General features: G+C 38.5%; 1 protein-coding gene and 1 long non-coding RNA gene across 2 annotated transcripts; one reads left to right on the forward strand and one right to left on the reverse strand.

Annotated features, from left to right (window-relative positions):
- Positions 1 to 31,303: 31,303 nt before the first annotated feature.
- Positions 31,304 to 114,116, forward strand: LOC133656856 (heparan sulfate glucosamine 3-O-sulfotransferase 1-like). The gene is made up of 2 exons (XM_062057716.1): positions 31,304 to 31,447; positions 112,762 to 114,116. Exon 2 carries the CDS (start codon positions 112,952 to 112,954, stop codon positions 113,843 to 113,845), a length of 894 nt encoding a protein of 297 aa, XP_061913700.1. The 5' UTR covers positions 31,304 to 31,447; positions 112,762 to 112,951; the 3' UTR covers positions 113,846 to 114,116.
- On the reverse strand, positions 60,971 to 73,401 carry LOC133656855 (uncharacterized). The gene is made up of 4 exons (XR_009827176.1): positions 73,343 to 73,401; positions 63,388 to 63,419; positions 61,741 to 61,882; positions 60,971 to 61,658 (listed from the first exon to the last, which is right to left on the reverse strand). It is a non-coding gene; the product is annotated as an uncharacterized LOC133656855 (long non-coding RNA).
- Positions 114,117 to 144,179: the final 30,063 nt, after the last annotated feature.

Consider the following 144,179-nt stretch of genomic DNA (forward strand, 5'->3'; position numbering starts at 1 on the left):
TTTTTTGGGCTGTATTGTAGTTACAGATCCAAACTACGTTCTAAAAGTCAAGCCCACGCACCTCCTCTATTTATTTGGAAAGTCCTGTTACATCACTGAAGCTGTCGCTGAGGGAAGGGGGTAATCTCGACAACTCCAGTTAGACGCCCTGATGGCAGCAGCTTGCAGACGCTCTTGGAAGTGTAGAGCGATTTTGGCAAAAATACCCGTCAATTCTGTCAATTTCATGGCTGGCTCACAGCGTGGACACTCCGTGGTCACATACGACCGACAGACAATTCTGGATGTGGATAGATCGGGCCGTTATAGACTGAAAGATGCATGTACGCTGGACCTCCTCGCTAGCATGGGAATACTTCGCGGGCTACATCCAGCGGCCTTTGAAGCAGGGACCGTCAACGGAGGAGATGTAAGCGGTGTGAGCGGAAGCAGAAGCGGGGATGCAGAGCGGGGCTAACAACAAAGCGAAAGGCTAATCCTCAAAGAAGCGCTAATCCGGGTAAGGAGTCAGTTAAACTAGAACTAGCCAGCGCCAGGCTGGATAATCCCTGCACACATAGCAATTCTCTTAGAATAATACACAACTCACATAATGTTTTTTCTGTTGTGACTGTGTCAGAGGTAGACATGCATTCTACTGAGGTGGCAAACTATGATGCGTTCAGTTTATCACAGCACCAAGCAAACAATCTGAAAATTCCCGTCATATCAATTCCTAGATATGGTCGAAACTATTTAAAGTGCACTACGCATAATAAACGCAACATTATTAATATTGCTACTACGGATAATTTCAACAAAAAATCCTCAAAACAGCCCACTACCTATAATATGGGCTTTTTAAACAGAAGATCATTATCTTCCAAAACGTTATTAGTTAATGAGGTCATTAGAGACAACAATCTTGACGTCGTTGGTCTCGCCGAGACCTGGCTCAAACCAGAGGATTTTTTTGCGCTAAATGAGGCATCTCCTCTTACCTATACGAATGCGCATGTTGCCCGTCCTCTTAAAATGGGAGGGGGTGTCTCACTAATATACAACACAAACTTTAACCTTACCCCAAACCTAAATAATAAATATAACTCGTTTGAGATGCTTACTATGAGGTTTGTCACACCGCTGCCTCTCCACCTGGCTGTTATCTACCGCCCCCCTGGGCCTCTTCGAACTTCATCAGTGAATTCTCAGAGTTTGTTGCTGATCTAGTTACGCACGCCGACAATATAATCATATTGGGGGACTTTAATATCCATATGTATACCCCATCGGACCCTCAGTGCGTGGCGTTCCAGACTATAATTGATAGCTGTGGTCTTACACAAATAATACATGAACCCACGCATCGCAACGGTAATACGATAGATCTAGTGCTTTTCAGGGGTGTCACCACCTTCAAAGTTACGATACTCCCATATACTAAAGTAATGTCCGATCATTACCTTATAAAATTCGAAGTTCTGACTCATTGTCAACAAACTTATAATAATAATAACTACTATAGCAGCCGCAACATTAATGCTGCCACAACGACGACTCTTGCTGGCCTACTGCCTTCGGTAATGGCACCATTCCCAAATTATGTCGGCTCTATTGATAACCTCACTAACAACTTTAACGACGCCCTGCGCAACACCATTGATAGTATAGCACCGCTAAAGCTAAAAAGGGCCCCTAAAAGGCGTACCCCATGGTTTACAGAAGAAAATAGAGCCCATAAATTATCATGTAGAAAGCTGGAACGTAAATGGCGCGCGACTAAACTTGAGGTTTTCCATCAAGCATGGAGTGATAGTTTAATAACTTATAAACGCATGCTTACCTTAGCTAAAGCTAAATATTACTCAAATCTCATCCACCTCAACAAAAATGATCCTAAATTTTTGTTTAGTACAGTAGCATCGCTAACCCAACAAGGGACTCCTCCCAGTAGCTCCACCCACTCGGCAGATGACTTTATGAATTTCTTTAATAAGAAAATTGAAGTCATTAGAAAAGAGATTAAAGACAATGCATCCCAGCTACAACTGGGTTCTACTAACACAGATACGACTGTATATACGACGGATACCGCCCTCCAAAATAGTTTCTCTCTCTTTGATGAAATAACATTAGAGGAATTGTTAAGATGTGTAAATGGGACAAAACAAACAACATGTTTACTTGACCAATTTCCTGGGAAACTTATCAAGTAGCTTTTTGTATTATTAGGTCCATCAGTGCTAAATATTATACACTTATCACTTTCCTCTGGCACTGTTCCCTTAGCATTCGAAAAAGCGGTTATTCATCCTCTACTCAAAAGACCTAACCTCGATCCTGACCTCATGGTAAACTACCGGCCGGTGTCCCACCTTCCGTTTATCTCGAAAATCCTCGAAAAAATTGTTACACAGCAGCTAAATGAACACTTAGCGTCTAACAATCTCTGTGAACCCTTTCAATCCAGTTTCAGGGCAGATCACTCTACGGAGACAGCCCTCGCAAAAATGACTAATGATCTATTGCTAACGATGGATTCTAAGGCGTCATCTATGTTGCTGCTTCTTGATCTTAGCGCCGCTTTCGATACCGTCAATCATAATATTTTATTAGAGTGTATCAAAACACGTATTGGTATGTCAGACTTAGCCTTGTCTTGGTTTAACTCTTATCTTACTGACAGGATGCAGTGCGTCTCCCATAACAATGTGACATCGGACTATGTTAAGGTAGCGTGCGGGGTTCCCCAGGGTTCGGTTCTTGGCCCTGCACTCTTTTGTATTTACATGCTGCCGCTAGGTGACATCATACGCTAATACGGTGTTAGCTTTCACTGTTATGCTGATGACACCCAACTCTACATGCCCCTAAAGCTGACCAACACGCCGGATTGTAGTCAGCTGGAGGCGTGTCTTAATTAAATAAAACAATGGATGTCCGCTAACTTTTTGCAACTCAACACTAAGAAAACGGAAATGCTGATTATCGGTCCTGCTCAACACCGACACCTATTTAATAATACCACTTTAACATTTGACAATCAAACAATTACACAAGGCGACTCGGTAAATAATCTGGGTATTATTTTCGACCCAACTCTCTCGTTTGAGTCACACATTAAGAGTGTTACTAAAACGGCCTTCTTTCATCTCCGTAATATCGCTAAAATTCGTTCCATTTTGTCCACTAGCGACGCTGAGATCATTATTCATGCGTTCATTACGTCTCGTCTCGATTACTGTAACATATTATTTTCGGGTCTCCCTATGTCTAGCATTAAAAGATTATAGTTGGTACAAAATGCGGCTGCTAGACTTTTGACAAGAACAAGAAAGTTTGATCATATTACGCCTATACTGGCCTCCTGTGCACTTAAGATGCGACTTTAAGGTTTTACTACTTACGTATAAAATACTACACGGTCTAGCTCCATCCTATCTTGCTGACTGTATTGTACCATATGTCCCGGCAAGAAATCTGTGTTCAAAGAACTCCGGCTTATTAGTGATTCCCAGAGCCCAAAAAAAGTCTGCGGGCTACATAGCGTTTTCTGTTCGGGCTCCAGTACTATGGAATGCCCTCCCGGTAACAGTTAGAGATGCTACCTCAGTAGAAGCATTTAAGTTCCATCTTAAAACTCATTTGTATACTCTAGCCTTTAAATAGACCCCCCTTTTTTAGACCAGTTGATCTGCCGTTTTCTTTTCTCCTTTGCCCCCTCGCCGGGTTATTCCGGTTCCGGTGACCATGGATGAGGTGCTGGCTGTCCAGAGTTGGGACCCGGGGTGGACCGCTCGCCTGTGCATCGGTTGGGGACGTCTCTGCGCTACTGACCTGTCTCCGCTTGGGATGGTCTCCTGCTGGCCCCACTATGGACTGGACTCTCACTGTTATGTTGGATCCACTATGGACTGTACTTAGACTAGGGACTGTACTTAGAGGGTGGGTTACCCACATATGCGATCCTCCCCAAGGTTTCTCATAGTCATTCACATCGACGTCCCTTGTGTGGGCTCTGTGCCGAGGATGTCGTTGTGGCTTGTGCAGCCCTTTGAGACTTTTGTGATTTAGGGCTATATAAATAAACATTGATTGATTGATTGATTGATTGATTATATAATAAATAAAAATTAGTTGACGCAGATCATATCGCCTTGTCTTTGCTCTGTCTGCGTCACGGCGGTGTTCGGCCTTGTCTCTACTCAGTCTGCGTCACCGCAGTGTTCGGCCTTGCCTGCCAGAAGGCCAAGTCTGGACACAACACTGATAAAGAGGCTAGCAATCTTTTGGATTGCTAGCTCTGCACAAATACAAAAATACAATTTCAGCACAAATTGATTATACTTTATAGTAACGGCCCTTAAGCATACATTTATGATGATAATATATACATAATTATTCTAACAGTAGCTTACATCAAAGCTACAAATAGAGAAAATACACTGCAAATACCTGTATTTCACGATGTGAAGTACCTGTATTTTTCAAAAGCAGTATAGTAACGTTTTTAATCTATTAGTATTGTACTTTATTAGTATCGGTTTGCCGTACAACCCTTCTCTCGCGTCATGTAACTTGCGTAAGTGACGCCGTCTTGCTCCCTCCACCTGCGTAGCCTTGCGTGCACTTCCAAAAATCTGAGGTAAGTGATTTCCTAAGAGGTGTCCATTCAAATTCATGACGTGTACTTAAAAAATCTGAGGTTCCCATCAGCATAGACGCAGACCGCAGAGCTGTAATTGGTCAGCTTTTAAAGAGGAGGTCCTCGACCAAAGGAAAACAGACTTTGTGCTTGAATTGCACAAATTATTGTATGAAATAAAGCAACAGTGATTCATCATTTGCATGAAAACGGATATTGTGTACTTAATATATTGGTGCACTCTAAATATAGTTACTGAATGTGCTGTTTTTCTTATTGTGATATTGTTGCGTCCAGACAAAAGTCACAGAGTACGAGTCTGACACTCTTTCTAACTTTTATTGCCAAACATCAATAACACATGACCATACACAAGTAAAACGTCCATTAAAAGTGAACTGATATTTATGAATGATTAGTTCCAGTGCAGACCAAGATGTCAATGTTGACGTCAGTCTTTACATTATTTTAGACTTAGACTTCTTTTTTATTGTCATTCAAATTTGAACTTTACAGTACAGATAAGAACACAATTTTGTTGCATTAGCTCGTCGTAGTGAATGATAAAAGAGCAATAAGGTGCAAATATAAATAAATAGATTACTGTACAGATAAATATATTTCACTTTTGCATATGCATCCACGTTTATGGATGTATGTTATATTGTCTTTATATTCCAGCGAGATAATACGTTTTTGGGGGAATTGAGGGGATTATTATGATGCGTTCAAGAGTCTTGTGGCCTGAGGGAATAAGCTGTTACAGAACTTGGAGGATCTGCTACAGAGCAGTGAAAACAGTCCTTGGTGGGGGTGGGAGGAGCTCTGGTCAGACAGCGGCTTTTTGCGATTTCCTGGATAGGAGGAAGAGGAGTCCTGATTCTCTTTTTCGCTGTTCTCACCACTTTCTGCAGAGACTTCCATTTTGAGGCACTGCAGGCTCCATTCGACACAGAGATGCATGAAGGTCATACTTGCCAACCTTGAGACCTCCAATATCGGGAGGTGGGGGGGGGGGCCTTGGTCGGGGGTGGGGGGCGTGGTTGGGGGGCGTGGTTGGGGGTGTGATTGGGGCGGGGGCGTGGTTAAGAGGAGAGTATATTTACAGCTAGAATTCACCAACTCAAGTATTTCATATATATATATTTTTTATTTTTATTATATATATAAATAAAAGAAATACTTGAATTTTAGTATTCATTTATTTACACATAAACACGCACACACACAACACTCATCTACTCATTGTTGTACTTGAAAGTACAATGCTTTGTTAAGGGTTGAATTGTCCATCCTCTTTCTATTCTCTGTCACTATTTTTCTAACCAGAGGTGGGGGGTGGCGGGATTGGGGGCGTGGTTATTTACAGCTAGAATTCACCAACTCGAGTATTTCATATATATTTCATATATATATATATATATATATATATATATATATATATGTATATATATATATATATATATATATATATATATATATATATATATATATATATATATATATATATATATATATACACTACCGTTCAAAAGTTTGGGGTCACATTGAAATGTCCTTATTTTTGAAGGAAAAGCACTGTACTTTTCAATGAAGATAACTTTAAACTAGTCTTAACTTTAAAGAAATACACTCTATACATTGCTAATGTGGTAAATGACTATTCTAGCTGCAAATGTCTGGTTTTTAGTGCAATATCTACATAGGTGTATAGAGGCCCATTTCCAGCAACTATCACTCCAGTGTTCTAATGGTACAATGTGTTTGCTCATTGGCTCAGAAGGCTAATTGATGATTAGAAAACCCTTGTGCAATCATGTTCAAACATCTGAAAACAGTTTAGCTCGTTACAGAAGCTACAAAACTGACCTTCCTTTTAGCAGATTGAGTTTCTGGAGCATCACATTTGTGGGGTCAATTAAACGCTGAAAATGGCCAGAAAAAGAGAGCTTTCATCTGAAACTCGACAGTCTATTCTTGTTCTTAGAAATGAAGGTTATTCCACAAAATTGTTTGGGTGACCCCAAACTTTTGAACGGTAGTGTATATGTATGAAATACTTGACTTTCAGTGAATTCTAGCTATATATATATATATATATATATATATATATATATATATTTATTTATTTTATTTACATAAAAGAAATACTTGAATTTCAGTGTTCCGGTGGCTATCCATTAGATGGCAGTATTGTCCTGTTTAACTTCTCCGTTCATGATGAGTATATCATTTCGGCCACCGTGTTCAATGGAGAAGTCTGTTCTACATATTTACAGGCAACATACACCTTCCCCTTCGAACTGTCCTGGATGAACTGAAATTCTTGTTTCCATTTGTTTGAATTTGTTAGGCAAGCTGTTTATATTGTGGGAAAGCGGACGTGAGAACAGGCTGTCCCCACTCAGTCTCAGGTCCGCATTGAGCTGGAGGGGGAGTGGCCTCCAGCTCCGGCTGAATACCGGGAGTTTGTCGGGAGAAAATCTGTGCCGGGAGGTTGTCGGGAGAGGCGCTGAATACCGGGATTCTCCCGCTAAAAACGGGAGGGTTGGCAAGTATGACCTACTCTTTCTTTTAACCCACCTCTTTCCCTTGACGTGTTCCTCCTGCTTGTATTCAAACAGCCACTTCCAGCCCTCTGCTCCAATCACATTTCTGTCTCCAATCAGTCCTCCTCACAGTTCAGGGAGTATGACAGCAATCCTACTAAAACATGCACATTAAAACTTTCTAAACCAGGGGTGTCGAACTCATTTTAGCTCAGGGGCTGCATGGAGGAAAATACTGTATATTCCCAAGTGGGCCGTAATGGTAAAATCATGGCATGATAACTTAAAAATAAAGACAACTCCAGGTAGTTTTCTTTGTTTTACTTCGGCCAAAAATAGAACAAGCACATGATGAAAACGTACAAATCACAACTAACCCTCTAGACAAAACACTTCAAGTTTGTTGAAACATTCTTAGGAAATTGGTGCAGCTTCGAAAACACAATGGTCCCCTTTCAGCAAAGAGTTCCTATATTTTCCTCTTATCTTTCTTCCTAAGTGATTTCCTGAGAGGAGTCCATTCAAATTCATGACGTGTACTTAAACGATCAAATTTTTCCCACCTGCTGTTCTTAAGTTGCTGAATGCCATATGGTTAGTGCATGTGTGTCTATCATAATTTGCATACAAACACGCCGTTATTTCCCCAATATGCATATGTAAACACCCTTAATTCCGTAATGTGCATAGGTAAACGCCCTTAATTCCCCATATAAGGGCACAATTCCGACGGAAAAGCCGAACATCAGACACACGGAGAAAACACAAACAGATTACAGAAGAGACATTCGTATTATCCTGCGGGGGAAATACATAATGTCAAAACGTAAGTTTAAGAAAGTGGGACTTCTGAAGTAGCCCCGAAGCGGTCAAATAAATATAAATATTCGTCACTTCGGGCAAATAGGTCTACATGGTCGTGAACTATGCGCTCCCTCCCCAGGGCACGATCTGCGGCATCTTGCAGTAGCAGTAAGAGTGTGTGTATGTCTGTGTGTGTGTGTGTTTGTGCGTGCGTGTGTGTGTGCGTGAGTGAGCGCGTGCACGCACACGATATTTTGAAATGTCTATATATTGCTCATTTTGCTATATGTCTGTCTGTCTGTCTGTCTTGTCTATATCTATCTATCTATCTATCTATCTATCTATCTATCTATCTATCTATCTATCTATCTATCTATCTATCTATCTATCTATCTATCTATCTATCTATCTATCTATATATCTATCTATCTATCTATCTATCTATCTATATATCTATCTATCCATCTATGATATTAATTTAACATTATACAATAGAATTAAGGGAACTTGTCACACTTAAGAACAAATAAGCCACCCTAAGAGTGCTCTGGAGCACTCGTAGATTTTGTTCGAACTAATCCCAGCTAAGAAAACATTGGTGAATACAAAAATCTCCTTAAAAACTTCGTAAGTGGGCCTAAGAACAAAATGTGTTCTTAAGAACGGTTGCTGAATGGGGCCCAATGAGCCTAGACTTCGTCTCAGTGTATCTACAGAGCCAGGATTCAACTTTAAGTCACAGTCTTTCTGGGATTGAACAAAAAACACAACATGTAAACTCTTCTAGGTATCTAATACTCCCTTTGTCATGTCCACGTATCAATCCAGTGCTTTTAAGTTTCATGTGGGTCGAGGAGGAGGAGCCACAGTCACGCTTTACTGTGTACCTCTTGCTTGGCCCCGGTATAAACCTTTTGCTTGCCTAACAGAATTGGTATTGTGACATCCAGTGGACACATTTAGAACAGCAGTTTATTTCGTTAAAAAAAAAAAAAAGCAGCTAATTTTTATACTTGGCAAACTCATCACGCGGGCCGGAAAAAACTTGTTCACGGGCCTGATCCGGCCTGCGGTCCGTACGTTTGACACCCCTAATTTAAACTCTACAAACACCACACAATAGTTAAAACTGCTCAAGACAATATAACAGCACACATCAGCTCGCACAATCAAATCACAAGATAAATTATATAAAACCACACTTGATTGAAACATTTGTCTTTACCCAATGTGCCGCATTTCAATTCCAGGTTGAGGTTACTATAACTAACACTTCTGTGACAAATGGTATTAAAAGTGAAAGTCAGCTGTCAGTAGAAAAGAACACTTAAGGGCCAGGTGACCCGTTTTCGACAAACTTGGACATGACTTCCACTGTAGTTGTTTGAGCTAAAAGATGCATTTTCAAGAGGGTATTCTTGATCAGACTTGAAACAAACATTCCTGCCTCATCTGAACAACAAAACATGGTTGGACTATTTCCACACTTCGGTTACAATGAGAGTTATCCACTGAATTTGGATGCGGTGCTACTTTTCTATCAGCTTTTTGTCAAACTCTCAGAGGGGCATCATTATTTTGACAGATAAAGGACGATACCATGCTGTGATGAAGAAGAGACGCTGGCTCTTGAAGTAGCATGTTACATATGGGACATGTACACCTCAGGGAGGATCCACTACAAACATATCAGGTTTCCTCAGCTATCAGGATCAGTCTTCTGTGGTATTTGTCACTGAACTATCTTGTACAATCTGATGCAACTCGCACAGGAATTCTGAAACTTTGCTCATCTTCATCTGCTTAATACAAATTTCATCAGCAGGATTGTTGTTTTTTTTCCATTCCAAAGACAAGATGGGACAAGCCTGAACAATGGCAGGAAGCTCATTGTGTCAACTCACTTGCCGAGTGTAAGTGTTGAGAGTTATGGTAAGGTAGGGTTTTTGTTGTCTGATTCCTCTTAATAATTTTACACCAGGAAATTACCATCCCCTACTGAAGTGTTTTATTATTTGTGTCAATGCAGATGAATATGATGTTTAAATATATGAATTTCTAGTTTGCCCTGGCCAGTCAAAATCTGAGTGAATGTACATGAAGAGATCATTGAGAGAAATTAAAGTCGTGTGCTCTGCAATGATACTCTTTGTAGTTTATGACTGATTCTTATTACGAGCATCATGTTCTCTAAATATAAACACTTCTTCGGATGTGAATTCATCTTCTGCATACACCTTACATTATCAACCATAATCTTTGACTTCCTCCTTCCCCCTAACTGTGCTGGTAAAATATAATGCACCCTTCACCTGCCTTGTCTCCTATTTTTTGGTACCCGTCCAGCTAATGCTAGATTCTGAGTAAGGAAGTCCTCAATGTCGTGGATACGGTTGTTAGACACACACAGACCCTCCACTCAAGCTGCTCAAAGCTACATGAAACACGTTCTTTCACAAAGACCTTTGTCTTTTAGACACTGCCTGTAGGGTGATGGGTCTGTTAACTGATATAAAGGTACACAACTGCAGCAGATAAAGTTCAAAGACTCACCACTGTTACGTTCTCTCTTCATTGCAGTAACATGTATTTCCAAAACTAGCACAATGTGTAGAAACAAAGAATAACTATTTTCCACTAACTTGTGGTGATTCTACACACACACACTCCTGTGGAAATGTGTGCACAAATAGGAAATGTTTCAAAATTTGAAAAAACATTCAGTACCAATCTAACGTTAATTAAATTGTTCAATCTCTATACAAATTACATTTGTAAAGTTACAAAATACTTAAAGATATTATCACTTGCAGATGACACAACAGTGCTTTGTTCAGGAGAGAACACACCAAAGTTAATACAAATATTAACAGAATACATTGATAAATTAAAGAGAAGCTTTTATATAAACATGTTATACTTGAACCTCAGTAAAACTAAAATAATGTTATTAGTTAACAGTAGAAGAGAAACACAAATACAAATAGACGGAGCAAAAAGTGAAAGAGTAAAAGAAAACAAATTATTGGGGGTAATAATTAATGATAAAAAAGAACTGGACATCTCATACAAAAACATACATTATAAGGTGGCAAAGATTATTTATGAATAAAGCAAAATATGTTTTGGACCAAAAATCACTGCATATTCTCTACTGCTTGTAGTGTTACCATATCTTAGTTATTGTGAAAAATATGAGGAAACAACTAGAAAAATACACTTCATTCACTCACAGTGTTACAAAAAAGATAAGTTAGAATAATACATAATGTTGGTCATAGAGCACATACAAACCTTTTATATATCGACTCACACATATTGAAATTTAATAATTTAGCGCATTTGCAAACAGCTAAAATTATGCACATCTGCTACCGAAGAATGTACGACAATTCTTCTCAACAAAAGAGAAAAAATATAACCTCAGCGAAATTTTTTTATTAAAACAATCGTTTGTACGTACAACACTTAAGACTGTTCTTAAGTACTAATATGAATCAGTTAAAGAAACTCTTCAAACTCAAAGTATTTGCAAAGTAAAAAGAAGAAGAATCATGAATTATCATCATTTTGAATTTATTGAAAATGAGATAAGGGTAGTCTTATTCATCTCACTATGTGAATTATAACTTAATGTAATATTTATTTATCTAGAATTTGTGGAGTAAATCATGTGACAAATTAAAAACAGGCAGTGAATAAAAGTGCAAATAACGGTTATGTTTGGGTGCTATGTCATAATGTATGACTTATCATCATGTTATTCATGTTATTACTGCTACTTAAAGAGAGTCCGCATTTTAAAGTTCAACTATTCTCAATTATTTTATTTCGGAAGTCAAAATGTCATGGAAATCACAAACAGAATTATTCTGCCATTTATCAATAATATTAATACAAATAATAATAATACATTTGATGGAAACCAAGAGAACCTAATACATTTAGAAATAATAGTAACAGCGGCTGGTTCGGTCCCTGAGTCCTGCCCGGAGTTGGAACTCTAGTCAGCTGAAATGCAACAAACTGAAATGGCAAACTGTCAGAGTCCAATGCAATTCTTCAGGTATCAGGGAGTCGGGTATACACACTTACTACTGTGCAGCCAGGCTGGCTCGCATCCATTACATTAGCTTTAGTTCAGGGTCCCAAATCTATGTTGTGGCCCCTCTACTTCTGATTATGGTTTTATGAAACTTCATAGTTTAGGGCAATTGCGGCCTGCACTCTGGACGGCTAATGGTGACACACTTGAATCCCACTAACTAAAATAATGGTGCAGACAGAAAAATTTGAGCACATCCAACACATTGGGCAACACAAAGAGCAACTTCCTGTAAGCAAGTGTAAAGTTGCTGCTGCTGGTAGAAGTAGTTAACACATTTAGTCAAATGTTTAAAACTTGATTCTGAAGTGAACCACTTTACCTCTAGTGGCCCCCAGGTATATTGAGTTTGAGACTTCTGGTCTAGTTAGATTACTTGTTGACAACTGCACCCATGTGATTCCCTCCCCGCCCCCCAAAAAAGATCTCAAGGCTAAATTGTTGGAGCTCATTGCAGACACAAGTAAAAATGTAATTTACAAAATTAACTTTTAAAAAAAAGCACACTGTATGTGGATACAAGTTGAAAAAATCAAAACAATAAAACAAGGAGCGATGGTGACTAAATATTACTGGAGCAAAATAGGTAATCAATAAACAAGAACACAGGGCAAAGCCACACACAAAGCAAACTATGTAGTAGTAAAGAAAAGAAGAGAAGACAGCACTCTCAACACAGTGCAAAAACATTAGAGAATTAAAACTAGCAAAAACGAAAACAATAACTTTGATCCTCGGAGCAAGACACCTGTTACTGCTGCCAAGTCAGAGTATGAGTAGGTCTAAGGGCTAACTAAATGCAGGTGTGCAACAGGTGGCCCCACCCAAGGAACTCCAAACTATAGGTACAGCAACACAAAGGAAATAGCATATAACAGGACATAAGTCGCGTAACAGAAAATGTAGATTAACTACGATCAAAGTATTGGACAGGACGTCGGAAATGTGTAAATAAAGTGGTACTTTATGTAAGAAAAAATGGTCGTACAAAAACGGTACAAAACGATCCTTTTAGCTTGGAATCATCTGTCGTTCATTCATTCACCCGTAGGCTAGTATCAATCTCAACCACAACAATGCACCTGCTCCCGGTCTTTTTAACATCTGGTTTGCCGCAATTAAATGTGGAACATGCCGTTTTTTAGTTAACCCTTTGTTAGGCTATGAAGTAGAAAACAACTCAATTCAGTGTCAGTGTTTCTCAAATAATCAATATCAAATACATGTATAAATGAAATCAATTCCTTTTTAACTCTTTTTAACTGTACAATATAATAGATTAATTTATCAGCAAGTAAATCAAGTATGCATTTTATGATTTATCATCACACATGAAATATATAACCCATAAGTTTCAACAGAAAATAGATAAGGTTTGAATGTTTTGGAAAAATCTTCTGTGAACAAATTAAGTATTTTGAACGTCTCTTTTTAAGTGAACAATGAGAACTGATTCACAGTTGCAAGCTGATCGTTTGCAAGCCTTTTTTGTTAATTAACTTTTCTAGTTCATTGTTCTGATGTGGCTATGTAAAGTATATCAAGCATACACACACTAGGTAGGGTAGTACACGTTTCTACTAACATTTCTATAATTTCGTAAATTTCATTCTAGTTTTGTTTATACTTTATGATATAAATATACATTCTGTTCCTACTTATTATTTGTGTTTTTATTGTTAAAATGCTCTTGGACTATAATGTTTTGCTTAGGTGGTGGAAAATTCAAAATAGTAATGTCACTGTCAAAGCACAGTGATATGGCACCATCGTATGGAATGTTGACCATAAAAACTTAACAAAAATAAAATTATAGTCAATATTTCAGGATAATATTGCTGTAAATTGATATTCTTTTCATCCACATCTTATCTTGTAACTACTACTAGTGATTATTTCCTTGATTATCAAATATACATATATATATATATGTATAGTCATACCAAAGACTATAAAAATGGGACCCATTACCTACCTGCTTGGCACTCAGCATCAAGGGTTGGAATTGGTAGTTAAATCACCAAAATAATTCCCGGGCGCGGCCACCGCTGCTGCTCACTACTCCCCTCACCTCCCAGGGGGTGATCAAGGGTGATGGGTCAAATGCAGAGGATAATTTCACCACACCTTGTGTGTGTGTGAGAATCATTGGTACTTTAACTTTAACTTAATATATACATAATAACTATAACAAGCCAGTTTAACCTTGCATGTGGTCGTGCCTACTGTGCACCTCCTGAAGGTCAGAATGAAATGTACGCCTGTTTTACTGTTTGTGTTTCTGTTACATTCAAGTGTACTGCTGACTTGTTTAACTCTGTTGGATTGCGCTACAGTTATATTGCTCACAAAATGTACTGTACTGTATTGTTGTATTTTTATGTTTGTTTTCCATCCAGCCGCAACCCTACCACATAATATCTTGTGCAATATAGTCTATAGGACGACACTTTTATTTGTGGGGATATTTAATGGTGCATACGGGATTAAGGTTTAAAACCCTTTTTATTGTCATTTACACTGAGATTTTCTTTGGTTTTCAAACCATCACATTAAACACTGTAAGCACTCAACATTAATGACAGCTTTAAGGACAGCTTTTCTAGTGCCCAGGAAATATTGAGGAAGTAATGTTGTAAGATTGTGTGGGGGATGCACAGCTTTTTACTCCCTTGGTCATAACCCTATGCCGCTTGCTAGCACCTATTAGTATTACATACACTTGTACGGGATGTTTCAAGTGTTTTGTTTAATTTGAATTATTCTGTGGGAAACTTGAGCCAACAAGAGATGCAAATGAAAGATTTGCATTGGGATTAAGTGTTGGAGTAACAAACCAGTTGCTCTGTGGTGGAAACAGCTTTATAAAAGTGACAGTTGGCCCCAAATTTTAATGGACATTGCCACTACCTACAGGCAGACCCAGCTGCAGAAAAATATTTAAGGGGAGGGTCATTAAATGTTTTCTGGGGGGCCCCTGCAAAACATTGCAGGAAAGTGCACGCTTGTTAAAGTTGCATTGCTGGGGCTTTGTCTGTCCACAGCTGATTACTACATGAAAGACACACACTATATTTTTGTAGTTATTGTAAAGATATGAGATATCAAATCATTTTATCTTGTCCTTTATTGTGTCCTAAAAATGAAAAGAGTTGACCATTTCAATGGTATTAATTGTAAAGGACTGTTGTAGAGCTGATGTTATGACGATTTGTCACTTTATTTCTGTTTGTTTCCTTGTCTGATGTTTATTTCCTGTCAGCGCTCTCATTCGTGTTACTTTTCCTGCATGCAACCGTCCTTTACAATCTCATTTATGCCATAGAAATGGCCAACTTTTTTGTACATGATAAATGCTTAATTAAAGTTTAAACAATATCCTTACAATAACCACAAATGTAAGTGTTTGTCTTACATGTAGTAATCAGTTGTAGACAGACTAAGCCAAAAGCGGTACGTGTTCCCGTGGCGGCGATTGATAACTCGCCTGCTGATGGCATCATAGCAGTAAAAATGAAATGTGTCTTTTTTACTTTCTCCGAGGTGTACGCATATTACGATGTAGAACATGTTAAAGCCAAACATTTTGAGTTTTGCGGTGACTTCCTTATCTCGCAAAGAAAAGCATCTGATTGGCCATCGTTCATAACTATTCCCCACCTCTCTTTCAGTGCACGCCATTAAAAAGCTGTCCATCCAATCCGTTTTCTACCGCTTGTCCCTTTTTGGGGTCGCGGGGGGTGCTGGATCCTATCTCAGCTGCATTCGGGTGGAAGGCGGGGTACACCCTGGACAAGTCGCCACCTCATCACAGGGCCAACACAGATAGACAGACAACATTCACACTCACATTCACACACTAGGGCCAATTTAGTGTTGCCAATCAACCTATCCCAAGGAGCATGTCTTTGGAGGTGGGAGGAAGCCGGAGTACCCGGAGGGAAACTACACAGTCACAGGGAGAGCATGCAAACTCCACACAGATAGACCCCGAGCCCGGGGATCGAACCCAGAACCTTCGTATTGTGATGCACATGCACTAACCCCTGTTCCACCGTAAATAGCTGCGACTGGATATATTCCAAAGATTTTGCTGTAAAGACCTATATTTAAGACAATTTCTGGCTGCTTCTAAAAACGGTTCATTTTGAGAGGCGGAGATTTTACGCTGATTTCACGCTGACTACAATTTAGTCCCCAACCCGCAGCTCTGTTTGGCACAGTCGTTGTTTTTGTTTTGCTAAAACTGTATAGAATATGGACACCTGTGATCGCCACCAGTCATCCATTTTTCACTTGACTTTCACCACAACACAATATGGTTCTGGCTCAAGGGGGGAGGAGATGACGCGGCGGACATTAAGTAACAAAGCCGGCCGGAAGTTTCTGGCATGACACGCTGGCTAAAGTTAAACTTTTACCAAGTCTTTCTCTCTCTAATGTTCAATCCTGGACATATACATGTGTATATTGACAATAAAATGATTTTCTATTCTAAATAATGTTAATATTTTCACTGCTGAGTAAACCACACTACAAGCTACGTCGCGAACGTAATGACGGATGCTATTACTGATTGGTCCATTGCCAAAAACAGTGGGTACTGATCCAAATAAATGTTTTTTAGGAAAATCATTCTTTATTTTGCCGAAGGTCGGTGACGCTATTGTCTCACAGTAGAAGGCTAAGCTAGCTACACAACAACTTGTGCTAACATTGCTAACAACTCATTCACACAGTTATAACCTGTTATTACTTACCGTTTCATTGTCTTCTCTATTGCCATCAAAGTAAGGCAATTTTACTTCAGATGTGTCCAGGGTGTACTCTGCCTTCCGCGACCTCGAGAGGGACAAGCGGTAGAAAATGGATGGGCGGATGGGTGGAGGCTGAAAGTTTGTGTAGTGACTTGTGCTGGTTAAAGAAAACAAACAACAGAGCATGTTCCTTTATTGGGTTTCATCATGGACATGATGTTGTGGCACTGCCAGATTTAAATACATTAAAATGTTTGTAAAGATGTTGGTTGAATTTCTACCTTATATGGATAATCCGCTGACGTCACACTTGAACAAAATTCCAAAACAGACCGTTTGGAGGAATTTTGAAAGAAGGTAAGAATGTTTTATTAATCTGCAATGCCTCCACGGTTTAATTTAAAATTTTTGGAACTTATGCAGATCCCAAATACGCTTTAGCAGGTACCAATAGGTAAGAAAAGTTGGTTTTGCATGTTAGATTCCCTTTAAACCAGTGTTTACATACCATTATGTACATGAAATCCCACCCAAAGCACGGCTTTGCCCTGCATTTAATTCCATCTATCCATTTTCTACCGCTTTCCAGTCTCGGGGTCGGGGGGGCAGGAGCTTATCCCCGCTGCACTCGAGCGGAATGCAGGGTGCACCCTGGACAAGTTACCACCTCATCGCAGGGCCAACACAGATAGACAGGCAACCATTCTAATTGTTTACCTCAATTTAATGCCCACTTTGGAGGTTAAATTATTGACTATAAAATTGAAGATAAAACCGATTGGTCTAATAAATTGCAGCTTATATTCACAGTCGATACTATAATTGTTGTGGAGAGCAGGACTGTATGTTACTAATATTTGACTTGCTGAAACACCTCATTCAAAACAACACCCCTATCAGAACCAGGCTGGACACAGTAGAACAGTTCATGTGTCTTCTGATTTTTGACATTCAACTACCTTTTATTTTTAGTCCTATCTGTCTGGTATCTGCAATTAAAACAATGATACAAACTGGAATATGTGCTACCTTAATAAGCATATCTACTTGACTATTTTAAAATATGACTTAGCATATAAGGTACCATATTAAACATCAAATGAACCACGTGCTACACAAATAACAGAGCACGGAAGGGCACCTGCTTTCGCAATGCATTGCTGGGCTTCGGTAGCCATTTTTGTTGGCTAAATCTTTTGTTTACATGGCTGTACTGTAATCAGCTGTGAGAGAGCGCAACAAACTGAATTGAAATGAATAGTGCAAAATAAAAAAATCAGGCAACAATGTTAAGACACACTGTACCCTATTCCAAAGGCTCGCTACCTTGAAAAACTAAGTACAATTGGTGTAATTGATACATTTGAGCATGTCTATTGGACAAAAGATTTGAGTAAGCTGTCGCCATTGTCGAAGCCAAACTTGTATATATTTCGTAAACAGAGTCAGTTTTAATACCGGTGAAAAATTTCAGAATGCAAAGTATTTTAAGGCTCATTTTCTTCCATTCAAATGTGTCCGAGATGGAATGAGGGTGTCCAGCCGCATTTCAAAAGCAGGTCTCCTTTAAACTGACAAGCCCATTATTATTTGTAAATACTGTGATCACTGCACTACTTCTCCCGAATATAATACTCATACATTTTTGTGCTAACCCATAACAAAGTAAACAGACAACATGTTTTTTATCCCAAAATACTGTATGCTGTTTGTAGCCCGTAGCTATCTCAGCTAATGTGAACAGCCCACTAAATGCTACATGTGAAACAGAAAATGCTGTAAACTCACCAACATGCACCAGGCGATAAAAGTGATGTTTGATCGTCTCACGGCTGCTATGCAGGCTATTCGTTGTCCCTTTATTAGCTCACAAACTCAAGTTCCTTGGCTTTTCTTTCATGCTGCAAACAAGAAAAATCCCACTGGATTGTTTTTTTCCTTCCTTTTTTTTAATTTAAAATTTTTTTATTTTTTTTTAATGAATTTATTAATCAATCAATAAAACAATACACAACAACACCACAACAATGCAATCCAACTCCAAAACCAAACCCGCCCCAGCAACATCAAGAACAACAACAAACAGAGCAATCGTGAGCAATTGAGGACACACAAACACGACACGGAACAATCCAAATGTAATGAAACAAAAATGAACATCATCGACCACGTCATCAATATTAGCAACAATTTCAAAACAGCAGTGACCAAAAATCCCTCATTGACATCATCACTAAAAACATTAATAAAAAAATAATAAAAAATGAACAATAGTGTCACAGTGGCCTACACTTGCATCACACCTCACAAGCTCGACAACACACTGCGCTCAACACCTTCCACAAAGATACAATAAGTCATATTTTGGTTCATTTAATAGCTGAAACAAATTTAAATAATGGATCCCATATTCCAATATATGACTCATTATTATCTAAACTAAATTCAGTTTGTTCTACTGATATCATCTCCATAGCTTGTGTGTACCAGTCAGTATGAGTTGGACTATCAACAACTATCCATTTTTTAAATGTTACCCTTTTTGTTATTATGCATATTGAAAGAAAAGCATGTTTACTTTTTGATGACACGTTACTAAATTGATTGAGATCCCCAAGAATACAAGTTTGCAGTGTCATTGGGATGTTTATATTAAGGAATGTGATTGCTTCTTTTTTTGTTTTCAACCATAACTCTTTTATTCTCTGACATTCCCACAATAAATGAACAAGAGTTCCCTCAGCTGCCTGACACTTCATACATAACTTGCTATCTACTACACCAATTTTAGAACAGCTGAGAAGATGTAAAATACAATCTATTCAATATCTTAAATTAAGTCAGCTTATCTTTAATGCTTCTAAAGGGCTTAATGGCATTTTTCCAAATATCACTCCATGATATGTCTCTTTCATCTAAAATGTTTAAGTCCATCATCCATTTCCGAACACATGCATCATTTGCATTTCTAGTGTGGTGTTCATTTATTATTCCATAAAATAGTTTAATTAATTTCTTAATTGTATCTTGATTAAAAAGTGTATCTTCCAGTTCATGGCTATTTAAGGACATACTTTCAGATGATATGCATTTATTTACAGCGTGTTTTAAAGAGATACAATGTAAAAAATGATTTCTGGGTACATTATATTGATCAACTAAATCATTGAACGGTTTAAAAGAGTTTTTATTAATAATATGATGAGGTTTAGTAATACCTCTGTCTTTCCATGTTCTCCATTTAACCACATTTTTATTAATGATAATATTAGGATTGTACAAAAGCGGTTGATTTACAGATGTCATTGGGTTGATTCCTAGTATTTTCTGGCACAGTTTTAGAATGTTAAAGGTGGCTTGTATTGGGCTCTGCCTCAGATGTTTTTAATATAATATAAGCTCCCCACATCAATGTCCAAATTCATTAACATATTCTTTTCTATGTTGATCCAGTCCTTATCTGCAGAAGAATGGAATAAGTGGCTTGCTTGTTCACAACCGAAGGAGATATAATAATGTAAAAAGTTTGGTAATTGTAGTCCTCCTTTATCTTGTGTACAAGACAACCTTCAGTATGAACATCTGACCTTCTTTCCACACCATATAAAATGTGATATCATTGTATGTATTTTCTTAAACAAACTTTTATTAATTAGGACAGGCATCATTTTCAGTATATAATTAACTGCTGGCAGTATACTCATTTTTACTATGTTCACCCGACCCCTAAGTGATATTTGGAGACGTGACCAGCGTTCCATTTTGGATTCTATCTTATTTTTTAAATGTTTAAGATTTAGATCTCTACTTGCATAAAGGTTTGGTGTAATATGTAGTCCTAGATACTGTATATGATTTCTGCCTCTTTCCATTTAATTTTGGAGTTCTGAACTTGTGATTTCTTGCAGTGTTTATTAAGTGGTAATATTTCACATTTGTCCCAATTGACTTTATACCCTGATAAACAGCCATATTCAGTGATTACGTTATTGATAAGACCCTGTGTCAAGCATATTGATAATATTTTACCAATGACTTTGATAATAATAATTGGTCTACTTACAACCGACATTAGTGATCATGTGCCATATTTCACAATATATGATGGAAACTAAAAGGAGGGGATCATGGACAACAAAAATTTATTTCAAAGACTATTATGATTACTTTAAAAAATGAGCTAGAAAAAAAAATTGGGACAATGTGTAAAACAATAACAATTATGTTGATGAAGCATATGGCCCATTTCTAAACACACTCATAATGCTTTAAGACAAACATTATGCATGGATACAACTCAGTAGAAAGCAGAAAAATAACAATCAACCACAAATGACAAAATGATTCAAAAATGCCTGCAATAAGAAGAATATATTATATAGAAGATTTATAACACAAAGAATTACAGAGGCAAAAAAAAAAGGTACAAAAGGTATAAAAACATGTAGGAAATGATATTCCAGTCAATTATTAGACAGTGGCAAAGACAAAATGAGAGCAACATGGGGCATCCTCAATATCATTATTAAAAATGTCACTGAGAGGGATTACCCCCAATACTTTTCAGACTGAAACATAAATAATGACAACATGAAGGAAGTAGTTGAAATCTTCAATAATTACTTTGTAAATATTGGACCAAAATTGGAGGGAAGGATTCCAGACCCAGTTTCAAATGAGTGCTTCAATGACACCATAAATAGAAATCACAACTCAATGTTCGTCACGAAAGTGACACAAGAGGAAATAGTTAAAATTGTGGAACATTGCAAATCCAAAACTTCAATCGATTGTAGAGGAATTGATATGGAAATGATAAAAAAGTTTATTGAAGATATCTCAGAACCATTAATGTCTATCAGTAACCTATCATTTCAAACAGGCAAATTCCCAAACAAAATGAAAATAGCTAAAGTTGTGCCGATTTATAAGACTGGACACAAACACCAATTTACAAATTATAGACCTGTTTATTTACTTCCACAATGTTCTAAAAGCATTGAAAAACTGTTCAATAACAGATTGGACAATTTCATACACAAATATAGAATACTCGCTAAGAACTAATATGGATACAGAGCTAATATTTCAGCATCGATGGCTTTAATTGAAATAACAGATGAAATGACCAATGCAGTATTTGATTAACAATGTGCAGCAGCAGTGTTTATGGACCTAACTAAAGCATTTGACACAATTAATCACAGTATTTTAATCAAAAAATTAGAACGGTATGGCATCAGAGGGTGGGTCTTCAACTGGATAAGAAGCTACTTAACCAACAGACTTATTCATCTCACCATATGAACTGCAACTTACTTTACTATTTAGTATTTTTTATTACAATTTTATTGTTAATATAATTTATGGAGTATATTAAGAATAAATCGAGAACCGGGTGTGTACAAAAGTCTTTGGTACTGCTATGTAATGGAAAAGGGGTAAGATTAAATAAGCTCTGCTTCTTCCTTCTCCTTTTCGAACATGTTGAAAAGAGAAACTGGAAATTGGGCTGTATCTTGTTGTAATTGTATGCATGTTCGAAATAAACTCAAACCATAACCACAACTATAACAATAAATAAGCTATTCAGAGGCCTGCAAGACCCACAATAATAATCTATGGGGGTGATGAATGTAAACATTAAATCACACTTTTGTAGCTGATATATTTTGAATCTTTAGCTAAGTTTTGTCACATTTAGCTCATTTTCTTCACAGTAGAAACTAAATAGAGAATCTCAATGCTGAATCTAAATATTGCTATTAAATTTTAAATGTTAATTCTAAACAAACAAATGTAGATTTAAATGTTGAATCTAAATCATGACGTTAAATCTAAATTATAAATGTTAAATAAAAATAATACATGTTCAGTATAATGGTAATCTAAATCTAAATGTCAGTCTAAATATGAATGTAAATATAAATGTTAACTATGATTCAAAATGTTTAATGTTAAATCTAAATGTTAGGTATAAATCTAAATAATAAAAATAAAATATATATAAATGTTAAATATATATCAAAATATTGAAAACAAATCTAAACATCAATATACATCTAAATGTTGAATGTGAAATATAAATCCAAATAATAAAAATGAATGTTAAATCTAAACATTAAATATAAATATAATTATTGTAACGCATGTTAAATCTAAATGTTTATATAAATCAAAATATTAAAAATAAATATTAAAAATAACTGTAAAATCTAAATATTTTTAATATAAATGTTAACTCTAAATGTTAAAACTAAATGTTAAATTAAATGTATCTATGCTTTACAATTGACAAGATATTTAGATTTAACATTTAGAATTAACATTTATATTTAACATTTCAATTTAACTTTTAGACTTAATATTTATATTTAACATTTAGATGTAATATTTAGATTCAACATTTATATTCACCAATTATTTTTTACCTCAAATAAGAAGGAAATGAGGTAAATGAAAGAAAAGTAATATAAATGTGAGAAAAGTGAGCCAAATATTCAAAATATACCAATTAGAAAAGTGTGGTTAAATTGTTACATTCGGCACCCCATAATAATCAGGATGGAAGGACTGCATCAAAGTTATGAGTCACGCCTGACTCGCCGCCTGAACCTGCTACCACGCCTGACTCGCCGCCAGAACCTGCTACCACGCCTGACTCGCCGCCTGAACCTGCTACCACGCCTGACTCGCTGCCTGAACCTGCTACCACGCCTGACTCGCCGCCTGTACCTGCTACCACGCCTGTCTCGCCGCCTGTACCTGCTACCACGCCTGCCTTGTCCACTGCGTCCAAGCCTGCCATGACGGCGCCGACGCGCCCACCTCCCCGTCGACCACGGATGTGGCTGCTCCGTGGTCGTCCGCCTCGCCAAGTGCGCCCACCTCCCCGTCGGCCACGAATGTGGCCATTCCCTGGTCGCCCTCCTCGCCGGCTGCAGCGGCGTTCCACTCGCCGCCGCCACTTGACTTTGCCTCGGTGGATTCGGGGACACTTGGCTTGGCGACCCACCTCCAAGTCCTCCCTCCGCCCGCCCGTGACTTTTGACCCTGCTTGTTTTTTTTGTTTTTTGGACATCTTGTATCTGTCCTTGAGGAGGGGGTACTGTCATGATCCGTGGGCCGGATCATGTTTTTGTGTTTTCTGTTAGTTTTGGACTCCTTTTGTTATTGCTTGTGCACCTGTGAGTTTGTTTCGTCACCATGGTTACTTATTATTTTCACCTGCCACTTGTGTTCCCGATGCGCACCTGTTTGCCATCACTGACACTATTTAAACCTGCCTTTTTGTTCACTCGTCCTGTTCTCCTTGTTTGCGGTAAGCATCAGTCACGTTTTTTGTATTTCATGTTCCTGACTCTTGTGCTAGTGTTAGCCTTAGCTTCCCGTGCATTCGGCACGCTTTTCTTTTGCTTGTTTTTCTGTTTGGCTACAATTTATATCAATTAAACCATCTCTTACCTTCACGTTTTTGTCCGGAGTGTTCGTGTTGCACTGGAGGAACGATCCCGCACAAATATGCGACCCCCACGTGACACCAAATAATAATAAAACAATGCTCTTTGCATACAGGGAGGGATCAAGTACGACTGTCGAGGTCAGTTCTACAATGGTTCTCCTCATATTAAACCGGGTGCTTAGCTTTAGTGTTACAGTAACCAAATAAGGTCTGAGTCAGTGGATTTGTTGTGTAGAGTGCCTGAAGATTCTGTTATGGGGCCTGTCTTTTTGTTGCTGTATTTAAGAAATTTGGGAAAGATCATCCAAAATTTGAGAGATATTTCTTTCCACCTGTTTGCTGATGATATCCAGCTTTACTGCTCCTTTAAGCCGTCGGAGATCGGGACGCTTAACTCCTTGCAGGGATTAAACAATACTTGGGCGACGTAGGACAGTCTACTAAACCAAGCTTAAGAAACTTTGGCATTATCTTTAAAAAAAAGATATGTCATTAGCGCAGCATTGTGAACAGCTGACGAGGAACTGCTTCTTTACACAAGGAACATCTCTTAACTTAGGAAAATGGCGTCACAGAATGATTTGGAGCTTATCATTTAAGCTTTTGTGTCTTCGCGTCTGGGCTATTGTAATTGTCTGTTTTCACGGCTGAACAAGGAGGAGCACTCTCTACTGCAATTAATGTAAAACTCTGCAGCAATAATTCTGACCCGTACAAATAGGAGGACCCACATATCCCATGTTCTCAAAGAACTTCATTGGCTGCAAGTGTTCTGTCGAATCAAGTTTAAAATTCTGGTTCTTGCCTTCAGAGCCTTGCACAGTCAGGCCCCCTCTTATATTAGTGATCTGATCCAGCCTTATACCCCAATTCGAGCTCTGAGGTCTGTGAATCAAAACCTGCTGAAGGTTCCACACACGCGTTTTTGGATGAGAGCTGACCGATCCTTCCAGGCTGTTGTTCCCACGCTTTGGAACGATCTTCCACCGTCATTGCGCTCAACTCAATCAATAAATCAATCAATGTTTATTTATATAGCCCTAAATCACAAGTGTCTCAAAGGGCTGTACAAGCCACAACGACATCCTCGGTACAGAGCCCACATACGGGCAAGGAAAACTCACCCCAGTGGGACGTCAATGTGAATGACTATGAGAAACATTGGAGAGGACCGCATATGTGGGTAACCCCCCCCCCCCTCTAGGGGAGACCGAAAGCAATGGATGTTGAGTGGGTCTGACATAATATTGTGAAAGCCCAACACATCAGCGAGAGTCCAGTCCATAGTGGGGCCAGCAGGAACCATCCCGAGTGGAGACGAGTCAGCAGCGTAGAGATGTCCCCATCTGATGGACAGGCTAGCGGTCCACCCCGGGTTGGGAGCAGAGTAGAAAAGAAAAGAAAAGAAACGGCAGATCAACTGGTCTAAAAAGGGAGTCTATTTAAAGGCTAGAGTATACAAATGAGTTTTAAGATGAGACTTAAATGCTTCTACTGAGGTAGCATCTCTAACTTTTACCGGGAGGGCATTCCATAGTATTGGAGCCCGAATAGAAAACGCTCTATAGCCCGCAGACTTTTTTTGGGCTCTGGGAATCACTAATAAGCCGGAGTTCTTTGAACGCAGATTTCTTGCCGGGACATATGGTACAATACAATCGGCAAGATAGGCAGGAGCTTGACCGTGTAGTATTTTATACGTAAGTAGTAAAACCTTGAAGTCGCATCTTAGGTGCACAGGAAGCCAGTGCAAGTGAGCCAGTATAGGTGTAATATGATCAAACGTTCTTGTTTTTGTCAAAAGTCTAGCAGCCGCATTTTGTACCAACTGTAATCTTTTAATGCTAGACATAGGGAGGCCCGAAAATAAAACGTTACAGTAATCGAGACGAGATGTAACGAACGCATGGATAATGATCTCAGCATCGCTTGTGGACAAAATGGGACGAATTTTAGCGATATTACGGAGATGAAAGAAGGCCGTTTTAGTAACACTCTTAATGTGCGACTCAAACAAGAGAGTTGGGTTGAAGATAATACCCAGATTCTTTACAGAGTCACCTTATTTAATTGTTTGGTTGTCAAATGTTAAGGTGGTATTTTTAAATAGATGTCGGTGTTGAGCAGGACCGATAATCAGCATTTCCGTTTTCTTAGCGTTGAGTTGCAAAAAGTTAGCGGACATCCATTGTTTAATTTTATTAAGACACGCCTCCAGCTGACTACAATCCGGCGTGTTGGTCAGCTTTAGGGGCATGTAGAGTTGGGTGTCATCAGCATAACAGTGAAAGCTAACACAGTATTTGCGTATGATGTCACCTAGCGGCAGCATGTAAATACTAAAGAGTGCAGGACCAAGAACCGAACCCTGGGGAACTCTGCACGTTACCTTAACATAGTCCGAGGTCACATTGTTATGAGAGACACACTGCATCCTGTCAGTAAGATAAGAGTTAAACCAAGACAAGGCTAAGTCTGTCATCCCAATACGCGTTTTGATACGCTTTAATAAAATATTATGATCAGCAGTATCGAAAGCGGCGCTAAGATCAAGAAGCAGCAACATAGATGAAGCATCAGAATCCATCGTTAGCAATAGATCATTAGTCATTTTTGCGAGGGCTGTCTCCGTAGAGTGATTTGCCCTGAAACCGGATTGAAAAGGTTCACAGAGATTGTTAGACGCTAAGTGTTCATTTAGCTGCTGTGCTACAATTTTTTCGAGGATTTTCGAGATAAATGGAAGGTGGGACACCGGCCGGTAGTTTACCAGGAGATCAGGATCGAGGTTAGGTCTTTTGAGTAGAGGATGAATAACCGCTTTTTTGAATGCTAGGGGAACAGTGCCAGAGGAAAGTGATAAGTTTATAATATTTAACACTGATGGACCTAGTAATACAAAAAGCTCCTTGATAAGTTTCCCAGGAATTGGGTCAAGTAAACATGTTGTTTGTTTTGTCCCATTTACACATTTTGACAATTCTTCCAATGTTATTTCATCAAAGAGAGAGAAACTATTTTGGAGGGCGGTATCCGTCGTATATACAGTCGTATCTGTGTTAATAGAACCCAGTTGTAGCTGAGATGCATTGTCTTTAATCTCTTTTCTAATGACTTCAATTTTCTTATTAAAGAAATTCATAAAGTCATCTGCTGAGTGGGTGGAGCTACTGGGAGAAGTCCCTTGTTGGGTTAGCGATGCTACTGTACTAAACAGAAATGTAGGATCATTTTTGTTGAGGTGGATGAGATTTGAGTAATATTTAGCTTTAGCTGAGGTAAGCATGCGTTTATAAGTTATTAAACTACCACACCATGCTTGATGGAAAACCTCAAGTTTAGTCGCACGCCATTTGCGTTCCAGCTTTCTACATGATAATTTCTGGGCTTTAGTTTCTTCTGTAAACCATGGGGTACGCCTTTTAGGGGCCCTTTTTAGCTTTAGCGGTGCTACAATATTAATGGTGTCGCGCAGGGCGTCATTAAAGTTGTTAGTGAGGTTATCAATAGAGCCCACATAATTTGGGAATGGTGCCATTACCGAAGGCAGTAGGTCAGTAAGAGTCGTCGTTGTGGCAGCATTAATGTTGCGGCTGCCATAGTAGTTATTATTATTATTATTAGTTTGTTGACAATGAGTCAGAACTTCGAATTTTATAAGGTAATGATCGGACATTACTTTAGTGTACGGGAGTATCGTAACTTTAGAGGTGGTGACACCCCTGACAAGCACTAGATCTATCGTATTACCGTTGCGATGCGTGGGTTCATTTATTATTTGTGTAAGACCACAGCTATCAATTATAGTCTGGAGCGCCACGCATAGAGGGTCCGATGGGGTATTCATATGGATATTAAAGTCTCCCATTATGATTATATTGTCGGCGTGCGTCACTAGATCAGCAACGAACTCTGAGAATTCACTGATGAAGTCCGAATAGGGCCCAGGGGGGCGGTAGATAACAGCCAGGTGGAGAGGCAGCGGTGTGACAAGCCTCAAAGTGAGCACCTCAAACGAGTTCTATTTATTATTTAGGTTAGGTGTAAGATTATAGTTTTCATTGTATATTAGTGCGACACCCCCTCCCCTTTTAAGAGGTCGGGCAACATGTGTATTGGTATAGCCAGGAGGAGATGCTTCATTTAGCGCAAAAAAATCGTCTGGTTTGAGCCAGGTCTCAGCGAGACCAACGACGTCAAGTTTGTTGTCTCTAATGACTTCATTAACTAATAGCGTTTTGGAAGATAATGATCTTATGTTTAAAAAGCCCATATTATAGGTAGTGGGCTGTTTTGAGGATTGTTTGTTGAAATGATCCGAAGTAGCAATATTAATAATGTTGCGTTTATTATGCGTATTGCACTTTAAATAGTTTCGACCATATCTAGGAATTGATACGACGGGGATAATCAGATGGTTTGCTTGATGTTGCGATAAACTGAACGCATCATAGTTAGCTACCTCAGTACAATGTATGTCTGCCTCTGACATGGTCACAAAAGAAAAAACATTATGTGAGTTGTGTTTTATTCTAAGAGAATTGCTATGTGTGCAGGGATTATCCAGCCTGACGCCGGCTAGTTCTAGTTTAAATGGCTTCTTACTCGGAGACTCCACGCTTCTTTGGTTAGCTTTTCTCTTTGTTGTTAGCCCAGCTCGGCATCCCCGCTTCTGCTTCCGCTCGCACCGCCTATGTCGTCTCCATTGGCGGTCACCGCTAGCACTTGACTCCGCTGCTACAAAGGCCGCTCGATGTAGCCCACGAAGTATTCCCATGCTAGCGAGGAGGTCCACCGTACATGCATCTTTCAGTCTATAACGACCCGATCCATCCACATCCAGAATTGTCTGTCGGTCATATGTGATCACAGAGTGTTCACGCTTTGAGCCAGCCATGAAATTGACAGAAATGACGGGTGTTTTTTGCCAAATCGCTCTACACTCCCAAGAGCGTTAGCAGAGCCGCTGCATTCCCATGCGCCGCCATTTTGTCTTTGACTCTGTTGACACCTTCAAAAGCAAGCTTAGGACTCATTTATTTGTTCAGGCTTTTAATTAGCTACTCCTGGGCTGCTATGACTTTTATGTAGTTGGCACGTTGTCCATCTATCCATTTTCTACTGCTTGTCCCTTTTGGGGTCACAGGGGGTGCTGGAGAACATGCAAACTCCACACAGAAAGATCCCAAGCCCGGGATTGAGCTCAGGACTATTGTGAGGCACACGCACTAACCCCTGTCCATCCGTGCTGCCTTTGCAAATCCTTTTCAACCTAAATTCAATTGAATAGACTGCAAAGATAAGATACTTGACGTTCGAACTGGAAAACGTTGTTATTTTTAGCTCATTTGGAATTTGATGCCTGCAACATGTTTAAAAAAATCTGGCACAAGTGGCAAAAAAGGCTAAGAAAGTTGAGGAATGCTCATCAAACACTTATTTGGAACATCCCACAGTTGAACAGGCTAATTGGGAACAGGTGGGTGCCATGATTGGGTATAAAAGTAGATTCCATGAAATGCTCAGTCATTCACAAACAAGGATGGGGCGAAAGTCATCACTTTGTGAACAAATGCGTGAGCAAATTGTCGAACAGTTTAAGAACAACATTTCTCAACGAGCTATTGCAAGGAATTTAGGGATTTCACCATCTAAGGTGTGTAATATCATCAAAAGGTTCAGAGAATCTGGAGAAATCACTGTATATAACATTGAATGCCCATGACCTTGGATCCCACAGGCGGTACTGCATCAAAAAGCGACATCAGTGTGTAAAGGATATCACCACATGGGCTCAGAAACACTTCAGAAAACCACTGTCAGTAACTACAGTTTGTCGCTACATCTGTAAGTGCAAGTTAAAACTGTACAATGCAAAGCCAAAGCGATTTATCAACAACACCCAGAAACGCCGCCGGCTTCGCTGGGCCTGAGCTCCTCTAAGATGGACTGATGCAAAGTGTAAAAGTGTTCTGTGGCCTGATGAGTCCACATTTCGAATTGTTTTTGGAAAATGTGGATGTTGTGTCCTCCAAACCAAAGAGGAAAAGAACCATCCGGATTGCTATACGCGTAAAGTTGAAAAGCCAGCATCTGTGATGGTATGAGGGTGTATTAGTGCCCAAGGCATGGGTAACTTACACATCTGTGAAGGCACCATTAATGCTGAAAGGTACTTACAGGTTTTGGAGCAACATATGTTGCCATCCCTGCTTATTTCAACAAGACAATGCCAAGCAACGTGTTACAACAGCGTGTCTGCGCAGTAAAAGAGTGCAGGTACTAGACTGGCCTGCCTGTAGTCCAGACCTGTCTCACATTGAAAATGTGTGGCGCAATATGAAGCCTAAAATACCACAACGGAGACCACGGACTGTTGAACAACTTAAGCTGTACATCAAGCAAGAATGGGAAAGAATTCCAGCTGAAAAACTTCAAAAATGGGTCTCCTCAGTTCCCAAACGTTTACTGAATGTTGTTAAAAGGAAATGCCATGTAACACAGTGGTAAAAATGCCCCTGTGCCAACTTTTTTACAATGTGTTGCTGCCATTAAATTGTAAGTTAATGATTATTTGCAAAAAACAAAACAAATGTTTCTCAGTTCGAACATTAAATATCTTGTCTTTGCAATCTATTCAATTGAATATAAGTTGAAAAGGGATATGAGTATATATACTTTTTCTGATTGTGTAGATTGTCCATTTTCTCAATTTCCCCTACAACTGACCCACCATCACAAACTATGAACTTACTATAGCAATCTCATCGAATTCTGTACGTCATTTAATGAAAGATTAGTGTGAAGTAGCTGTTAGGGGAGCACCATGACCTGCTCATTTGTGGCTCCTCCAGTCCTCCTATCCTCTCTCTCTCTCTCTCTCTCTCTCGCTCTCTCGCTCTCTCTCTCTCCTCCTATGATGGAGCAACGCCTCCATTGCTCCTCTGCGTCTGCCTTTGCAATCAGTCAGCGATGCAAGCAAGAGGAGCAGCGGAAGGTTTTATTTAATTGTGTGTTTGTTTATCTTCTACCTGGAGGACCGACTGTGCGCGAAAGTCTTTTTCCACGCTTGATCCTCCCCCACCATGAGTGGATCCTGAAGGAAAGAAGAATTCAGCCAAGAGGCGCGCTGACATCCTCACCGAGGTAACTATACTTCTCCATATTTGTTGTTCTGGGTCTGTGAAATTCAAACAGTATCTCTCGCAAGTGTTTTGTGGAGCTTTAAATTGAAAGTGCATGTTTTTCATGCACACTAAAATACAATCATGCAAGTTTTTAGTTTTTTTTTTGTTGCAAACTGGTCGTTTTTCCCCCGAAATCCTACTGAGAGCTATTATTGATCAAACTAATTAAAATGTCACATCTAGTAAAAAAGGCTGCATAGGCATACAAGTGAGCAATTTATTTTCATGCTGGCATACAAAAAACATTTTACATCAGCAGTTTAAATGTTCTACTGTTTGGGAGTTTACTACTTTTCTATGTCTTTGTAAAATGTAGTGTTGTCTAATTATGCTTACATGAAGGTATATTCGACATCAAGGTGGTCCAAAGTCAGGTCCGGGGGCCATTTGTGATAGTTTTTTTTGGGTTTTTTTGGCACATGGATTATTTAAAAAAAATAAAAGTTTAATTTGAATTCACAAAGGATGAACTATTCATTAAAAGGGACTTTACATTTAAAATGTTGAATGAAAATTTAAAAAAAAAAAAAAAAAAATTGCTTATTTTAATTTAATTTACAACACTCAAAATAAAACAAACAGTTTACAGTGTTGAAGAGCAATAACTTGCAACGAAAAGGGTTTTGTTTCTTTGTAATATTTCATTTAACGAAATTAAAAACAATCAGTCTGCAAAAATGAATTTAATTTACAACACTCAAAATAAAACAAAGCATTTTACAGTGTCGAAGAGCATTAACTTGCAACAAAAATGGCTCTGTTTCTTTTGAATATTTAATTTAACAAAAATAAAAACCAACAGTCTGCAGAAATGGAAAGAAAACAAAAAAAAAAAAAACGCTATATAGCGCTATTTAAAAACAAGACAACTGACTGCCCCTTAGGAAACAAATGTGGTGTTGTGTTCTGCACCAGGAAGGCCAGATGATCATGGCTCAATAATGTTTTTATTAGAGCTGTCAAATTTAGTGCATTAACTCATGTGATTCATCACAAAAAATGATTATAATAATCACATATAAACACAGATTATAACAGAGTTTATTTTGAGCGTACATGATCCTTTACTTTAGCCGTGGATGGTTTACATGAAATGTGGCGTGGGTTGTTATACGGTCACTGATTAGGTCAATTTATATGTCAGGGCAAAGATGAGTGAGGAGAGTGTTTCTCACTGATATATTTCACTTCAAAATACACCCTGACTGGATTTTAGATAAAACTGTTAACCAAGTTTTGACCAAATAAATGATGTGCATTCAAGTAAAACTTTTTTTTTTTAATTCCTAAATGACATTCTGACAACACATTTGCATTTGTATCAAAATATTGTGGTCTTTTTTTAGGTTAATTTGAATTAAGTAACCAAGTAATTTAATGTGGTTAATAATGATAATGAAAATGCAAAAGTGTGATTAATCTGATTAAAACAGTTATCATTTTGACACCACTTTTTTCACCACCGTTTTTATACATAAACGCAGAATACAACACCACACAGTCCTCTGAAAAAAAACACAACATTTTGTTTCATTTTTTTGTTTCTGCTGACTAATGCTTTTCCTTTTTGTTAGATGAATTATAAAATGTAAATAAAAATGTTATTTTAAAAGTAGTTATTGCTCTTTGACACTAAAAAAATAACAATTTGTTTTTACATTTTTGCTTGTGTTTCAAAGTAAAATTCAAATAAATCAATAATTTTTTGTTTTTCAATTCCGATTCATTAACAGACAATTTAATACCCAAAACATACGCTTGTTTTGGGCATTTGTTGCTTGCTCAAAGTTACTTTATTCACACCAAAAAAATATAACAAGAACAGGTTGTGTAACCATTGGTGGTTTAACAACAACATTACGTTCAACGAAGTCCAACGCTAGTAGCTAAACTTTACTAAATCGCTGTCATTATCTGACAGCACTCAAATCTAGTGTGTGTGCGTTTACGTTATGTAGTTTATGTCATTATGTGATAAAAATTGGAAGCGAGCGGGATGTAATGCTTACAACACCCCCGTCAAGCTAGCCAACAGACTCTTTAAATTACTAACAAAATGTTGATCTGAAACTTCTTCTTTTACTCTTCAACTATTTTAACGTAATTTTCAAATACATGGACAAAGTTAGTGTTCATGTAGTATGTGGATGGTGAGGAATGATTGAGTGTAACATAAATTGCGGAGGAAACAAAAACAGTTAGTTCACACATTTGTTTTACTTAAAAAAAAAGAAAGGTTTATTTTTTATTTTTAGGGAAATAATGAATTGCAGAAAAAAGTAACTGTATTGTATATTGAATGTGAAGTTGCATGTAAAAAGTGTTTTCAGCATCAATGTCTCTGCCTACCTAACTTTTAAAATTGCAACAGCCACTTGTAGTATCACGGGAGTCAAATTGCCACAGGCCATGTAATGCTGCTTTAATTACTGTATAAGCATGTGGGTGTTGACTTCAGCAGCAAGTGTTTTTGAAAGCTGCACAATTTTTTAGAGGCAATAAGTAACTGTTTGACAGGAGCACCTGTCTGATGAAATTCCATGGAAATATTATTAAAAAAACAGCCATATTCCAAGTTAGATTTGGGTGCAAGTTGATTGTAATGCCTTGTTTATGTAATGGATGCCAGCTAGTGTGGCTGTGTTATAGTACATTGTTTAAAGCTCGCTTTCCAACGCCTTAAGAGCTGTGCAGGACAATGAGTTGATAGGCCGTGGCTTTTAACTCATTGGCTGACGCTATTTGAATAGTTCTCATTCAGCGGGGATTTGTGATTCGAGCCCATTGTGTGCACGGAAGCTAGGGCTGCAACTAATGATTATGTTGATAGTCGACTAGTCAGCGATTATTTTTACAATTAGTTGACGAGTCAAACAGTTTTTGTTATGCTGTGCACGTTTCACTTTGGTGTTGATTCCGCGACTTAATTTTAGCTTGGTTTTAAAACCTCTTATAGTATATTCAATTGTAACAAAAGAAACATGCATTAAGGAAATAAATAATGGTTTTACTTCAATCCACATAGTATACAACCACAGTAAACAATAAATCAACAGACTGAAAGTGCAAGATGTCCAGTAAACATGGCATTCAGTGCAAAGAGCATTTTTCATCCAGTACTGTTCGGGATATTTAGCTGCAATTATTTACCTAAAGGTATTACATTCCTGGCAGTATATCAATAAATTGTTTATCATGCGACTACTCGATAATAACACTTTGTTGGTGATTTTTTTTTAATCAACATTGCTGATTATGTTGATTAATCATTGCAGCCCAAAGAGAAAAAAAACATATTAACACTTCTGGAATACTGGTCAACCTCAACTTTAAAAGTAACAGATATAGAATGTATTAGGCTCAAACTAGCGGCAACATTTTTAATTAAAATACTTGAGTAGTTCATGAAAAACAATACAGATGTATTGTGAGTTACATTGCAGCTGTACCTCACACATTTTGTAATACGTGTACTATCTTCACCTTTATTCCTGACATTTTGGTTAACTACAGAATTGTACAACCTAAGGGCTTGCAAGTGTTCCACTTTGGAGTTTTCACCGTACAAACAAACATTAGGCCTGATCTACTAAGATCTAAACGCCACGCGGTAAACAACGTGTGCAATCCACAAAATAGCGTGTACTATTCGTGGTTGTGTTGCGTGTGATCTAATAAGACTGTGTGTGCAATTGTAAACTGGTGCAGACCGCCTTATTTAAATGAGGATTTTGCATGTACTATACAGAGCATCACCCCAGAGACACTCTCATATATTGCACATTTTGCTATATTTCCCAACATGCAGGTGACGTGGGCATTTTAGAAGCAGCAGTGTATCTACAAGGTGCATGGGAGGGAGGCTGCACTTACCCCAGTCAAGATGCAAACAAATGCATACTTAAAGAAGTATTTTTCATATAAGAAATTGTAATAATATATGTTATTCGTGAAAAAACGAACATTTAAAAAAAAAAGTTAAATGACACCAAAACACATCAATTTAATTTGTTTTAATTAGCTCCTTAAGTCCTCTAGTAGTTATAAAATTATAAAATTATGTTGCTGAATAGACAATACGTCTAATATGTTTTTTTTCTGACCATCCAAAATGTTGACACACACAGGCTCAGCGCGAGCACTGAGCCTGCAGCCGTGTGTACAACTGTCAGTTTGCACGTCCTTTTGACACGTCCATCCATTTTCTACCGCTTATTCCCTTCGGGGTCGCGGGGGGCGCTGGAGCCTATTTCAGCTACAATCGGGCGGAAGGCGGGGTACACCCTGGACAAGTGGCCACCTCATCGCAGAGCCAACACAGATAGACGGACAACATTCACACTCACATTCACACACTAGGGCCAATTTAGTGTTGCCAATCAACCTATCCCCAGGTGCATGTCTTTGGAGGTGGGAGGAAGCCGGAGTACCCGGAGGGAATCCGCGCAGTCACGGGGAGAACATGCAAACTCCACACAGAAAGATCCCGAGCGCAGGATCGAAACCAGGACCTTCGTATTGTGAGGCAGACGCACTAACCCCTGTACCACCGTGCTGCCCCTTCTGACATGTGCTAAATAAAATGCAAAATAGTGCTTGCAAAACGGTGATGAGTGTCGATAAATCACACTGCGCGTGCTAAATAATTATATTTGTAACTTCTCCTCCCAGTATTTGGTCATCAGCATATATTTAAAAATTCATGAAAACAGAGATGCAAAATGGATTGCATGCCGAATTCTGCTCACTTAACCGACACAATCCGCTTTGCACACGTTTATTGGATGAGCTTTGCGTGTGCTATCAGGTTTGCATGTGTTTTGGTGCACGCAAATCTTTGGTAAATAAGGCCCATAATGACTTAATTTGACTTTTGTCAATGGGAGATCCAGATACAGGTTGATGACTAAGAGAAACATGTTGTGGAAAAAAATGTTTTTAACAATTAAAGAGAATACTTGAAATAAAGACAAATAACTTGTGCAATATATTGTCTTTGCAAAGAGGTCGAGTAAAATGTGTGCAGAGTGGCTTTCCACTCTTATACTGTACCTCACCACATGCAAATTAATTACATCACTACTGTCATTTCGGGAGAGGTTACATCAAAACAAGATACTTCCTTAGACACTTGGTAGTCAACATTTAGGGACTCGCTACTGGTTCTGAACACCCTACCGTTGGACAGTGTCCTAGGAAAAAGCCTGATTGAAAGTCGAGATTTTGCTCAGGCTCACCAAATGCTTGTAATATCCATTGTATACAAACAATGCCCTACTTGAAAGTAAATTAGGTTATATTTATAGAGCACACATTTCTAGAACAAGTGATTCTGGAGTGTCTATGTATGTTCATTAGAAGTACAACGAGTAGTCATGCCTTTAACGACTAATTTTGTAAATATTAATCTCGACTATTGAAAACTAATTTAAAAAATGTGTTTGTTATATTGTTCGCTCTTTCACTACTTTAAATTCAAGCTATCTCGCAGTTAGCATGGCGCTGTATCTCCTCCTGCTCTCTCTTGCCCGGTATGTCACATGTTTAGCTATTCCTCGTCATCCTGGCATCATGATACTTGAAGTGTGTAGTTGATTTGCTGCCTTTAAGGCAGGGGTGGGCAATTAATTTTTACCGGGGGCCGCATGAGGTACCCGAGCACTGCTGGAGGGCCACATCGACAATATTTCAATTAAATTTTGCTCAATATTATTTTTGATATATACCGTAAGATAAATAATAATAATAATAATAATAATAGTAATACTTCAACATAGTGTGTGTAACAGCATTCCATGACTAATATATATAAATTAACATTAATAATAAATGACAGTAAAATAAGCACACGTATGACTGAGGAGTCATAGTGTAACTTTGTGTGGTGTTTGAGTTGTCCGACTTTTTGTGTGGCCTTAAACGCACCAGTGGTTTAGTGCTATGCGTGTTGGTGACAGATGACAAGTTGGTCTTGGCCTGGTTTGTACGGCAGAAAATGACTAGTTTTTCGAGATAGAATTGTTTTACTCATGTTTTTGGTGTGGTTATGTCCGAATATAAACAGTTTTGTTCAATAAAGTGATCGATATAATTCCTGTCCTCGAAGCATCTCGATAGACGTTACAATAATTGAACGGTGTTCAATTGAACGGTGTTGTAAACGGTGTTGACGAACACCATTAGGGCCGCTTGTTGTCACTGTCACTCAAAGTTGCATTGCAAAATTCCATAGAATAAATATGTTTATTTTGTTTATAATTCAGATGGGATTTGATTTGGTGCGCGGCATATACTTGCTGCGCGCAGCAGACGCTTGAGCAGTGCGCAATTGCGCAGGCACGCACCTTAGGTGAGGGGACGTTGCTTTGCAGTTCATGTGTTGTTGAAAACACGCCATTCCTCATCAACTTTTCTCTTTTTGGCGTCTCGGGTGTAAACCGTGCATCACTTGTCGCTGCATGTGCACCTTCACTCGCAGGTTACACACGGACACACGCCCATAAATAATACTTTTCAAAATAAAAGCAGCACAGTTGTATTGCGCGCACGACATAGATGTTTTTTCAACTTTATTTTGTAATTGCAGTTGTTCACATTCACTCACAATCACGCACACGCATACGTCCACACGGAAGTAATACAAATAACGATTTTCAAAACAAAAGCAGCACCGTTGTATTGCACACTCGATACTTTTTTAAATTTATTTTGTAATTTATAATTGGCCTCACGCGGGCCGGACAGGGACGCACAAAGGGCCGGATGCGGCCCGCGGGCCGCAGAATGCCCAGGTCTGCTTTAAGGCGATGATTAGTAACTTAGGAGTGGCTCCACACTGTATAGACATTGTCAGGTTCAAATACTGATGACATATATTAAACAAGACAAGAAGCAAAGAATTAAACAGAGACATAATTACATTTGGCTCAATTGAGGAGAGACGCCTGGACACTGTACCCTTATACAGTGTCTCAACACGCTCTGGCAAAAAATTGTACGCCACCTCTTTTATTTGGACTTTCCCTGATTACATGGCAACAGCTATTTCTAACGGATGGTGGTCGTAAACAGCCATCGCCTTTGATTACAAACAGTTCAAAGAAAAGGTCGTAAACAGTTCACAGAAAAGGTCGTAAAACAGTTCACAGAAAAGGTCACCTTGAGGGGAGTCAGGCCCTGCTTCTTCTCCACTTTGTAGTTCTTGGGTCAAGAAAATATATTTCTGTTGATTACAATACATGAAAGAAACAGAACACCTTCATGTTGCTTCCCATCCTACACAGTGGAGTTTTACAAGCCTTCTGCTTGGTAGGATTAAGGACAGCTTTTGTCTTGAAACACAAAGTTTTCTGATAACTTAGATACAATTATTCTGACAGACATACTGTAGCCGTACGAGCTAGCAACCTCTGTGAGGATGCCACATTGTATTAACTTTAATTTTAATTTTGCGAGACAAGTTTAGAATGTTTTATCAGTAAAACTATGCATGGACTAAATACTTTGCCATGGATTAATTGTTATGGTTTATTACATCAACATTTGGCAACAAATTTTGTTGGTGTTCACTTGAAAATATAGGGGATGTTTTGTGAAAACGTAATGCACTGGATGGTCCATGGCAGTGCTTCTTAAACTTTTTTCACCGAATACCCCCTCAGAAAGTACCACCATAATGACCAACATTAAACAAATTGTAGTAGGCCTAAATATTCATTAAAAACAAGGCAGAGGCTATATTTATTTAGTATATTTAATATTTTTGGCCACTCTAACGTTAGACACAGTTTAAACTGTAACACTGCGTTTGAATTTTAATTAAGTAATTCTTTGGTGTACCACTAGATAAAGCCTGTATCACAGTTTGAAAATCCCTAGTCTGTAATATAGTCTTGTCCTCAAAATGTAGCCCTATTTCCAGAAAACACAACAAAATTGTTTTGGCATGGATCTTGTTTGAAACGGAAGACAGGTAACTGATTTTTAGATATGTTTTATGTGTGGTAAAGATGGATGGAAAGGAGGAGGTGATGGGAAAATATGTTTCTCATGAGTGATTTCCTGTATTATTGATGGACTTGATCCAGTTGGCTCCACTTTAGCAAAGATTGAGCCGAGAGTGAGAATTACTAACAAAACAACATTTTCTCTCCTCAATGTTATTCTAATCAAAAGCAATTGAACATAACAAGTGGGTAGAATTAATATTTGATTAAGCTTTGTTTGTTCAATTAGAGGAATGAACACGATTAGCTGAGGCATACATGGGTATTAGTTAAAAATGCTAATTCATTCTTGAGTAATATTTTTTCTCAGCATGTGGTTTGTTGGTTTATTCATGAAAGAGGAAACATGATGTTTGATGGAAATCTGCAATTTGTATGGTTGATTTTAAGACCTTAACCTAAGGTTGAGTTGAGACACACAAAACAAACATTTTTGATGTTTTTCATTTTCATTTCATCTATTTATTTATTTCAGGCAATGACAAAGATGTACAAGTTGACAAAACATAATAATATAAATTAATATAGTGCATTATTGTCCAGTTTTGCCTGAAAGGGAGTGGGAAGAAGATAACTTATTTAATCCCACCCCCAGTTCTCCATTCTGTGATTATTCACATGAGTTTCACTCTCACTTTGTTCAAGGATTATAATACAGATGTTGTATCATAGTGGCATTACCACAGGTAACAATAATTATTACACTGTAACAATCATTTGTATCAACAATGTAGGAATAATGAATATACCAACAATGGTAATAGACATCATAGCAATAATGGTAATAGACAACATAGCAATAATGGTAAGGAAACATTGAGCACATGTTAACACTTTGAGACAGAGTATAGCAGCAGGTCAAATTAAAGACCCTCATCTCTATATTTGAACCAGACCCCATGTTTGTATAATAGTTTAAATCGATTAATAGTTTGGCATTGCTTGTGTTGTAAGTCCAGTTTGTTCCATAGTTTTACTCCGCATACAGACACACAAAAACGTTTACGAGTGGTTTGAGCTCTCGGCAATAAGAAATATCCAAAGCCTCTCAAGTTATGAGCTTGCACTCGTCTTATAAAAAAACATTGTAGATTAGGTGGCAATCATTTGTTAAAAGCTTTATATAAGTTTATTAATGTATTATATTTAACAAGGTCATCAAATTTGAGCAACTTTGATTGCATAAACAGATAATGAGTATGTTCTAAATAACCAACGTTGTGAATGATCCGTACTGCTCTTTTCTGTAATGTGATCAGAGGATGAATTGTGTTTTGGTAAGTATTCCCCCATACTTCAACACAGTATGTAAGGTATGGCAGTACCAAGGTGCAGTATAGAGTACAGAGTGCATTTTCATTGAGGTATAGTTTTGCTTTGTTTATAATTGAGAGGCTTTTGGAGATTTTTGTTTTAATGTGTCTGACATGAGGTTTCCATGATAGTTTACTATCAATTATTACTCCCAAAAATGTATTCTCATTTACAATTTCAATTTGGGTACCATCAATACTTATTTTCTGTTCAGACGTTATGTTGCGATTTCCAAACATTACTATCTTAGTTTTATTTATATTCAAAGATAATTCATTTGTGTCCATCCATTTTTTTACCATGTTTAGTTCTGTGTTTACTGTATTTATGAGCTCATTATAGTCATCACTACTGTAGAATAAATTTGTGTCGTCTGCAAAAAGTATAAATTTCAGTATTTTGGATGTATTAAACATATCATTAATATATACATTAAACAGTTTTGGCCCCAACACAGACCCTATTGCAATTAAGGTCGCGGTGAGTATCCAATCACCGCGTTGTTTTTAGGTATGGATTGAGCCCACACGTCCTCAAAGTGGACTCAAGGAAAGCCTGATGAGGTTTACACAAATATACGGGTACACATATTTCAAAGCATCCAGATCTTTGCAAGACTGCCACAAGCATTCCATACGAACATTGTCCGATGACAGACATGTAGTGTACGTCTTATTTCCATTTTCTGTTCATCGAAACTGATTCATACTAAGGTAAATCTTAAAAACAACACCACAAATGACCATTATTGTACTTGAACAAATCAAAGTTGTGGTCTTTAATTGTCTTAAGGTTTGTCCTGATACAACTTTTTTTTCCGATACGATACCAATATTAGAGCCTTGAGTATTGGCTGTCCTGGATATCAGCCGAAATCACAGCACATATTTTTTAATATTTTTTAATGTGGAATGTTAGCAAAGGCTTAATCAAGTGACATTTGTCAAACAGCAAACAATGGTAGGTGTGAAAAACACTAACTTATTTATTACCTGGAATTGACTTATGTTGACTTTAATTAAATTATTACATGTAGTTTTAATTATTTTTTTGGCGATACCTAATGGTCACAATAATTAATTAAGTTAAGCATATGACTCCCATGACACAGTTGAATGATCCAAACACATTTGTTACTTAATACTTTATAATATGTTTATAATATGGATATCAGATGAAATCACAGCACATATTTTTTATATTTTGTAATGTGGAATGTTAGAAAAGGCTTAATCAAGTGAAATTTGTCGAACAGCACACAATAGTCGGTGTGAAAAACACTAACTTATTTATTACCTGGAATTGACCTGTGTTGACTTTAATTAAATTATTAAATGTAGTTTTAATTAGTTTTTGGCGATACCTAATGGTCACAATAATTCATTAAGTCAAGCGTACGACTCTAATGACACAGTTGAATGATCCAGATACATTTGTTACTTGATACTTTATAATATGCTTCTACCTTGGAGACCTTTGAATGTGTACTGTAAATTATTTTATATTTTGTTTGTATTGAAAAATGCTGTGTTTAAGACTATTATATTGCTCAATTAAGGACACTTATTAGTATGTCCAGTTTGTGTGCTATTTTGCACTTAGTTGTCGTGTAGCTGCTAAGACCCAGTAGCCTACAGCCCACCATGTTTACCTTTTGTCAGTGGTGTGCCGTCAGGGCCAGCAAGGCCTTCTCTACTGGCCTAACATAACCAGAAACCAGAAATGTACTTTCCCTAAATATCTAAAAGTATTCATATTCTCTTCATGTCATATAATGCTCCTTCCAGTGCTGTTGTTTTTAGGTTAGAGTTTTTATCGAATCAGAATTGAGCTATCTTTCTTTCTTTCATTTATTTCTTTCATGTTTATTTCGAATATGTAGACCAAACAAAAACAAACACATTTTGCAAAAAACAACAAAAAAGCCATTCAAGAATGAATAACAAAAACAATAATAATAATAATAATAATAATAATAATAATAATAATAATAATAATAGTAATAATAAAAAGCAAAAAGAAACAAGAAATGAAAATAAACATTAATGTAAACATATCTTGTTGTCATGCTGTACAAAATCTGCCTGGGGCGTTCAGAATCAACAATGCAGGTGTCCGTGCACTGTAAGTGAACAGGCACACACAGTTGATAGATAATTGCGATAGAACAGATCACGAGTTGTTGTCAGTAAGGCCTTTAGGATGGCCTCACGTTGAACGTGACATTTACGCGTCCTGTGATTGGATACTCACTGCGACCTTAAGCGGATGAATTTGAGAACGCATACAGTTGATAGACAGTTGCGATAGCCAATCAGATCACAAGTTGTTGACAGTAACCTATCTAGGTAGCCTGATGTTAACGAAACTGTGATTAGATACTCACTTGTCATTCCAAAGTGAGTATCCAATCACAAGTTGCAATTTAGCAGGAAGCGGGAAGTGTTGACCCACAAAGAAGGAGAACAAAATGTTGATTAGGTGGCAGATATATATTTGCAGGACCATTTTCAAGAAGGACATTGAAAGAGAAACTACATCTTGTGAGACGATGTCGACGATGAAATGGGGAAATGGCCGCCATTTCCACTCGAATCAACCGACTACAAGGGGTACCACTGGCTTATACGGCGTCAAATGGGTTCTTTATTTTTTCACGTTTAATGTGTTTTGCCGTTTTAATTTTGACAGTACCACATAAAATAGGTTTTAATTGCTGATGCAGATTTATTGATTTTTAAATGTGCCATAACATAACCCGTTTTGTACACTGTTGAGGTGATCAATGCGCAGTAGTGCATAAATGTGTTTATGTATAGTATTTCTCCAGCAATGATCATGTGGTGACATAAATGATGGTATTTTAAGAGGTAATCATTGATGTCGGACATCACTGAAGGCCTTGGTGGGAAACGCAAGGCTCGCCACTGCCTTTTGTAAATGACCTTTACTTAGATGCAAGGAAAGACCAACATTGTGTGCTCTTTAGGGAACATTTAGATGTTAGCCGACTGGCCAGCTTTGCACAAATCAACGACCTGCAGAACTGCTTGTATTGGAGTTTATATCAGAGATATTTGGCTGATATTGGACCTATAATCGGATCGGGAGACCCCTAATTGTCTTGGCGGAGAGGTGGGTACATTTTGTCTGTTTGACTCTTAAAAACATTATTGTGTTGGATCTTTGACTTGGAAGCAAAGTATGACTTTATATTTTGTAGACCCGCCTCACAAGAACAGGGTATCCACGCTCCCCTGGCTGCTTGTTAAACACAAGACGTTTGCTGTCATGTGCTTAATGATTGACTTTGATCAGAGCTAATTATACCTCTGTTTGTCTCGAGGCTGCAGGATTTCTTTCATTAGGCTTTTAGCATTTCAACACTAAGCTGCCGTGGGCCGGCTTCTGGTTTGAGGATCTTTACAAGTACGCCCAAGGACGATCAGCCGTCTTACATTGTGCCATGCTGCAGGAAGACTTCCGTGTGTTTCTTATAAGATGTGTTCTCTTCTTTGCTTCCCTCAACTAATCAAATTTAATATCAGCCTTATGTGGGGGAATTGGAGGATTAACAACAACTGCACACTCACTCCCTCTGTATCTTCGAGGCTTCCAAATCCAGTACAAGCCATTGTTATTTTAAGTAGGTTGGCAATTGGGTGGGGAGGCTCTCTCTAATTGTTCCTAAGAGTGGAAGAAAGCTCACATTTTGGAACTGCCTCTCCTACTATTTGTGCTCAATCATGATGTGAAAGTGTGCATCTGAGATAAGCCACCTGCCAGGACCTCGCTCTCCAATACTCTCTTCATACATAATAGATAAGTCACTGTAAGGTACAGTACAGCAGTATAACTAGGCTAATGCCCAGATTTGCATATTTGTGATGAATTCCATAATTTATGAGAGTGCAGCAGGCAGGAAATGGTAGTGCTAAGACCCTGGTCCATATGCTACACACCAGTTATATACTCACCTTTACCATGTGCCCCGACATAAGCACATAGGAAAGTAGCACTGAGACTGTCACAGACACTTCAATTTTTCATCACTTTTCATCAACAAAAAGTCTGTACTCAAAACTCTGCATTCAGCATCTTTTCAGCTTGATTTATTTTGCTGATGCTTGAACATGTAACATTTGCACTTATCAGAGGTTGAGTTGGTTGGTTGGTTTAGGTTTTAAGTTTATTTCGAACATGCAGACAGTTACAATACGATACATCACATGTTTCACCTATTTTTGTTTTCTCCTTAGAACATGTCCGAAAAGGAGTAGGAAGAAGCAGAGTTTATCTAATCCTCTAATCACTCTTACATTTTAAAACAATTTCTAACACGTGTTCACTTCCAGTTCATTTTGTAACACAATTTAAATCAATGAGTATTAAATACAACCATTCTCTTAAATATATGGTTAGATAAGTTTTGATTAACATGAGATGAATACGATTATCTAATTTTCAATGATGTTCAAGATGTTCCATCCATCCATCCATCTTCTTCCGCTTATCCGAGGTCGGGTCGCGGGGGCAGCAGCTTAAGCAGGGAAGCCCAGACTTCCCTCTCCCCAGCCACTTCGTCCAGCTCCTCCCGGGGGATCCCGAGGCGTTCCCAGGCCAGCCGGGAGACATAGTCTTCCCAACGTGTCCTGGGTCTTCCCCGTGGCCTCCTACCGGTCGGACGTGCCCTAAACACCTCCCTAGGGAGGCGTTCGGGTGGCATCCTGACCAGATGCCCGAACCACCTCATCTGGCTCCTCTCGATGTGGAGGAGCAGCGGCTTTACTTTGAGCTCCCCCCGGATGGCAGAGCTTCTCACCCTATCTCTAAGGGAGAGCCCCGCCACCCGGCGGAGGAAACTCATTTCGGCCGCTTGTACCTGTGATCTTGTCCTTTCGGTCATAACCCAAAGCTCGTGACTATAGGTGAGGATGGGAACGTAGATCGACCGGTTAATTGAGAGCTTTGCCTTCCGGCTCAGCTCCTTCTTCACCACAACGGATCGATACAGCGTCTGCATTACTGAAGACGCCGCACCGATCCGCCTGTCGATCTCACGATCCACTCTTCCCCCACTCGTGAACAAGACTCCGAGGTACTTGAACTCCTCCACTTGGGGCAGGGTCTCCTCCGCAACCCGGAGATGGCAATCCACCCTTTTCCGGGCGAGAACCATGGATTCGGACTTGGAGGTGCTGATTCTCATCCCAGTCGCTTCACACTCAGCTGCGAACCGATCCAGCGAGAGCTGAAGATCCTGGCCAGATGAAGCCATCAGGACCACATCATCTGCAAAAAGCAGAGACCTAATCCTGCAGCCACCAAACCAGATCCCCTCAACGCCTTGACTGCGCCTAGAAATTCTGTCCATAAAAGTTATGAACAGAATCGGTGACAAAGGGCAGCCTTGGCGGAGTCCAACCCTCACTGGAAACGTGTCCGACTTACTGTCGGCAATGTGGACCAAGCTCTGACACTGATCATACAGGGAGCGGACCGCCACAATCAGACAGTCCGATACCCCATACTCTCTGAGCACTCCCCACAGGACTTCCCGAGGGACACGGTCGAATGCCTTCTCCAAGTCCACAAAACACATGTAGACTGGTTGGGCAAACTCCCATGCACCCTCAAGGACCCTGCCGAGAGTATAGAGCTGGTCCACAGTTCCACGACCAGGACGAAAACCACACTGTTCCTCCTGAATCCGAGGTTCGACTATCCGGCGTAGCCTCCTCTCCAGCACACCTGAATAGACCTTACCGGGAAGGCTGAGGAGTGTGATCCCACGATAGTTAGAACACACCCTCCGGTTCCCCTTCTTAAAGAGAGGAACCACCACCCCGGTCTGCCAATCCAATGTTCAAGATGTTTATCAGGATTATTTTCCCCTATACTTTGTAAACACTTTGAGTTTGAACAGTTTCTTAAACTGGATCATATTAGACATCTTTCATTAATCCATTTCATTATTTAATCCCACATACTGATATGGTAATGGTTTTAAGTGTTATGTGTGCGTACAAATGCTTTAAGTAAGCTGTTTCTGGTAGGTTGTATTTCTCCTCTTGTTGAGAAGAATTTTTGTATATTCTTGGGTAGCAGGTTATAGTTTGTTTTGTGCATAATTTTAGCTGTTTGCACATGCACCAAATTGTTTAATGTGTTTTGTAGTTAATAGTGTTTGTAAGAAAAGGGGTGTGGCAGCGAGACACCATAAGGCAGGGACACCTTCTATCTAATAAACACCAATTCATGGGCCAGCTTTTAATAAGCGGTTCAAAAAAGTTTCACTGTCTTCTGATAACCGGTTATTCATTTATGTTGTTATCCACCTGTCTGAGGCTGATTTTTGTCCCAACCATGTCATATTTGGCATGTTTAATGGTGGGTGTCTCTTCAGGGAGAGCACAACCTTGTCCCAAGGAGAGAGATGTTTTTTATTATTCAGATGCTCCTGCTTGGCCATGCTGTATACTAGTTCAGACTCTGTGGGTGTGTGCAGTTGTGCGGCGCCGAGAAAAGTGCATGATAGGATTTTTGCAGAGCTGTACGCTTGTGAGACGTTTTCCTTGTAGTCTAATGGAAGAGGTTTGAACTAAAGGATGTTGCTTGAACTTGAAATCTTTTTTGAATACATCTTGCAGACTGATCTTTTTGAGCTGAAAAGTGACTTTGTATACAGATAGCTTTAGGATAGATTTGCATATCGAGCTGCACTACTCATTAAATAATCTCTAGTTTTCTATAACCTTCTGGCTGTTTTTGAAATGTTTGACAAACAGGTTTACCCCTTTGGCGAGGTTTAGTTATTTTAATTTTTTTTTACAAAATACCAAATTAATAAAAACAACGACTTTCCAGCATTGCCACTCTTAAATAGTAATACAGATATAATTTTTTCGACAAGTGAAATCTGATGTTTGAGTTATGAATTGCCTGACAACTCCACAAAGACACCATTGGAAAAATTGAATTGTTTTAACAAGTCAACCACTGGATGATAAAAAGTATGTCCTTGGTATCACAAACATGAGTCTTCCTTAGTAGAAAACAAATATTGCCAAGAAAATGTTTTGCTTCTTTGGAATTATTATGGCCATAACAGGAAATCGGGCAATAGGTCTGTAGAGCACTATGAAATCCCTTTTGTTTGTTTCCATTATCCGTTTTTTTCATTTTATTCTGTGCACTTCCATTTTTTAACATTTACATAGGGGTGTCCAATTTCTAACTTAACAATTAAACAATGCAGATGGTTCTCCATTTAAGATGGTGAAACTAATTAAATGTATCAGTATAATATAATTAGGATATGCAAAACTATTTGAAAAAAACAAATCTATATTTTAATTCTAGCTTTATGTTAGAGGTGACAAAGCAAATTTAACTGCATTTGTGTTCCACTCAAAACCCCGACCCACCATTAGAAATGTTAGGAAGATCGGAGCAAGTGTAAAGAAGTTATGACTTTTATAGTATTTCACCACCAGGGCGCAATCATTACGCCAAAGTTGTCATGCAGTCAAGTCGTACCCTACACCACAACTCACCATCAAATAATTTAGGAAAATTGGAGCATGTTGAAAAAAGTTATGGCTGTTGTATAACCAATCACAAGGGATCGATATTGGCACCACTGTAGTAATGCAGTTGCAACCCACCCATTACCGTGATCCACCATCAAACATTTTGGAAAGATCGGAGCATGTGTCAAAAAGTAAAGACTGTTATAATATTTTGCCACAAGGAGGCAATAATTGTGCCACTGTTGTCATGCAGTCAAGTCGTACCCCACACTACAAACCACCATCAAAAATTTCAGGAAAATCGGAGCATGTTGAAGGCAGTTATGGCTGTTATAATTTTCCACCTCAAGGGGGCAATATTGGCACCACTGCAGTAATGCAGTTGCAACCCACCCATTACCGTGATCCACCATTAAACATTTCGGGAAGATCACTGCATAAGGAAGGAAGTTTTGACAGTTATAGTTTTATACCACAAGGAAGCGATGGTATGGGTCGATATCAAAATCTAGGCCCATGTCAGTTTGGAGAAAGATCCGATCTAAAGTGAAGTAATGACAGTTTGATTGGTAATGGCGTGGGACAAGTTTCGCCATCAGGCTCCGCCCATTTCGAATGGCTATGAACAATTACTGACCCATCGGCACTTCTGGGTACCACCAACATAATGTCTACCAATTATGACCAAGATCTGAACTTGTGGAGCGGAGTTATTAACGTCTCGTGTTTTATGGCGAACCATCAGATCAAAGTTTGGCGCCAAACCACGCCACATACTGTCATGAGCAAAAATAAACTGCAACAATGTATCATTACCCATCAGTTTAGTATCGGTCGGTGATCACTTAAAGTGCAGAAATGACAGTTATGAATATATTTGAACATGTACTGACCCATCAGGCAGTTCAGGGTGTCATTAGCATAATTGTTTCCCTGTAAGGATCAAGGTCTGAGTTTGTGGAGATTTGTTTTTAACTAAGGCTGTCAAAGTTAACGCAATAATAATGCGTTAACTATACATTTCAATAACGACACAACATTTTTTTAACGGGTGATTAACGTGAACACTTCCTTTTTAACCCTCCTGCCGTGCCGTAGCGGTGGGAACTTGGCTGCAGTTCACTTTTTACTAAAGAACCACAAGCGAGCAGAAATGGACAAAAGAAAGTCCACCTTATGGAAACATCAGGTTCAAATCAACAAAATCTAAACAGTCTTTAAACACAAGTACAGTCCCCAACAACACCAGCAATAGATGCTAGATTTGTTGCCAATCGTTTTTATTACAGAAGGAGTGACTAAAAGGATTGGAGAAATCTCAAAAAAAAAAATTCTCAACAAAGTACATTGTACAATGAGCAGCAACAATTTAAAAATAGAACAAAACGATATGATGTATGAAAAACATATATGCTAATACTATGCTTATTAAAAACAGATTTGTTTTAAATGTATATTCACATCCCTTTTTACAGAATGTATGCATCATAGCAAATCATGCAATGGCGTCATATCCACTACGTTCTAACCACGCCCCCATCGCCACAGGTATTTTGGAAATTTAGGGGAAACCCTGACATTAACAAAATACAAAAGTAATACATTACGATCATGCTTTGTCACAGATGTTATGTAATGTTGTTCTGTGATATTTGCACTTAAAGAAATGCTAGTACATCAGTTGAGGAATATAGGGGTGGGTGGGGTGGCGGTTTATTTTTCTGGCTGACTGAAATATTGTGTATATTATTTTATAACATGTTCTGGTCGATTCCTCAATGACAGAATAATTTGCAGGCTGAATATTACATTTCATTAATTAATACAACAATAATCTGTCTAGGGTACACTTACTAATGATGAAAAATTATACCAATTTGCGATTAAACGCAATTAATTTTGAGTTAACTATGAACAAAATGTGATTAATCGGGATAAAATATTCTAATCGTTTGACAGCCCTATTTTTAACGTTTCGTGTAAAACGGCCAAAAACCATCTGAGCCAAGTTTGGCGCCAGGCCAAGACTTCCTGTTCATTTTCAGGTATGGGTTCTTGAGACTTTTATGTGAGTCCCATCATGATAGACGTCTCCAGCGATTTTCGCTTCGATACGTGAAATTGGTACGATGGACTTTTTTTTTCCTAATTTTAAAGGTGGCGCTAGAGAGCCAATTTTGAAATGTAATTTTCAGGACGCGCAGAGTATACCATTTTTCGCCATACCTGATGTGCCTGCAACATTTGGGGACTTTACGTGCATGTTAAGGGCCTCAAGAATAATAATAATAATAATAATAATAATAACAATAATAATAATAATAAACAGAACAATTTCAATAGGGCCCTTGCGGTGCTCTGCATCGGGCCCTACCTATGTAGCACATGCAATGTGATTTATCAAGTCTAAAACCCCGAAGCTGTTTTGCATCTTTATTTAGTACGTTTAGAAAGGACGTGCAAACTGGCAGTTTTTCAGAAATGGCTGTGAGAAAGCTGAAGATCGTGCTGCAGCTTCATCCTACGTATGCTTGTTAACATATATGGACTATCAAAAATACAAATATTAAGACATTTTGCCTAGTCAGCAATATCATTTTATAATTTTACAGCTGCTGGATTACCTAAGGGGCTGATTAAAACACATTCAATTGATGCATTTTCATGTCTGCTGGTTTGTTATTTCATTAATACGAAAAAACCTTGCAATATGTTTTCTAGAACAGTCCAACGGACGCTCACATTTAGTGCCAGCATCTTCCATGAAAGCACCTTCAGCGCCACGGGAAAGAAAGTGGTTTGCACTATAGATCACATTGCAGCAACACACCCACTAATAGGATAGGATAGGATAGACTTTTATTTGTCCCACAATGGGAAGATTGTGTGGTTTAGCTTGGATTTCATTACACAGTAATAAAAGTAAAACCTAATGAAAATTTGAAACGGAGTAATAAATACTAATACATATTGCACACTAACGATTGCACTATGTATAGATAAGTAATAAAACAAAAGGAGTCTCTAGCACGAGGTAGCTGAGCTGTGATAAAGCTGCTGTATATCACGGTTAGGTGGCTGCCCACAGGGTGCTCGCGTTCAAACTTTCATATAAGACTTCCTCTTCTTGATTCAGCCATATCAGCTATACAATCCCCACTAATACATACACATGAAAGTAACAATATAACTTTATGTTATAAAAACAGTGTTTAGAAAATCATATTATGTCACTCCCTGTGTATAAAAACCACCATACAGGGCTGTAGAGTACAAGCATTTTGCGACTAAAAATAGGTTGTGCGAGTATTGAAAAAAAAAGTAGCACTCTTGCAAATACAGATTTGACCTTTTAATGTGTGTTTTGCTCCAAAAATAAATCCATCCAAATTTGATCAAACTGGAGTAAAATGTTTGCCTATCTGTGTAACATGTTCTAAATAAACTTAAACCATAACCATAACTAAATGGACAAGTGATTGACGCGGAATTGTCTCTGATCACTCTTTACGCACTGAACACTGTGTGTGTGAATTACTTTTTTTGAAAAAAGTAACGAGTAGCTAGAATTAATGACTTTCTTAAAAGTAATTTTCAGAACACAACCTGTCACACAGCATCATTAAGCAATTGCAAATCTTTGTGTGTATGTCCTATAATAATGTTTACCTATAAAAACCCCATTGTTAAAGTCAATTATTTTCATGTTGCTGCTGATGTTTTTCATGTTGTTGCTGTCCTCTTAAACCAGGGCACTTTATTTCACATTTTCTTCTTTTGTTGTTGTGTTAACTGACGAACTGAGCAAAGCTAAATGTTTTTTTAAAGAAGATTGGAGATCACATTTCACTTTTCTTATAGTAATTTTAAGGCTTTTTATTTTTTCTTATCTCAAAACACATCTTAAGTTAGTATCCTATTATGCCAAACCTACTTTTCTTATTTGTTTTTGTGTATTTGGGATCCCCATCAGGGGCCGTACTTATCAAGCTTCTTAGAGTGCCATTTTACACTTAAGTCCTGAGAATTTGCGAAATTTAGTCCTACTCTCAAACTTAAGAATAAAAGCTTTTTATCAACGTTCTCAAGTCTAAGAATCACTCCTACTCTCCACGATATTTAAGAGACCTTCAGAGGTGTCTTAAGTGGTTAGGAGTTGCCAGCAGGGGATGGCACTGAAGCGAGAGAGACGTGCGCGAACGTTCAGGGAACGGAACAATGTTTTTTTTTTTGATGACGAGCAGCTGATCAAACGGTATCGTTTAGACAGAGCGGATATTATTTTTGTCACAGATTTAATACTTTTCGATTCCTTGTTGATTTCTGCATGTGTCTGCAGTGGGCTAGTATATATAGAGCCACCCACACCAGTTTCAAATTAGTTGCCTAATTAATGAATTGGAAAGAAAATGTTATGACAGTAGCGTATGTGTGTGGCCGTGAGGTGAGTGACGTCAGTGAGTGTGTGGGCGATAGAAGAGGGAGCGGTAGCGTGAGTGCCGGCGGGGACTAGTTTGTTTTGTATTATTTTGTAGTTTATTGTCAAAATATACACTCCCATTGTCCACTCAAATATTTCCAAGATATTTCTTTATTCTTAGACAAGGGATTCCATTCCGTGATTGGTCATTTCTATGGACACAGAAATGACGTCACCTAAAATTCCGTTTACGGCACATAGTAATGTCGTAATTCAGCTCTGAGTGTGACACTTAAGATTCAGTCCTACACTTCACTGAAAGTGTGAGTAAGACGCTTGATAACTAACTTTTAAGTGCAGCTTTCAGCGAATAATTTATTTACTCTTAAGTCAACTCTTAGCAGACTTCTTAGGAGTAATTCTAAGAAGCTTGATAAGTACGGCCCCAGATCTTTAGTTACGTCAACGCATATTTCTATTTATATGTTAGTTATGTGGGGCGGTATAGCTTGGTAGGTAGAGTGGCCGTGCCAGCAACTTGAGGGTTGCAGGTTCGATCCCCGCTTCCGCCATCTTAGTCACTGCCGTTGTGTCCTTGGGCAAGACACTTTACCCACCTGCTCCCAGTGCCACCCACACTGGTTTAAATGTAACTTAGATATTGGGTTTCACTATGTAAAGCGCTTTGAGTCACTAGAGAAAAAGCGCTATATAAATATAATTCACTTCACTTCACATATGTTAGTTGATGGGCCAAACAATATCGAGATATGAATTTTGGTCCTTATCTCTCAAGCCTACACTCATGTTAGCGACAGTGCTAGCACAGTTTAGGGATTTTCTCTGTGTTTAATTGAGTGTTACAGTAGGCCTTATGATGGCATTGTGTTTATATGTATATATTTTTTTAGTATAACCGGTGCTACTACCGAAAAAGCTAAGCGTACAGCCTTGTTATGTTTTTTGGCTCTCATTAAGTCTGCAGTGAGTAGTAATCAGTGATGTTGTTGGAAGGAAAACAGCTAATGTTAGGATGCGTTTGCGAAATTAATGCGCCACCGTATGCTTAAAATGAGCAAAATATTACCTGTTATTATAAACTTGCCTGTTACTACAATACATATATAATTACAGTGTGTATATAAAACCTTGCTGGAGGTGTTTGGATGTTTTTTTTTAAGTGCTTTATAGTCAGAATAGAGCGACTACCGTATAGACTCCATTGTAAGTGAAATGTTGCTCTCATTTATTTACTAGTTTGGATTAAAAAAAGGAAACTTAAAATGCATAAAAAATTGAAATATATATGTGCTTGTCTTACATAAGGCTTTGGAATGGTAGGCAACATTCCCCAAAAAGTGCGGTTCCCCTTAGTTTCACTCAGCAATCTCCAGAGGCGATGCAGAGAGCTGTCCATAGTGCTGAAATAAAATTTAAAAAACGTTCTACGATAGAAGTGCTCTTTCGAAAGTATTGTTTTGTCATATGTTTGTATGAATATATAAAATAATGTACTCTGGCCTCCTCCCACCTCCAAAGACATTCACCTGGGGATAGGTTGATTGGCAACACTAAATTGGCTCTAGTGTGTGAATGTGAGTGTGAATGTTTGTCTGTCTATCTGTGTTGGCCCTGTGATGAGGTGACAACTTGTCCAGGGTGTACTCCACCTTCCGCCTGAGTGCAACTGGGATAGGCTCCAGCACCCCCGGGACCCCAAAAGGGACAAGCGGTAGAAAATGGATGGATATAACAATGGCACGGTTCTGTTCAGTGTTGAGTATTGCAAGGGGCCACACAAGAACAAATAGATTTTTCTAGGAAAGAAAATTATTGTTAGATGTCATCACTTAAAAAATATGTATGAAACAATTCTTATTAGTAAGTTAAAATAAATAACATTTAAATCTAAATAAATTGTTGCTTGTATATACATATATTTACTTCCGGGCGATTTGTGAATCACATTAATGCATAATACAAAAACTCAAACTATAGTAGCTTGATTATCTTCTGATTGTAACGAATAATTAATATATTTATATTTGTGGTCATTTGTCCCTTTTGAATCAGACCATCTGTCACACAAGAACCCGGAAATGAGTTGGAATGATTGTTATTTTGTATCATTATTAAGGTGTATGACTGTGTAGTTAACACACACTGTGCTTTGTTTCAAACATAGATGGAAGCTAATGTCTTATCTATTTAATTTATCTTTCTAGATTAGATGTTTAATTATTTTTCTATCCAGAACATATTTGCATACTCATGCTAATCTCTTAATCATGTTGTTTCGTGTTTCGACAAATCCACAGTATGTGTGAAGCAGCTGTTCAACTTGCTTGTTTCCTGTCCGATCAGTTGGTAATTACCAGCTCTGGTAATTATTCTGAAAGATTCATAATGACGAATCTTATTCTCACATTCACCAAAATGAGTGTGTTTATTTATCTTTTAGTCAATGCAGCAAATACACAGTAGCATTAGTGATACAGCGGCTTGGCACCTTCACAATTACAGTATGCCCTTAGGTGTCTTGCTCAATGACGGGATGAATCAAGCTGCAATTACTTGATTGCAGGCATGGATGGATGGATGATTTTGTAAGGAAACATTATAACCTCATCCTGGTTGTCAGCCAGTGAGGACACTTTTGTAGCACAGCATATGTAATAATGATACAAATACATGCACTTCACAAAGTAGCATTTTGCTTTGGACTTTCCATTTTTCAACACAGTTTCATCGTTAAATAGAGCTTGATAATGTTACAACCTGCTAGGCCAGGTCATTCTTTGTTTAGTTTATGGGTGTATTTGTGGTGTTTTTTGGGTTCACTACTTGTTTTGCTTTTATTCTGTTTGCAGTAGCTTTACTCTGCTACTTAGCGCTTCGCTCCTCACCTGCGGTTCGTTTGTATTGATTATCTCACCTGGTTTTAGACGACTATTTAAACCAGTCTCCCTTCCTTCATCATTGCAATACTTTGGTGTCCGTTTGTACGTGGGAGGAGCGCGCACTTTATGTGGACTTTGAGAATTGTTTTACTTTAAATTGAGTTTTGTTTGTTCGCTCGCCAATCCAGCTTGCCTCTTTTTTGATACACAGGTTTCCCAGTGCCTTTTTTGGTGCTTTGATCTTTCCGTACTCTGTTTTGTGTGACATTAAATTCTCATTTACTTGCCTGTGGCCTGCTGTCTCCTTCTTTTTGGGGTCACAACCTTCACTCCAGAGAGCGCACCTGACAGATAAAACACATTAAGATGACAACTTGGGGGCTTTGATCTATCTCAGAGTTCTGGAGCAAAGTATGATAACCATGAACATGTTGGTCTCAATAACTGTGTCTATGAGATGTTCCTATCGTTACACCCCTAGTGCACAGAAAGTAGATACATTACTCGACTCTCCTTTTTGGAACTTTGACAGTTAGCCACAGAGTTATCACGGTATTGTTGAATGTGCACAAGTACTTTTACACACACTGAAATTTTTTAACCACAATTTATTGAAAAAACATACATATATATATATATATATATATATATATATATATATATATATATATATATATATATATATATATATATATATATATATATATATATATAATAATGGATTAGATTTATATCGCGCTTTTTCTATTGTTAGATACTCAAAGCGCTCACAGAGAAGTGGGAACCCATCATTCATTCACACCTGGTGGTGGTAAGCTACATTTGTAGCCACAGCTGCCCTGGGGTAGACTGACGGAAGCGAGGCTGCCAGTTTGCGCCTACGGCCCCTCCGACCACCACCTACCATTCATTCATCATTCATTTCACCGGTGTGAGCGGCACCGGGGGCAAAGGGTGAAGTGTCCTGCCCAAGGACACAACGGCAGCCATTTTTTATTGTTGTGGCTTCTTAAGAGTCGTATTAATTTATTATTATTTGAGGGTTTAAATATGTTTATCTTTTTCCGTTTTAGTTTGTAAAGGTATAAGAGAGTTTTTTAATGATAAATGCAAAGCGAGTGTCGCACCTCCTATTTGTGACGTCACATGCGTTCACTTCCTGTTGTACATACGTCCGTGTATGAGCCTATAAGTATGTTTATTTGCATTAAATGAGTCTGTTTTTTTTTTTTAATAGTTTGGCTCGAAATAAGCCTTCTATTGTACATACAACTCATGATAATTTGATTTTATTTGGCATTTAAAAAATCTGATTAACACAATGTCCCTGCAGTATCACGACAAAAAAATGGAAGTTAGAAACCCTTCAGGTCGCAAATGGTTGAAGCCTAAAATATTACAAACTCTCCATATACATACAGCTTTGCATGCTGTATAATGGGTGACTAAATCAGCTGTTTCTGAATACTTCACGTACCATAAAAATACAGCCCCGGCTTGGAGGAAGATCTCCCAGCGTGGAAAACATGCTTGCAGATAGTGGAAGCAAGGGAATGTAATGTAACACATTGAAAATGACAGAATATCTTCAAGAGCATATACACTAAATTTAAGGTAAAGCTACTGTATATTAGCATGAACTAACTACCATTTGCATCTGCATATCTGGCATTAGTGACACAAATAGCAACTTGTTAATGAGAAAGATGTAACAATGCAGAAAGCAGTGTTTGTAGTGTGACCTCAGAGATGCAGAGACGACAGCCGCATAAGTAAAATAATATTTAATTAAGAAACGATAGCGAGTGCAGGTAGGAAGTGCACAAGACACAAAACTTCTTTAGAAAAGAACATACACTCTCACTAGAGTAGCAAAGGCTAACAAAGGCAACTGTGTACAGGTAACAATGTTTTGACAATGACAGGGCAGGCATATAAAGGAGCCTGATTGGAGATGTGTTGGAGCCAGCATTCAGTGGTAAACAGGGGAAGTGAAACTACGAATTAAGCAAATGATTTAAAACTCATCAAAATAACACCTATCAGACATCTGACTGTTCCCACCCCCACACCCCTCTATTCGCCATCTTCCTGACAATGCTAAACTGTAAACTATGGTCAACCTGCACTTCAATGCAGTTTCTATGCCGCTGGACAAAGCTCAAACAAAATCTCGTTGACATGTATGACTTGTGTTATTATGACAATGACAATAAAGGAATTGATTGATTGATTGATTGATTGATTGATTGATTGATTGATTGATACACACTCCAAAACACTCTTGTAGATTGATTGTGAGCAAGTCTCGAAAACATGCAGAGATTCACTTTTAAACTCCTGCCTAAGTGTATTTATTTATTTCTAAAATCTTACTAAGAATTCTCTATTTATCAAGTATTTATGTTGTGATCTTTAAACCACTTAGTGATTGTATTTATTTTCATTTTTGGTGTGTTTTTTGGCATGCAAAACATTACAGAGGTTCTATTATGCAAAACCAACTTTTCTTACCTGTTGGTACCTTTTTTTGTGATTATTTTTGTGTATTTGGGCTCTCCAAAAAATCCCGAAAATTTGAAATCAAACCATGGAGGCATGGAGGACATATATATACATATATAAAACAATCTTGCCTTTCTTTCAAGCTTGCTCCAAATGAGTCGTTTGGAATTTGAGACTTTGGTCTTTTGCGTTAATTACGTCAGCGGGTATGTCCATATCAGGTTTACCCGGACAGTTTTGCGCGAGTCTGCCATTTTTATTCAGTTTTAGTCCATTGGCATTCTGACAATGAAATCACATTTATGTCCAAATATAATACGTAATTAGTAAATATTAGAGCAAGTAATGAACATTGATTAATCATTATTAATCCAAATTTAAGTGTGATAATCTTATCAAATACAGTCGTGGTCAAAAGTTTACATACACTTGTAAAGAACATAATGTCACGGCTGTGTTGAGTTTCCAATAATTTCTACAGCTTTTATTTTTGTCACAAAAAACATTCATGAAGTTTGGTTCTTTTATGAATTTATTATGGGTCTACTGAGAATGTGACCATATCTGCTGGGTCAAAAGTATACATACAGCAATGTTAATATTTGTTTACATGTCCCTTGGCAAGTTTCACTGCAATAAGGCACTTTTGGTAGCCAGCCACAATCTTCAGGTTGAATTTTTGACCACTCCTCTTGAAAAAATTGGTGCAGTTCAGCTAAATGTGTTGGTTTTCTGAGATGGACTTGTTTCTTCAGCATTGTCCACACGTTTAAGTCAGGACTTTGGGAAGACCATTCTAAAACCTTCATTCTGACCACAGAACCTTCCTCCAGAAGGTCTTATCTTTGTCCACGTGATGTCAGATGAAACAAAAATTGAGCTGTTTGGTCACAGAACACAGCAATATGTTTGAAGGAGAAAAGGTGAGGCCTTTAATCCCAGGAACACCAAACTTACCGTGAAGCATGGTGGGGGTAGTATTCTGCTCTGGGCCTGTTTTGCTGCCAATGGAACTGGTGCTTTACAGAGAGTAAATGGGACAATGAAAAAGGAGGATTACCTCCAAATTCTTCAGGACAACCTAAAATCATCAGCCTAGAGGTTGGGTCTTGGGTGCAGTTGGGTGTTCCAACAGGACAATGACCCCAAACACACGTCAAAAGTGGTAAAATAATGTCTAAATCAGGCTAGAATTAAGGTTTTAGAATGGCCTTCCCAAAGTCCTGACTTAAACATGTGGACAATGCTGAAGAAACAAGTCCATGTCAAAAAACCAACACATTTAGATGAAACTGCACCAATTTTGTCAAGAGGAGTGGTCAAAAATTAGACAACAAACTTGTGGATGGCTACCAAAAACGCCTTATCGCAGTGAAACTTGCCAAGGGACATGTAACCAAATATTAACATTGCTGTATGTATACTTTTGACCCAGCAGATTTGGTCACATTTTCAGTAGACCCATAATAAATTCACAAAAGAACCAAACTTCATGAATGTTTTTTGGGACAAACAAGTATGTGCTCCAATCACTCTATCACAAAAAAATAAGAGTTGTAGAAATGTTTGGAAACTCAAGACAGCCATGACATGATGTTCTTTACAAGTGTATGTAAACTTTTGACAATGACTGCATGTATAATTTGTAATGTAGTTACACATATTATTCATAAGAGGATTATATAGTGCCTTACAATATGTGAATGTACACTCCCCAACACAACAGATGCACTTACACAGGCAGGTGATTCAGTGACAGACACACATACCCTTTTCTCCCCAGTTGGAGGTAGATACGAAGAAATGACTGACTAAATGTTGATTGCTCCTAATACACAATCTGAACAATAACAAGCACTAATTTCCACAAGTCATTAGTGCCAATTGTCAGAATGTGGGCAACAGTTGCTCATCACGATGCCGCTGAAGTTTGTTGCATGTACAGCAATTAATTCCTCCCTTCGGAGTCATTATGAGATGATTCCCTAATACTTTCTTCTTCATTATCCAACCACACACCAGATTGAAAACACTGTCATTGGCTTCCTGAGCCGCAGTCTTCGCTAAGCATCATAATGTGCCTGTTTTTTGTGTTGCAAAGACAAGCAAGCAATTTTCAATATAAATGCAGTATTACAAAGGTTAAACATCAATTAAAAGGTCATCTTGTCTATAACTGATGGGGCCCTGATGAGTGCTGGAGAGAGAAATAATCAAGCAAAGCCCAAAAGAAGCCCCTATCAAAATTAAGTGAATGGTGGCTAATTGGGATGTTACAGCATGGAGGAGGGAGGCACAATGATTACCTTCTGAACTTCTTGATGACTGCTCCATTGTTAAAAGATTGGCTAAATTTAGTTTGGATTCTGCAGATCTATACTCAGATACCATTCTACTATTTGCTATCTATTTATCTGTCCGTCCGTCTATCTATCCATCAGTCTATCACGCAGTGTAACATAGCAAGACAAGTATTTCCTTATCAGACCCCTGATAGTTGCTTCACAAACTTCACTAATTAAGAATTTGTCTTCAGCAAATTTGCCCGTAAAATGGCCTTTGCTGCAAGAACATTGGGCTGATAAAGCAAGTTATTGGACTTGCGACCTCCTCTGCCTCTTATCGCTCATAAACACTTTGCTTGCTTTAACAATACCACAGAGACAGAGGAATGAGCAACAAGATAATCGGGAATAGCAGGGAATTTATGACATATACATGAAGAACAATGCAACACAATGTCTGAGAAGTCCTCGTACTTGAAGTAAGGTTGAGAGGTTAGGTTGAGAGTTGTTGTAATTATTATTTGCTTTATGCATTATGGGGCCAAAAAATTATCAACTGGACAGCATGTTTTTTTCATTTTTTGTAAAAAATTTGAAATAAATAACAAAAGAATGGTAATCTCATTATCTTTCCAGGGGATGTAGTAATATATCTAATGGGTTTAGCATCAGGCCTGCACATATGATTCTGTGTTATGAAAGCCTACTGAACCCTACTAAAAAGACATTGCTTTATTCCCTTTGTCTTCTCAACCTGATTCTGTCACACTCTGAGGATGGCAGATGTTACGATATTTTCATTACATTGCTTTTTTTCCCACCAGACATTTGAAGAGAATATAGGGATTACATTTAGACCTGCCAAAAGTATGCTTGCCAGAAGAAAAAACAGATACATTTAGTAGTATAGTGCCAATACAGGTGGTTAGTTGTAGCTGGGTAAAGCTTCACCCCAGGCGGAGAGGAAAGATTCAGGTAAGATGGTATTTAGTCCTAAGTATTGAACATGTTTTCCCACAACATCAGAAGCAATATGTCTAGAATGTTGTCACGGCCAGGGCGCATTGGAATGCGTCCTCATCATTGCGCTCTGTGTGTCACACCTTGGGACACGCCCACGGCCGCGCACATCCAGAGACGCGCCGTGCGCGTCTCCGTCCTGCTGCAGCTGCCAGCTGTAATCATTCACCAGCAATCAGCACACCTGCCTGTAATGAAGGAGCTGTCTTCATAAGCCTGCACAACTTGGCATGCCGGCGCCGGAATATAGTCTTCTGTTCGCATACATACCCTCCTTCACCTTGAAAGTGAGCTGTGCGTCTCACTTATCCCCGGATCTCCCTCTGGACTCTGACTGCCTCCCTCGATCCTTGACTTCCCTGGCTTTGGACTCTGACCTGTAGACTTCTCTCTCCCCTGGACTTCCTCGTATCTAGTTCAACATTTACGGTAACACTCAACAGCTAATCTACAACACAAAGCCTTACACCATACACACTCTTGGATTTTGACACACACCACTCTATAGTTTATTAGTGTTGTTTACTATTATTATATATATTAAAGGCCTACTGAAATGACATTTTTTTATTTAACGGGGATAGCAGATCCATTCTATGTGTCATACTTGATCATTTCGCGATATTGCCATATTTTTGCTGAAAGGATTTAGTAGAGAACATCGACGATAAAGTTCGCAACTTTTGGTCGCTGATAAAAAAAGCCTTGCCTGTACCGGAAGTAGCGTGACGTCGCAGGTTGAAGGGCTCCTCACATTTCCCCATTGTTTACACCAGCAGCGAGAGCGATTCGGACCGAGAAAGCGACAATTACCCCATTAATTTCAGCGAGGATGAAAGATTTGTGGATGAGGAACGTTAGAGTGAAGGACTAGAGTGCAGTGCAGGACGTATCTTTTTTCACTCTGACCGTAACTTAGGTAAAAGGGCTCTTTGGATTCCACACTTTCTCCTTTTTCTATTGTGGATCACGGATTTGTATTTTAAACCACCTCGGATACTATATCCTCTTGAAAATGAGAGTCGAGAACGCGAAATGGACATTCACAGTGACTTTTATCTCCACGACAACACATCGGTGAAGCACTTTAGCTACGGAGCTAACGTGATAGCATCGTGCTTAAATGCATATAGAAACAAAATAAATAAGCCCCTGACTGGAAGGATAGACAGAAGATCAACAATACTACTATCAGGAGACACCGAACCAAACACTGGACCTGTAACTACACGGTTAATGCTGTGCCGCCTGTCGAAGCCTAGCAATGCTGTTGCTAACGATGCCATTGAAGCTAACTTAGCTACGGGACCTCGTCAGAGCTATGATAAAAATATTAGCGCTCCACCTACGCCAGCCCTCATCTGCTCATCAACACCCGTGCTCACCTGCGTTCCAGCGATCGACAGCGCAACGAAGGACTTCACCCAATCATCGATGCGGTCGGCGGCTAGCGTCGGATAGCGCGTCTGCTATCCAAGTCAAAGTCCTCTTGGTTGTGTTGCTGCAGCCAGCCGCTAATACACCGATCCCACCTACAGCTTTCTTCTTTGCAGTCTCCATTGTTCATTAAACAAATTGCAAAAGATTCACCAACACAGATGTCCAGAATACTGTGGAATTTTGCGATGAAAACAGAGCTGTTTGTATTGGGATACAATGTGTCCGAATACTTCCGTTTCAACCATCGACTTCACGCGCAAACGTCATCATACATAGACGTTTTCAACCGGAAGTTTTGCGGGAAATTTAAAATTGCACTTTATAAGTTAACCCGGCCGTATTGGCATGTGTTGCAATGTTAAGATTTCATCATTGATATATAAACTATCAGACTGCGTGGTCGATAATAGTGGGTTTCAGTAGGCCTTTAACTATATATATATATATATATATATATAATAAATCATTGTACATTACCATCCTCTGGTGTCAGTTGCCGTCACCTTCCCCTGCAAACCATAACAAATGTGAATATAAAGTCTGTACTCTACTTCTTACAGCTTGTAAACAAAAGCCACTTTTCCACTCTACGATAGTTACTCGCTTTGCCTTACTCGCCATCGACAAAGGTACGATGAGGTTACATTTGCAGTAGGGCTGCAATGATTCATTGATTAAATCAAATATTATAATAAACAAAAATATATACGGAACAATTTTGCTTTTGCTCTCATTTTTCACGAGTTAAACTCGAAGGTGTAAAACTTTTACTATATACACACAACGGGTATTCCTCTCATATATTGACAAATCTGTCTAAATTTGTGTTAGTGAGCTCTTCATCTTTGCCAAGATAATCCATCCCACCTCACAGGTGTGGCATATCAAGATGCTGATTAAACAGCATGATTATTGCACAGGTGTGCCTTGGACTGCCCACAATAAAATAACTCTCTGAAATGTAAAGTTTTGCTTTATTAAGGGTCTGGGGGAGTCCGAAAAGTTGTCAGTATCTGGTGCAACCACCATTTGCCTCACTCAGTGCAACACATCTCCTTTGCATAGTGTACGTATACACCGATACACAGCATCCCAAACATGCTCAACGGTTGACATGTCCGGTGAGTATGCCTGTTATGCAAGAACTGTGATGTTTTCAGCTTCCAGTAATTGTGTACAGATCCTTGCATTATGGGGCCGTGCATTGGGTGTCAGGATCTTGTCACAGTATCTCTGTGCATTCAAAATGCCATCAAAAAAATGCAATTGCATTCGTTGTCCATAACATACGCCTGCCCATACAATTTCCCCACCCCCACCATGGGCCACTCGATTCACAACGTTGACATCAGCAAACTTCCCCTAGAGGGGGGGGAGGGGTTAACCACGTATGCGGTCCTCTCCAAGGTTTCTCATAGTCACTCACATCGACGTCCCACTGGGGTGAGTTTTTCCTTGCCCGTATGTGGGCTCTATACCGAGGATGTCGTTGTGGCTTGTGCAGCCCTTTGAGACACTTGTGATTTAGGGCTATATAAATAAACATTGATTGATTGATTGAAACCGCTCTCCCACACAACGCCACACACGCTGTCTGCCATCTGTCCTGAACAGTGAAAACCGGGATTCATCCGTGAAGAGAACACCTCTCGAACGTGCCAGACGACATTGAATGTGAGTATTTGCCCACTCAAGTTGGTTACGACAACGAACTGCAGTCAGGTTGAGACACCGATGAGGACGACAAGCATGCAGATGAGATTCCCTGAGACGGTTTGTCACAGTGTGCAGAAATTATTTGGTAATGCAAACCAATCGTTGCAGCAGTTGTCCGGGTGGCTGGTCTCAGACGATCATGGAGGTGCACCTACTGGATGTGGAGGTCCTGAGATGCTGTGGTTACATGTGGTCTGCGGTTGTGAGGCCAGTTGAATGTACTGCCAAATTCTTTGAAAGGCCTTTGGAGACGACTTATGATAGAGAAATGAACATTCAATTCATGGGCAACAGCTCTGGTGGACATTTCTAAAGTCAGCATGCCAATTGCACGCTCCCTCAAAACATGTGATATCTGTGGCATTGTGCTGTGTGATAAAACGTCACATTTCAGACTGGCCTTTTATTGTGGGCAGCCTAAGGCACACTTGTGCAATAAACATGCTGTTTAATCAGCATCTTTATATGCCACATGGGATGGATTATCTTGGCAAAGAATAAATGCTCACTAACAGATTTGGCCAGATTTGTGAACAATATTTGAGAGGAATAGGTCTTGTGTGTATATAGTAAAAGTTTGAGATCTTTGAGTTTAACTAATGAAAAATGGGAACAAAAAAAAAGTGTTGCGTTTAGATTTTTATTCACTATATTAAAGCATCAATTTGTAGTTTGCTGGTTTGATAATTTGTTAATTAGTAAAATAAGCTGTCGTTTTATTGCTCCAGTGCACATGAGAGCAGCACACCTATTAGTAATTCAACTTGTGCTGCCGGTGATGTGGCAGCGGTTCAGAAAAACAATGACATGGTGAAAGAGAGCAAAAGGCCCAGAGAAGATGAGAGAGGTTTTGTAATCATTTAAAACTGAAAAAGACAAAACAACATGGTGAAATGTTTGCCGTGTCAAACAGAGTTGGTATTTCACAACAGCACTGCATGAATGATGCAGCACATTGCCAGAAAGCATCCTGCATATGTTTGATATAAATGAGTCGAAACAAGGTAAAGGTCTATTTTGACAGCCAACGCCATCTTTTATGTTTGACTTGCATAACAAATGTTTTATTCAAACACATGTTAGCATCTACAGTTTGTACGTTTATGCTATTGCATTGTTTGTTAAAATATCAAAAATCGAATTAATACATTTGTATGTGTTAAATTGTTATACATTGTCACTCAATTGATTATACTTAAGTCTTTTTGTTTAGTTGGGATCTTTATTTATTGTCTATAACCTGGTTAATGTTCTTCTGGCTACACTGTTTTGTTTTGTACTTTTTAACTAGTTTTCTTATGTTAGTAATATATAATGATGTTTCTGTTTTAAAAGTGCAACTTCAATGTAGAAAGGGTGTTTCATTCGATTACTTGATTAATTAAACAAATTAAGGGCATACATAAGGGCATAGATTGCAAACAAAGTGGACTAAGTACACAAATTAAATACAAACAAAGATACATTTGAAAACATAAAAGAAAAACAAATATTACAGTATGTAATTATTTGAAGAAAAAAACAGATCAGCTAAGAGCTGCAGTTTTAGCAAATACAATTGTAGTCAGCGTTTTCAGCATAACATACATGCACACAGTGCACATAAAGTGTAACATATTGCACATAGTGATAGGACGAACATAGTATAACATTAATATAACAAATATTTATTAAAAAAGGTCAGAATTAATTGTCCGGTTGTGTTTTAGTGATCTACTGGGAGCAGGTTTGGCTGAAAAGTCAGAAGCAGAAGGTAAGAAGGACCTGCGATATCTCTCCTTCTGACAGCGTGGGTGGAGAAGCCTGTCGCTGAAAGAGACCCCCCCACCCTTAGAGCTGTGACAGTACCATGCAGGTGGTGGAAAATGTTATCCTGTCTCCCACCATTTCAACAGGGTTCAAGGGGCAGCCCAGGACAGAGCTGGCCTTCTTCACCAGTTTGTTTAACCTGTTCCTGTCTGCAGCTGTAGTGCTGCTGCTCCAGCAGACCACCCCGTAAAGGATGGCTGATGCCACCACAGAGTTGAAAAGGTCCGCAGGTGTCCTCCCTGCCCACCAAAGGACCTGAGTATACTCAGCATGTGAAGTATGCTCAGGCCTTTCTTTTAGAGAACTTGGGTGTTATCAGTCCAGTCCACTTTGTTGTTCAGGTGATCACCCAAGTTCTCATAAGAGTCCACAAGCTCAATGTCCTTTTCCTGGATGTTCACCGTTGTTGGACAAGTGGATCCGCTCCTGTGGAAGTCCAACATCAGCTCTTTGGTTTTACCCGTGTTGAACTGGACGCAGTCCACAAATTCCTCAGAGCCTCCATTGTCACGCACACTTGCACATAGGAGTGCGCTATAAACAATTGAGGTTTATGCCAGGTTTCAGTGAGACAGAGGAAATCCAGGTTATTGTCAATGATGAGTTGATGCAGGATGAAGTGAAGTGAATTATATTCATATAGCGCTTTTCTCTAGCGACTCAAAGTGCTTTACATAGTGAAACCCATTATCTATATCTTTAAGCTACATTTAAACCAGTGTGGGTGGTACTTGGAGAAGGTGGTTAAGTGTCTTGCCCAAGGACACAACGGCAGTGACTAGGATGGCGGAAGCGGGAAACAAACCTGGAGCCCTCAAGTTGCTGGCACGGTTGCTCAACCAACCCAAGCCACGCCGCCCACATGGATGAAACAATTGCTATTCAGGGAGCGGGTGTTGAGTAGCGAAAAATGAAGTTTGTGATTCGTGGGAAATAGGGTGCAGATATGACATGTGACGTCTGGTTTTAACGTGATGGAATACTTTGTGGGAACGACAGCACCAGAACGAGGGGATGGGCTGATGTAGAAACAGAGAGTTGCTGTGGTACTAAGGTGGACTTGGTTTTGCAGTAAAGTGTTCTTAGTCAATCAGCTAATGTTTGCACACTGTTTTGTATGTTTGATTTGAAAATATCTGAGTCAAGTTTATTTGGGTGAAGTCCATCACTGTTAAAAAAGGAGAATTTGTTACAGAATACATTAAAATTATCAATAAAAGTAATGCAGGTTGCCTGGAGCCACGTATGGAGGCTGAGGAGTCTGCTAAAACTACCAGGTCCACGACAAAGGGTTGGAAGGGGGCCAGAGATGTGAATGGAGAGTTGAGTACTTTTTCGTGTGTTAAAGAGGAGATTTGAATGAGATTTTGTAATTTTGGATTGTTTGAGTCTTGTGTCATCTGAGCCGATTTAGATGATTATCCTCTTGATTTCTGATTGGAGGGATGGGCTGAGGTTTTTGAGCTTGTTTATGACGTCAAGCAGAGTGGAACCAGGATAACAGTGGGTGATTGCATTTGAAAATGTAATGTTTCTAGTTACTCATGCCGATGATTAGTGCGTTTTGGGTAAAAAGGGTCTTTGGCGCGGATTGATGATGCTTAACAATAGTGGGAGGTCCGTTGCTTTCCAGCAGGTGGGACTGAGTTCCAAGATTACATGCACGAGGAAGAGGGGGGGCGGGGTAGGAACCCTCAGGGGAAGGTAGGGCGATACAGTGTCTTCAGATTTAGTGGGCTTTGCCAGGGTATATATTGATATTATTACACATTTTGTATGTAATAAAAATACATTATAATAATGATATTGACATTATTATGCATTTGTATGTGATAAAAGGAAATTATTTTATTATTTGATTGATATTATTACATCGCCGGGAAGCACAATAGTGGAGTCATTAGTCATTGGGACGGTATAGCTCGGTTGGTAGAGTGGCCGTGCCAGCAACTTGAGGGTTGCAGGTTCGATCCCCGCTTCCGCCATCCTAGTCACTGCCGTTGTGTCCTTGGGCAAGACACTTTACCCACCTGCTCCCAGTGCCACCCACACTGGTTTCAATGTAACTTAGATATTGGGTTTCACAATGTAAAGCGCTTTGAGTCACTTGAGAAAAAGCGCTATATAAATGTAATTCACTTCACTTCACTTCATTACCACTTGTGCCTCACAGCTAAAAAAGGGTTCGATTCCCGGGCACTTTCATTTTCTTCCTCCCACCTCCAAAGACATGCACGTGGGTAGGGATGGGAATTGATACACATTTTCCGCTTTGGATTCTGCTTAACGATTCGGTTCCTTAACGGTTCTCTAATAGATTCTTGTTTGGAAAAATAGAGAAAAAAGGGTGGATCAGCATCAATTCAGTTTAGTTTAAAGGTAACATGACCTAATAAGCCACATATGTACCATAGAAGAAAAAAAAAAAGTTTTCTAAATAAATATAAGAAATTAATATTCTTCTCTAGAATTTAATCATGTGCAAATTACACAAGAATGTAACATTTGGTAACGTGAATATGTCAAGCCTTTATTGGTTATAATTTAAATTTTGATGGCTTACAGTTTATGAAAACTTTGAACTGAATATCTCAGTAAATGTAAGGTTTCAAAAACTGTAAGCCATAATGATCAGAATTATAACAAATAAAGTTAAGTTAAAAAGTTAAAGTACCAATGATTGTCACACACACTATTGGCTTGCTTGTAATAAGTTAATATCACATATTTGTTTCACATTTGAAGTTAAACTGTTGAAATGAATGGACTTTTACGCCATATTCTAATTTTATGAGTTTCACCCGTATAATATAATGACTAGGAGAAAATCTGGTTCCAGGAAAACATGCAACTTTTCTCTGACTACAATTAAACATTCACCTACCGAAAATCAAAACTTTTGACCACAAACTCTGTCTGTCGTTATGCTTATCTAAATGGGAAGGCATTTATTCTAATTTTACAAATAATAGCGCTAACATGACAGGAGGCGTTAGTTAGAACCTGTTGACGTGCTAGAATTACTGCTGCTGGGATGAGATCGGAGCAGTTCAAAACGTGACTTTCATTTATTTATATTGCACGCTGTGTGTTCAAAAATTTTAGCATATTGCTCATATGTCCTCCTCTTGATGAACTAGCAGCCTTATAATTATTACAAGTAGCGTCGTTGTCAACTAAAGAGCATTTGTTGCTGCCATTTTGAGATCTGACGTCACTACGCGACGTCATCCCCACCCGCAATAATCAATAAGAGAACCGTGTGAATAAATGGCAAGCACTTGCAAGGAATTGATACACTGGGAACTGGATCCGAACAAGAACAGGTTTTTGATTCCCACCCCTACACCTGGGGATAGGCTGATTGGCAACCCTAAATCGACTATAGTTTGTGAATGTGGCCCTGCGATGAAGTAGCGACTTGTCCAGGGTGTACCTCGCCTTCCGGCCGAGGGCAGCTGGGATAGGCTGAAGGATATCAAGAAGAAGAATCCTATTACTGAAATGTAGTTTCGTGTGAAAGTTCCATAAAACTATATTTCTTAGAATCATTGTGCCTTGTTTCCATTTTTCTGGCAAGGCGCCATACACTGACGACAAGGAAGTGCAGCTGCTTGACTGCTCGTTTTGCAAAGCAATGAACTAAAAGAGACCGTTGGTGATATGTACGAACATTTAATGCCACAAGAGACCAGGAAGGGGAGTATTCAGAATAGTACTCGCTGCCAGCTGGTCCGAGCAAAATATTGTGGCCAGTTATCGACCAGGCATATCAACTACGTCGGAATTTGTCTCAGAGGTGGAAAACATTTAATTATTATTATTATTATATATTTTTTTTTAATTCATTCATTGGCTTGATGTAAATGTTATGATATGCCTTGGTGGGAAAATGCATGTCAGTATCTCGTGTAATGCAGGTCTATGTGAAGAATACAAGCCAAGCGGTGTTTTGTTTGACTCCGTCTTGCACACATTCCGAGTATGTTTGGGCCTTAAGCCTGGCAAACCAAATACCATAAGGGTGACATAAACCGCTGCTTGTCGTTCACTAGTTGAGCAGATTTGTCAGGCGTGTTTTGAAACCTACTTACCATTATTGATTTATCAAAGCTGTTACCTTTTAAAGGAGACTCGATCTTCAACCACGATTACCCATGTAGAGACGTGATGGTTTTTTCTAATACTGAAGCATAGTGGCTGTGAATCCATTCATATTTTTTTCAACAATTGAACGAGTGCTGCTAAGTGATTAAAAAAATGAGTGATTAATAAATTATGATCTGTATTTAATTAACCTAACAGCAAAACTTCACCTTTTAGGTGACATGTGCTTACATCTCATGCAGTCATGTTCCACAAAACATTGCCTTTGTTTTAAAGTTTCATCCCATCCATTTTCTACCCCCGGTTGTCCCTTTCGGGGTCGCGGGGGGTGTTGGAGCTTATCTCAGCTGCACAGGCGGAAGGCGGTGTACACCATGGACAAGTCGACACCTCATCACAGGGCCAACACAGATAGACAGACAACATTCACACTCACATTCACACACCAGGGCCAATTTAGTGTTGCCAATCAACCTATCCCCAGGTGCATGTCTTTGGAGGTGGGAGGAAGCCAGAGTACCCGGAGGGAACCCACTCAGTCACGGGGAGAACATGCAAACTCCACACAGAAAGATCCCGAGCCCGGGATTGAACTCGGGACCTCCGTATTGTGAGGCACATGCACTAACCCCTGGTCCACCGTGCTGCCCTGTTTTAAAGTTAATAGTGACAAATACAATCAAGTCCAGTAGAACTTTGCATTGTACAATCTAGCAACAATCAACTATGAACATTAGCCATTATTTTGCAGAAGAAAAAAAAACATCTGTTTTTTCAGGAAGGATAGAGGATTTTTATGACTAATTACTGTGTAAAACACCTCCTACGACGGAAAATAGGTGGGCAGCCTTCCAGTCCGACGCTGTCTCTTGTAATGCATGAGACATATTAATTTCACATTAACCGTTAATAATAGCAGGTTTTACACCGAGTACTACTACTACCATTAGCAGACAACTACTATTAACAGCAGACGGACGTGTTTCGTTGCCACTGTTGTTGCTAGATTTGCTTCTGGTTCAAAGGGGATCGAAAAAGCGTCATCCATTCAAAGTATGTGTGCCTCTGTGCATGAGAAACCATTCTCAGGGTATCGCTATTTCAGTTCTAAGCAAGAAAATGGTGGTTCTTTCTTTCTGCACAATGGTCAGCCCTACACTCCATAGAGATTGTTGTCGATTAGGACCCCCAGTCAGACATGATCTGTCAAGTTTGTTTATTTTTTTCTCATAGGAAATAATGGCAAGCAGCTCAAGGCTGCACAGTGTTTGAATATGGCTCGGACATGGTTTTAACTAGCATTGTGAGATTCTTTACAGCCATACAACTATCTAAGACGTTTACTGATGTATAAGATAAACTAAGTTACAGTAAAACTAGTCAGCCTTTGAAGACTCTTGACAGACCCTTGAAGAGAAAATATGATACCACTGTCTCTTTATATGAGCATAATCATTGTAAAACACATTTGTGTATGCATTTGTTACATTATTGTATTGCTCATATTGTACTGTGCAGCCAGACCATTTCCATGTTTATCGTAACACAAAAACGGGTATGCTTCATAAAAATAAACACCAAAAAGCACAACAGTCTTGTTGTGGTAATCCTTTAGATAGTCAGCTAGCAGAAATTGTATGAGACTTTATCGATGTCATGGCAGACGCCATACAAATGCACGGCAGTTTAAATAAGGTTGTGTTATAATTTTCCAGTTGTACGACTTTTTGTTTGGGTTTGTAGGTGTCAATAGGGCTGGGTGATATGGCCTTTTATTAATATCTTGATATTTTTAGGCCATGTCACGATACACAATATATATCTCAATATTTTGCCTTAGCCTTGAATGAACACTTGATGCATATAATCACACCAGTATGATGATTCTATGTGTCTACATTAAAACATTATTGTTCATACTGCATTAATATATGCTAATTTTAAACTTTCATGCAGAGAGGGAAATCACAACTAAGTCAATTGACCAAAACTGTATTTATTAAACAGTTATTAAGCAGTGGCACAAACATTCATGTAATTTCAAAACAGAAAGTGCAAGATTATCAGAGACATTTTAAAACAAGCTACGAGTGCACTTTTGTGCATGATGTCACTAAGATGACATATCAAAACAACACTAAAGTGCACTTTTTGTACAGAACGCCACTACAGTATTTTAAAACAAATAAAGTGCACTTTTGTGCATGATGTCACACAAGATATTTCAATAACTGTTAAATGAAAATGAGCTGCATAATAGGAAATCAAATAGTGTATGTCCTTCGCTATGTGGTAGGTTCCTGCGGACGTTATCTCCTTCTGTTGAATATTTTTTTCATACGGTGTTGATCTGGAAATGGAAGAGGCCAGGCTCAATTGGGTCAGTGCTGGTTGTTTCTGCATTTTTTTGTCAAGTTATGTTTTGTTTGTTTGTTTTCTCCCCTAACTTGAAAAGGGTTTTGATTTTTCGACCAGGGGTTACACTGGGACTTCACTCTTTGGTTGAATCCAATGATGAGACAAATCTCTGCTTATCCTTTTATTTTGGACTTGATTGTCTCTTTTTTTCATTGAATAGTTTGTAAGGTGAAAAACCTTTGGAAATACAAATACAAAAGCAATTAGGGACCAATATAAACAAATTACAATAAACAATTTTTCAAAGTAAAAGTGTTTCCAAAAGTACATATACATGACCTTTAACAGCTTGGATTTGGCATTTAAACATTTAACAACCACTTGGCCATTAAATAAATTCAACACATCAAATCAAACATCAAAATAATATAAGACATCTCACCGTCAGCCACCCTGGTCTCTGTAAACAGTTAGGCACTACTGCATTTGGCAAAATGTCCTCGAGCAGTGTTTGTTGGCCTGAAGTTTGAGCTGGACTGCAGACTTAAAAAGGAGTGGATTTGATTGCTTCAGGTGAGAGTCTTCCTGATTACTGATGGTCTTCAGCTGTTGGGAAATGTTGTCTGTAATTCCAGTTCTGTCCTCTGGGGGTAAATGGGAGCCAAACTGACATTTGGACATGAGGCCCTTCTGTTTGGGTGAAGGCTTTGGCCTTATGTAGAGTTTGCCAAAACAGTGTGGCACCAGCCGAGATTTGACATGTGGAGTTTCAAGGACTCTTCAGTGTCTAGCGGGTGACTTTTCAAAGGATGCTACAAATTAGCAGTGGTGCTACTTTTTGTAGCAACGCTTTTGCCGCATACTTGACATATTACGGTTGTCTGTTCAACATCCTCCCGTTTGAAGCCAAACCACCGCCAGACAATGGACCAAGTGCTGTTTTTCTTGGGAATTAATTATTCCTCCTCCATTTGTTACCAGTTTGCACCTTCTTTCTCTCGTATTACCACTCGCACCGCTCCGCTTGCACCACTTGCCACTGCTAACTTTACCCATGCTGCTACCTCTCTGCTCGGCGAGGGCGTATGACTTTGCATGTGCGACAGTATGTGACGTATGTAACAAGATGCGCTTGTTTTATCTCTCTGTGAGAAGGAGAGACAAGAAAGAGTGAGAAAAGCCTGTAGTGTAATGCCCGCAGCTAAAAGCAACTGCGTGAGAATGTATACTCGAATACTAACGATATAGTCATTTTCGATATCGCACAGAGACAAACCCGCGACATATCAGGTATATTCGATATATCACCCATCCCTAGGTGCCACTGTATATATCAAAAAATATTAATAACTGCCTGGTGCAAAATAGGCAATGTGTTCTAATTTACTGATGGGCGCGTTGATAATAAACATCAAACTTCTGAAAAATTCCTCGGCAGGGAGGATGAGGCACTAAGAAATGATACAGATTGTTATCGCCGATAAACACTTCCCTCAGATCATGTTTGTCCTGCCAAGAGGAAATTGCAAGTTTCTCAAAGTCAAGCATGGAGAAAACTGATTTAATTTCCCCTAAAGGAGTCTAAATGCTTTAAAACCTTGTTTGTTTTACATTTATTTAGACAAATATTTGTCCTGCTGTTGAGTAAGATTCATTAAAAGAATACCCCTTGAAAGCGTATCATCAACATTTAGATTATTTAAAAATAACTTTTCCACCTCAAGCCGCCTAGTTAGAATTATGTTTAAAAGCATGCAACAGATCAACTGAAATTATTCTATGCTATATTTTATTGTAAGGCCGAGGTCAGGTTTTAGAAATGTTTACATGCTGCGACCAGTGAGTTATGATCAAGATACATTTTTTGTTTTTAGCTTTCGGTTTTGAAATACTGTATTACATATGATGCGAGTTCTCCTTTGTTGCAGCCAGAGGTGGGTAAAGTAGCCAATAATTGTAGTCAAGTAAGCACCATTGCTTTAAAATAGTATGACTCAAGTAAAAATAATAAGTCGTCATCAACATAATTACTCGAGTAAGAGTAAATAAGTATTCCGTGAAAAAACTATTCAAGTATTGAGTAACTTGTGAGTAACTTCTGATTTATTTAGGAGCAATTTTTTAATAGATAGATAGATAGATAGTACTTTATTGATTCCTTCAGGAGATGGTTCTTGGACTACAATTGTAGTTTATGTGTGTGTGTGTGTGTGTGTGTGTGTATGTGTGTGTGTGTGTGTGTGTGTGTGTGTGTGTGTGTGTGTGTGTGTGTGTGTGTGTGTGTGTGTGTGTGTGTGTGTGTGTGTGTGTAAGACAAAACAAATCGACAATTTACTGCAACATGTTTTCTTTAGTTACAAGTGGAATTCTTGTACACTGAAATGTGAACAGTTCAACTGACAGAGATGACAGGACATGATATACATGTTTTTTGTAAACTGTAAACATTGAAGATGTGTGCTGGCTTGTCACTTTTTACAGTCAGTACATGTTTATGCACTAAATTAGTCTGGTTTGTCATATATTTTAGTTTCTTCTATTTCCACACATACTGTACATATGAAGTTCTAATTTCCATGCTCTTTATCTTTAATGCAATTGTTGGCCACACGCAGTGTGTCTCTCGTACACTAGGGGGTGATTGTGGTAATTTCAGCTTGTTCAACTATGTGATGATATAAATACAGTAGAAAAAGGGAATGCTACATGCTAATAAGCTGGCACTAGTACCTTTTTAAGCTCCGGATCTAACCGATAACTACAACTTTCCACTGCTATTTGGTGTGTTGGTAATGTTATAATTTTTTTAAGTGATTCCTGTGGTTAATAGAATCATCAGAGACAAAACAAAATTATCTTTAAATGCTGGTTGACATGTTAATAACGTCTAAATTGTTCTATTTGTCTGTTTATTTTGATATCGCTAAATCAAGTATGAATAAAAATGTTTTTTGCGGATAGTTTAAAAAAAAGTAATATGTGATCTACCACTATTTATTATTGTTGTCTATTGACTAACGCGACATACACATATTATTTTTACTCTGTGTTAATTCCATTGTGTATACAAATGATTTTTTTGTGTCAAAATACCTCTTTTAGGACGTTTCTGTTCACCAGTTCTTACAAACAGCTGGACTGTGCTAGCACCATGTCAAGAAATTAAAGTGTCTTTTTTGGGAACATTCTGACACTTATTAAACAAGTAGGTTTCTATTTTATCATATACTTTCCAATTATTGACCTATTGCAGATTATATATATGTACTTGTTTGGCGTGATCCCACCACTGCTGGCTTATTCCTCTTTGCCTGCGAATAATGGAGAATGCAAGGCTGCGTTTGATTAGTGAAACAGAGTCATGTGACAGTGCCTACCGCATTAAGGCACACTTATGAATGAATACATCTTTGCAAGGCTTAATCAATAGATAATACATTATTATGATATAATGTAAAAACCAGAATTCAACTCATCGTAATGGAGTAAAAGTAGCGTTTGTTTTCTTCACAAAAATACTCAAGTAAAAGTCAGAAGTATGTTGTATAAAAACTACTCTGACTAAAGTAAATGCAAAGGAGTAAATGTAGCGTGTTACTACCCACCTATGGTTGCAGCTCCCTATCGCCTACTGCTCACTGTTGCTACCCAGCATGCTTAGTTTCCGTCTCACTGACTACGTTTCCATGCACTCAATTAGTCGGATTTCTCAAATATTTCATTTGTTTGTATTTTCACACCTATGTGTGAAGTCCAAGTGTCCATGCACACTCTCTAATGCGACTAATGGTCATAAAACATGTGCCTCTCGTACACTGGGGGACCCTTATTTTATTTTAGCACGTATAACTGGATTATTTTTCCGGTTGACCTATGACGTCACACTAGTATTTGTGGATCCTTACAACCTGTATTAACTGATGTCCGCTGAAATATTAGCTCAGATTACAAATATTGCATCTCTATGGACTATGCTCATGTTAAATAGCAGACAGCATCAATAAATGACCTTGGATTCCGCTATGGACATGACTCTACTACCAAGAATGTATTGGGTGGGATGCAAAGAAATTGGAAGAGTTTTTTAGAAAAAAAATTTGGACGAAAATCATGGAAACAAAACTTTTGAATGTCTCTAAATTCATCCAAAAGGCTCTGTTGATTGATGGAAGGAGTTTTAAATCCTAAGGAATATTTTACATTTCCTCCGCTACATTCTTAAATAAATCACTGTTTCTTTTTTTCTACCATCAATGCACTTGAAAATGTTGTGGTCTTTTATTTTGTGAATCAAATAAACAGTCTTCTCTTCATTACAATTGTTGCAGTTTTTATTGAATGTTATCTGCTTCTGGGTCCTTGCATACACCCCCTCGAGAGATCTGGTTTCCAATCGCATAATCCAGGTCTGTTAGTCCGACTTTTCAAAAATTGAACACGATCGGATTAAGGTGTTCCCATGGGCTGTAGGAGGTTTATTTAGAGCCAAACTATTTGAGAAAATGGACTCACTTAGTGCAAGAACACGTACTGACTGTGAACGCATGGTAGAAACAGTGTGTTCCATCTGGTTTATTTACCAAATTTATACCAGCGATACCCTGCTGCTGTCCCTGCTGCAGACTGATTTCTGACTGACTATGATACTTTTTACACTGACAGAAAAAGAGTTTGAACTTGAACACACCATTATGTGGTTACTTCCCTGCAGCGCACTGTTGGATCGCGTCAGGGCTTGGCAGCCCACAGAACATATTTGTGATGGCAAGAAAACACGGGCAGATCTCCGATATGAGCCTTCCAATGTGTGTCTGTGCCAGACTAAGAAAGGCTTTCCAAGTTAATCCAGAAATTTACACACCAGCTTTAGTTTCGGGAAAATAAACAAGATTTCTTACTTGACCTACTCTGAACTTCATTAGTTACACTCACAGAATCTCATTAGAGCCAATACAAAATAAGTATATGTAAATGTGGTTGTGGCATTACAGAGACAGAAGCATTTCATGTATTAGGAATACATTACCATGTTTCCTTAGGAAAACAAGTCACTTCACCCTTTATATTGGAATATGTTGTCTCAAAACAACTCCAAAGTCCACACAACAACATCATCTGGAGCAGTTCAGAATCATTATTTATATATTAACATGACAAAAATATTAAACAAATTTAATAATTCCGTCATACTCATCACTTACTCATAATAACTGGTCTGGAAGTGGTAAACAAACACTTTTTCCGAGCTGAGACAAGCTAGCTAAGTTTAGCTGACCTCTCCTTGACCTGTTTAGCTTTTCTGGAAAAGTCCGCTTTGGAAATACATTTTTTGGAATGTCAGACACTAAATACATTTATTCTCCTCCTCTGTCAGCCGTTATGAGCGTTATCCAGTTCCCAAAACCAAAAGTTTGTTTTTTTTTAAAGTAACATTAATTAATTATTTTTTTGAATTTGCTATCAATATTTACATGCTCTATGTTTGTCGGGGCGGTATAGCTCGGTTGGTAGAGCGGACGTGCCAGCAACTTGAGGGTTGCAGGTTCGATCCCCGCTTCCGCCATCCTAGTCACTGCCGTTGTGTCCTTGGGCAAGACACTTTACCCACCTGCTCCCAGTGCCACCCACACTGGTTTGAATGTAACTTAGATATTGGGTTTCACTATGTAAAGCGCTTTGAGTCACTTGAGAAAAAGCGCTATATAAATGTAATTCACTTCACTTCACTTCACTATGTAACCTTAACCTCAAAAGGCACATGCTTGTGACACAATTTGTACTATATTGATATTTATAGTTCTGTATTGATATTGTACATGTTTTTATCACACAGACTTAAAAGTAGAGACAAGATGATTAGTTTGGGATGTGCAAATCAAAGTTTTTCTGCTGCCGATTGTGATACCAATCATCCATGAGTGAGTTTGTCCGATATCAATAAATATATCAATCATGTATTAACTGTAAATGTGTCAACATGTTCGAAAAGGAGTAGGAAGAAGCAGAGCTTATTTAATCCTACCCCTTTTCTTTACATAACAGTTGCTGAAACTTTTTTATTCACTTCCTGTTCTCAATTTATTCACAATAAACTCCATATGTAATCACAATAAAAATAAATAAATAAATAATAGTAAGAATTTAATAATAATAATTGGTGAAGAAAGTCATATTTCATATGATGAGATAAGTAAGATTACTTTAAATAGTTTAATACTACACAATAAACAAAAGTGAAAAATTATTTATTACGCAATTAAATCCTTCATCCCTCATCAAACTTTTATCCATCTACCCAAATTCAACTGGAAAAAACGTCCCCAGCCAGCTGGCCCAAATGAACAACTGTCCATCGAGGGAGTCACTATAATATTGATCATGATACATGCAGCACGTCATGCTTGTTAGTACAACTACATACGCTGTCAAGCTAGCTGTGTATAAACAAAACATAAAGTGTGGGCTTATACTTTACAGATACTGAAATATCTTTGGTCATGCTTTTCAGTCAGTAAGATTGGTGTCCCATCGCATTGTGTTGTGCATTACAAACTCAAAAGCCATTCAACTGCTGACGCAGAAGCCAGTTTACAGCTAATGCCAAAGCATGCCGTCGCAAGGCGATGTGTTACTTCACTAAAAAAAACAGTACCTCAGTGTTTGCTCTTACAATAACAATGTTGCTACAGCTTAGTTATTTTACAGGTTATGGAACTTAAATTAAGTATTATTAGCAATTTTTTGATGTTTTTTAGAGTGATTATTAGGGAGAATGGATTGCTCTCATTAGCAGCATTGCTAGCCACCTAGAACGAGCCGATTATTACAATTTTTTTAATGAAAATCGGTCAATAGAGATTGTCACATCAATCGGCACATCCCTTTTTCGTAATATTTAATAGTTTTTAATGACACTGAGGTGCCAATCAAGTATTAATTTAACAATGTGTTATATAATTGTGATAGTAGCGAAAACAGACAAAACTTGAGCATTGTGTTTGTCAAAGTTGAATATGATGCCATGAAATTGTATATACAGTACAGGTATATCATGACTAATCAGTGTAAACGGCACTGATAAGGTATAAACTGTTTTAGTTAAATATGTACAACACGTTTTGCCCTGAGGTGCATTGTGCAGACACGCTGCTCAAATCTAAGATCAATCTGTGATGTTTATTACTTCAAATGTTGTAGGGTTTGATTAAATAAACAAAGTGTTTTATATTTCAGCACTTTATTATCTTTGTCAGACTCAGCAGGCCTTCATGCCGTTTTTCTCATTAAGGTATTCATTGCAGTCAGCTTCATCAAAGATTGAGTATCCTTACAGTTCATTTCAAGATACCCTGTTTTTATTTGATGCTGTAATGCATGCATAATTTATGCATACGCTGTGCAGTTTTTTAGGATGCTTGTGAGAATGGAGAACAGCAATATAAGACTCACAGCCATGAATAGAAAAATAAACGGAGCACACACTTTATTTTGGTTAAGTAATTTAATTATGTGCTTTCTCTACAATGAATTGCAAGGCAATTACTTTACACGGAGATCAGAAGCATTTTTCAAACTGCAACAGTTTGCAAAAATTAAAGATATTTAATTTAATTTGGCAGAAGTGTATTATTTGGATCTATTTGCCATGGAAGAGGAAGCTTCAGACAACAATATAGTGGAAATCAAAGGTGTTTTGTCGGAAGTGTCAAACTGAATGAGGATCACCTGATTAAATACCTTCCCCAAGCATTGTTGTTTCTGACCTACGTTGGAACCGGGAATTGCTTGCTTTCCGGGTTGATGAGCCAGTTAGCCTCTTTTATCAGCATAAATGCCTTCGGGGAATGCACACAATGTCAGCTGATGCTTGAAGAACATCTTGGAGCATTGACAAACGCATCAACTAAAGGAACCCCTGGGGCTGGTATATTCTGGAAACACAGACAAAATTGAGGCAGCACCATTTAAAAAATGATGGGTTATGGCTAGTTTGAACAAAAAAAAAACCCTTTCTCTCAAACCAAGAATAACACCGTCCAGGATGTGTGTTTGAGAAGGGATTTTGCTGAGCATATTGAGATGTATTTTTTCAAGATATAGCACGATAGTCTATGTTCTCTTTGTGCACATTGTGCAGAGGGAATGGTAATTGGAAGCGACAACGTTCCAAGTAAAACCACTTTGCGGAGGAAAAAAAGTGCTGAAAAGGCTGCTATACTGTGAAGGTTTAACTCGGCGTATAGAAAATCACAGATAAAACACTATAATTAATGCCTTGGGCCCCATGTGTCTCACTCTCCAAATAAATGGCATAATCCCTGCATTTCAAGCTTGTAAATAAAGGCCTCTGCTCATTTGTGGATTCGGACCGGGTCATTGTGGCATCCATTTGCCCATTTTGAAACAACAATATTCTGCTCTAGAGTGTGATTTGTTGTTATATAAATACAAAAGGAAAATGTGTCTGTTCCTTCTCATAGCGACAACTTAAAAGACTTTTACTCTCAAAATAGACTCGGCGGGATCAACAATAAAAACTTTTGTCATTGTGTCATCGTTGGTTTTCACTGAAGGTTGAAATGTTATTGTATACAAGAGCGGTTATTCAATTATTAAAAATCAAACATCTGGGAAATAAGACTGTAAAAACTAAAAGTCAACAACATTACCTCCTTCTTCAGGTGTTGTATGCAAGAAAAAACAGGATAACTGATTTTTGACTCGATTTACCAGACCGACAAATTCATCAGCATCAGCAAATTCATTCATAAACGCGATAGAGATTTACTGCAAACAGAGATGATTGAAGGGATGGGTACCTTTTCACATTTGAACCGATATAGTCCTGATTCCCTGTGCCTAGGAACAACCTAATACCCTGAGTTGATTATAATAACTTGTTTTTTTTACACTTCTGAGTGCCATTTGCAAGTATTATATAGTAGACTTTACATGCAGTTAGATAGTAGTAGTGTATAGGCTAAGGTGTGTTGTCTAGTCAGGAAGCAGTCTTTGCCATTAGACTGAATGTGCCTGTCTTGTCTTTTGTTGTGACCTCAAACATGTTTGTACTGTAAGTACTGTATTTATGACACACCAACTGTTTGATTATAATGATATTAGTTTTAGTTTTGATTACCAAATAAAGAGGTCCCAAAATTCCCCTTGTAAAATTTATAATGTTAATCAGTAGCATGTGGCATGCCCAATCTACATTAGCATCGAGCTACCACATTTTGAAAAGTGGAGCCTTACTTTTGAGCATTTTCTTTCTATCAGGCATACTTGCTCTGGAGAATTTCAACATTACATAGAGGTAGTCCGCTATGAATACACCTACTTGCTCACCTAGTGATTGAGCCGTGCTACCGGACATGATGTCACGTACCACAAATGTATGAAAATATGGTAATCTTTAATTTTACGTGAATTCGGTCTGTATCTATGCAAGTACCGAATTCGGTACTCATTCCTAAATGATTGTCAGGCTATAAGAGCATGCACACTGGATCAGCATTTGCAACTCCACAAATTTGCTGATTTTTCGGGCCGTTTTTTAATCTATGTGTAATTTTTTTTCTCCAAAATGAGGTGTTTTTTTCCAGCAAACACACCTTATTCACCCTATAGTGGTAACAATCAACAAAATATCTATTATATATGATTTATACAGTACATATATTATATATATATATATATATATATATATATATATATATATATATATATATATATATATATATATATATATATATATATATATATATATATATATATATATATATATATATATATATATATATATATATATATATGTATACACTACCGTTCAAAAGTTTGGGGTCACCCAAACAATTTTGTGGAATAGCCTTCATTTCTAAGAACAAGAATACACTGTCGAGTTTCAGATGAAAGTTCTCTTTTTCTGAACATTTTGAGCGTTTAATTGACCCCACAAATGTGATGCTCCAGAAACTCAATTTGCTCAAAGGAAGGTCAGTTTTGTAGCTTCTGTAACGAGCTAAACTGTTTTCAGATGTGTGAACATGATTGCACAAGGGTTTTCTAATCATCAATTAGCCTTCTGAGCCAATGAGCAAACACATTGTACCATTAGAACACTGGAGTGATAGTTGCTGGAAATGGACCTCTATACACCTATGTAGATATTGCACCAAAAACCAGACATTTGCAGCTAGAATAGTCATTTACCACATTAGCAATGTATAGAGTGTATTTCTTTAAAGTTAAGACTAGTTTAAAGTTATCTTCATTGAAAAGTACAGTGCTTTTCCTTAAAAAATAAGGACATTTCAATGTGACCCCAAACTTTTGAACGGTAGTGTATATATATATATAGTGTGTATATATATATATATATATATATATATATATATATATATATATATATATATATATATATATATATATATATACTGTATATATATATACTGTATATATATATAGTGTATATATATATGTATATATATATATATATATATATAGTGTGTATATACATACTGTATATATATATATATATATATATATATATATATATATATATATATATATATATATATATATATATATATATATATATATATATACACACATATATATATATATACATATGTATGTATGTATGTATGTATATATATATATATATATATATATATATATATATATATATATATATATATATATATATATATATATATATATATATATATATATATATATATATACTTATACTGTATATATACTGCACGTGTATGTACCACGTGCAAACCATGTGTCCTCATTTGTGAGTTGTCTCTGGACATAACCATCACAAATAGCGTGGATGTACTGCATATGTTTTGTAAATACTATACTCATCTAAGATGTGGATATAGTTTGGAGAAATAATTATGATAATCAGTTCCATTGGTCTTGTCTTGAATTGTCCACAAATGAAGCAATTGATTTAAAAATGTACCGGTGCGACATTCTGACAATGAATTTGCACTTTTGTCCAAAAATTGTGGTCGTTTTAAAGGTAATTTAAATAATGTGAGCAAGTAATAACTAATTAATCACGAATAACCCAAATTAAAAAGTGTGATTAAAATCAGAGCTCATTTAACTGCACTAATTGAAAAGCATTATTTCTAAACAAAATGTGTATGTGTTTTAATTTTTCAAGTACCTTTTTTGGCACTGTTTAAGCCAGGGATGTCAAACACCACGGGTTCAATCAAGCCCGGGAGATGAGTTTGCATTTTTATATTTAAAAAACTGCTGTTCTAAATGTGTCCACTGGATGTCGCAATAGCGATTCTGTTAGGCAAGCAAATAGTTTATATCGAGGCGAGCAAGTATACCAAGCAAGAGGTACATGGTAAAGCAGGGCTGCGGCTCCTCCTCCTCGACCCAACGTAAACCAAACAGGAGTAAAATAAACAAATGGTAACCCCACTTAAAATGCTGCATAAGACACTGCACGTTGATATAGTTCTGTGAAAATTATAGTCTTCTGTGCAAATTTAAAGAAAGGGAACAGTGGAAATGACAAATGAGGTAGTTGATACATAGAAGAGTTTCTAGTTATGCTTTATTTAGTTTTTTTGTTCGATCCAAGATAGGCTGTGACTTAAAGTTGAATTGCTTTGTAAATACACTGAGATTAAGTCTAAGTTTATTGTATTCTTCATGGTGTTTTTGAAACTGCACCAATTTTTTTCCTCAGATTTTTTACTAACTTGAAGTGTTTTGTAAAGAGGATTATTTGTTGTTAGTACATTTTCAGAATGTGCTTGTACTATTCTAGGCCGAAGTAAAACAAAGAAAACCATCTGAAGGTGTCGTAGTTGTATTTTTACAAAAAATATTTTCCTCCATGCGGCCCCTGAGCTAAAATGAGTTTGACACCTCTGGTTTAAGCTCTAGCACTGTTTAAAAAAGTAAGCTTACCAATTTGGCACCAGTATCGGTTAAAATGTAAACGAACCCCTCCCCCAACACATGACCTTAAGTACTTCCCCTTATCATGATGCATTGTGCTAAAAACACTGTAAAATTAGCAAGGACTAAATTATGTTTATAAATTGACTGTGACAGTCATCATCACATTTTCTTGACTAGCCTGGTGACTAAAAGCAACAATTTGTTTCAGCGCATATGGACCACAAAGTGCCTTTAATACCGGCAAATAGATGGTAACATGCACTTATTATTCCGTCACTGTATGACAGGCATTGTGGCAGAGCTGCAATTGTGTTGCTTTAAAAAGGGCGAACCATCTCATAGAAAATGCACATTGGTGACTTGGCTTTTAAACTCGGTTTGCATATAATCGGGATACAATTGTATTTGACATTTTGTTGGAAAACAGTTGGAGTGGTGTAAAAACAAGGAACCCCTGTGCCTGCTTACAGATTGTGTGTGTCTAAATGAAAACACATGTATAATGTGGGAGTGCATTTCTGCTTTACTGATGGATTTGTGTGGGTGACACTATAGGCGGACTTCATTTGGGGCTCACCAAACATACAAAGGAGAAGTACAAATTCAGGAAAAAAGAACATTTGGCAGATGTATCCCAAAAATGTATTAAATATAATGAAAAGGTGTCGTTTAAAAAAAAATTGTGTGTACGTATTTAAAATATCCGCACACAAACTATAATAATAACTAACCACTAATTTACATAGACCAAAATCCACCTATTTCTAATCAAGCTTCATTGTTGTAATAATTATTTTGTACTAATGGGTGGCCATTAAAAAAAAAAAAGCCTGTTGTTGTACACGCTTAACGGCAGGAGGTCCTGTGAAATATCAATGAGGGTTTCCTCTAAAGATGTATAGAAGCGGCTGTTTGGGTTAATTAGAGGGAATCCACTCCCCCGTGGTGCTGCAAACCTGCAGAGCCTTTCTCTAAATCTACTGTGATATAATAAATAGTGTACATTTGAATATTGCCCTTTTTGGTCAGCCTTTTTTCTCCGGTGACAACTTTTTCAAGCCACAAAAAAGTGAGAAAGTACAGGTCTGTTCAATACCACTCATTAACCCAAGCGGTAGTAGTGTGGAATTAGTTGGATTTGTGTCCCTGTTATTTTGGATTTAACTAACAAAGGCGGAAAAAAACCCAAGGAAAAATAAAATAAAAATAAATTATTAAATGATGTGTATTGACATTCACAGGAGGTTTTCATAATGAAGTAATTGCAGTGGTTTGTACAAATAAATAGATTATTATTATTTAGATGAACCCTACAGGGGACGTGACATAAGCATAATTGAGAACCCCTGAGTTAAGGTTACAAAGAAAAACTGAAGGCATTGATAACAAATTCATAAAATCACAAGCTGATGAAATGTAATTGAAAAAAATAAGTCTCAAAATATCCAAACTCTTGCTGCAACTTTGTGAAAAAAACTGCCGCAAAATCAATCAATATTCACAAAAAAAGTCCTGGAGGAACTGATTAACTTTATATTGCTAAAGACGATATTTTTGATACAGTATGTTTTATAGGGAGGTGAATGAGACACTCGTTTCATTCCCAAGTAATTTCTCTTTTCTCCTCTTCAGTGACTACAAACATATAACATTCACTGCTGGGATTATTGTCTGCAATGAGAAAAATATATATATTTTGCTCTAAAGCATTAACTATACAAACTATAAAAATGATAAAAACAACAGGAGGCAATATATAAAAAGAAATATAATAAAAGAAGATATAGAGCAGAAATAAAGTAAAGTTATTAAGAGAATAAAAGCCATCAGAAAGACAATAACACATAAAAATGAGCACTTAAAGTTACAGTGCAGACTCTAAGGACATTTAATAAAAGGAAGTGGTAAACAGAAAAAGTCCATTTAAAAGCTGGAAATTGCAGCAGATCTGCAGTTCTCTGGTGGTTTATTCTCTATGTGGGCCATAAAAACTGAAAACTGCATCTCAACAATGAGTCCCAGGAGACGTGTGAAGTCTGGGATGTTCACAGAAGATTACAGCTCTATTTTGGCCCTTTTGGCTGTGGAAACAACAGCAGTATAGTCAATCACGTCTTTCACTGGTGGCCCCTGTAAACGCATTGATGTCAGAAGTGATATCATTTACTTTTTTTGGTTAAGTTAAGGTCACTCGGGTATTTTCCGCACATGCACCACTCATGCAGCGATAAAAGCAGGAGCTCTGGGCTTCTCACGGTGTAATGAAAGACTATAAATAAACTAAGTTCACGCCCTGCTGTGTTTCATTCGGGTGCAGTGTGCCTTGCAGAGGGGAAAGCATTACTATGTGGTGACCTGCTATGACAACAGGCTTAAAAACACCGTGTGACACTGACTTATCATTTTAGAAGACTACGGCCTGACCTGATCCACTAAAATTATGCACGTATAAAAACACATACAAATTTATTAGCGCTCGCAAAGCTGAACTATTATAACGTTCGCACACAGAGAATTGCGTCTCTTAAAGCAGTGTTTTTCAACCACAGTGCCGCGGCACACTAGTGTGCTGTGAGATACAGTCTGGTGTGCTGTGGGAGATTATCTAATTTCCCCTATTTGGGTTAAAAATATTTTTTGCAAACCAGTCATTATATTCTGCAAATGATGTGTTGTTGTTGAGTGTCTGTGCTGTCCAGAGCTCGGCCGAGTAACCGTGTAATACTCTTCCATATCAGCAGGTAGCTAATTGCTTTGTAGATGTGGGAAACAGCGGGAGGCAGGGTGCAGGTAAAAAGGGGTCTAATGCTTAAACCAAAAATAAAAAAAACGTGAGTGCCCCTAAGAAAAGGCATTGAAGCTTAGGGAAGGCTATGCAGAACAAAACTAAAACTGAACTGGCTACAAAGTAAACAAAAACAGAATGCTGGACGACAGCAAAGACTTACTGTGGAGCAAAAACGGCGCCCACAATGTACATCCGAACATGACATGACAATCAACAATGTCCCAACAAAGAAGGATAAAAACAACTGAACTTTTCTTGAATGCTAAAACAAAGTAGATGTGGGAAATATCGCTCAAAGGAAGACATGAAACTGCTACAGGAAAATACCAAAAAAAGAGAAAAAGCCACTAAAATAGGAGCGCTAGACAAGAACTAAAACACCACACACAGGAAAACAGCAAACAACTCTAAATAAGTCACAGGGTGATGTGACAGGTGGTGACAGTACACCTACTTTGAGACAAGAGCTATAGTGATGCATGCTTGGTTATGGTTTTAAGTCATATCCAACAATTACGACTTTTTACTGTCAACTGAGTTTCGTTTTTTAATGATTTCTGCTGGTGGTGTGCCTCCGGATTTTTTCAACGCAAAAAATGTCCCTTGACTAAAAGCAGGTTAAAAAACACTGTCTTAAAGTACCAGTAGAGTGGAAAAACAAGTTGCTTCTATATTGAAGCTATCGTCATATACAGTATATCTGATTTATGACACCGACATACTTCCAAAGTTTGCAAATAAATATATATAATCAAATTAGTATCAATCTCACGGAGATTCCCGAGCCATTTTGAGAGTTAATTAGGAAGCCAGTCACGTGATGGCGTGACGTTGCGCTAGGAACCAAAGATCCCTTTTATATCAACAACAATGCTAATCAAGCAGATTTTGTGAGACCCAACAACTATTACTTTTAGAAACAATTATGATCCAGGACATAATATTTTTGAGCCCGAACACAAAGAAGATGAGCAATAAGTTTTAGAAGCCGAGTGATGGATGCAGTTTCATTGTGACACGAGCATCCACAGCATTGCTAGGTGCTAAATATACAAACTAACAATAACAAACCGTAACAAAACAAACACTTACTGTAATATTTCCATTCTCGCTGGGACGCCGACCGACTGAACGCTCACATAATTCCGTTCAGATGAAGATTCAATCGCAATCCTCACGAAGGGCTAAACGAAGTTCCTGCAGGAAGCGTCTTGTGGGGTCTATTTTGCCACCTCGGGGGATGTGAAAGTCGACCAGCCAGTCAGACCATGACCACAATTGTCTACTACCAGGCGAGAGCCGCATGAATTATAATCTAGAATTTACTTTTAGCAAGTTGGAGACGAAGCAGAAGAAGCCGTCGGCTCAGTGTGTCAACAATAGCAGTGTAAGCTAGCAATAGCTCACTGCTATCAATGCGCCTCTAAAATAGTTTGTCTGTGTTGGCGCTTATAATAACAATATCACTCATATTTGGTTAATTTTCCGGTCACGACATGTAAATGGAATATTGTTGGCAGTTTCTGGATATTTTAGAGAGAGTATACTGAGCGCAACATAGGATCCCCCATCTGTTGACTCAATTGTTAGCTATTTATTTACAATTTCGAATGCATAAAAAAGCCAAGCATATGTGTTCTTGACTAACATAAGGATTTTGAATGATAAACACCTCATCTCTTTTCAATTGTTGCGTATTTCCAGTATGACTGATCTGATAACATGGTCAGAGTGCAGAAGCGTTACTGCGGTGATGTCAATCCCCGAAAATAGCCGAAGGTATTCAGAGTGCAATATTTAAAAAATGGCTGACTAAATGTGTGGCATTTTGAGATGTTTAAACTGTGTTTTCACATACTTTGTGAATTGTAAACACAATTGGATATGGTTTAATGGATACAATGAAACACAAATAAACATATAAAGTCAACTTGTTTTTCCACTCTACTGGTACTTTAAAGGGGAACTGCACTTGTTTTGGGATTTTGCCTAAAAAAAAGCCCTCTATAAACATCAAAAAACCACCAACAACATGTTGTGACCTGCATATTAACCAAGTTTTAGTGATATTGGTTAATATAAGCGCTTATGCCGAGGAACTACTTTTAGCGGTGCCGTGATCACAAAGAGGTAACTAGCTTATGCAGCAACTAACATGCTGAGCTGGTGAACTGCTGGATTGCCTCTGAGTTGGAGAAAGTTAATTCTAGATTGTAAATCATGCCTCACACATGTATAGAAGAAGGTTGTAGCCATAAACCGAAAAGTTAGTCAACTTTGACATTCAACTTAAACCCGGGGATGGCAATAAAGACAACAAAAGACGCATGTTTTTTTGTTTTGTATACCTGCTTGAGGATTATGATTAATTCTTCATCTAAATGGGAGGAAACACACATATAATCAGTCAGCATCCCAGTGAGAGCAGACATTGTATAGTAAGTGATTGTTTTATTATGTTCGTAGTTTGTATTTCTTGTATCGCACTTAGCAATCCTGCTGCTTGCTGGATCTGCTCATCACTCAGCTTCTAACACATAAAGCTCATCCTCCTTATATTCAGTCTCAAAAATATAAAGTTCTGGATCATAATTTTTTTCTAAGTAGTCGTTGGCTCTCATGAAGTCTGCCATTATTAGTAGTAGTGTTGTCTTCATGAATATGCAGAATATATGCCGGTTATCAGTACACCCACAATACTGGAAGGAGCAGATATAAATACAATAATTTAGCACTCGCAATTAGGGATGACGTTCGAAAACCGGTTCTCACGATGCTTCGATAAGAAAAGAACCGATTCCATGGATTCGAATCCCTTTTTGAGAACCGGTTCCCGTTATCGAAGCCACTATACCGTATTTTGGCGACCTTAAGGCGCACCTTATTAAAAGGCGCCGTGTCAGTTACGGGTGCTATTTCTGTATTTAACGCATAAATAAGGAGGAGCGTATTTTTGGGCGCAGGCATGGTTAAACATACGCTAGCTTAAAACATACGCTAGCTTAAAACATACGCTAGCTTAAAACATACACTAGCATGCATGGATGCTGTTTTAAAAAGGCAGCAGGAGCAAAGCTGAGTTCGGTTGTACTTTATTGAAGTATTTATCAATGCACTCACATTATTTTTTGAACAATCCTCATTCACAAATCCATCAAAGTCCTCATTTTCGGTGTCCGAAATGTACAGCTGGGCAAGTTCTCCATCAAACACGTCAGATTCCCTCTCCTCATTTTCAAAGTCAGTCTCGTTGCCGTGGGGCTCCTCTGAAAAATTTAAAAGCCGACTTCTCTTGCCCCATTGTGCGTATGGATTGGCTACCGTGCTGGTCCCCTTCTTCTCCACAGTGTGCTTTACCGGGATGTCGAAAGTAAGCGGCACCTCGTCCATGTTGGTGATGTGATTGTCGGCAATTTTTTTATTTACAACACACATAGCAGCACTATATGCTCACTAAGGGCGTGCCTTTAGCGTCCTCTCTCACCTGAAACCTTCACCCTTTAACGTCGCATGCTGTCCTCAGTCACGTCCGCCTTTCCTCCATATAAGCAGCGTGCCGGCCCAGTCACATAACATCTACAGCTTTTGGAACTCAGTGCACACACAACAACCTATCTGGATTCGATAAGAGATTTGATAAGGAATCGGTTCGATAAGAGGATTCGATAATGGCATCGACAGCGATAATTTCTTAACGAACATCATCCCTACTCGCAATGTGATTTATCAAGACTAATACTGTTCTGTTTGCCGCTATCATTTTATAATCTTATAGGTGCTGAATGACTTAAGGGGCTGATTAAAACAAATTCAAGGGATTTTAATGTCCACTTGTGTCTTTTGTTTAATGGCATTTGTTTTCTTCACATAGAAAAAAGTCATTTCATATGAAAAAAGTTATTGCAATATGTATTATCTTGCATCTGGAATCATCCAGTCGCACCATCACAACACTGGCACCTTCGGTATGCTAAAAATACATTCTGTTTTTTTGATCACACTTCAATATAGCCTAGGAAAGGTGGTTCATATTAGATTTTTCTGCTGACGTTTCCACAACATAACGAAACAGCAAAGTTTGGACAGTTGGAGCATATGATGTCATGAACGTGGAGGGTAATGAGAATTTCCATGGGCACAGCCTGTATTGTAAATACAAAAAGCTCATTTAAATAGGGTAGTCTGCACCACGTTTGCACTTGTCAATTCTACACGCAGTCTTGTTAGATCACGCCCAATAATATTTTTATTGTTTGTACACACTGTTTGTTATTTGGACCTTAGTGTCTGTTCTATTTAATATACAGTAGAGTGCAGTAGTCTTAGACTTCATCTTCATTACTTTAATGACCTTTTTAACAGCATTTTAATATACTGTACTGTAAATAGTAGGACAGATAGTTTGCAGGACTACGCAAATCAATACAAAAATGAAACTTTTCCCAAGAAGGTAGTATATTTTGCTGACTCCTTTGATAATGGTACACAAATGTGTATTTACAGTTTGACACAACTAAGCGAAGTCATCATGTTGGTACGAAGGATGCAGCCATAAACGATTTTTGCGATTTTAAATTTGGGATGTCTGGATCAACATTTTTGATCCAGCTCCAATTTGGCCGATCCAGATCAAATTTTTTCAACCAGGATATGAAGCAATATCGAGTTCTGATCTGATACTTTGACCATAACTGTTGCAAATGACAATGTTTTTTTTTTAGCAGGTGACTAAAGTAAACACAATACCACATTTTTTAAGCGTATTTCCAAAAATGTTGAATTTACCTCTAATTAAATATATATAAACACCTGTATAAAACAACTATTGGCTCCTATTTAAATCGTCTGGGATTTGCCCTCAAAACCTTTCTGTATCCAGAGACTTACTCTCTGAGTTTGCAAACGATAACAAAAACCACCTAAAACATATTTTTTCAAAAATTAAGAACAAGAGTAAGAAATATATCCAAGTAATCACTTTAGTATTATTTATATACTCATAGTATACTAAGTATCGAAAGTATCGACATGTGGATCGATCCCCACTACTTTACACTGAATTGTATTGGTTAGCTTCTTGTGTCGTCCTGCTCGGTGTGTGTGAATAGCATGCTTAGCTATTATAAAGACATTAGCCACGCTGAGACGAGGCGTTCGTTGCAGAGTGCTCTCACATTCCAGCCCAGGAGTGTCAAAACTTTTTCCACCACGGGCTGCAAAATCCAAAATAAAAGTATGTGGATGTGGCAACTTGGTACATTTTGTACATGAAAGATGCTAAAGCCAGTTAAAGACACTACAGTATAATTGTTGTTAGTTTTAAATCTAATATACCTTATTAATAATGAATTAATATAATTTTTAGGAGATGTCGAAGGGATGGCAAAATTCAATAAAAAACCAGCCCCGGGGTAGAAAATGGAAGTTTAAGACAACGGCTCATATGTTGCGGCTAAAGCAATGAACATTTCTAATTTGAGACACCATTTGCAAGATCACACCCAGCTTTAGACACCAAAGTAAAATGTAACACACATTAACTGAGTTTAATTGCGTCAGTGGCAAGTTACTTGATGAACCATTGAGTCGGAAGGGAGTTAAATATAAACATGTGACTGATTATTAGCGGTGTCGCGGTGAGAATTAATGGAAACGAACAAGCAATTTGTCTGTAGTCTACTGTGTTATGTCTGACAGCAATAAATAACACCTTAAAAGGGTCATTTTTGATGGGTTATTTAATGATGTCTTATTCCAGTTAAACACTTCCTTGTAGTCTAATGTAATGGTGGTTCTTTGTCAAAATGTTGCTTGGTTTATATTTTACAGACTGTTTTCAAGCTTCTTTCTGACTGTCTCTTCACCGTTTTGTGGGCTATCTTATTTACATGCCTCTACTTCGACTGCGTCATCAATGTTGTAGTTTTAAGAGCTTCCACATGGAGTCTACTGATAGATGTACGTTTGAACTATACACTACATTGTCTTGGAAATGGTAACAGCAGAGGATGCATGTGCATGTACAAGCCAGTCTGCCCCACAACAAGAGGAAAGCAAAAAAATAAGAAACTGGACTACGACGTCTCACTGCAATGGCGGACTCAATAAAAAGCTCTTGGGGTAAATTTCTACTAAATATTTAGATATATGTTAATGTCACAATTGGGAAAAACGTCACAATTGGGGCAAATCCCAAATGACTTGTTTGGGGGAAGTATGAAGGAAGGCAAGATTGTTTTTTAAATATCTTCGCAATGCTTCCATGGTTTGTTTTCAAATATTCGGGACTCATGCAGATTCCAAACACACAAAAACAGGTATCATTAGGTAAGAACAATTGGTTTTGCATAATAGGTCCTCTTTAAAATCCTAAAATAATATTAATAAAGATTTGACTGGGGCGCTGTGACGCGGTTGGGAGAGTGGCCGTGCCAGCAACCTGAGGGTTCCTGGTTCGATCCCCACCTTCTACCAACCTCGTCACGTCCGTTGTGTCCTTGAGCAAGACACTTCACCCTTACTCCTGATGGGTCGTGGTTAGCGCCTTGCATGGCAGCTCCCGCCATCAGTGTGTGAATGTGTGTGTGAATTGGTGAATGTGTCAAAGCGCTTTGAGTACCTTGAAGGTAGAAAAGCTCTATACAAGTATAACCCATTTATCATTTATCATGATACAATATTTCATTTGTGAAAATTAAATACATTTGTGATAATAGTGATGAATGTGAAACCAAGCTTATTCCTCACCCTATATATAAGGATGTTCCGATCAGGGTTTTATGCTGCCGATTCCGATACTGATCATTTACAAGTGAGGTCCGTCGATGTCAATACCGATAACTATACTTTTTTTACTTATTTATGGTGGGTGCAGTTTAACAATATCAACACAACATTTAAACAACTTTCTTATTGTATTTTAACACATACAATTTTGTGATTAAAACAAAGTTAATGGCACACAATAACTAAACAAGAGTAAAAACTACTGTCTTCCGTATTTTCCGGGCTATAGAGCAGCACCCACCAAATTTTAGAAGAAACATTTATTTTTACATATATTAGCCGCACGGGACTATAAACCACAGATATTTCAAAAGGTTTGTTTACATATCTTAATTGTTTCCAAATGGTGTCTGTAACATGGCAATAAAACGGATGATCAAACAAAAAATAATATAGCTGCGGAAGCTAGCTCTCCAATCAACTAAGCAGACTCAATAACTCCATGGTGACATTTTGGTGAGTTTACAAAACTGAAATAATATAAAAAGAATGCCATAGTAAGGTAATAATACTAGCACAAACAATTGTAAACGATTAACATATTAGCTAATGCTAACGACGCTAGCAAAATTACATTACGTTAACACGTACAAAATGCACGAAAACACTCCTACTGACATCACATACGGGACGGGATAGTAAGCAAGAATTGTTTTAGTTATATTATGAAACTTACAAATGTTGCTTTAGTGATAAATTAAGGCCTCCTTAAATGAATAATTATTGAGGCTTAGCACCGTGTCAGCTACACTAAACCATCGTTTAAGATCCCCTTACTTGGATAATTTTTTACACAAGTAAGTGCACCGTGTATTTCTTGAATCTCCGGCTCTTAGCTTTGTATGGACTCATTGATCATGTACAAACTGAGTTCGGAGAGGACGTGACGCCACAAAGACCGCGCCCCGCACAGGAATTGACTTCAGAAGAAACGCGCCACAGCCAGCTTCATAACAAGCGCTTTCGTAACCCGGAGCTAACCACTGGAAATATGAAGGCGAGTCATCCAGACATACCCGTGTGTCTCCTTTCGTCTGTACAGACGCTTGTGGAAATCACACATGAATACCTTAAGAGAAAGCGATTGCAGCTATTTGGGATACAACACTTCTCAGACGGCCAGAGAACTCGCGAATGTCCAGGTCAGCTGTGATTCTACTTACCAAAAAACTTTGTCCATTTGTCAAAGGAGAGACAACGAGAATGCGGGCTCCCATGGATGTGATAAAAAAAGGTAGTGCGTGCTTTGTATTACCTGGCCGTCGAGGGAAGACTACGGAAAACAGCGATTGCTTTTGGACTGACAAAACAGACTGTATCAGTTATTGTCTGCCATGTATGTCGCAGACTCAACGTGTAGGTCCAGAGTGTACAAAGTCACCAAAAACTAATGGACAATGAAGGTGAAGGCAAAAGAGTGAGGAGTGATCTAAGAAGATATCTAGATCCCTAGATTGATTGATGTAAAATGTTCTTTATCACATTGTTTACTTCCATGTGTCCAATAAAGATTTGATTAATTCATGATGGCTGAGGTGTGATTCACTACAATAGGGCCCCACAGCACATTGGATTCCAGTTAATTGAAATACCACAACGCTGGATATTGTTCAGATAAATTCAATCTAATTTAAGAACTTGCACACAAAGCAACACTGGAGGTGACTTTGACGTGCGCATTTTCCGCGCATGCGTACTAGGTCGTGTTACGCCGGCGGATGGAGGGGGGAGGGGGTCTTAAATGACCATTGTGTGTATGTGGACAAGGATAAGGTTTGGTGGGATTTACCCTGGATAACCTTAGTGTAGAAGGGGCCTAAGAATCCTTCCGAGCAGAAATGCTGTTCAACGGTTATTCTTCCGGTTCAAGGCAAGAAAACAGGATGTACATTGTTAACCCGCAGCACCTGCAGTGAGCAAACTCGTCCAAAAGATGGCTCCAAAGCACAAACAAATACACACCTTTTCAGTGTCTCTGTTGGTCTAATATGAAAACTATTTATTGAATAGTAAACATTATGGCCGTTAGCGAAGAAAAATCCATAGATTAGCCGCACTGTTTAAAGCATTAAGAAAAATAGCGGCTTTACTACGGAAAATAGGGAACTGCTATTTTTAATAATTAGTTTTTTTTCCCCCCTTAAACCTCTTCTGCGTTTGTGGACATTAACACAAACTACATAAATGGACCCAACAATCACTTTAGTATCGACCGTATACTGATACTACCCATGGTATCGACACCATCAATTTATGGATCAATCCACCCCTCAGTCCTGCAGTGATCAAATAATACTTATGCAGTGTATTGGATGTGATTATTATTAACTAAGGGGACACATAATTAGCCACTTGTCAGCCGGGGGACTAAAAATAATTAGGCTACAGTGTCAGCCAGTGGGGATCTGCATTGTGGTATGGCATTTAAAAGGCTTTTGGTTGTGGCAGCTTGCTGAAGGGACTCATGTAGGTCTGTTTTGCAATGCAACCTACCAAATCCTGAAAAAAACCTTGTTGAAAAGCTCAAAACTTGATTATACAACTTCAATGCTTAAAAAACACACACAAAAGGAAAATAACCCATTGCCACACCAGTCTGGCCTCATGAACATCAGAGGTTAGGAAGCTATCACGGCAAATGGCGAAAAACACTTCTGTTGAAGAGTCCTACGCGACTTTGACGAAAATACTAGCAGCCATTAAGGATCAGAGTTTTCAGGGTTTTCATCCAAATTAGATGGCATTCTCGAGGCGGTTGGTAATGTAAGAAAGGACATGAAAGAGTGCTCGGAGGGAGTCACTCAAGCAGAGATGAGAATCTCATCGGCAGTAGACAATGTGACTGTGATAGAATAAAAGATGGAATATCTTGAAGGGAAAAAATAAATCTTTGGAAGAAAAACTAGTGGACCTGGAGGCTCGATCACGTCACTCCAATTTGAGACTTCTTAACGTACCTGGGGATTCCTGGAGAGCTGGTTGCTGCAGGCGCTCGAGTTGGCATTGTCACGGAGAATAACTTTTAAGTGCAGGGAACACACAGACTTGGGCCAAGAAGTGAGCGTAAGACCTAATCCACACCAAGAAACCTTATAATGAAACTCTTAAACTCGAAAGACAAGGAAGCTGTGATGTGAGCAGCCACGGTGAAACGTCAAATCCTCTGCAAGAACCAACCGGTGGGATTCTACAGTGACATGGCGGCGGAGATGCACAAGAAAATGACAGAGTTTGAGGAGGCAACAACTCTGGGAATTGAGGCTCCACTACGGCACAATTCATCCAGCCCGACTTATTGTGACCCACAAAAACCGCTCACACATCTTCAACCACACCCACAAAGCTGAGCTATTTGTCAAAAAGATCCCTCTATTCTCCTTCTATTTATAATGTACAGGTTTTGCACGCTGAATGGGTGACAAAAGTGCCTTTCTCCGAGACCAGTGGTTCTCAAACTTTTTTCACCAAGTACCACCTCGGAAAACACTTTAAAACATTAAATACAGTAGCGTAATAGGCCTAAGTATTCATCAAAAACAAGGCAGACATTTTATTTGTCAAGTATATTTACTATTTTGGACACTTTAACATTACACAGAGTTTGAACAGAGACACTGTTTTTGAATATAGGAAAATGAAACACTACTTAAAAAAATTATAAAATATTTGGTGTACCACTAGATAGTGGTGCACGTACCACAGTTTTAGAATCACTGTCCTTGATGACTTGTTTAAAAGTAGTATCTGATAATAGCAGAGCAGATACATTAGTTTGTTTTTTTTCCTTCAACTTTTCACTAGTCATACTGTTCCACCCTTTCAATATTTGAGGGTGGGGGACACCTGAAAAAAGAATATTCAGGTGTTTTAATAACGTTTAAGGGGATTACTCCTACCTTTGTTTATATTTCATGTATGTCAAGTTGGAAAATGCAGTGATAAAAATGTAAAATTATTTATTTATGTCTGTTTAAATAAAAGCTAAGCTTGCGGGGCGGCGTGGCGAAGTTGGTAGAGTGGCCGTGCCAGCAATCGGAGCGTTGCTGGTTACTGGGGTTCAATCCCCACCTTCTACCATCCTAGTCACGTTTGTTGTGTCCTTGGGCAAGACACTTCACCTTTGCTCCTGATGGGTGCTGGTAGCGCCTTGCATGGCAGCTCCCTCCATCAGTGTGTGAATGTGTGTGTGAATGGGTGAATGTGAAAATACTGTCAAAGCGCTTTGAGTACCTTGAAGGTAGAAAAGCGCTATACAAGTATAACCCATTTATCATTTTATTTATCATTCTGGAACTGCATTGGGCTACACCAACTTAAAAAGGTAAACACGGTTATGAACAGGATCAAATTATTACAATCTAACATAGTTTTCATTCATGAAACACATTTAAAACAAGAATATGAACTTCAATTGACGAGGAGTTGGAAAGGAAAAATGTTTCAGCCCCCTTTACCCCTCAGGCGAGAGGTGTCCTGACCTTAGTTCATGATTATATTCCACTGCAGATTCATAAGGTTATTAAGGACACAGCAGGACGTTATTTGATTTTTCAGGGAAGAATCCTGAGACGCTAAAAATGTATACATATTTATGCCCCCTAATACAGATGAACCCTCATTATTTTAAAATGTATTTTTGACAATTGCTTCCTTGTCTGGTCCTGGTGTTTTGGCTAGTGACTTTAATTGTACTCTGGATCTACAGATGGACAAAAAACGCTCAGGAATGAACAATTCACATGTAAAAAACAGGAGTGAAATTCAACTATTTATGAAATACTTTAATTTAATGGATGTTTTGAGGGAAAAAAATTGAAAGGATAACAAAATATTTGTATAATTCAAGTACTCATCAATCATATTTACGCATTGATTACTTAATGGTTTCACCAATACTACAATGCAAAGTAAAAAACGTCTCATACAACCTATACTCCTGTTGAATCATACTCCAAACTTTTTAAGATACCATAATTCCGAATTAGTAGGGCTGTCAATTGATGCATTTTTCAATCAGATTAATCACACTCTAAACCTGTGATTAATCACAATGAATCACAGGTTTATTTGCTTCCTTAGAAAAGATTAGCTGAAGAAAATACCACAATATTTGGGTACAAATGCAATTTAGTAGCCAGAATGTCATACAGGAATGTTTTTAAAAGTTGTACTGAACTTTAAGTCAATAATTTGCTCAAAATTTGGTGAAAATAAGTACAGTAAAAATTAAATGCACATTTTGTAAGTCTTTGCAGTTTGCAATAATCTTGCAAACACGGTACAGTTACTAATTGATAATGTAGTAAACACTCATAAACAACTTAACTTAGTAGGGGTGTGGGAAAAAAATCGATTCGAATTCGAATCACGATTCTCACGTTGTGCGATTCAGAATCAATTCTCATTTTTAAAAAATCGATTTTTAAATTTTTTATTATTTTTATTTTTTTATTTTTTTATTATAATTTTTTTTTTTTTTTAATAATCAATCCAACAAAACAATACACAGCAATACCATAACAATGCAATTCAATTCCAAAACCAAACCCGACCCAGCAACTGCAATAAACAGAGCAATTGAGAGGAGACACAAACACGAAACAGAACAAACCAAAAGTAGTGAAACAAAAATGAACATTATCAACAACAGTATCAATATTAGTTGCAATTTCAACATAGCAGTGATTAAATATCCCTCATTGACATTATCATTAGACATTTACAAAAAAAATTAAAAAAAGAACAATAGTGTCACAGTGGCTTACACTTGCATCGCATCTCATAAGCTTGACAACACACTGTGTCCAATATTTTCACAAAGATAAAATAAGTCATATTTTTGGTTCATTTAATAGTTAAAACAAATTTACATTATTGCAATCAGTTGATAAAACATTGTCCTTTACAATTATAAAAGCTTTTTACAAAAATCTACTACTCTGCTTGCATGTCAGCAGACTGGGGTAGATCCTGATGAAATCCTATGTATTGAATGAATAGAGAATCGTTTTGAATCTGGAACAAATCGTCTTTGAATCGAGAATAGTGTTGAATTGAAAAAAAATCGATTTTGAATCGAATCGTGACCCCAAGAATCGATATTGAATCGAATCGTGGGACACCCAAAGATTCACAGCCCTATAACTTAGTGCACCATTTACTCTTCTTTAATTTAAACGGTTGTTGAAACAAACAAGCGTGTTTACCTTTTTCAGATGACAATGCTGATCTCTTTTTTTTGGTACAATGCGACCCCAGCTTGTTGTGATTACTTAGATGTCCAACGTTCTCCAGGAAGGAAAATAAATTCACATTCAGCCCGTAGATGCAAATTGATGCTCTTGTTTGTGTAGTACAGTTGGTTTATCCTTGTTGTAATTGTACCTCTCCAAGGCATTGTACGACAGATCAGCTGCGGTGATATGAATGACATCTTCTTGCAGGACTTGGTCTTCACAGATGTTAGATGTCCTGCATGCGGTGGTTGTCCGTTTAGCAAAGGCATATGTTTAACTTAACTGTGCTATTTTTGTTGACAACATTGAATCAGCGTAGCATTCTTTTCTGCTTCTTGTCGATGTAGCTAGCATTCATTGCTTTCACTTCAAAGTCTCCAAGACACAAAAAAAGTCTCCAAGACACAAAAAGTTTTCCAATAGTACCGGTAAAGTCATTACATTTGTCGCTATAGAAGCTGCTTACAAAAGAAGTCGCGATTGGCAACACTGTGGCGCCATTCTCGAGTACGTGTTTCGTTTTAGGATGGTATTTTAAACTTGATTTGCGTCGAGGATAAAAACGTTTGGAACTGCAATACCAACAATGTATCTTAGTTGTATACAAAGTTCTGTTTTGAAGTGAAATTGGCCGCCTGTCATCGTTTTACAGACTGTGTAACAAATGCGCACGCCTTCCGAGTTAAGCCTCAACCGGTGATTAATCATCATTCATATTTATAACGTGATAATTTATTTTGATTAATCACATACGTTAACACATTAAGTTTGACAGCCCTACAAATTAGTGAGTGACCAAAATGGAGGCTCAAAATCTAATGGATGACTGATTTTGGCTTTGTTACTTTTCTCGATTAAAGGCCTACTGAAACCCACTACTACCGACCACGCAGTCTGATAGTTTATATATCAATGATGAAATCTTAACATTGCAACACATGCCAATACGGCCGGGTTACATTAGTAAAGTGCAATTTTAAATTTCCCGCAAAATATTCTGCTTAAAACGTTTCTGTATGATGACGTTTGCACGTGACGTCACGGATTGTGCGGACATATTGGGACACCATTGTGGCCAGCTATTAAGTCGTCTGTTTTCATCGCAAAATTCCACAGTATTCTGGACATCTGTGTTGGTGAATCTTTTGCAATTTGTTTAATGAACAATGAAGACAGTAAAGAAGAAAGCTGTAGGTGGGATCGGTGTATTAGCGGCTGGCTACAGCAACACAACCAGGAGGACTTTGAGTTGGATAGCAGACGCGCTACCGTCAGTACAGCTTTGGCTTCCAAACATTTGATTGCTTGCCCGTACGTGCGTGCCGCTATGTGCATGTCGCGTACATAAATTTGGGGAAATATATGTGCTGTATGAACTTTATGGAGGTGAACGGTACTTTGGGCTGTGGAATTCAGTGTGTTGTGCGGGTGTTTGATTTGTATTGGTGGGTTATATGGACGGGAGGGGGGAGGTGTTTGTTATGCGGATTAATTTGTGGCATATTAAATATAAGCCTGGTTGTGTTGTGGCTAATAGAGTATATATACAGTATGTCTCGTGTTTATTTACTGTTTTAGTCATTCCCAGCTGAATATCAGGTCCCACCCGCCTCTCACAGCATCTTCCCTATCTGAATCGCTTCCACTGCCCTCTAATCCTTCACTCTCACTTTCCTCATCCGCAAATCTTTCATCCTCGCTCAAATTAATGGGGTAATCGTCACTTTCTCGGTGCGAATCGCTCTCGCTGCTGCTGGCCATGATTGTAAACAATGTGCAGATGTGAGGCGCTCCACAACCTGTGACGTCACGCTACTTCCGGTACAGGCAAGGCTTTTTTATCAGCGACCAAAAGTTGCGAACTGTATCGTCGATGTTCTCTACTAAATCCTTTCAGCAAAAATATGGCATTATCGCGAAATGATCAAGTATGACACATAAAATGGACCTGCTATCCCCGTTTAAATAAGAACATTTCATTTCAGTAGGCCTTTAACAAATATAACTGTACTTTAAAACTAATATAATACAAACTTTGTGATGTACGTACCAGATGGGAGGCATTTAAAGTATGTAGTTGACTGGTAATTAATGTTACTGCCTTTAAATCCAGAGAAACCTACTAGAAAGCAAAAGTGTTAGAAGCAGAAATAAAGAAATTAGAAACATTACCCCTCAAGTACTCAGGAATCGCAGCAAAAAGTACTTCTATAAAGAACATAATGCAATGAAATGGCTTCAACAAAAGCTATGGCAAGCCTATTAAGACTTAAGCAGACATTTTATGACCAAGGTGAAAAACCTGGTAAAGTACTAGCATGGCGTATCAAACAATTTCAAAGCAAAAGACAAATTACCTCGCTTCAAGATAATGATAAAAATATTGTGGATCCAATTAAAATAAATGAAAATTTCAAGAAATTGTATGCAAAACTTTTTATCTCAGAAATAGACTCAAGCACACCTAAATTGAATTACTTTTTGACATTTATATTGCCAAGATATCACAAACTGGTGATATCACTGGTGGCTTGGTTGTACAGCGGCTGTGGTGGTTCGATCCCCGGCTTCCGCCATCCAGTCATGTGTCCTTGAGCAAGACACTTCACCCTTGCTCCTGCTGGATCGTGGTTAGGGCCCTGCATGGCAGTTTTCCGCCATCAGTGTGTGAATGGGTGAATGTGGAAATAGTGACAAAACATTTTTTTATAGTACATTGAAGGTAGAAAAGCGCTATACAAGTATAACTCATTTAACATTGGCAGAAGTATCTTTTTCACCAAATCTGGGACTTTTTAAAAATGTTATATGCGTCTGAAAAAGACTTGACAAATGTGTTGAAATCTACTAGGTATGTGTAAGATGAAACCCTCTGGAGTAGATCATTCTCAAAAGTTGTGTTTTTTGTGTGTAATCTCCTCTATGTAAAATGGACTATGATTGAGTGGGATTCTGACCCCTTACCATTATTTGTGTTTGGTGTTTATGTGTGTGTTCGGTTTTTTGCTGTTTAAAAAAGAAATATATAGAATGTTGGTTAAAAAAAGAAAGGCATTATTCGGCAATGACGTTTTTCATGAAAATCAGCTGATAATGATTGGTGGCTGATCGATCGGAACATCCCTAACTATAGTCGTACAGTCAAACTCAAGAATCGTTGCTACCCTAGACGGTATACTGACTGACAAACAAAATATGATGCTCCATTGTTGTAGTATTGTTAAATGTAACACATCTGATTTGTGCGTTACTAACCTTTGAAATTGTTCTGTACCGAGTTTTTGTAGGACCATGGAAATTCCACACTAGCCAAAATTGACCTTGGCCAGTTTGTTCTGGCTGCTGCTGCTTGCACATCAGGGGATTAAGATGATGCACCTCCTGAGGGACAAGCATAGGCACAACTAATGGAAAACTGACCACAGCCATCAGTCCGTCCATTCTGGTTCCTACTGCACTGCAACGTCGCCACACACATATCCTCTATCGCACTCTGCAGTATCTAAGTGGCTCGGTCCACCCATTGTCCCACATGTGTTAAGTCAAAATAGACTTTGTTAGACAATTGGCTGTCAGGTGCCAAATAAAGCAATAAGGAACAGTGAGATGTGAAACAATGGCTCCTTCCAGGTGGTGGTGTTCCGTGAGAGAAGTGAGGATGGGGATTGGATGAGACAGGAAGCTCGTCAGGACGCCGAGCTGTTAACATTGGACTTGGCAGCTCTCTGCTGACAGGCAGGAGCGCCTGTCACAGCACATAAGTGCCTTCCTGCACAACCACAGGTTCTGTGGGTTGGAAGGCCATCCTGCGTTCATGCAGTTAAGGGACTCAGTCCCTCAGTGAAGCCGTGAATTGCAGTGTGAAGCCGATAAATGCATCTCAGCCTTTGTGTGGTTGAAAGATGCCATCAGATAAGAGAATTGTTGGCATCATGTGAAACAGTATTACATTCTCAAGTGGTGGGATTCATCTGAGGGTATTTGGGTGAATTTGATTCTCATCCTGTCAAGGTGGAGTGCTTATAAGCTAATTGTATATATTAATATCTTCCTCACATGTTTTCACACATGTAACATGATATGACGTCTAGAGGCATAACGATACATATTTTCAGATGTTTCATATTGAAAGTAAAATAGAGGATTTTTTCTTTATGTTTACTAGATAATCAAATACAAAAAGTGTACAAAAGTGTTTCCACAGCAAGGGAGATCCAGACATGAAGGGCACCTCCACAAACGTGAGAAGTGTGCATTACCACCAAATTGACTTTTCTTTGGCGCTTAAGATACATATTTTACATTTCGTATTTGTTGTGAATAAATAATATTCAGACTATTTCATTGAAACGGTATCCTTTCCCGAGGCTGATGATCGCTTGTGGACTAGACGGAAGTTCATAAATTAAACCATCAATCACTACGTTTACATGCACTAAATTAGTCTGATTTCTCAAATAGATATTTTTTTTTGTATTTACACACCTACGTGTGAAGTCCAAGTGTCCATGCACACTCTCTTATCGGATGTGATTATTGGTCATACGCCATGTGCCTCCCCAAACGAGCCATCTGCGGATCCTTACAAGTTGTTTTAACTAATGTCTGCTGTAATATTGGCACACAGGGGCACCGCTAGGGATTTTGGGCCCCATGAAAAGAATCTTTACAGGGCCCCCTGTATTATAATTTCATCATCATTAGGGGCCTCTCTGGGCCCCCCTCCATCACGGGCCCCTAGAATCCGTCTCCTTTACACCACCTTTTCGGCGCCCCTGTTGGCACAGATTACAAATATTACATCTCTAATGTCTATATTGATGTTAAATAGCAGACAGCATCAAGAAAAGATCTTGGCATTACGCTACTAGCAAGAATGTATCGGAGTGGATGCAGGTCTGAAGCACAGAAAGACTGGCGGCAGAGTTTTCATTTTTTCTTAGTGGCAATCTTGCAGGATCACTGGACAGCCCTCTGACAAGTCAATTACTGCCCTCATGTGGATTATATGTTCAATGTATGCATCTGATCTAATATGTCAGGCTTTTTAGGAAAAAAACTCTCACAAACCTATATATCACTTATGATATGTTTGCCGTTGTAGTGAATTATTAAAGTTGGTTACCGTATTTACTTGAATTAGCGCCGGGGCAGTAATTAATTTAAAACCTCTTCTCACTCCGCCGCTTACCAAAGGCATGCGGTAAATTTAAGTATGCACTTATAAATTTGAGTGTGATGTAAGGATACCATTGTGACATCGCTTAATGCCGCCATAAAATTTAAAGCACAATGAATCACTCCGGTGTTGTGCCGGATAATGCACCCCCGCCGTAGAATCCACCCCCTGACGGGAGTGTTATATCAACTAAAGCCCACACTTAAAGTTTCCACGTGCAAGATTGAATCTATTTAAAAAAGTTATTTAATAAGAAGCCAAAAAGAGCAAAAATTACTGAAATATGAAATCCGTGCTGCAGTCGCTGCTGGGCCACAACATTAGGTACACCTGCAGACTGCAGCATCTACTCCAAACTTTCGAGCAGTTCCCTCCTTAGTGTTCTTTTTAGCAAATTCAATAGCTTGGACCTTAAATCCTACCGAATAGCTCTTAATCTTCTTCCCTTTATGCGATTTCAAATTATTGAAATCAGCCTCCTCCATTTTGAAAATGATGACAGGTGAAGTGTCACTCGTGATGTCACGAGTTTGACCCGGCGGTAATTCTAGACATGCGCTAATAAAATTGATATTTTGCGAAACGAGTTTGACCCGGCGGTAATTCTGACCCGGCGGTAATTCCAAGCATGCGCTAATTATTTTGCGAAACGAGTTTGACCCGGCGGTAATTCTAGGCAGGCGCATACTATATACCCGGCGGCAATTCAAGGAAATACGGTATTATGGATCAAAAGTCCCACAAAAAACTAACAATTCTGACGTCACGTCTGGCTCATTGACTAGGCGAGGCTTGAAAGTTGGTCAAGCGAGCGTTTGTTGTCAAGGCGTTCTGGATGTCATTTTGCCTTTCCGGAAGAAAAATGCCCTATTCTTGCGTTGTTTTAGGCTGTTGGAACTGTTCAAATCGCGAAAAATATTAAATTTCTTCAGAGTTCCTGGAGAGGAAATGAAGAAGGGCAAAAGAGCGCAAGATTTTACAAAACGACAACAAGACACTCACGAGTATGCAGTAAACACCTCATCAAAGGTTTGTTTGATATATTTTTATAGTTTAGGATTTCCCATATAAGTATTATCTTGATATTATTTGTATTTTATCTTGTTTCAGAGTTCTTAAAACACATTTTTGCTGCGAGTGTTCCGTAAACCACCAACTCGGCGAGTCTAAATAAAACGAAGCAAATGTGAGCAAAACCTAAACGAGTTGAGCTTTTACCAAAGGCAGCAATCATACGCTAAATGATGCTTTCAGCACATAAACAACGTTGAGAGCTACAGTTATATTTTTATAAGGAAGGGAGAAACCACACTTGTAACGGCGTGTGCAACAACAACAAGGTAAAATGGACAAAGCCAACCCGCTGTGATCACTTCTCCTTCTTCTTTCACAACCAGCCAGGTCATCGGTAGTGTCACCGATTATCTTTATGAGTGGTTAAAGGTGCTGTTTGCAACTTCCTCACAGTAACATTTTTCAAAGCAAAAAAATATAACAAGAACACCACTGGCTAGCTTATGTTACCATTACTGGTTGACCAAAACACATTTGTTTGACTATTGTCTATGTTTTTCACAATTACAAAGTTTGTTAAATAACATTTTAAATTTTTAACTGGCCCGAATAAAATGGTAGGTGTTTAGAGTGGTCACTCACCCGGTCTCTTCAACACATGCATGCGCTGCCTGCGTGTACATCCAAAAACAGTCCAAGAAAAGCAATAAACAATTTGCAGTCATGCTGTTGTTATGATAGAATATACATTCAATGACAGCTAACGTTAACCATCCAAATTAAAGTTAAAGTTAAATCCCAACAGTGGGGTGAAATTATTCTGTGCATTTGACCCATCCCCATGTTATAAATAAATGATAAATGGGTTATACTTGTATAGCGCTTTTCTACCTTCAAGGTACTCAAAGCGCTTTGACAGTATTTCCACATTCACCCATTCACACACACATTCACACACTGATGGCGGGAGCTGCCATGCAGGGCGCTAACCAGCAGTCATCAGGAGCAAGGGTGAAGTGTCTTGCCCAAGGACACAACGGACGTGACTAGGATGGTAGAAGGTGGGGATTGAACCCCAGTAACCAGCAACCCTCCGATTGCTGGCACGGCCACTCTACCAACTTCGCCACGCCTCTGGGAGGTCAGGTGAGCAGTGAGCAGTGAGCAGCAGCGGTGGCCGCGCTCGGGAATCATTTTGGTGATTTAACGCCCAATTCCAACCCTTGATGCTGAGTGCCAAGCAGGGAGGTAATGGGTCCCATTTTTATAGTCTTTGGTATGACTCGGCCGGGGTTTGCACTCACGACCTTCCAGTCTTAGGGCGGAGACTCTAACCACAGGGCCAATGAGCAGGTTTTTGCTATTAATTGCTATTATTAGCTAACCACACCCAAAGCTAATGCGCGTGCATGTGTTACATATGTACGTAGTTATGTCATATCGTGCGAGAAGCCGTAAGAGGGCGGGATATACTGTTTAAAATACATTGGAAAGCTGGCGGCCTATAGGCATTTGTGTAAATATTGCAAACATTCCCTTTACCATAATGGGTAGACGAAATCATTGAATCAAGGTTATCGAGTGCTACTAGCAGAATGTACCACAAGTAAAATTCAATCATGTAATGCAACTTTAACCGAGCAAAAACAATGCATGATTTATCCGGGAGAGTCTTGATACCAATTTCCTTGACCGGGCCACACTCAAAGAAGTTGTAGCCCTCCATGCTTTTCCAAGTTTTCATCTGTTTAGTCGGGTGAAATGACATTTGGAGCACAAGGCAGTTGGACATTTCTGGGAACGTGACTGACGGTTAATCCTTGAGATCACTCAACAAATATAGGGATCGGTTACTCTGCATCATTTGATTTTTTGCTCGTATCTGCTTTAAGCGGTAAGATCTAGGCCCCTTGCGTACTCAGATAGTTGACACACAGTAGCCATGTTGGTTTAGGTGACCACTACCTTGCAAACGTGTCAGAAAAAGTAATGTGACTAACACAATTATTGAGACTGTTATTATAAAATAGTTCTGTAAATGTTTTATTTATTTAGTCAGATTAATCACACTGTGCAATTTTGATTAGTCAAGATTAACCACAGGACATTACTTGCTTGTGTTATTTGAATCAACTTTTTAAAAAAACATGTTGACACATATTAAATTACATTTGGTGTGAATGTTGTCCGTCTATCTCAGGGGTCGGCAACCTTTACCACTCAAAGAGCCATTTTGGCAAGTTTCACAAATCAAAGAAAGTAATGGGAGCCACAAAAAAATGTTTTAAATTTAAAATGAAAAACACCGCATACAAAGCTTAAATGTTTTGTGCTATGTTAACCAGGGGTCTCCGACACACGCACCGGCACGCACTTTCATGTGGAAATTTGATGTTAGTGCAGCCCGCGAGTTTTGAATGAATGGCGCTTGATAGCGTCATACTTGCCAACCCTCTCATTTTTCCCGGGAGACTCCCGAATATCAGAGCGTGATGACACTGCATTTGGCGCCCTCTACAGTCTGCCCTAACAGTGTACCTGCTCGACCACACGTAGAATGCAATTTCAGCTTGCTCACGTAAGTGACAGCAAGGCGTACTAACTCAGCAGCCACACATCTTACACTGACGGTGCCAATACCCAGAATCCCATGCAGCCCTAACTCTTCCGCTCAACCAACGCACGGAGGGGGGGTTGATGTGTGGGGGGATTTGGTGGTAGCGGGGGTGTATAATGTAGACCGGAAGAGTTAGGGCTGCATGGGATTCTGGGTAATGGTTGTGTTGTGTTTATGTTGTGTTACGGTGGGATGTTCTCCAGAAATGTGTTTTTCATTCTTTTTTGGTGTGGGTTCACAGTGTGGCGCATATTTGTAACGTAACAATGTTAAAGTTGTTTGATACGGCTACCGTCAGTGTAAGCTGTGTGGCTGATGAGTAAGTATGCTTTGCTGTCTCCTGTGTGTGCAAGTAATAACAACATGCAACATGCGGCTGGACTGGCACGCTGTATGTAAATGCTATAGAGGACAATTACTGCAGTGCAATTAGGGCATGCCCTTTATTTAGTAATTATAGTGTAAATAGGATTATTTTTTCCCTGGGAGTAATCTATGAGAGACACTGAGATCCATAAGTCTCCTGGGAGAATCGGGGGGGTCGGCATGTATGTAGCTGAGCCGCATCAGAGTGGTCAAGGAGCCGCATGCGGCTCCGGAGCCGCGGGTTGCCGACCCCTGGTCTATCTGTATTGGCCCTGCGATGAGGTGGCGACTTGTCCAGGGTGTACCCCGCCTACCGCCCGAATGCAGCTGGAATAGGCTCCAGCACCCCCCGCATTAAATGTTTTACTTGAATCCACTGCATGTATTTGCTCAAAACTTGATAACAGTTTTGTCTAAAGTCCTGCTGGGCTGTATTTTGGAGCAACATTTTCCATCCCACCAGTCAGAGTCTCTTCTCGTATCTTTGCACTGACGTATACGTTTACCTGATGACTGACCATATAACAACCATCAGGTAACTATCTGCGGTTAAGCTAAAGGAGCATGTATGAATACTTAGTGTGGTTAATCTGTGTTTATACATGATTAATGCGTTCATTTTTGTGATTAATTGTATACGTTTATGTGTTAATTTTGACAGCCGTAATTTAAAGTAAAATCACTGCATTATTTCTTTAATACTGCCTCAAAATATGCATATACGTACAATCATGGACAATTTGTGACCAGATGTATATTTCTATTTCAATAATCGGATAAAATGACCATTTCTGGATTGATGGATAAAATAACCATCCTTATCTTGTTTTGGATGAATTAACAATGCTCTTTTATTTATCATCATTATCACCTATAATGCGATTGACTCACTGTGGTGACCTCTGACAGGCAAAAGTATATATTATATGTTCATATATTTTACAATAAGTTCCACACTTTGGCTGTCTGAACTTAGACATGTTTTGCATAATTATTATTAGAATAACTTGTTATTTTATTGAATTAAGACGTGCGCAAATGAAGCTTGTATATTTATAGCTCTGCTTTCTTCGCAATCATCTATTAAACATGGAACTGCGTAGGTGTGCAGATGTTTCTGGAAATCGGTTCCCATGCAGGCTCTATCTTTGTTTGTGTGAACAACCTCACTGCAGTGTTTCCCAAACCTGCTCGGTATGTTTTGACTCGTACTCTGTCAGCTTGTTTTCTCCACAATGAAACTTAAAAACGTGCCAATTTTGTAGACACCTCCTAAAAATTATAGGGCACCCTTTTAAATGTAATTTCTGTTTGTGCTCTGAAGTGTTTTGACAAGTTTTTTAGGTCAAGGGAAGGTGATGTTTGAGAAGTGCTGACTAATGCAAGAAAACACATGAGATATTAAAATATACAACCTAAACTCAGATATTCCTGTCTTTTATTTTACCATGGTTCTCATGCCGTATAATTGATCTAATTTAATGCCTGAAATCCGTCTTCTTCTGTTTACTGGATTCTGTTGCCCTTCTATTGATCTTTCTTGGCATTTATAGGAAATCAAAGTCACCTACAAGTGGGAACTTAATGGATTTCCTGCACTAAATTTGTATTTATGTACCTCAGATCACTGATATGAAGCTGTTCCTTTTGGGAGGGCGGGTTTTAGATTGAAGTATGGATTGTGGCCTGGTAAAGAAAGACAAAGCACTATTGGGTCTGCTGGCCTTCAGACACACTTGCAATGTCTTGTGTCCTAATGAGCTGGATGGCTGCACATTTTCCAGCCAGAGAGACTATAGAATCAATAAGAAGTTACTTTTCACACTTAGGATGGAATGCCGAGTGGATGAAGGATGTTGACAGATGAATAGATATATCCTTTTGAGATGATTCACTTGCAGCAGTCATAGATTGCAGGACAGGATTGTGTTTTAGGTGAAAGATGAGGGTGCCATTTCTGTCTAATTTATAGAGTTTGTACAGTCATGAAAATGCATGAATTCATTCTACTCGTTCATGTCATCCGAGGATATGAGCCGTCTTTTCAAAGCCATGTTCCAGGAAAGCCAGATTGCAGCAAAAATGTACCTACCGTGAGAACAAGTGTGTTTATCTCTGTGCTTTTGAACTTGATCTGCACTTTAAAAAACTCTTGCTCTCATCTGTGTTTTTGGGACCTATGCAGATCCCAAATACACGAAAACAGGTACCAATAGGCAAGAAAAGTTTGTTTTGCATAATAAGTCCCCTTTAAAACAAATTCATTCAATTGATGCGTTTTGGTGTCTGCTAGCAATTTCTTTACGTTTGTTTTTTCATTTATAAGAAAACATTTTCTTGTATCTGGAACATTCCAGCGCACGCTCTCAGTGAAAGCCAGCATCTCTCAGGGCGCACCTTCAGCATGCTAAAAATCTGGGTTCCATTGTAGATGCACTGCAGGACAGCTTCTAAAATGCCCGGAAAGTTGGGACATAATGCTCGTCTGCATGTTTCAAAACAGAGCAAAATGCCATGAATGTGCAGTAAATGTGTTTCTCGATGGTGAAAGCTGTGTTGTACACCCAAAAAACTCATTAAAATAGGGTGGTCTTTACCAGTTATCAATTGTACATGCAGTTTACATTTCAGATGTAAACCTAATTTTACTTAGGATTCAAGGAACTTTGTTGTCATAGCAGCACACATGAGACACATGAGATGGCACAACATTTAGTACCCGAGCTCCCAGATTTAGCCCAATAAGTACCACAAGAACGTATACATGTACATATTGTGTGAGGATAGGTTTTTGATGGTCCCATTTTGGTCATGGAAAATCTTTGATAAAAAAAAGTCTATGAACCCTGAATACAGACATTGACCCCATAACACGTACCTCAAATCTAAAAGCCGCTATGTTTTTGTCTCTCTTTTTTTAACCCTCCAGATGTGCTGCGGAGAGCCTATGATTTCTTGTCTTCGTGTTAAAATCCGGTGGCAGAGACAACCTACGCCTTCCACTCCTCTTGTTATCAGTGAGCCCAGAGAGAGAGAGATCTAGTTTACAGCTAAATCACAAGCTTCTGTTCTTGGCTCACCCTCCACCATCATTATTCTCCAACATCCTGTCAATCGCCATGGCCTGCTTCCTGGCCTCTGCCTTTTTTCTGGTTCTACACACGTATGCTGGCGTTAGTTTGAACAGCATGGACGTCACCAACAACGAACATGTGACCTCTCAACCTCCGCCGGGCACTAGCAAAAGAGCCCCACACAGCATAATAATCGGGGTGCGCAAGGGAGGCACGAGAGCCCTCCTGGAAATGCTTGACATACACCCGGAGGTTTCTGCTGCTGCAACTGAGGTGCATTTCTTCGACTGGGATGAGAACTACTCTAAAGGTTTAGAGTGGTACCGTGAGTTGATGCCCTACTCGTACCCTGACCAGATCACGGTGGAGAAAACCCCAGGATATTTCACATCAGCTCTTGCACCGGAACGCATATGTGCCATGAACTCATCCATAAAGCTGCTGCTGATTTTACGTGACCCGGCTGAGCGTGTCATCTCCGACTACACCCAGGTCTACTTCAACCGACTGGAGAACCACAAGCCAGTGCAAGCCATCGAAAACCTTCTAGTTCGCAACGGAGCTCTAAATATGCGCTACAAGGCCATTCAGAGGAGCCTATACGACATTCACATGCGGAACTGGTTGCGTCACTTCCCCTTGGAACAGATCCATATCGTCGACGGGGACTTGCTCATTCATGACCCCTTGCCAGAGCTTCAGAAAGTGGAGCACTTCCTCAACCTGCCCCCCAGGATAGTTTCCTCCAACTTTTACTTTAACCAAACCAAAGGCTTTTACTGCATCCGAAGTGACGGTCGAGAGCGATGTCTGCACGAGTCAAAGGGTCGTCCCCACCCTGTTGTCAACAGTACTGTCCTCCAACAACTCCGTTCTTACCTTCAAGAGCATAATAGAACTTTCTTTAGGCTGGTGAAGCGTACGTTCAACTGGCAGTAGGAGTACGGTATGAAAATAGCACCTGAAGTCAAAGTAAGCCCAAAGCACTTTAGACAACTAACATTTAAAGGGTCTTTGAAAAGTTCCTAGCCTTGTCTCCTCCAGTTTCCGAGGACGGATTAACTGCTTTTACAAGATACAGCAGAATAAATGGAATACGATACTTCAACTTTATCATTCTGTTTGTGCCGCAAGCACATAACTGATAAAATGACAGCATAATATGTTTTATGAACTGGTGAACTTCTCTGTCTTGTTTGATATTCTTGTTCTTGGTAATAAATTGTTCTTTTAAATGTTTCTGGCGTGCCAGCGTGGCTCCCTTTCTTTGCAGCTGTCACCTCCCCCATGAGCCTTCTGTTTTAGCATGAGAATGAGGCTTTGATTTGCTGTTGTGGAAAGTAGATATTAATGCAAGGCAATAGTTACCCTGGAGCGCAGGTTTAGTCGTGCAGGAATCACTAATGGTTTTAGACACTGAAGGTAGCCAGTGCCCACAGCTAAATCAGTCAAATCCAAGTCAGCGCGCTTAAATCTCAAAAGCTTATCTTGCATTTTACTGATGCTCAACATTTTACTCAGGTGTTCAAAAAATGTTGAACGGCTGTTCAACATTTTCAAACCTTTGCTTCGTTTTTCCCACATATTCATCACTTTCCAGAAGAAGGCAGATTTCCCTGAAACATCTCTTTTTTATCCCATACACAACATGGGTCATGTTACTTTCATTGATTAGCGTCTAAATATTAGACAAAGCTGCAGCTGCACTGGTAGAAAATATGACCCTAATGCTGATCTCCAAGAATGAGCATGTACAGGTAGTTCTCCCAAAGCCAAAAGTGCATTGATTTTTTACCGAATGGGAACAAATATTTTCATGTACACAACTTTTCATCAGTTGCCTAATCAATTCAGCTTTATTCATCATACTCCGACAAATCTATAGTAATTTTCAAACCATGCAGTATACCTAAATGTACGCCGCACCCACCTAAATTTTGTACATATTTTATGTTGTGCATATATTGGCCGCACATTGGAACATGAAATATTAGCACAGGCGCTTGTGTTCAACAAAAGAGTTATAATTTCCGTTTTTCTTTCGTTTTTTCCGACCTACAATGTGTGTTAAAATTTTGATCCGTCTGTTTGCCATACCTGCTAACAACTACGGTTTTCCCATAATGAGTACGGTTTTCGATAATCCATTCCGGTTTACGGCTGTAGTGGTAAAAACTACGGTTTTCCATTAAAAAATATTAACTTAAAAATCGAAGCTACATAGCAAAGCAACTACACGGGCAGGGGACAACATATACGGGAAACATCAATGATGATTGGTTGGTTTACATATAGGAAAATCCATGATTGGTTGGCTGGTTTACTATGATGAGTAACGATTGGTTACGATTAGGGCAAAACCTTACGGAAAGGCCAATCAGAGGCAAGATAGGACGGGTCATCGAACAAGGAAAGGAAATCACAACAGACACGCACATCCCAAATGACGAAGAGAGAGTCGGAGAAGAGAAGAGGGAATATTCAAGCGGGCGATTTATATATTTAAAAAACTAGTAGAAGGTGGCAGAGGGATTCTCTTCCTTAGATTTTTCTTTTAGTGATGTAGACGACGTCCAGGAAACCCACTATGTGTCTACTTGGCCACATTTGGACAAATGTATGTGTCTGGATAAAACAATGCCCAAAACCAGGGGTCCCCAAACTTTTTGACTCGGGGGCCGCATTGGGTTAAAACAATTTTGCCGGGGGCCGGGCTGTATATATATATATATATATATATATATATATATATATATATATATATATATATATATATATATATATATATATATATATATATATATATATATACATACATACATACATACATACATACATACATACATACATACATACATACATACATACATACATACATACATAAATATATATATATGTATATATACATATATATATATATATATATATATATATATATATATATATATATATATATATATATATATATATATACATATATATATTTGATATATATGTATATATATATATATATATATATATATACATTAATACATATATATATATATATATATATATATATATATATATATATATATATATATATATATATATATACATATATATATTTGATATATATGTATATATATATATATATATATATATATATATATATATATACATTAATACATATATATATATATATATATATATATATATATATATATATATATATATATATATATATATATATATATATATATATATATATATATATATATATATATATATATAAATAGATAGATATATATATCTTAGATATATATAGCGCACTTTCCGCGCGCACAATGATGTCACGTTATCGATGAGAAAATGCATTTTTAGACAATATGATTTGCCTGAGCGGCTAGGAGACACCGTGAGTAGCAAGCGGTACAAAGTGGATAAGAAAAGACAGAAAAAAATAATGTTTTTTTTTGTTTTTTTTATACTTGGGACTTCCCGCGGGCCTAATTTTGGACGCTGGCGGGCCGGATGCGGCCCACGGGCCGTAGTTTGGGGACCCCTGCCCAAAACATTACTTTGAGTTGTTTACCATGTAAGCCCAAATCAAAACTGCTCTCCACATGGAAGACGTGGAATACACATTTAAGAACACACATGATTGTGACAGACGTGATGACTTTTGCTACAATATAGCCTGTCTAATTGCTACATTTCATTGTCATTAGTGTTTTAGAACAAGACAGTAGCTGACATGCTGTTAATTATTTCTACTGTTTATATTTTGACATTGAATAGTTCAATCATTTTGAAACATAAACAACATGAGTGCAAGATATTTGTTATTTCATGCTATGAATCACAAATGGCTATTTAGATAACGGAAGTTAGCTAATACAATAAACATTATTTGTACTCTTCATGATTTTTGCATTTGGAGCAGTTAGAAGAGGAGAGGGCGTCGAAGAGACAGAAATTGGCTGTAAAACCTGCGGCCCCCAGCCCCTCGGCTCATTTTAAGTCTTTTTCATTAAGTTCAAATCACATGCCAGGTATTAGGTCACGGTGTGGTTGATTTTTGGTACGATAAGGAAACAAAATGCAGAAGCTGCTTAGCTTTTGTGTTTATTGATTTGTTTAATGAAACATTTAAATACAAACAATTATCATGCAAGTAATTCTTAAATAAATACAATCCTGTAATTAGGAATACAAATATAAATAACGGAAAAATGTAAACATTTATACACTGATACATATTGTGCATTAAAGATTGTTCATCCATCCATCCATTTTCTACCGCTTGTCCCTCTTGGGGTCGTGAGGGGCAGGAGATATAATTGTTTTAGTTGTTCCTTGTCTCATCACGCTTTGAAGTCTCCAACTTTACTTAAACACATATTTTTTTCTTAAGCATATAATATTTTTGACCTTAAATAAGAATTTGTTAACATACAAATGACTAAATTAACAAAACATATCAATACTACAATACTATTGGCACTAAATTAGACCAAACCAATTTCTTTGCTTTTCATTATCGTGGCCAATGATTGGCTCAGCCTCAGGAGGCACAACTCTATTGGATTAAACGAGTGTAAAGGTGACTTTTGTGGGTGTTATTTGAAGTCTAGAATACTCTCATAATGTTAAAAATAGTATTTGAATAGGTGGTACTCTGTTTTTTAAGTTGTAGCTATTTGAATATTTCTATTTATAATTAATAATGTTGGACACCCATGGTTGACAATGTTTCTATTCAGTAAAGTGCAACAGAAAGAGTTTAAAGATTGTGAATAATTACTGTATTTTTAGAGGGGAGTCAGGGTCCAATATTGATATCAGCTATCAGACCGATATCAGCAAACAAACAAGTATTGGATGATATAAACTTGTATAAACTCATCTAAGTGTCCTCCAACACACAAGGTTGGTCTTGTTTTGTATTTTGGTGAAGTCATTTACAAAAGGTAAACATGGTAGGTTGAAGGCTACTAGGAGCGAGCAGCGACACAACAGCTAAGCACACAATAGCACACAAGCTAGGCATATGTAATACGTTTCCATAAGTCAATGCTTCTCAATGTTTTCTCCAAAAATATTTAAAGCGCATCAATTTTCCTGAAATAAAAAAAAATATATATATATATTGTTTAAAGGGGAACTGCAATTTTGGGGGGGGGATTTTTCCTATCAAATGATTATGAAAATACATGTCGACAGATTTTTTTTTAATGCATTCCAAATACTAAATACATTTGATCAAATGGAGCCAATGGGAGCTGTTCAATTCTGCCTATATAGGAGCCCTAAAAAACATCCAAACACCTCTATTAGGGTTTTATATACATGATGTACGTATACATGTAATGTAGTAACGAGCACATTTATAATAACATTTAATATTTACGTATTTTGATCATTTTAAGCATACGCCACGCATTAATTTCAAAAACGCATCACAACATTTGCTATTTTCATCATTGATTTCTATTCACTGCAGACGTTGTGAGCGCAAACAAACATAATAAATCATCACTTACTGTGCAATGTCTGCTGTCATTAGGATGCCGACTGCTGGGATGTTCATATATTCCCTTTTAGGTGAAGAATGTCTCATAATGATTGATTGATTGATTGATAATCCTCAAGAAGAAACGGGGTCAGGGTGAGGGGGTCAAGTGCTTTTTTTGCGTCATTCTCGCCAGTTCCAGATCCTAAACGGCTATCAAAGTGTCCCAACTTGTCAGATTATATCTTCAGTCATCTACTTTTCATGTGAGAGGCATGATTTATGATCTACAATAAACTTACAGGGAGCAGGGAAACGAGGAAGCAGCTGATCAGTCGCTGATGAAAACATCGGCACACAGGAAGTGATCATGGCGACGCTATAAATAGTCTGTCTGTGTTAGCGCTTATAATAACAATATCACTAATACTTGGTTATTATTCAAGTCACGATATGTAAATGGTATATTGTTGGCACTTTTTGAATGGTTATTTATCCAATTTTATTGGCGGAATAGTGAAGCTTCCATTGGCTCCGCTGTAAGCAGACTTTTATTTATGTTTATTTAATATTTAGAATGCATAATAAAATATAAAAATCCATCCGTCGTGATTGTGAACGATAGGCAAAATTCTAAAAATGTGCAGTTCCCCTTTAAACTACCGATACAAACATTTTGTGATTGCCTTGAACCATTTGATACTGAAAAATAAATAAATAAACAAAATCGAATTGATCAACAAAATTATCTCAAGAGCAAAATATATAAAACACTTTCACCTAAAAAAACAAAAATTAATTAAACATCTTGTGCTGATTTTTCTTTTTATAAATGAAAATGAAGTCAGGATAAATAGCTACAATGAGGAAGTTTTGTAGTGCACAGCTTTTCAAAGCAATGTTTGAAGCATAATACTGCATGATGCTGCATGATACTGATAAAGCATGTTCCCCTGGGTCACACCTTTCTACTTGGTGCGTCATGAGCTTGGATGAATGAATAATTATGACCAGCAGGTGTCGTAAAAAACAAATTAACACTCCACTTCATAAGCATAATTCTGAGTCCCACTCCGTTGCCCAGGTCTCCGTTTATATTGCTTTCATGTTATGCACTTGTATTTGTCAATTTATGTGTTTCACTGGTGGGCGAAATAAAAAATAAAACAAGAGATTAACGACGGAAAAGGGTCTCTCAGTTCTTCTTGGCGCTCACGCCTAGCCTGTTTTTGTCCATCTAAATCTCTGCATCTGTGCTTCTTTGTGTTTTCCCCAGCCTGTGGAAGTGAATGTACACGTCCTGTCCCTCAACTTGTAATGAGTACAGTGTGGAATTGCGGTACGCAGCTTTATCGAACCGAAGACTCCTTACCTAAGAATGCAAATACTGTTATATCTGGAACTGTTTGTGTATTCCTGCATGGAGGAGGAGTCACTATAGCTTGATGAGTTCAGTGTGGATGGATTTAACCTCAACCTCCTCAAACTACTTTGGGATGAACTGCAAAAGAGTTTGAGAGCCAGGGGACCTTCTTGTCCAACGTGACTCCACAAACGTTCTTCTGGACGAATGAACAAACAAATCCCACAAAACAAACTCTTAACATCTTCAAGAACGTCTTGCAAGGAATGTGGAAGCTTTGCAGTTTTTTCCCCATTGACCTCATGTGCCTTTGTAATGTAATGCTGTTGTGATCAAAACAGAACATGGAAGCAGTTTTATTGAAATATCCATCCATCCATTTTCTACCGCTTGTCCCTTACGGGGTCGCGGGGGTGCTGGAGCCTATCCCAGCTTTACATGGGCGGAACGACCCTGGACAATTCGCCACCTCATCGCAGGGCCAACACAGATAGACAGACAACATTCATACTCACATTCACACACTATGGCCAATTTAGTGTTGCCAATCAACCTATCCCCAGGTGCATGTCTTTGGAGGTGGGAAGAAGCCGGAGTACCCGGAGGGAACCCACGCAGTCACAGGGAGAACATGCAAACTCCACACAGAAAGATCCCGAGCCAAGGATCGAACCCAGGACCTTCGTATTGTGAGGCACACATACCTGTGCCTTATTGAAATATATTGAATAAATATAATAATATTGATATATTTAGTTCTGATGAGGTAGCGACCGATCCAGGGTGTATCCCGCCCACCGCCTGAATGCAGCTGAGATAGGCTACAGCACCCCCCTTGACCCCGAAAGGGACAAGCGGTAGAAGTCATACCAAAGACTATAAAAATGGGATCGATTACCTCCCTGCTTGGCACTCAGCATCAAGGGTTAGAATTGGGGGTTAAATCACCAAAATTATTCGTGGGCACGGCCACCGCTGCTGCTCACTGCTCCCCTCACCTCCCAGGTACTTTAACTTGTTAACTTAAAATGGATGGATGGATGGATGGATGGATGGATGGATGGATACTTTGGACAATGCCTTTTAAAAAAAACTGCTTAGGGAATTCTACCCTTTACTCACCAGGGGGCACTTGCGCACCACTATAAATCACCAGGGAACAGGGTCATGAAATGTGTCTTTCTTACACACTGCATGCAGTGACCTTGGCTGATACCTGCCAGTCTGCATGGGTAAGTATCACATTTTTAAGTCACAAAAACACAATTGCTTACAATATCAGAGCACACAGTGAATGGAATCCTCTATTTATTAGGACTGTGCAAAAACGGCATAGTGCATCTCATCTGCACTCTTACAGGAACTGTAACTTTAAATGATCATCCCGCCATGATTATTTACCATACTATTACAACAAAATATATGAGTTAGGTAAGCTATTAAATGACAGGGTATTGTGACAGGCTTTTATGGCAGGATGAAATTATATTGTCACAGGCACAGATTATATTAAAAAAAATCAAATGGGAACACATTATAGTCACTGCGTACAGCAGGGGTCCCCAAACTACGGCCCGCGGGCCGGATGCGGCCCGCCAGCGTCCAAAATCAGGCCCGCGTAAAGTCCCAAGTATTTAAAAAAAATACAAATAAAAATATATATATTTTTTTTTTCTGTCTTTTCTTATCCACTTTGTACCGCTTGCTACTCACGGTGTCTCCTCGCCGCTCAGGCAAATCATATTGTCTAAAAATGCATTTTGTCATCGATAACGTGACATCATCGCGCGCCCGGAAAGTGCGCTATATATATATCTAATATATATATATATATATATATATATATATATATATATATATATATATATATATATATATATATATATATATATATATATATATATATATATATATATATATATATATATATATATATATATATATATATATATATATATCAGTGACGTGTGGTCACTAGAGGCAGGTGAGGCCCCGCCTCACCTGCCATCATGGAAAGAAAAAAAATGTAAAAAGAAAAAAAAATTATTAAATTGTTATATGTATTCAGTGATTATACTATAAAGTTATTTTCCATTTAACTTCACCAGTTTTAGATTATTTTTATTCAAAATCGCTAAATTTTCACATTTGCCGTTCAAATACTGAGAAGAGACGGTGATCAGCAGCCAGTTGAGGCACTTGTGCCTCACCATGGATTGCGGACTCGGCTAACTGCTGGCCTGCTGTGCAGTGAGATCGTATTGCTATATGAACTATATTATACATGTCCATAGTTTAGTTAGCTGAGGTATATAATGTACAGTGTATTTTGTCAACAACTGTATGTGTGTAACGTATTTCTTGTGCTGAGCGATCATAAAACTGCTGCGAAGACGCACTGTGGGAGGCTCGCAGTAACCCCGCCTCCTTGTGCCAAGCACCCCCGCCGCAGAATGCACCGCCCAACGGGAGCGCCACACCAACCAAAGCCCACACAAAAAACCATCCACGTGCAAGACGGAATCCACCCAAAAAAAGTCACTTAACAAGAAGCCAAAAAGTGCAAAAACAACAATGCTCGCGCCGGAGGAGCCGTGAACGAGTGCAGGGACACAGCATTAGGTACACCTGCAGACTGCAGCACGGATTTCATATTTCATTCATTCACAATTCCTCCAACACGAACACCACTGTTCCTGCACTTATAAGTAAAGGTAAGACCATAATAACATTTTTTTTATTAAATGTGCTTTTTTGTGTGCTACAGTTTGTATGTGTAAAGTTAAAGTTAAGTTAAAGTACCAATGATTGTCACACACACACTAGGTGTGGTGAAATGTGTCCTCTGAATTCGACCCATCCCCTTGATCACCCCCTGGGAGGTGAGGGGAGCAGTGGGCAGCAGCGGCGCCGCGCCAGGGAATAATTTTTGGTGATTTAACCCCCAATTCCAACCCTTGATGCTGAGTGCCAAGCAGGGAAGAATGCTGGTATGAGCTTTTAAACATAACCCGTTAACTGCTGCCAATCAAATGGTGAATAAGATACTCTTTAGGGTTCATATGTTTGTAAATCTGACTGTGATGAAGTATATATATATATATATATATATATATATATATATATATATATATATATATATATATATATATATATATATATATATATATATATATATAAAAAATATATATATATATATATATATATATATATATATATATATATATATATATATATATATATATATATATATATATATATATATATATATATATATATATATATATATATATATATATATATATATACAGCCCGGCCCCCGGCCAAATTGTTTTAACCCAATGCGGCCCCCGAGTCAAAAAGTTTCGGGACCCTTGGCGTACAGTATCGTGTTCAACAGAAGCACACGTTCTTAATTGATTTTCAGCCTCTTTACTTAATTACTCGGCAGTGGATACACTTTTATTATCATCATGATTAGATAGAAGGAACATCCTTATCATAACACTATGTTTGCACCAATAAAAGTTAATACTGTTTTGAAAAAATGTAACTCTATTGTCAACGTAAATTAGGTATGTCGGGGTCACCAACATTTTTCTTTCTCATATCATACCTGTAATGTACCGCATGCCTAATCAGTTATAGCATCAAAATAGCTTTAACTTGATAGCCATCCCACTTTCGTAACTTTAGTATAAAGGAAGTAACAGTAACTTTTGTTTCAAGATATTATTCTGTCGTTCCATATTGTTTTACAAAAAACTGCACAAGTCTATATGTAGTATAGAGTTCAGCATATGTTAAGTAAGCACATGCATACACATCAATAGGCACACACACAGATGGTATTTTAAAGCAGCAAACATGTCTGGGTAAAAAAAAAAAGTTTTGCTTGCTCATATTTTGATAGAAAGGTCACATGAAAGCTGATAAGTAATAATTCTAGCATTATCCCAGTCGAATGTTGCCATGCTTCTGTTTGGAAGGGTTGAATTTGAGTTGCACTTTTGTGTACTTGCAATCACTATATGATTTAAGATTGCATACAAATGTGATACCAAACTAAAGGGGATCGTTTAACAAACATGATAAACCAGTATGTGAAGTATAAGAATAAATATGGCAAGCAATTAAGCCTCATTTTTGAAGGAAGCATCTGTAGGATCTCATGTAAACATGCCCACACACACACACACACACACACACACACACACACAGGTTTTCTCTGTGTCGTATAGAGGTCGTAATACATTAATTAATCGGGATGAAAACACTTCACATATATGTTCTTTTACATCGATGGCATTGAAGTAACACCAGATCATTGTGAGAACACCGGTTGTAACTACATAGATTGCTCCAGTGTTCTTGCGAGACATGCGCCACACTGGAATTTATGCACCCTGTGCATCTACGCACGCCTTTGAACCAAACAAATACGGAAATGTAATTGTGCATTGAAGGAATCTTGCAGTAGAATCTTTACACTAAATCAAATTATATGTTTTACTTTGACACACCTTCGGGGCACTCCGGCTTCCTCCCACCTCCAAAGACATGCACCTGGGGATAGGTTGATTGGCAACACTAAATTGGCCCTAGTGTGTGAATGTGAGTGTGAATGTTGTCTGTCTATCTCTGTTGGCCCTACGATGAGGTGGCAACTTGTCCAGGGTGTACCCCGCCTTCCGCTCGAATGCAGCTGGGATAAGCTCCAGCACCCCCCCGCGACCCCTATAGGGACAAGCGGTAGAAAATGGATGGATGGATGGAGTATAAACCAGCTCACTAGAGATGGGATTTATGGCTCTTTAAAAGGAAAGTGCACTTTTTTTGGAATTGTGCCTTTCGTTCACAATCATTGTGGAAGACAAAACGACTGATTTTTTTTTTTTTTTAATGCATTCTAAATATTAAATAAATGCAATCAAAAGTCTGCTTACAATGAGAGCCGGTGTATTCTGCATATAAATCCCTTAAAAACATCCAAATACCTTCATTAAGGTTTTATATACATGCTGTAAGTATATATGTAATGTAGTAACAGGCACATTTATAATAACATTTGACATTTACGTATTTTGCTCATTTTAAGCAAACGCGGCTCATTAATTAAAAAAATGCATCATGACGTTCGCTTTTTTTCCCCCACTACATCATCATTTCTACTCACTGCAGACTATATGAGAGACAACAAACGTAATAAAACATCACTTACTGTAGGAGGTCTGCTGTCATTAAAATGCCGACTGATAGGATGTTCACATATTCCCGTTTAGATGAAGAATGACTCATAATCCTCATGAAGAAAAGGGGGGTGGAACCAAGCGTCTTTTCGTGTTGTTCTCGCCATTACCCGGTCTAAATTGGCTGTCAAAGTGTACCAACATGTCGGAATACGTCGTCGTCCCTTTTACTTTCCAGGTGAGAGGCATTATTTATGATCTGAAATGAAGTCTGACGAGCAAAGAAACAAAGAAGCAGCTGATCAGTTGATCAGCTGAATGGCACTTAAGCTTGTGACCACGGCCCCGCTATAAATAGTTTGTCTGTGTTAGCGCTTACAATAACAATATCACTAATACTTGGTTAATATTCAACTCACAAAATGTAAATATAGTATTGTTGGCGCTTTTTGAATGTTTTATATTGGGTGTTTTGGGTGGAATAGAGGACCTACCATTGACTTTTATTTAAGTTTATTTACGAGTTAGAATAAATAAATAAAGAATACATTTGTCATCATGTCTTTTGTAATGATTGTGAAAGATGTGTAAAATTTCCCTTTAAAGGAAGCCAGATCTTTAGAAGCTATTTTTTTGAAAGAACCGTTCAACAAACTGGCTCGTTATATTTCAATCAATCAATCAATCAATATTTCTTTTTTAATCAAGGAAACAATCAATGGTAGCAGTTATAAGAGAGGGATGTGGATCAGAATAATTTCAATTTAGACAGATATTACACTATTGGTGGAAATTACTGTATTCTGAAATATCGACAATTATTTATTTTTTATTTTTTTATTGTGAACATTCCATAAGGTGGTGCAGTGTCCCCATGCTTTGACAGTGACATCATTCCATTTAAGAATGTTCCATCACTGTAGCACAAGATAATTTTAACAATAGAGAAAGAAAATACACAATAAGTACGAATAAAATGTACTTAATACGGATATAAAACGTGTAACTACATCTGGAATAAAAATTAAGGCATAATAAAAATGAAAATACACAATTGTTAAAGTCTATGTCTCCCGGCTGACCAGGGAACGCCTCGGGATCCCCCGGGAGGAGCTGGATGAAGTGGCTGGGGAGAGGAAAGTCTGGGCTTCCCTGCTTAGGCTGCTGCCCCCGCGACCTGACCTCGGATAAGCGGAAGAAGATGGATGGATGGATGGATACACAATTGTATGTGTGTACGCTTAAACTACTTTATATAAGAGAAAAATAAACCAGAAAATTGAATCAAAATAAAATAAATAAATAAAAAACAATATATATACTTTTGTATTTTTTTCATAAAAAATGTTAATCCAAATGCTGCTGTTTCCTTTGACAAATGTTCTAGTCCAGTCACCAGTAGGGTGGGCAGTTGCTGAACCTGTAGCTACATGTGCATAAAAAACGGCTGCCAAATGAACGTCTCACAATTGCAAATCCATTCTCATCGTTCATTTTATAGAACAGTTCAAAAAACTCGACTCGTTCACAAACGTCACATCTCTACTTGTGACCCTAAACCAGAATAAGTTGTAGAAAATGAAATAATAATTATTGCTAGTTTAATTTGGCTAAGTTGGCATTTTGTTTAATGGTGTTAGTTGTTCATTCAGCACACGTTGCTTCAGCTCAGAGACGCTGAACTTCAAGAGAAGTCGTTTAAAGCCCCAGCAGTGACAAGTGGCTGCGATTGATGGAGCCGCTTGTCACTGCATGTCTCTGATAACTGCCTGGATGAGGTGTAATTAAAGTTTGTAGAGTTGGTCAGGAGCAATCTGCAGTGCATGTTTTTGCTGGTCTTGTCATTCTCAGAGCCTCTAACGATCCGTCTCGGATCGTAATTGATGAAGTATTTAGCATTAAATGAAAGCACCAGGAATACACTCCCCTTGCTATGCTATTTGTTACATGTGCATGGTCTATATTTATTTTCCTGCATAAATGAACAAGCCCAGCATAACAACCAGTGTAGAATCTTCAGAAAATCTTAAATATAACTGCACTGATCATATGGTAAAGCATGTATTTACATTTATTTTAACAAAAAATATGATGGTTAATATTTTTGGCATCATCAGATGATAATAATGTTTAAATATATCGAATTGTAGGCAGTGCATGCAATGTTTCAGTCAAAATTGAAAGAACAAATACGATGACGATGTAGTGCTTTATTAGTTCATATTCTTTGCAGGCTTTTGCGGGCCACATATACCTAGGTGGCTGGCCAGATCCGGCCCTCTGACCTTGAGTTTGACACCTGTGATCTAAAATATCTGATTTAAGTGCCGATACAAGCAGTTGTGTTGTGCGTTTATTCGTGCAAAGCTCAACAGCCAGTGAACAGCTAAATGTCCTCCGAAAAGCATACAAGTTACTATCAGATAGCAGCAAACGCAACAGCTAAGTACACAATAGCACACAAGCTAGACATGCATAATAAGTGTCCTTAATTAAACAATATTACAGTCTAAAACATGACATTTTTCAATATAAACAAATAATAAATAAGTATAGTTGCAAGTTGCTTATAGACACAAGGCAGAATCGTATTAGAAAGTATTCAGTAACAAAAGTGTCCGGATCATTCAATTTACTATGTCCTGATCTTAAATTAATTCATATTGTGGACACTAGGTGTCACCAAAAAACAATTACCACTCCTCTTCAATTTAATTAAAGACAGCGTAACTAATAAATAGGTTTGTGTTTTTCATACCAGCCATTGTTCTCTCCTGGAGTAATTTCACTTGATCAAAAATAGTAAAAGTAGTGAAGTGAAGTGAATTATATTTATATAGCGCTTTTCTCTAGTGACTCAAAGCGCTTTTACATGGTGAAATCTAATATCTTAGTTACATTTAAACCAGTGTGGGTGGCACTGGGAGCAGGTGGGTAAAGTGTCTTGCCCAAGGACACAACAGCAGTGACTAGGATGGCGGAAGTGGGGATCGAACCTGGAACCCTCAAGTTGCTGGCACAGCCACTCTACCGACTGAGCTATACCGTCCCTAACAATAAAGTACAATCTATCAATCCAACATGACAAGTTGTTGCATGTATGTATGTATCATGCTAATGTATCCCATCAATATTGGTGTAAGACAATACTATATGCTTCAATATTGGTATCGTATTTGAAGTGAAAAGGTTGTATCAGTACTCTCCTAGTTGTTGTACAGAAGTTGCTGTCAATAGAACAGTATGTCTGCTTGACAGAACCTGTAGTTCAGTGGTTCCAAGAATTTTTCCACCAAGTCCCACCTCAGAAAACACTCGGCTCTCCAAGTACCACCGTAATGACCAACATTAATATACAGTAGCTTAGTAGGCCTGAGAATTTATTAAAAACAAAGCAGAGGTTTTATTTAACAACTATATATAATATTTTTTGGTTCGTATAACATTAAACACAGTTTTAACAGTAACACTGTGTGTGAATTAGAGTTGTCCCAATACCAATATTGTGGTACTGGTCCAAAATGTATATTGATACTTTTCAAAATAAAGGGCGCCAGAAAAAAATCTTCATTTTAAAACAGAAAATATTATGCTACACTAAACGTTTCATATTGCACTGAAAGAACAATTTCAGAAGATTGGAATAAAAATGTAAATGCATTAAACACATTAGACTTTTCTTATTGTAATCAAAGCGTTACAGTTTTACCTATTGAATGTAGTCTGCCATAATAAAGGAATAGGTTAGAATAGAATAGAAAGCTTTATTGACATTGTATTAAAGGCCTACTGAAATGAGATTTTCTTATTTAAACGGGGATAGCAGGTCCATTCTATGTGTCATACTTGATCATTTCGCGATATTGCCATATTTTTGCTGAAAGGATTTAGTAGAGAACATCGACGATAAAGTTCGCAACTTTTGGTCGCTGATAAAAAAGCCTTGCCTGTACCGGAAGTAGCGTGATGTCACAGGTTGTGGAGCTCCTCACATCTGCACATTGTTTACAATCATGGCCACCAGCAGCAAGAGCGATTCAGACCGAGAAAGCGACGATTTCCCCATTAATTTGAACGAGGATGAAAGATTTGTGGATGAGGAAAGTGAAAGTGAAGGACTAGAGGGCATTGGAAGCGATTCAAATAGGGAAGATGCTGTAAGAGGCGGGTGGGACCTGATATTCAGCTGGGAATGACTAAAACAGTAAATAAACACGAGACATATATATCAGAATCAGAATCAGAATCAGAATAGTTTTATTGCCATTGTTTGAGAACGGGTTCACAAACTAGGAATTTTTCTTGGTGCAAACGTGCGACATAAAACACATATAACACATATTTCGTAATAAAAAGAGCTGTAACTGAGCTATCAGATAGACTTAGAAGGAATTCAAGGAATTCAAGGAGCTGCTGTTAGGAGTTATTGTTCATTTGCCTGATGGCCGAGGAGAAAAAACTGTTCAGGTGGCGGGAGGTGTGGGTCTGGATGGAGCGTAGTCTCCTGCCTGAGGGGAGAGGGGAGAATAGTGTGTGTCCAGGGTGAGAAGAGTCAGCTGTGATCCGACCCACAAGCCTCCTGGTCCTGGAGGAGAACAAGTCCTGGAGGGATGGGAGCTTGCAGCCAATCACCTTCTCAGCAGCACGTACGATGCGCTGCAGTCTATTCTTATCCTGGACTGTGGCGCCGGGGAACCACACTGTGATGGAGGAGGTCAGGATGGACTCTATGATGGCTGAGTAAAACTGCACCAGCATCTCGGTCGGCACCTTAAGTTTCCTCAGCTGCCGCATGAAGTACATCCTCTGCTGGGCCTTCTTGATGAGGGAGCTGATGGTCAGTCAATCAGGGTGAGGGCGGATGGTGGGGCTGTGACTTTCCTGAAGTTCATGATCATCTCCACTGTTTTCTGGGCATTCAGCTCCAGGGTGTTGAGGCTGCACCAGGACGTCAGCCGGTCCACCTCTCTCCTGTAGGCGGACTCATCGCCATTCGAGATGAGCCCGATGAGGGTGGTGTCATCCGCAAACTTGAGCAGTTTTACGGATTGGTGACTGGAGGTGCAGCAGTTTGTATACAGGGAGAAGAGCCAGGGGGAGAGTACACAGCCCTGAGGAGTACCAGTGTTTGTGGTTCGACTGTCCGAGACAATCTTCCCCAGCCGTACGTGCTGTCTTCGGTCTGTCAGGAAGTCATTAATCCAACTGCAGAGGGAGTCGGGCACGCTGAGCTGGTAGAGCTTGTCTCGTAGCAGTCCAGGGAGGATGGTGTTGAAGGCAGAGCTGAAGTCCACAAACAGGATCCTAGCGTAGGTTCCTGGGGAGTCCAGATGCTCCAGGATGAAGTGGAGGGCCAGGTTCACTGCATCATCCACAGACCTGTTGGCTCTGTAGGCGAACTGCAGTGGGTCCAGGAGGGGGGCGGTGATGTCCTTGAGGTGGGGCAGGACCAAGCGCTCAAAGGACTTCATGACCACAGACGTCAGCGCGACCGGCCTGTAGTCATTTAGTCCTGTGATCCGTGCTTTCTTGGGGACAGGGACAATGGTAGAGGTCTTAAAGCAGGACGGCACGCAGCATAGCTCCAGAGAGGTGTTAAAAATGTCAGTGAAGACAGGAGCCAGCTGGTCCGCACAGTGTCTGAGAGTGGAGGGGGAGACACCATCCGGCCCGGGGGCCTTCCGCGTATACAGCTTCAAGAACTGCCGGCGTACATCCTCTTCTTTGATGGAGAGGGTCTTTACAGTCTTATGATGTTTTTGGAGTCCTGTGATGTCATTGGAGTCCTTTGAGTCCTTTAACTCCTTTAATGAAGTGCTGGCATTGGTGGGGAGGGTGATGGTGGGGGGAGCATGGCTTTGATGAGCTGAAGGCCGTTCATGACGACAGTAATGTGTGTTGAGGCCCTGAGCGAGAGTCCGGTCATTCAGGGCCTGGGGGGTTTTGGGCTTATAGTTCGTAAGGGCCCTTAGACCTCTCCAAACTGCCGCAGAATCATTGGAGCGGAACTGTTCCTGTAGACGGTTAGAGTACACAGATTTAGCTTTCTCCTTTTCCCTGGTGAAGTGGTACTTCGCTTCTCTGTATGTACTTCGGTCCCCGCTTCTCCACGCAGCCTCCTTCTTCTTGCGCAGCTGTCGGAGCTTGGGTGTGAACCAGGGCTTGTCGTTGTTATAACAAACCCTGGTGCGCGTTGGAATGATGCGCGCCTCATTGAACTGTATGTATGAGGTCACAGTGTCCGTATACTCGTCCAGATTGTTCGTGGCCGCTCCAAATGCCTCCCAGTCTGTCGTTTCCCAACAAGCACGCAACTCGTCCACAGACTCGGCGGTGAAACACTTAATGTTCCTCATAACAGGTTTAGCCAGTTTCAGTCTCTGTCTGTATTAAGGGATTAAGTGCACCATCACGTGATCTATTGTACTAATACTAATACTAATACTAATATACTCTATTAGCCACAACACAACCAGGCTTATATTTAATATGCCACAAATTAATCGCGCATAACAAACACCTCCCCCCTCCCGTCCATATAACCCGCCAATACAAATCAAACACCCGCACAACACACTCAATCCCACAGCCCAAAGTACCGTTCACCTCCGCAAAGTTCATACAGCACATATATTTCCCCAAAGTCCCCAAAGTTACGTACGTGACATGCACATAGCGGCACGCACGTACGGGCAAGCGATCAAATGTTTGGAAGCCGCAGATGCGTACTCAAGATACCGCGTATCCAACTCAAAGTCCTCCTGGTAAGAATCTCTGTTGTCCCAGTTCTCCACAGGCCAATGGTAAAGCTTGACTGTCATCTTTCAGGAATGTAAACAATGAAACACCGGCTACGTGTTTGTGTTGCTGCAGCCGGCCGCCAATACACCGCTTCCCACCTACAGCTTTCTTCTTTGCCGTCTTCATTGTTCATTAAACAAATTGCAAAAGATTCACCAACACACAGGTGTCCAGAATGCTGTGGAATTTTGTGATGAAAACAGACGACTTAATAGCTGGCCACAATGCTGTCTCAAAATGTCCGCTACAATCCGTGACGTCACGCGCAAACGTCATCATACCGAGACGTTTTCAGCAGGATATTTTGCGGGAAATTTAAAATTGCACTTTACGAATCTAACCCGGCCGTATTGGCATGTGTTGCAATGTTAAGATTTCATCATTGATATATAAACTATCAGACTGCGTGGTCGGTAGTAGTGGGTTTCAGTAGGCCTTTAAGTACTTCATGATTTAAAGATTAAGATTTTGGTTGCCAGTTTTGACATGGGCTTTAAGACAAATAAAATAATTAGTAAATACTAAAATCAATAATATGGCTAAAACTACACAGCTAAGACATGTAGCAGGTAAAATACACATTGCTAAAGATAAAACACAAATTGTAGTAATTTGTTACAATTAGGGTTGGGTATCGTTTGAATTCGAACGATTACGATTCCGATTCCGATTCCTGACAATTCTCAATTCCGATTCTTTTAAGAGGCAGGGTCAAAAAAAAGTTTTGGATATTTTAAATGAGCTAGCTAACCTACAGTCTTTCTGAATGAAATAGTCTGACATTCTCCATCAATTTTAATTCTATTAACTTTTTATTAACTTTACTATAAATTCCTCACAGGGCTGTTTTCAACTAGAATATAAATATCAAATCTATGAACTTGAATATAAATATTATAAATGATGAATACATTTTCCCAGGGGTACACTTTCCTCAAGAGAGCTTTATTTTTGAAAACCTCATGAAAACACATTTACACATAAGTGTATGATGCTGCAGGAAACCTCATGAAAACACATTTACACACACAAGTGTATGATGCTGCAGGTACTTAAAAATGTTACCGTGCTCCCACTGATGGGCTAACCTGGTGCAGAAAAGCAAATAAACAATAAGAAACAACTTGTAAAACCCAGTCCAGATTAGCAGCAGGTACAGTATAAAATCAGAGACAGTTTTTGTTTAGGAAAATGACCATATCCGCCTTCTCAGGCAGGATGCGTGAGCGTTCTGGACAGATAGTGTCTCCTGCTGTGGAAAATACACGTTCGCTGGGTGTGGAAGAAGCTTGAACGCATAAATAGGAGAAAGCGAGATATGACAGCAAAGGATAAGTCTTTTGTTGGTTCCACCGGACCACCACCATGCAGCAGGGTCGTCAGACATAAGTATCGGTGGAACGTCCTGGTACATCTGCAGCTCTCTCTCCACTCGTTTCTTGATGGACATGGAGCTCTGTTATTTCGCGGTTATTTCTTTTTTTTTTGTAAAGTAAAGCCACACTTTCGACCGCCGACGCCCGCTATCCATGCTTGAGCTTGACTGACTCGCTCGGCTATGCTAACACTTCCGGCGGTGGGCGCTTCTTCGTTGGTGTTCAGCGGCTTCTTCTTCCGGTTCGGCGGACATATTTTTTTCCGGTCGGCGGACTGGTATCGAAAATAGGAATCGAAATTTAAACTTTTGAACGATTCCGGGAGAATCGGAAAGTTAGTCCCGGTTCCAATCGATACTCGATACTCGATACCCAACCCTAGTTACAACATTCCGTCATTACACTTGCATTAGTTTGTGCTACGTGGGCGGTTTTGATTGCGCTAATATTTCGCAACAAGCCAAGCAGTTGTGTGCACGTCTGCTATGAGTGAACAGCAGGGGAGCTAGTTAATTACATTACATGTCATTCTTTAAACTCCTTGTACAGTTCGGAATGGTTGTTATTGAAACGTTTACCTCAGTTTGAAGCAAAGGCAGTAAAACTAACCGCCACCTTTAGGGAGGCAACCTTTAAAGCATCACTTGCAGTGTGGCGCTTCTGTGTTTAAAGCTTCACCTTTATCGTGAGTTTTGAATCCAAAATACCTCAACGTTGCGTTTCACGCACTCTCTTTATTAACCATTAGAACGCTGTTTTTTTTTTGCCATTTTTCCTCTCGACAGTGTTTTTGCCCGTATGCTTTTTGTGTGTTACACACTTTGCATGCTCTTTGGCTCAGCAACGTCACCACAGCACAGTAGCATGCGGATGGAAAAAAAAGTAGCGGTAATTTTCAATGGCAGTATAGTACCGTTTTTAATGCATTAGTACTCCAGTACTTAGTTAGTATTGGTATACCGTACAACCCTAGTTTGAATATAGGAAAATACAACACTGTACTTTAATCAAGTGACTATTTTGCGTACCACTAGATGGGGCCTGTGTACCACTGTTTGAGAATACCTGCCAAACAAAGAAGAAAGTCCAATGTTGAACACTCTTACAGTCATTGTGTAGTACAAACAATTATCATGAGTGATGTGTCAGCAAAGCTTGTGATTTCAACTCAGTGTGAATATAAAGGAGTAAATCAAAGTGTTTTAAACCATTTTTTGGGCATGATAGCAATGGTGATGCTACTGAGCCAAGTATTTTATACAAACATAGCACACAGTAATGTGCAGAATTCATTTGTGAGCAATAAATTATGTTTTAGCAATACCAAATGGCCACATGCTGTATAACTAGAATGTCACTTAGTAGACTGCAGACCATTATGGTTCATGAGGATCTATATTATTCTATTTTGATTATAAAACAAATAATTGTTTTAAATTCAACAATAAAAATATGTATTGATAACTTGAAATACAAAAGAAAGCAGATAAATGAAGGGGAAGAAAGAGAAGCAAACTGTATTAACCTTGTAGATTGTTCTACAAATATAGGTTAAGCTTTGTCAGTGTGCCCTGCAGTTTCCCCTAGGGGAACAATGTTAATATATGTTTGCTGAAACAGAATTATATGCATGACTTTATGTATGCATATGTGCTTGTATATGTACAGTATGTGTATATGTGTGTTTGTACAGTGAATGTGCGTGTGGATGTATGTACCTTGAGTGTGTATGTATGTACTGTCATTGTGTATGAATGTGGGAGCGTAGGTACCTATGTATGCTGGTAAGTACAAATGAGTGCGCGTAAGTATGTATTAATGAATGTGTGTCTAAATGTATGTATAATTGTGTGTATGTGAGTATGTATGTGAATTTTTATGTACAATATATCTTTCTCCCAGTGTGTGCGAGAGCCGAAGCGGTCCCAGCCACCCAGAGAGCCCAACCCAAAACAGGAGGTGTGGTGCCAAGGGAACAAGACCACGCAGCCAGGCCGGCCAGTGACAGTAACCCCAGAGCTGGGCCCATTGTGCCGCCCGGCAGGGCCAGCAGCAGGCCACAGACAGACGCGCCCGGCAGAAGACAAGGCACGGCAGAAGCAGGGGACAGCCACCCCCCAAGCCAGCGAGAGACCACACCCCACACTAACAATACATCATTTACATTCCGTAACCTGCATAATAACTAAGCTGTAGCGACATTTTTATTGTAAGAGCGAATATTTAGGAACTGTTTTTCTAGTGTAGTAACACATCACCTTGCTCACAGAGACACTCACTGCAAAAGCATTAGCAAGAGGTAAGCGAGCTTTGTAGTTTGTAATGCACAACACAATGCGATAGGACAGCAATCTGTACTGACTGAAAAACATGAACAATCATAATCGATAATAACATTGTAAGCCACTCCATTTCTGTCGGCACAGCTTGGCTCCAAGCTCCACATTTACAACACAAAGTCACACGATCCTGACTCTCGCCTGCATCTGCTCCAACAGTTTACCCTCTCTTAATGCTCGCATAACTTCTGTAACCAGTAGTTTATTCTCCGTATATTCAGCTTCAAAAAGATAGGATAACGATAACGAGCTAATTTAATACAATTTGCCTTGTGAATCAATACAGTTTGTCTAAGTCTAAGTCTAAATTTCGTTCTTATCTGTACTGTAAAGTTCAACTTTGAATGACAATAAAGGAAGTCTAAGTGTAAGTCTCTATTGAGTGTATCATAACTGTCGTATTTATTACCAGAACTGTCGTATTTAGACATCTTTGATGTAAATAAATTGTGTTAAAAATTGAGAACAAGAAGTAGATATATGGGTCTGTTAGTAATTGATATGAATTAGGAAAGGGGTAGGATATAAGCTTTGCTTCTTCCTACTCCATTTCAGGCTTTTTTTAATGAGAATTTAAAATAATGTAATGTTTCATATTAAAACTGTATACATGTTCGAAATAAACTTCTACCAACCAAAAAAAAAAAAATAGGTTTGTGAATCCTCATTTTTCCAAATTAAGTCCTACTTGTCGTCTGTTACGAAGTCTGCCATGATTAAAACACACCCATGTTTGTTGCTGGAAGTCGGAAGTGTGTTGCTTTGAGCAATGAAATCAATGCTCCTGTAAAACTTAAAATGATCAAAATACGGTAAATATTGTACATTTCACATATTGTTATGAATGTTTCTGTTACTACATTATCTACCTATCCATCTATATACATATATATACTTGCACCTTGTGTATAAAACATTGATGAAAGGTTTTAAATTTGTTTTAGAGGGCTTTGAAGGCAACATCGGGAACTCTCATAGCTGCATTGTTAGCAGCATCTTTTTTTATCCTTAGAATCCAAAGAAAAAAAAGATGTGTGTTCTTGTCCCTCATAATATACAAACCTTTTATTTATTGAGTCAAAAATATTAAAGTACGGTGATTTGGTAAAATTGCAAACAGCTAAAATGATGTACTAAGCAAACTATAACCTGCTACCAAAGGATGTACTACAATTCTTCTCAACTAAAGAGGAGGAATATAACCTTAAAGGAAAAAAATATTTAAAACATTTATATGCACGGACAACACTTAGAACTTTTAGCATATCAGTATGTGGAATTAAATTATGGAATGGATTAAGTAAAGAAGTTAAAAAATGTACTGATATGATCCAGTTTAAGAGGTTGTTCAAAATAATAGTGCTTACAAAGTACAGAGAAGAAGAATTATGAGAAATACTTCCAACCTTATTGAAAATAAGATAGTCTTCCTCTCAGTATGTTAATAATGACTGAATTAATTAATTACATTTTACAAAACTGTTGTGTATACTAATTCATAGATGTTATTTCATTATATAAAAAGGTCAGTAAATGATTCTATATATTTGTAAACGCTCTGAAGTGGGAAAGGGGTAGGATTAAAAAAGCTTTGCTTCTTCCTACTCCTTTTCGGGCATGATGTAAAATGAAATGATATGAAATTGTGTGATGTATTATGCTGTAAGTGTGTTCATGTTCGAAATAAACTAAAGAAAAAAGAAAGAATAATTGTGAATGATAGGCAAAATTCCAAAAAAAGTGTTCCCATTTGAGCAATGTGTCATTAGAAATGTTAAGAAATTACCTCGGATGGCTGAAGTCATTGCTTTTTAATAGCAATGAGTCATATTTGTAACATCACACAGGCTTTGCTTGTTAAATATAACCATGCAGTCTTTACTTTAACATTGTGTTTCTTTTGGGCCTCACAGATCTGTTGAAAAGAAGCATAGGTGAATAAGATCTTATCGTCTAAACTTTCTGCAACAGTTAACTGCTATACATGAAATGGAAAAAACAGCAGCATGATGAATGAGGACAGCAGATACGAGTTTCAAAGAAACATCCCAAAATCAGCCGGTGAGACGAAGTACAGTGGAGAAAATAATTGAGCCCTAAATTTTTACAGCATTGTTATTTTTAGAGAGACAGACAAACACTATTCATCTCCGAGAGAAATTCACAAAACAAATGTTACACTTTAACTGAGTGTGACTGAATAGGCACAAAAAATATATACAATATTCAAGTAATTATCATAAATTCATTTGTATTTGATATACAGTAGTTAAAAAGTACACAGAGCAGCAATAATACTGACCCCACAGACCAATGATGGGTCCATTAAACATACAATTGCAAAACCACAAAAAAATACTCACATAAAACTCAGCTTCTTGTGTGGATAAGAGACACCTGTCACAGAAACAGTATATATTCCATTCAAACATCTCTACCAAAATGGGAAAGACCAAAGAGCTGTCAAAGGGACCTCAGGGACAAGACTAGTAGACCTACAGAAGACCAGAATGGACTACAAGGCCACTGTAAGAACGAGACCAATGTTGGCGCCAATGAACACTGCGGTAGTGTGGCTCAGGGGGAGAGCAGTCATTCAGTAGACATAATCTCTCTGTATTTGATGCAATATGAAGTTATATTTTTCTGAATGACTCTGAGGGCACTTTGGTAAATGCAATATGCTCAAATGAAACCAAAATGGAGATCGTTCAATGCAATGCTTGGAGGAAGAAGAAAACTGCTGAACATGACCCCAGGATCTTCATCCTGACCAAAGTGTATTATTTAGTGAAGTGATTATATTTATATAGCACTTTTATCTCGAGACTCAAAGCCCTTTACATAGTGTGTTTTCTGCTAAGGCTCTGCTCTTTATCAAAGGCACTATTGGATCATCAAAAAGATACAAAATGTCTTTTTTAGAAGAAGTTCCCCGGCACACCCAGTCTGTGTGTGTGTGTGAGTGCTACGGTGTCTGCTGTCAAGGCCTCAGTCACTCGACTCGTTCAGCCTCCGTTATCCCCCAGTCCTCCCCAGCAGCTCTTGTCTATTCAAATCCAAACTGTGACAGAAAGCATTTCACCGTGGAATATGACATTTTTTGTTCCTCCGGGTGTACAGTAAAGCATTGAGTCCCCGCTCTGATTCCTCCACAACCAAACAACAACAACAACAACAGACTTGGCAGAGAGAATCCCATTTATAGCAGCGATGGCCCACCGGAGCCAAGTGTCACATTTTGCTATTTCCAGACCTTGCAGAAAGGAGCACCAGGGAGCTTAGTGAAGCAAGAATGTCTCCCTTCAAGTCTTTTTGCCTCACACTTCTGTCAGAACACAATATAGGAAGCTGCTTGGAATCTCTTTTGTTCATTCATCTTTCTTCCCCTCGACTTGTTTCATGCTTGCTTGGCTCCACTGCAGGACGGTCTCATATTTGATAAAGTCATCTATCATCATTGCCTAAATTACATTGTTCCCACTTCCTCCATGCCGTGAATATGTATCTTATTTTTCGGCAACAAATGAAGCGACTCACCTCGCTGCTGCTACTTCATTTTGAGACGGATCGAGTCGTGTTGAAAGGGGACTTCTGAGGATATAACATCAGCTCATTCTCCCTGAAGTCTTTCCCAACAAGCAGCATCCCTTAGAGTGATGATAAGCCAACTTCCTTGAAAAGGTAAAGAGGCCAATTGCTAGCAGAGAAAAGTCAAGCAAAAAGAAAGAACTTTGTTTTAAATACATTTATTTTAGGTAATATCTATGATTCTTACATATAGGGTTGTACGGTATTCCAGTATTAGTATAGTACCGCGATACTAATGAATTATTTTCGGTACGATACCGTCTCTGAAACGTACCGGTCCCGCACCACCCCGCGCCCGCGTCGAAGTCACATCGTGACATTGTTGGTTTTACGAGCAGAGGAGCATGTTCGGCGGCACACAATCACGGAGTACTTACAAGCAGACACAGTGTGTAGACTGAAAATGGAGAACGGACGTATTTTGGCTCAAAAACTAACGATAAAGGTGAAGTTATAACACTGTAACGCCCTGAGGAAGAGGTGCTTTAAGACATGGCTAGCTAGCTAGCGGCTAGCTAGCCATAAATCACTAATCCTCGCCTCCATGACGACAAATAAAGTACGTTTCTCACAAGTATCATCCCTGCAGGACGAGGAATAGCTAAACATGCTTCACTACACACCGTAGCTCACCAGCATAAAAATGTAAACAAACGCCATTGGTGGATCTACACCTAACATCCACTGTAATGAATGTACAATGTACAGGCACGTATCTAGTCGATACTGCTATGATTATGTCGAAATTTTTGATGAGGACTTTAAATATGACCAATGTATGATCCTGTAACTACTTGGTATCGGATTGATCCCAAATATGTGGTATCATCCAAAACTAATGTAAAGTATCAAACAACAGAAGAATAAGTGATTATTACTAGGGATGTCCGATAATGGATTTTTGCCGATATCCAATAGTCCGATATTGTCCAACTCTTAATTACCGCTACCGATATCAACCAATACCGATATCAACCGATACCGATATAGACAGTCGTGGAATTAACACATTATTATGCCTAATTTGGACAACCAGGTATGGTGAAGATAAGGTCCTTTTTTTAAAAATTAATAAAATAAAATAAGATAAATAAATTAAAAACATTTTGTTGAATAAAAAAGAAAGTAAAACAATATAAAAACAGTTACATAGAAACTAGTAATTAATGAAAATGAGTAAAATTATCTGTTAAAGGTTAGTACTATTAATGGACCAGCAGCACACACAATCATGTGTGCTTACGGACTGTATCCCTTGCAGACTGTATTGTTATATATTGATATACAATGTAGGAACCAGAATATTAATAACAGAAAGAAACAACCCTTTTGTGTGAATGAGTGTAAATGGGGGAGGTTTTTTTTGGGTTGGTGTACTAATTGTAAGTGTATCTTGTGTTTTTTATGTTGATTTAATAAAAATAAAAAAATAAAAATAAAATAAACGATACTGATAATTAAAAAAAGATTTCGATTATTTCCGATATTTCATTTTAAAGTATTTATCGGCCGATAATTATTATCGGACATCTCTAATTATTACATTTTAACAGAAGTGTAGACAGAACATGTTAAAAGAGAAAGTAATCAGATATTAACAGTAAATGAACAAGTAGATTAATAAATCATTTTCTACCACTTGTCCTTAATAATGTTGACAAAATAATAGAATGATAAATGATACAATATGTTACTGCATACGTCAGCAGACTAATTAGGAGCCTTTGTTTGTTTACTTACTACTAAAAGACAAGTTGTCTAGCATGTTCACTATTTTATTCAAGGACTTAACTGCAATAAGAAACATATGTTTAATGTACCCTAAGATTTTTTTGTTAAAATAAAGCCAATAATGCAATTTTTTTGTGGTCCCCTGTATTTATAAACGTACCGAAAAGTACAGAAATAATTTTAGTAGGGGAGACGTTCCTCCAGAGCCGTACTTCGGGTCTAACAACCTTCACTTTACCCGGAAGAGGGTCTTTACAACTGAGGGTGAATGACGAGCCCGGCGGTTTGTTGCAACTTTGTGACTTTATTGCACGCAGCCATCCACCAAGCTAGAGCACCTACACGCACTCACTGTCGCCTCTCCCTCACCTCTCTCGCCCACTCACTCACTGACGTCACTCACCTCTCATGCTGTCATATCTTAAAGGGCCACACACACACACACACACATACGCTACTCTCATAACAACTAACAAGACATCATGGCGAAGCCAGAAGTCGAGTTTTTTTAACATGGAGACATTCTCAATACTTTTCTTTTGTCGAGCACAAAGAAAATAACATTTTAGTTAAATGTAAGTTGTGTCTTGGATCAAAGATCCTATCTACTTAGAGTTAAAGTTAAAGTGCCATTATGTTGCAGCTATTTAAAATAGTTTTGTCAATTTTTTCTGGCCTGAAATAAATTGGCCCTTTGAAACATATCTTTGTCTTTGTGTGTTGTATGTAGACCACATTGCTTTCTGAGTTCAGTGATGCAAATGCATGTCAAGTTGATCAACAGATTGTATTATTCTCCAGTGCAATAACAATGAAGGCTAAATGGGCATTAATGGGAGCCTTAAAAAAAGGGGGGGGGGAAGAAGTAACTAAATAGTTACTTTTCACAGTAACGCATTACTTTTTGGTGTAAGTAACTGAGTTAGTAACTGAGTTACTTTTGAAAGAAAGTAACTAGTAATTGTAACTAGTTACTGGTTTTCGGTAACTAACCCAACACTGTCTACAACACTATGTGGAGCAACACATAATGGAGGAGTTGTTTACTCATCCTTTGGGAAGTTTATGAAAAAATGCAAGTGAAAATGGAGTTAAGTTATGTATAGAATATAAATATTGTTAGTTGATGGTAAAATGAAATATGTTGATTGTGTTTTCCATCCATTTTCTACATGGTGTGTAGTGTCACTTTGTGTGCTTGAATATATCCCAGCTGGCTTACTTTATATTGTGGTATTATTTATGATACAATATTCTTTATTTTACACCTCTCTATGTATGTGTGTGTGTGTGTGTGTGTGTGTGTGTGTGTGTGTGTGTGTGTGTGTGTGTGTGTGTGTGTGTGTGTGTGTGTGTGTGTGTGTGTGTGTGTGTGTGTGTGTGTGTGTGCGTGTGCTTTCTGCCCACCGCGCCTCCTCTCTTGCACCTTCTATTTCACACCATATGAGGGGAGGTGGATATAATCACATCTCATGTCACACTGGAAGGGTGAGTGCCACTGGGAGAGAAAAAAAGAACAATGCAAATGTGTCTGCTCATAAGTCATTACAAGTCAACCTTCAGTGAAGCCATAACTCTGCCCTTCCTTCATTTGATTGACAGCCCATGTCCCAACTCTTAGCACAAACAACAGCCTTGCAAAACACAGAAGTAAAGCTGCAAGATACAAGACAGATGTCATAAAGGTTCAACAGTTTTTTTGCAATATACGTATACTTAAAGAACACAACATGCACTTACCCAAACCAATCAGATTATGATTTCCATCAAAATTAAGTTATTTAAACCTTTCGTATTGTGTTTATTTGTACTGTAGTTGTGGTAGTGTAAGTCAGATATTTTTGGAATTACAAAAAGTAGTGTTTCTTTTTTTAATTTAGATTTAAATGCTGTTATTTAAATGCATGGTTCTTCAATTATTATCCTTTGTATGTCATGATCCATCATGACTGTTATGTTGTTTTCCCCCTGTGTTTAGTTATTCTTGCTGTGCAGCACTCTTATTGTTGTTCCACTTTCTGTGGTGGGTTTGTTTTGCAGTGTCTTTAGCACCTGACACTGATTGCCAATCAGCAACGTTTATCTGCCAGTGTTGTCTTCCTTGCTAAACCGGTCCATTGTTATATCTGGTGGGCCTTTTTGTGTTTTGCCTTGACTTTAAGTTTTTGCTCACGCCTGATTTGTTGCTGGATTGAGTATGACGTCATGAAATTGATAAGACGATTCAGTTCCTTAACAGTTCTTTTATCCATTCTTATTGGGGGAAAAAAGAAAAAAAGGTGGATTAGCCTCAAGGTTGTTTAGTTTAGAGGTAACATGACCTTAGAAGGCTTACAGTGAGGTCAAATACGTAGCATAGAACAAAAAAAGGTACTTTAAAAAATAATTACCGTATTTTCCGCACTATAAGGCGCACTGGATTATAAGGATGCACCTTCAATGAATGGCATATTTTAAAATGTTGTTCATATATAAGGTGCACCGCATTATAAGGCGCACCGCATTATAAGGCTCATAGAATAAACGCTAAAGTAGAGGCTGGGGTTACGTTATGCATCGATTAGATGGAGTTGCGCTAAAGGGAATGTCAACAAAACAGTCAGATAGGTCAGTCAAACTTTATTAATAGATTACAAACCAGCGTTCTGACAACTCTGTTCACTCCCAAAATGAATAAACAGCTGTTTTATTATTTTCTCCGAGGTAAAGTCAGTGACGTGGTGTTTTGTTTATCTTTTAACAACAGCAAGGTGTAACATGTAGTGCAACATTTATATCACATAGTGGAGGGGAACTTTTCCCTGATTCAATAAACACGTAAAAAACAGTGATACTGTTACAACGTTATTGCAATCACAATATAGTAACACTCAAAATAGTGCAGAGCAATAACAATATATCAATAACTCAACGTTGCTCAAACGTTAATGTCACACAACACAACACACAAAATAAACATGTAAAGCTCACTTTTTGAAGTTATTCCTCATCCACGAATCTCTCAAATTCTTCTTCTTCAGTGTCCGAATTAAACAGTTGGGCGAATATGGCATCCAGCATGCCCGGCTCCGCCTTGTCGAAGTCGTCATTAATCGAGTCAGTGTTGCTACTGTTGTCTAGCAGTTCAGTGACAATGTTAATTCTCTCGCTGCTGCTCTATTGCCGTGTTCTACTGCGTGACTGATCATCTTAAGTTTAAACTCTGCGTCGTAAGCATGTCTCTTAATAGGAGCCATTTTGGGGTCTTTACATAAACAAACAAATGGAAATGAAACGGCACGCCTCGCTCAGTCATATATCCCAGCATGCACTGCGCACTTTTTCTTCTTCTATGGGGGCGTCTTCATTTTCCCCCGTAGAAGAAGATGAATGAAGTCGGCGGCTGCTTA

The sequence above is a fragment of the Entelurus aequoreus genome, linkage group LG09, assembly GCF_033978785.1.
Source record: "Entelurus aequoreus isolate RoL-2023_Sb linkage group LG09, RoL_Eaeq_v1.1, whole genome shotgun sequence".
Classification (NCBI taxonomy): Eukaryota; Metazoa; Chordata; class Actinopteri; order Syngnathiformes; family Syngnathidae; genus Entelurus; species Entelurus aequoreus.

What these genes read in the sequence shown, in the direction of transcription:
- LOC133656856 (XM_062057716.1), top strand. Translation starts at nt 112,952, where the DNA reads ATGGCCTGCTTCCTGGCCTCTGCCTTTTTTCTGGTTCTACACACGTAT.